At 40.4% G+C, this 121,645-nt stretch overlaps 3 protein-coding genes across 7 annotated transcripts; 2 read left to right on the plus strand and 1 right to left on the minus strand.

Annotated features, from left to right (window-relative positions):
- Positions 1-5,547: 5,547 nt before the first annotated feature.
- LOC309878728 (RCC1 and BTB domain-containing protein 2) lies at positions 5,548-39,289 on the plus strand. 4 transcript variants are annotated; one of them, XM_082761605.1, is made up of 16 exons: positions 5,548-5,665; positions 8,388-8,452; positions 8,783-8,905; positions 11,748-11,788; positions 14,083-14,146; positions 16,990-17,148; positions 17,601-17,751; positions 19,783-19,949; positions 20,615-20,773; positions 22,305-22,412; positions 24,157-24,299; positions 27,590-27,780; positions 30,103-30,229; positions 30,741-30,877; positions 31,302-31,432; positions 34,964-39,289. In XM_082761605.1, the coding sequence occupies exons 5-16, from the start codon at positions 14,105-14,107 to the stop codon at positions 35,102-35,104; spliced, it is 1,656 nt and encodes a 551-aa protein (XP_082617731.1). In that variant the 5' UTR covers positions 5,548-5,665; positions 8,388-8,452; positions 8,783-8,905; positions 11,748-11,788; positions 14,083-14,104; the 3' UTR covers positions 35,105-39,289. The 4 variants fall into 4 exon arrangements, with proteins under 4 accessions (XP_082617731.1, XP_082617730.1, XP_082617732.1 ...); XM_082761604.1 differs by lacking the exon at positions 11,748-11,788; XM_082761606.1 differs by lacking the exon at positions 8,783-8,905.
- A 152-nt stretch (positions 39,290-39,441) lies between these two features.
- On the minus strand, positions 39,442-119,392 carry RB1 (RB transcriptional corepressor 1). Of its 2 annotated transcripts, XM_082761584.1 has the most exons (28): positions 119,156-119,391; positions 118,946-119,063; positions 109,884-109,996; positions 107,785-107,919; positions 106,109-106,147; positions 105,402-105,469; positions 104,074-104,184; positions 101,932-102,080; positions 101,086-101,163; positions 98,407-98,516; positions 96,958-97,035; positions 92,577-92,664; positions 91,765-91,881; positions 90,985-91,041; positions 90,876-90,907; positions 90,721-90,797; positions 90,312-90,514; positions 47,629-47,747; positions 46,993-47,138; positions 46,166-46,311; positions 45,357-45,461; positions 44,272-44,385; positions 44,017-44,183; positions 43,547-43,577; positions 43,065-43,207; positions 42,593-42,642; positions 41,319-41,388; positions 39,442-39,705 (listed from the first exon to the last, which is right to left on the minus strand). In XM_082761584.1, exons 1-28 carry the CDS (start codon positions 119,251-119,253, stop codon positions 39,558-39,560), a joined length of 2,910 nt encoding a protein of 969 aa, XP_082617710.1. In that variant the 5' UTR covers positions 119,254-119,391; the 3' UTR covers positions 39,442-39,557. The 2 variants fall into 2 exon arrangements, with proteins under 2 accessions (XP_082617710.1, XP_082617711.1); XM_082761585.1 differs by lacking the exon at positions 107,785-107,919 and having other exon boundaries at positions 119,156-119,392.
- Positions 73,909-77,068, plus strand: LPAR6 (lysophosphatidic acid receptor 6). Its single transcript, XM_082761640.1, has one exon. The coding sequence runs from the start codon at positions 74,504-74,506 to the stop codon at positions 75,524-75,526; it is 1,023 nt and encodes a 340-aa protein (XP_082617766.1). The 5' UTR covers positions 73,909-74,503; the 3' UTR covers positions 75,527-77,068.
- Positions 119,393-121,645: the final 2,253 nt, after the last annotated feature.

Raw genomic sequence — 121,645 nt, forward strand, 5'->3', positions numbered from 1 at the left:
TCCTAGAAATGGAACAAAACTCAAAAGGTCATCTGTTTGACTATCAGTTTGATATGTTTGATTATCATCAGCTGAACTAGGATCAACAGCAGTTATTTTATTCTGATGTATAATCTCTAATGATAGAATCATAGAATCATAGAATATCCTGAGTTGGAAGGGACCCTTAAGGATCATCAAGTCCAACTCTTGACACCGCACAGGTCTACCCAAAAGTTCAGACCATGTGACTAAGTGCACAGTCCAATCTCTTCTTAAATTCAGACAGGCTCGGTGCAGTGACCACTTCCCTGGGGAGCCTGTTCCAGTGTGCAACCACCCTCTCTGTGAAGAACCCCCTCCTGACGTCCAGCCTAAATTTCCCCTGCCTCAGCTTACCCCCGTTCCCGCGGGTCCTGTCACTGGCGTTAATGGAGAAAAGGTCTCCTGCCTCTCGACACCCCCTTATGAGGAAGTTATAGACTGTGATGAGGTCTCCCCCCAGCCTCCTCTTCTCCAGGCTGAACAGGCCCAGTGACCTCAGCCGTTCCTCGTACGTCTTCCCCTCCAGGCCTTTCACCATCTTCGTAGCCCTCCTCTGGACACTTTCCAACAGTTTCATGTCCTTTTTATACTGTGGTGCCCAGAACTGCACACAGTACTCGAGGTGAGGCCGCACCAGCGCAGAGTAGAGCGGGACAATCACCTCCCTTGACCTACTAGCGATGCCGTGCTTGATGCACCCCAGGACACGGTTGGCCCTCCTGGCTGCCAGGGCACACTGCTGGCTCATATTCAACTTGCTGTCTACCACGACCCCCAGATCCCTACAGATAGAAACTGTACAACTTCACCAGGCAATCTACACCCAACTTCCTTATTATTACTCAGAGTATTTTTCCCTACTGCCAAAGCAAAATCATCTCCTTTATTTCAAATTTTCCCCTGATCATGCAGAACAAACAAATAAATCCCCTTCCTCTTTACAATAAAATTTCACTCCTAAAACTGTTACTTCATTTTCCCTCAGTCCTTCCTTCTTCAGTTTAAAAAGCCCTATTCATTCAGTTCTTCCCCAAGCCTGTTTTAAATGTTCATTGAGTTTAACTTGCATTGAACTAGTTAGTTGTTTCACAAATTTCTTGAAAAACAACTTTCTGCAGCTGTTCCACAACTTTCCTGAGCTCCCATAACAGGGAGCTGATAACAATTTTACTTTGAATCTTTCTCCATACCAAGAATATGGCAAGGTTTCTTTTCTGACAAAAACAAACAACAAAAGCAAATACACAAAAAAAAGGCTAGCACTACTATTTTTTATTATTAACATTTTTGCTATTTTTATTTCAGTTTATGGCAGTAGAGTTTTACATAAACTACAGGGCAAGTAGCAGTGAACAAAGCAGGGCAGAACTCAGATAATGCAATTAGAGTTTTAAGGATTGCTAGGGTCTTGGTCAATTTGAGAAGAAAAACATTAAAAAGCAAAACAGTCAAGATAAAGCTACTTAACCACAGTAAACCATTTTGTTACAGCAAAACGACTTGCTGTATTGATCTTCTGTGACTATAAGTAGTCTTTGGTCATCGGTGTCAACTTCTCCAATTAAATGTATTATTGAGGCATAGGACAAATTTAGGCATAGGATAAATCTATTAATCCAGAAACAGAAACTAAATTGTTTTCTTCAAGATGTGAAATACAAATCCGATCAATATCTCTGCTTCAAATAAACTGTTTGAGTTGCTCAAGTGGCCACACATCTATATCCTGTCGGAGGAGTTCTGGAATGGCTTAAAGTATTTGCAAGACCATAAAAAATCACGACAGGAGACTGATTGATTTTCTACTCTTACTGTAAAGTTATCTCCAGAAAACAGAATGAAAAAATCTGTTTTGCATCTACCTGCTGTCAGAAGCAAGAAAATTGACAGTGAGAACCAGCTTAACTACCAGACAGACAGTTAAGGGGAAATTGGCATTACATTTGAAATGGATTTGATGACCTAACTTCTTGGTAATTAAGTGAAATTCCTAATACCTTTAGATAATATGAACATAAGAATATAGGGTTAATATCTTTTTTTATATGTTTATTTGAAAATGAGCGAAATTTGGAGGAAAATTAACACAGCATTTTGCTACTGACTCCACCGATGCCAAGATTTCTCCCTACAATGATAAAACCGAGTCGTTTAGGAGATGTCTGTCAGAGATAGCTGAATCCAGTGGCTCAGCAGATGTGAGGGTACTGCAAGTTCAGGCAGTAGCAAGGCTGAGTACGTGCTTCCAAGGCACACCAAAACACACACAACACACACACAGGGCTGACCACACAGGTCAACAGAGAGCAGCGCCTTACCAGCTCCAGCACTCACACAAACATGAATGGTACAAACTGCTCCATCCTCTTCCTCTCCTCTCTCAGATCAAGGTTGAAGACTGTGCAGACGTATACACACAGGTGTCCATGGACATTCAGCCCATCCGTAGATGGTTCCAGATCTCCTGCTCTCCTTGGTTGCTGGCACTTGGGCATACACGTCCCCAAGGTTCATGGTCTGCTGGTATTTAGATCTGTTCTTGCTGGTGGTTGGCTCAGACCAATGGGCCCTCTGTGAGGCAACTTGGGGATCTTCCATCCCTACATGGAGCCCCTGGACCTATGGTCCCTACGACAGCTAGCTCCCAGATCTCTTATCTCTTATCCTACCACAGCGATGCCTTCTCCTTGCTTATGGGAGACCATGATGCCAACTTCTTGTGACTCTTGAGGGACATTAAGTTTGGTTGTTGCTACCACCATCCCTAAACTCTTCAGGTAAGATGATCTCAGTGACAGACAGGATGATGCAAGGTCTTTATCAAGATAGCAGCTACTCCTTTGCAGAAGTCCAGACAAAACAGGACGCTTTTGGGACACTTACCTCTTTTTTAATTTGCTGTGTCTTCAGGTCTAACAAGTTTATATGAAAGCAGTCATAAAAATCTTAAACATCCTCTAATCTTGCATCTGCTGACAGAACTTACCAGCCTATGGTTGCCTTGTACTCACTTTATTTTGCTTCCACAAAGGCTGATGCAGGCCTCTTGTGGAAATAACTGAGGACACCAGTAGCTTCCTCAATGTACACAACTGAAAAGTCATCCCCAAAATCACAATGCAGGTAATGGGAACCCTGTCATTGAGGTGGGAAGCGGGTTTTGTTTTGACCTGAAAAGACTCCTAGCTTTCTCACTTCCTGCTGACAGGCTGTCGAAGAAGAAATACAACAAAAGTTTTACTGAACTATTTTATTTGGCGACTGTTTAGCAAAACAAGTCTCAACTATTGCCACTCCTGCCCAGTAATGGAGTAATGAACTTGCATCCTGAAAATCAACTGGTGTACCGAACTGGTGCTAAAATATTGAAACAATAAACAACTTCAGGCAGAAAACATAGTACTGAAGAAAAGTAACTGAAATCCTGTGGGTTTGGAGTATGTTGGTGCTGGGACCAGTAAGCCTGCTCACTGACTTATAGGTGTTTATAATCTCTGCTACATTCTCATTTGATGTCTAATTATACTTTTACACTGTACAAAATAATACCGTCAAATTAAAAGTAGAATAAATGCCAGTTAATCAGAAAAGAAAACCAGGTCATCTTCCAAGAAGTATTATTCCAAAGACCAAATGGAAATGCAGAAATTCAGCTGGAAAACACGTTAAGAAAGACAGATATGCAAAGGTTAAATTGCAGCGGACAATACTTTGCTATTTGCTAAATACAAAATACAGTCCTGGTACATATAAAAAGAGTGTCTGTAAGATGAAACAGGGATGTACTTCCTTCCATTCAGCACCGTTGAGTTCTAAATCTAGCACTACACTTTGCAAAGAAGAAAACCAAACTGGAAATGGCCCAAATGAAAGGAAGAAATTGAGACAGGTGTAGAACAACTAGCATATAAAGAAAGGCAGAAGTAACTTGATCAGGTTTTGATCTGAAGTAATCAATAAATGCAGACCACTTTCAGCGTCAGACATTTGTCCTCCATTTCTGATTTAAATTACTGCGGCTCTAATTTCTCCCCGTTGCTTTTTGTTATGTCTTCTTCCATTAAATTAAAACACCACTCAATACTTAATGTTTTCTCATTATAAGGAACCTATAAACAGTAATCTAAATAATAAACTGTTTTTCATAAACTAATCACCTTTTAAGGCATCTCCCGTTTTCAAACCATTGATCATCGTCATGCAACCTACCCCATTTTCAACTTCTCTATCAAAATTTATAGTAGCTTTACGTGCAGTTTCCCACTAGATGGTTTCTAATAATTACTGGAGCCAAATTTCCTTTTAACTTCTGTTTGCTCCACTTCTTATACATTCAGAAATGCCGTTAGCATTTCTTACTTTCACACTTTCGGTTATTGTTCACCGCCCTCAATCTGTTAGCAAAATGTTTCACATGCAGACTCTTTGTTTGCAGATTTGCTTCCAGATTTAAGGGCTTCACTGTATTAAACCCCATTTTGTTTGAATGGGTCAAGCACACCATCTGTTCCAGTAAGTGTGACAATTGCTTCTCCTAAAAATGTTTGTCTTTCTGCCAATCTGAAAATGAATAGCTTGGTACCATTGTCTGCTAGACTGACGTTATCATGTATATTTTTACATTTACACACGCATCTGAGATCCGGCAACCTTTTTCCCCTGAAATGGGTACAAGAAAACAGGAAACTGAGAAATGAACTTGGCAACAGACAATAAATTGTAATGTGTTTTACTGTGATCATTGCATTTTGCATAAAAAGATTATGAATTGTGATTGTGGTTGTCCTGATACCCTCAAAAAAAAAAAAAAAAAAAAAAAAAAAAAAAAAGATGCCCTGAGATGCTCCCCAGGTGATAAAGGAGTTTCATTTTTGTCAGAGCACTAGCTCCTAAGCCACAGGGGTTTCTTCTTCTGAATAAGGTTCCCACAAGTGGAACCTAACAATATTATTGAATAAAACAGCAAAGGTCTCTGACCACATACCACAGCAAGGAAGCAGGGTATATCAAACTGAAGGTAGGAGATATGACCAATAAACACAGGGATGCTACTTCAGAAAACACTTAGGCTATCCTGCTGAGGGGGAGCTAAACTTTAAAGACATATTGGAAGAGAGATGTAGTGCTTAGGGATATGGTTTAGTGGGGACTGTTAGTGTTAGGTCAGAGGTTGGACTCGATGATCTTGAGGTCTCTTTCAACCTAGAAATTCTGTCATTCTGTGATTTCCCTTGGAAAAATCATTTTAAAAATTTATTGCGCGTACAAATAGTATACCACAATGCTTGGTGTTCCCATAGCAATCATGGTTTTGAACACGTCTCTCACTGTGTGGCGTTGTCACACCTATTTAAGCCCAGCCAACAGCCACGCCGAGCACCCAGCTCTTCCCCAAAACCCTTAGGGAAGAGCTGGGCTGTGTCTCCTCAGCCTCTCCTCGCCTCAGCTCGGCGGCAGCCGCACTCCCAGCCCCGAGGGGCCGCTCCGGCTGCGGGAGGAGGATCCCGGGGAGGTGCTACCTCCCTTCCCTCCCCCTCCTGCCGGCTGAGGAGGCGCCTGAGAGCGGCTGCACCCTCCTCGGCCCCTCTGCAGGGAGGAGGAGGAGGAGGAAGAGGAGGAGGAGCCGCCGCCTGCGGGGAAGGTAAGCTATACGCAGCGAGCAGCCCTTCCCTCTCCTCCCCATCCCGTCCCGTCCCCCGGGCAGAGCCGCCCCGCTGAGGCGAGCGGCGGTTGGGACCGGTACGCGGCGCCCCAACGGCCGCCCAACCCCGCCCCGCCTCAGCCGCCGCCGGGCATGGCGGGCGGGCGAGGGTGGGACGGGAAGGGCGGGCGCTGCGCCTCCCGCCCCGCGCCGGCATCTTGGGGCTGCCCGCTGAGGGCTTTCCCCTGCGAAATTCCTCCGTGTTTCCTTCCACAGATGGAATTTTTCCCGTTGTTGAGTTGTGTTGTGGTTGAGAACTGAATAAAGGATGTTTACGGGGGGTATTGTGCGTCCTTGTGAGCCGGGGGGGTGAGCTGGTGGCAGGGTTTGGGGTGAAGGAATGGTGGAGGGTGTGAAAGGAGGCACAGGTAAAAGAAAAAATGAGAAATAATGATCGTGCTGCATGTGGGGTAAGGGAGAAATAAACGTGACAGAAAGGCACTTGGTGGTAATGATGAGATGGGCAGTAAAGCAACAGGAAAGGTATAAAAAAGAATCAAGCTTATCATTGCTTTGATGGGGAAACATTACAGGAGCTTTTGCTGGTGTGTGCTATAGACCAGAAGAGCTGGATTTTGATGAGGATAGTGCTTACTGAGAGACAATACTAGGAATTTTATCATAGGTGGGCTTCTTTGTTAACATAATTTGTTAGCATCACGTTCTTACGCAGAACTGCTCTAAGCTTGCTGAACAGGCACTGAATTGCCCATTTCTCCGTGTAAAAATTTCTGAGAAGTGCTTTCAATCCAGGATCCCATTTGTAGTTTGATTATTGACATACAGTACATAGCTAAACAAAGGTTGAAATTCATGATCTCAGGAGGGCCAACCTTGAAAAATCAAGAGGGTTAGTTCGTGATGTCAGTTGCACTGAGTCCTGAGGGCCCTGAAAGTAAAGAAGGAATTAAATTGTTTTATGCCAAAGATAAAGTTTATTTGGAATTAATATCCAAAAAAAAAAAAAGGAAAAAAAAAAAAAAGGTCTGCCAAACTGTTACTTATCTCAAAAAGAACGTTGTGCAATAAAGAATAGAAAGAGGTTGGATAAACAAAGAAAGCTGCAGGAGAAAGTGTAGTGATGAAGTGAAAATTGTGCAATGTAAGTTTGAGTTAGTTATAGGCAAGTGTTTTTAAAGCTTCTTTAATCATCTAAGTAAAAACAAAAACAGAAGTAAAACTTCTAGGTGATAAAGTTGAGGTAAAATAACCTTGGCCTTATGTTGCGTGTGGTGTCTTGCAGTTTGGAGTCTTGCTGCAAGTAGATTTAATATTAGATGCTTAAGCTTACACTTTAAGGAATAACATTCTGTTTCTGACTTAGCAGATGGATGTTTCTCAGCTCTTAAAAACTATGTCTAATCCCATGCTCTTGCCATTTTTGTTGGTCACTTACCGTTTCAGAAGACTTAAAGAAATACCCAAATTTACAGTTAGAGTCATTTACTCACCAAGAAATACCACCCATTTTTTTTTCATATGCACGTTCTATTTACTATTGTATGTCTCCAAACTGCAAATTATATCTTTTTATGCAGACAGCTATAATTATCAAAGTTTAAACAATTTAAATTCTTAGATCCAAGTATAGAATATCCATTATTTGTATCTATATTTAGATAATACTTTTATATTTACATGCTAGATGCATATACCTAGGCAAATTCTGACTTTGTACCAGGGAAGGATTTGGGTCTGCACCATCCTTCAGCCCTGCCTGGCCTTCTGTGCTGGGTTCATGGGAAACACTCTTGCAAGTACCCAGTGTTACAGGGAGGTCTAAGTACAGCCACCAGTTCACGCTGTGGTTGTGTTAGACATAGTCTTGAAAAAAAATCCACTCTTGGTGACCCAACGTGCAGAAAGACTGTGCTAAATCTAAGTGATGAGTGTAGAAGAGACCCAGATGTGGTTTAATAATGCTTATGGGCTTGTTTGTTTATTTTGTTGTTGTTGTTTTAATTAAGGCATGGAATGTTTTAGAAGGTAGCTTTTATAAATTACAGTGTTTAGCTTAAATGGGGCTAGAAGACGTAGAAGGCCCTTCCTTGGACACGTAGGGAACTGGTTATAGGTTAGAACTATAGCAGCTTTCCTCTTCAACAGATTGAGCAGGATACGTATTTACTGCGTTATTTTGCATTAATTTGCTATGCTATGTGGTTGATATTTTTATTAAAGTTATTTTAAAACCAAATCTTCAGAATACTTTCATTTCCCTAAAGCTGGTTTCCTTGAACTCTCAAGAAGGAAAGTCAAAATGAAAAATCGATACAGGTTTCAATTCTACCAAAATGGTTATATGGTAAATTAAATGCAGTGTTTTAAACGGACAAGACCTAATAACTGCATCCTTTGTTGATATTTTATTAGGTTTGTCTCTGTATGGATTACAGGAACTGAAGAGTGTTCAGAGTTTGTCTAGAAATTTGGCAAAGAGAAAGAGCTTTTCATGTTAGTTTTCTGAAAATCTGGAATAACTCACATTAAAAAAGCGAATATTTTTCTTTGACATCTCGGGTTAGATTTAGCTTATATTAGATTTAGATACAGGGATAACATCCTGTTCCCAAGAAACTGTCTAACAAATTGTTTGATTATTTTAATATACTTAAAAGATATGGAGATAATGCTCATTATATTTTTTTTTCTTTTAATGCAGAAGTAAACCACTAATTACGTGAAAATGGCTCCAGCATCCTCCTATAATGGTTTTCAGCATTGAAGGTAGTTTGTGCATTCATTTTCCATTATATGAAACATTTGATTGCCTTCAAAAGGTATTTTTGCTCTTGTATAAAAGAGTGAAAGTACTTTAATTCAAAAATATTTTGTGATCAACACCTTTTAATCATTTTTTTTTTAGCTGCTGACCTTGAGATTTCAACATAGATTTGCTGAAGACTATTTTCTATTCTTTATACTTCTGCTTTTTGTTGGTTTGTTATATATTTTCTGTTCCTTAATAGGTTTTAGTTGTTTCATTCAAATCTTTATATTTTTTTCCAGTCAAGTAGATGGATACCCAAAGCTTTCAAATTCTTTTTTTTTTTTCAGGGTGACTGGAGGGTTTGTGGCATGGAGAAAAGAATTTGAGATTTGTTTCTTCTGCTTTAAGCGTTTTCTCTCTGGTAGATGACGATGCATTTTTCCAGTCAGTTCCACTCTTGCTGCTCCCTGGTAAACAATACACCATTCTACAGCAATGATGATGAGGGACAACAGTTCTGAGGGGGGGGGAAAAACAGAATAGGGATGGGAGAAATAAAGACACTTAATATGGGCAGTGTGTCTTACCATCTGTTTTTTATAGGACTTACAAAAGTCCTATTGAATTTCATAAAAATTAATCAGATTTTCTTCCTAGCCAAAAGCTCCAAGGTTTGGGGCTTTTTTTTCTTTTTTTTTTTTTTTTTTTTTTTTATGGGGGTGACGGGAAGGTGGCCCAGGAATCTTCATATGATTTTCAGAGCAATTTTGTCACTTAGGGCAGAAATTTCGCACCAGATCCTGACACTTATTTTTAAACCATTGAAGAGTTGAAAGGTCATGTCATCTATTTTCTTTCCTGCCTTCTCACTTACTTCAAAACATTTTTCCCTGATGTATTTGTTCTTTACCACCACGGTAGTAAAGCCGAATTGAAGGGCAGTGCTGAGGATGGGTTATAACATGGTATTCACAGTAAATTCTTTTGGTGTGTCCATGTTCCCTTGTTTTATGTTGTTTGTATCTTATCCTACACTGTTTTCATTTATCTCAATTAATTTATTTTGGGGGGATGATGAAATTACTTGGGGGGGGGGGGGAAAAAGGCCTTTGCATACAGATTTCAACCATGTAGCTCCAGTAAATCTTTCATGGTGTAAATGGGGCCTCCAGCATAAGAAGAACATGGACCTATTTGAGTGAGTCCAGAGGAGGGCCACAAGGATGATCAGAGGGCTGGAGCACCTCTCCTACAAAACAGGCTGAGGGAGTTGGGGTTGTTCATCCTGGAGAAGAGAAGGCTTCGGGAGACCTTACAGCAGCCTTCCAGTGCCTAAAGGGGCCTACAGGAAAGCTGGGGAGGGACTCTTTGTCAGGGGGTGTAGGGATAGGACAAGGGGGGAATGGCTTTAAACTAAAAGAGGGGAAGATTTAGATTAGATACTTGGAAGAAATTCTTCCCTCAGAGGGTGGTGAGGCCCTGGCACAGGCTGCCCGGAGAAGCTGTGGCTGCCCCATCCCTGGAGGTGCTCAAGGCCAGGCTGGATGGGGCTTTGGGCAACCTGGGCTGGTGGGAGGTGTCCCTGCCACGGCAGGGGGCTGGGACTGGGTGATCTCTGAGGTCCCTTCCAACCCAAACCATTCTGTCAGTCTCTGATAATTTCAGTGGGGTCATGCTGGATCCAACCGGTAGAACTGATTATCATTCTAAAAGAGAGGTGGCATCTGACAAGATGGTTTTGGCTGAAGCTTTGGTTCTGCAGAGTGAGACAATAAGGCTGTCTTATTTTAATTAGATTTCTGTAGCAGTTTATTTTAATTAGAAATTTCTGAAGTAGTTACCTACTTCACAAGGTCAAGGATGTCAGTCTTTCAGACTGTCAAGACTGCAGTTGTTCGGAGGTTCTCGGATTCAGCCTCTAAATTGTGTGTACTTTGCTCTTGAAATTAGTAGGCAGCCAGTGAAGCTTGCATCAGAAGCCAAGAAGTCACAGGATGGTGTCAAGAAGCAAGTAGGGAATGAGAAAAGAGCGTGCTTTCGTTGGAGATAGCAGCTCTTCAAACAACCACTTACTGTTTTCCAGGGTCTGCAGTTCTTTGGTAATGGAAAATGCTGCATCAGTGGAGGAGTAAATGAAGGTCTGAGTTCTGTCAGTTTATGGTCAGCACCAGACAGGGTAGTGACATTTCAGTGTTTGTACGTGAAGAAGGATGATAATTTTGAAAATAGTCTCACGTCTTCCTGGAAAGGGAATGTAACCTCTTCAGTGGGAATAGCTGTCAATAATATTACTGTTCTGTCCTCTCCTGCAAGGTCACTTGAACAATTTAGCATCGTTTCATGCTTTTTCCTGTACGTGGCTGCTGAGAAATCAACACGATCAGGCAAGGTTAGGTCCTTTTCCTAAAGGAAAGCAAGTCCTTTTTTTCTGTGACTTTTTCCTTCTACTCTTTCCAAGGCCTTTGGTTAGAGTTATTGGGGTAAGAAGCTCTAGACAGACCTTTGATTCAGCAGATGAGATTCAGAAATGCTGAAGTTAAGAGCAAGGAAATGCTAAGTGGAGTTCTGGTAAGGAAAAAAAAAAATGTTTGCTTGCCAAGTTCCTAGAGAGAGAATCTACAAGAATATTTACATTCAAATGAGTTAGAGAACCTGTATAAATATTTAGGATTAAATGGTCTGGTTAGACTCTAAATAGAGCTTAGTTAATAGAACCAGCATTTGTGTTCCTTAATTTAATCTTATCTATACCACAGAGGCATACGTAGTCTGCCCACATACCGTGGCTGGAGCAAATCCAGAGTCAGAACTTACAAATTGCACAAGTTGACTCAGGCTGCCAGAGTACGCTGTCCAGACTCTCAAATTGGACTTGGATTCCAGATAGGGGATTTGTCAAAGTTCAGTGTAAATACTTTTAAAACACCGTGTGCTTCCTCAGAAAATGGACACTTACTATGAAGTTTCTTCTTTAAGATTTTTGTGTTAGGTTTTTTTTTTAAAAACAGTGAATATATATATAAAGTTTTAATGCATGAGAAATATTTCTTGCTTATCTGTTTACTTTTGAAAGTAACTATTGCTTTTTTTTTTAGTTAGTAATGATTTTTTTTTTTTAGTTAGTAATGACTAACTATTCTAAGATAAAGTTTTGCAGCAATTATGTGTGTATTTCAAGATTTTGTAGATTAACAGCCCTAAAAACTTGTCTCTAATAGCTCTGACTGTATTTTTCTTCTGTAAAGTGCACAAATATGAAGGTTTTGTTCTTCAAACATTTGATGAAAGTACTTGTTTTCCTTTGCTTCACAGTACATCCAATGGTAATTTTTTTGAAGGAAAAATTCCTAAGGGTAAGCAAACATGAATCATCGCTAGTATGTTAGAGGTACTCAGATAAGAATGATTGTTATGTATGCATAATGATTTAATATACTTTCTTTGTCTTTATTTATTTTCAGGATCTAATAGTTAATATATACTTTTAAATGAATTACATGTGTTTACAAAGAACACCTTTGCAGATGCAGACATTTGACAATCAATATGTACTTGTATTACAACAAATGAATTTGAATAAAAAAATAAATGGGTATCATCTGAAGCATCCTATGTACTGATACCCTATGTAGGACTGATCAGAAATAAAGTACCTGTGTTTGCAGAATGGTTTGAAGAATGGAGTTGCAGGGTAATTTTCTCATGTTTAAGATAAAACATCACTTCTGAATTGTGAGGATGTGTAAGTGACCTCTGTTCTTGCAAAAAGTTAGTTCAAAACTCTGGGTATGTTTCTGGGACTCTGAAAAAGTAGCGGGCTGGAGATCCTTTCGTTAGGTTACTGAATGGTCCATACTGATGTATCTTTGTTTATACTAGCAGGTAACCTGCTTTTAACGTCAAACTATGTGCTTTTGTCTAAACAGAAGAAATGGAAGTAAAACATTAGAATGATGAGTATCAGTCGTGTATCAGATGGCTTGCAGAAGAGAGACAGAATCCTGCGTTCACTTACATTCAAAAATTCATAGTTAATAGTTAAGCTCTTGGAAAACCCGTCAGCTGTGTAGGCTAAGGGTGGCGAAGAAGTGGATTACACATATCAGCGTTGACAGGCAGTGTTGAAAATTGAAGCTGCAAAATTTTGCATGGCCTTGATAGTCAGTTCCACTCTTAACACTGCTGCTGTGGTTGACATTGAACATTTCAGAACTGCAGTTTGGGAACACAGCCCTGCTCTGGTCATGCAAAAGGCCTTAATTCGGCAGGTTGTTTCTAGTTTCAGTGGAGAGAACATACACAGCATTAACTGGTTGTGTTCTTGTTGTCTGAACAAGTAAATGAGTTGAAGAAAATAAGAAAATAACAAATTTCTTAACAGCAAAAGCATGCCAAGTTACCCTGTATTATTAAGGTGTAAAGCATGGTAAATGGCCATGTGTGTTCCTTCAGGGCTCTGTTCAGTTGCCTGAGCATAACTGACAAGTGCTGGTTTAAGGCAAAGAAAGAGATTTTTGTCTTTATTCAGTGAATTAAATCATATTTGTTAAATCCTTAAAACTGACAATATTTAAATCCTATGAATTTCATATATTCTACATCTTTGGGCTTGGTCTTACAGCATGAAGGCTTCTGTAAGAGACATGTGTAGTAGTACATTAAATGGTTTTATAAAGCTACATTTCTACACTTTAAAAGAAGTACCAAGTCTTCTGAAAAATAGCTAAATAAAATGGTGGATTCTTGTTTATTGCATGTTATTGTGTTTCTAATCAGAATTTTCCAGACATTTTGTTTTCAGTGAAATGTAAACAGATTTTTTAGCATTGGCTGAATCGGTGCCCCTCCGAGAAAATGACATTTACCACTTTCCAACTTGCTGAGCAAAAGAAGCCTGCACAGCTTCAAAGCTGCTTCGTGATTTGTGCAGTTTTACTGGAAATGGAGTTGCATGGCTTTATGTTAGGGAATTATTTAGGGATAGCAGGGGCATGCATATTCATGTGGGAAGAAACATCTGATCTGGAAATTGTTTCTACTGATGATGCACACCACAGAAAGCATGCAGTTCTTTTACAGAGCTGGCAGTATTTTCTGAAACAAAGTGGATATTCTAACAATGCTCAGTAAAACCTGAAAAGCCCCAAATGTTTATTTCTAACACCGCTTTTCAAAATGGAACTGGAATAAGAACATTTGAAGGCTTATGCCAGAAATGGAAAGCTTTGTCCAGTGTGCTTTTTCGTTTTCTTTTTCTTTTTTTTTTGAAAGAAATGTCTTGAAAAATTACATCAGCAAAGTTCTAAGTCTATTTTTACTACAATAAAAAAATTAGAGTATTGTGTTTATTAAAACCTTTTCCTTTCTGATAACTGACTAATTGTACTACTTATTTAAAATAAAAAAAAAAAATGTCCAAAAATTCCTATTTAGGTAAGAATACAAAATAACGTAGAAGAGTAGAGTCCATCTCACTGATCACTGTGCGGTTAAATATAAAAACGAAATTGTCTGAGCTTCATGATTTTTGTTTTCTCACCCAATACAGGCAAATAGTTCTGGCTTAATATGAAGTGTGTATAGTTCCATAAAGTATTTTTGCAGCAGTAATGATATCCTGATTTTAATCACAATTCTCTCTCTGCAGGTGGACACAGGCGCAAATCCATATGGAGGATGAAACTCCTCCTTCTCAAGAAGTCAGTGCCAAGGTCAGAGTGTGACTTTGTTACGAATTTCATACTGCTCTGCTCAAGAGGATTAAGCTGGCTTCATTTAGCACTAACTTAGTACATGCTGGTAGCTTTCAAGATAAACATAAAACCAAAACTCCAGGTATAAAATGATAGTTGGAAAAGAAACGCTACTTATGTGATCCACAAATTGTTAGAAGCACAGTATATTCATTTGATGCGGGTTGAATTGCTCCCTTGTCTTGCAGCATTGGTGTAATTTAGAATTAAGTTCTAAAGTTACTTGTTTCAGCTTAATTTTTCAACACGATGAACTTGTAAGAATTAACTTTTGTAGCATAATACGATGAAAAAACTCCATCCTGTTTTTCTTTTTCTTTGAAAATCCTGCGTGTAAAATTTCATGAAACATAGCATTTAGATTTTGACCTTAATGATAGCGCCTTGTTAAGGTGAGCTGTATGACAGAACTGAATACCCAGCTTTTAGACTGATTGCTGAGGTCAAATGAAGTTTTAGGAGTCCTTGAGATACAGCTGATACACCTTTGCGATAGGTAGCTGTGTCATATGAAATCTCAAATTCTTGTCTAGCTCTGCCTGTCATGAACCTGTGCAATATAACGAGGGAGCTAATCACTGATGGGACATAAATATTGCAGGCTGGTACTTCAAGCTGTCTTTTTTTTGGGGGAAAAACATATGATGGAAAGTGAGGGAGAGGGAAAAATGTTAAAAAGTGAAAGAATGTCTCTTACTAAGTTGGATGAAATTAGTGATTCGAGAGATAGGATTTAGATTATGTTTTAGTCTGACAAAGTCTGTTAATAATTCTTCTGTTTAAGGGGGAAAAAAAAAGTACTGTGAGTATTTTTCCTGGGTGCTTTTTATAGTACTTTTTTCGGAGTATGATTTTAATGCTAAGAAATGCTACAGTTTTTGTTTTGTTTTTGTTTTTTTGTAACCCATTAATTATGAGGGTAGGACAGGAGTTCTTTGTAGAAGGAGATTACACAAAAAAAACTTTGAGATGAATGGGTGCTCATTCATCTGCTGTGTACTTGGAATTGATAGCCAACATTTTAAAGAAACCAGTATCTTACTTTGGCGAGGCATTGGTAAGGGAATCTACAATTGAAGGGCACCCTGACTGTCCTTTTGAAAGGACTTTGTCAGTCTTGAGCAAAAGTGAGATGCAGTTTTGTTAATGCAATTGACAGACTAGTCTATGATGCTTTTGCTTCTCGTTATCATACTTAAAAAGTCCCTAAAATCTTCCATAAAATTCATGCTAACCTCTTGACATGGAACAAACTGTTCTGTGAAAAGCAGATTTATGAGTCCTGATTTTAGATGGATACATACCCTTAATCTCTTATAATTTTGCTACGTGTCATGGAAGACAGCGTTTCCTAAACTGGCTTGGCCCTACTTACTTGCTGGCTGACTTCATCATGTACGTGTGTGATTCTCCAGTTGCCTACTGCCAAATGGATTGTGTAACAGCTGAATCTTACTTCCCTTTCACTTGCAAATTTGGCTGAAAATGGTCACTGAATCTAGTTATTTGGTGTGAGGGAATGGGGAAATAGCTACTGTCATCAAGACCGCAGCTTTTTTTAATGGAACGTGACCAACCCTCCTCGTTCCTTAGAAGTATATTTGTTTAGAGATTGAAATTCACAATTTATTTAGGGATTTATCTCTAGTTTCAAGCGTTTTATCTGTGCTTCTGTGAACATTTTTTCATAGTAAGTGGTATTAGTCAAAAAAGCAATATCCCTAAGACTGACATAGGTGACTCTAAACTGGAATTTATTCACATTGCTGTTTCAGTCAGAAGAAAAAAAGTATTCTTTGACAGTTCATTTTGTAGGTCTGCTGCTTCCTAGGTGTAAGCAAATCATGCAGTCGTTGCTGTTATGTGGTGAACTACATAATGCCATGATAGGCAAAATCTGTTCTTACTTAGCTTCAGAGTTGGCAATTAATAATACTTTTCTTCACACCCAGAACTTATTTTAATTTAAGTAAAGAAGCTTTGATGAGTGTTCTGTGCAAAAATTGCAGCTAAATTTCGATCCTGTAACATTTTTCTGATTTATGCTATACTAAAGCAGGAGAAATGTAGGGTGAGACTCAGACATTAACTTGACTAATTTTAATGTCTGGAGAGAGCTTTTTTTTTTTCTTGTTCTTTGACAAGAAACTTGTTATTTCTCCTTGACCACGCTAGGGAATGTTCAATTATCTTTTTTCTTTTATTATATATTTACTTACAAATAAAAATATTCTTAGAAAGTTCCCAAAGATTCAATAATTGTTGAAAGACAGACTGTTTCAGAAGTGAAGAATAAAGGAAAGAGTTTCTCAAGTTTTCTCAAGTTTCCATTTTTAATACATGAAAACAAATGTATATATTTATTAAATATAAGTATATTCTTGGGCAGTTCTTACATGTCTTTTTCTTTTTTCCTCTTAACAATAATGATAGCATCAGAGGAAAAAATACATTATTTTCAAGTTTTGGATGTAAACTTCACACCTTGAAATTAAAATCCTGTATATTGAATCCTGTAACTAGCAGTTATGTTGTATAAATACAATGAAAATATGACTGCAGCATTTAACTTTTTATTCTGTACTTTTCTTCATGTGTATTGGTCCTTTCTTTCTGGATCGTGATATCATTTATTTGTTTATTTTAATGGCTTTGCTCCAATTACTGTTCTAGAATTAAAATATATTTTGTGGTTGTAAAGGTTTGTAGTGGTATATCTCTGAATTTATCCTTTTTACTGTGCAAAGGCATATACGTTTCTCTCTGACTAGGTATTTGATGTCGTTTTTCTTTAACATCAGGTCTTGGAGGCAACGTTATTGTCAGCCCTGAAGATGCTGGATGTTGGGAAATGGCCCATTTTTTCTCTTTGCTCACAAGAAGAGCTCAAGTTAATTCGTCAAGCCTGTGTGTTTGGTAGCGCTGGTAATGAAGTGTTGTATGCGACTGAAAATGATGAGGTAATTGTTCAAGTGCATGAACATCACATACTTGGTCATTCATGTGTCAAGTTATTCTGAAAGCTAGTACTGTGATCGTATACCTAGGACAAGTTGCATGCTGAATACCTGATCACTTTGATTACTGCTAAGACATTTGCAATGTGAATTACTGGATTCCTACCATGATCAGAGAATAAAGAGAAGATGGGGCTAGACATTTCTTGGAGATGCATGGACACAAGTTGGAGCATGGGAAATTCCAACTAAATATTAGGGAAAAAATATTACCATGAGACTTGTTAAATCCTAGAGAGCTTGTGAGATCTCTTCCTTGGTGTTGTTCAGGACTCAGTGGGACATGGCCTTGAGTAAACTGATATATTCAGACTTCTGTTGAGAAGAGGTTTGGACTAGTTGACCTCGAGGTCTGTTCCAACTCAAATTATGATTCTGTGATTCTTTTATTACAGGTTTTTGTGCTTGGCATGAACTGCAGTGGGTGCTTGGGAACAGGAGACATCCAAAGCACTATTGAACCAAAGAGATTAGATTCTTTGTGTGGCAAAAAAATAGCCTGTCTGAGTTATGGAAGTGGTCCTCACGTTGTTCTTGCTACAGAAGGTAAAGTATGACACAAATACTGCTTTTTTGGATAGTTCTGCTTTAATTAGTCAAGCAGGAATGAAGGGTCTGTTTGGGGAGCATAAGAGAGAAAATTGGGATACACAGTCTGGGCTATCAAGTCTAACATACTTTCATTAGCCAACATGACGTGCTACTTCTGTTCATAGCTAGTTCTTTTTGTAAGTTTCTCAAGCTCTGCTTTGATCTTGTTACTACTTCTGGAAGATTTTTTAGTACACAAGTTAAATTTGGACCTTCTGGTTGGATTTAAAATGTGTTAGTGGCTACATTGTGCTCCTGTTCTTGTGCCAACATTGTCCTTCAGCTAAAATGCATCTTTTCCCTCAAGTACTTACTTCCAGATGTGCTTTAGAACTTTCATATTGCCTTTTCTGCTTTTTGTTTTCTGTTGTCTCATTGGCACTCTGTTGAAACATATACCATGCTAGCAGCCCTTCTGCAGATCTGTTCGCTATTAAGTACATTATTTTTGAAGACAAATGACTAATGTTGCATTCTCAGTGAGATTCTTTTAGAGCCTGCCCGATAATACTAGTATTTGTGTCTCTTCATTAATGAGAAGAAATCTTGTTGACTAGTTTAGATTAGATGACTAAAGGTAGCTGACCTGAATTACGTTCTCTGTGTGTAACTATTCTTTATATACCATTACATCCCATGATTTTCCTCAGGGCCACCCATTCTGGAAGCTTTTTACATGTGCACCCGCATTTTCTTTTGAGCTTTGTTGCTGGCAGATTTACTCATACCCCATCATACTCCTTATCCAGATCATAAAGTGAAATATTGCACAAGAACAGGTCCAGAACTGATCCTCGATGACTTTTACTCGTAACTCCATTCACGTGACTGCCTGCCATTCATCATAGTTTCTTTTAACCTGCCTGTCAGAAAGCCCTTAGGCATTAATGCAAGAGTTGTGAAATACATATCATTCTTTTAGTAATGAAATGGGGAGAAGGTTGTTTGTATTTGACAACGTAAAACCAGTAGATGCAACCTGTTATTATAGAGAAATATTGGTTTAGTGTAGCACATCTTCTCTGGTTAGTTTTGGGGAAACCAAAACTAACTTTATATGGAAACATAAGGAGTCTGGTGATCTCTTTAGACATCTGAAGGCGTTCGATGTCAAATCTAGCTCTCTTGGACTAACAGCATAATTTAGATGTAGAAGATGGTGACAATGGTAGACGAGATGAAATCAGAATAACTATTCACTAAATCTGGCACTATTGAAACAAGAGGATACCTGATACATGAAAAATGTGAGTACAAAAAGGTGTTAGCTTCATGAAAAACAGGCAAATACACATACTTGAAAGTAAATTAGAAGGGTTGTGCCTCATAATATCTGTAATCTGTTCTAAATGCTTGGGAAGTATGAGGGGAATGGGCTGCAGGTTCATTTTCCCCCTAAACTTTTTTTTTATTACTAGTCAGAAACAGAATTCTGCACTAGATAGACTAGATGCGTAACCCAGTCAGACATTTCTTGCATTCTTAATTTTACTAGCATGTTTCTCAAAATACAAGACACGAATGGCATGTTTAAATAATAAATAGCAGCATTGCCTAATTGTTTTTTCCTACAAGCATCCTCATATATATTGCAGTGGGATGAGAAGCTTATTATTTGAACTTTCCAAAAGTGGGAAATACAGGGCCAGGACACAGACGGAAATTTTGGCTGGCTCTCAGTAACAAAGACATAACCTGAAATGGGGACTCCTGTCATTTCATCTTTCTCTCTTCTGTATCGCTCTGTCTCCTTTCTTTTAGCTATCTGATTTCTTTTATGAAGATTATGGTGGTACTATCCTTTAGGATTTGTGGTAAACACTATGAGAAGATGGGATAGTCCATAGGATTAGGATCCAAAAAGGGCACATGTATACTTAAATATGTATAATGTGTTATTGAATTTGGCTTTTCAGTTTGTAATTTTATGTTATGTAGCCATTGGAAAAATAGATTTTGAAACTGCTTTTTACGTTTTTATTGTAGAAGGAGAAGTGTATACGTGGGGTCATAATGCTTATAGCCAGTTGGGCAATGGTACAACAAATCATGGTTTGGTTCCCTGTCAAGTCTCCACTAACTTGGTGAACAAGAAAGTCGTTGAAGTTGCTTGTGGCTCTCATCATTCTATGGTGTTAACATCTGATGGAGAGGTGAGAAAAGCTAGAATAAATCTCTCTTTTCTCCTAATGAAATTTTAGTACATGAGAAACTGGAAAACATACTGCACCTAGTGCATTGGTTGTGCTTTCTGTCCTCAGGGTGCTGATGCAACAAAAATGTTTAGCAAAAATGGGAAATCTGTTAGTCTATCTACTTTGAAGTGCATGCAGGACATGGATTTCAGTGCCACATCTCCTTGTAATAAGAAATTATCATTTCTTCCTATTCTATACCTTACTGTAGATGCTTAAAAAGTATTAAAACTGACATCAGTTTAAATTGTGTTCATGTCAGGAGTTTTACCCAGTGAAGTAAACAGTTTTATCATCATTTACTCTGAGATGCCATTTGTGTGCAGTCAGTCATTCTGCTCTGGGCTCTGGAAATCGAACAAATCTTCTGTACCATTGCAACTGTTGTGTTGCCTCTTAACTTTGTTTGGTGGAACATTAAAGAATGGAATATATAAATACTGTGAGTGGCATAGTTTTGATAGAAACAATTATATTGTAAACCTATGTATCTCCCTAAATCTTAAAAGAAAATGTGAACACAAACTCAAAATGTATTTTTAATGCATGTAACTTCTTTCTTGAATGCATACTTAGAGCTGCATGTTATAACCTCTTCTTTGATGACAATCCTTTTCTGACAGGTATACACATGGGGTTATAACAACTCAGGCCAGGTTGGGTCTGGCTCAACAGCTAATCAACCGATTCCTCGAAGAGTTACCAGCTGCCTACAAAATAAAATAGTAGTTAATATAGCCTGTGGACAGATGTGCTCCATGGCTGTGGTGGAAAATGGAGAGGTAGGAAATTTTAATTGAAATTTATGACTGCATTTTACTGTATGTAGTATCATAGGATTTGGGTCATTTTAAACCTGTCAGTAATGTACTATCACTGGGAAAAGCAGTATTTATTTCCAGAATCCCTCAAATCCACCTGCTTGTACTGTTTGTAAAAATCTTTGTCATAACTTGTGTTTCATATTCTCATATACTTAAGCACAATTTCCTATTTGTGCTGGTTATAGCTTCTTTTTTAGAAAGAAGTTGAACAGAAATTTGTTCACTAATATTTGGCTTCTTGGTTTATGAGGTTACTCATAACATTTATCAACTATTACTTTGTATCAACTACTGAAGTTGGCTTTCCTGAAGGAATTCAGGTATTAAATTTCAAATTTACATCAAAATACAGTTCTGAAGGAAGAAAAAAAAAAGGCAATGCTTTAGAAGGTCAGATTTTTACAAATGTAGTGATAAAATCATAAAAGTATGTGTATTTAACATTCCATGTTAACTTCATGATAATGTTAACATTTCTTTTTAATTTAACTGATTTACTGATTTCTAGAGTTGGTATTATATTCTAACAAAAGAAGAAAGTACTGATTAATGTTATCCCACTGCTGTCTTTATAGCAAAATAAAGTATTTTGTCTATACTAGAATCTTATATATCGAGTGTGAAAATAATCAGTCAATACTTTCTTAGTTTTCAGTGCCCATATATACACATTATCTCAAGAAAAAAAGAAAAACAGAGAAAATAAAAGGATATTGCATATGTTTTTCCACCTCAATACACCTTGAATCCCTCTATTACTTTTTAATCTCCGTTGTGAGGGTATCAAGGGGATATATTGTTCCTTCTACTGTAGTTCATTTGAGCTGAAGACTTAGGGCAGCCTAGTTCCTCTCCAGATTCATCACTTCAAGCATTTCAGTTTAGACTTTGGTAGCTACTGACTGCATTAGAGTAGTGTAATATGTCACTGAAATTACCAGTACTCAGTGTTTTCCTTCTTATATTCATTGCAAAACCATTAATAGTCTACTCAAACTGCTGTGAACTTCCAGTTTATACTTGTTTTAATATGTTTTCTTCTGTGTTAGAAGATTTTTGAATGAGAAATTAGCTCTTTTAAAAAGGGAAGTATTCATGCTGAATTTGCTCTGTGCTGGGGAATGGCCCTATGAATCACTTATTTTCCACTTTCATACTCATCTTTTTTAGAAGTTATGAAGGGTTAGAATTTTAGATGAGCATACACTTGGAAGTTTTAACTGATGAAGCATCCAAAATTTGTCATTTCTGGTACAGAAAAACATATACATAAAAGAAATATGTAGTTATCTGTATATTTATGTAGGGTTTGTGTATATATGTGTATATATACACACATACTTACATGTCTACATATACAGTGCAGATCCTAAGGTGTGGGAACTTGAAATATTGAAAGAAATTATTATGGGAACAATGAAGTAGTTGTGTTGGTTTCAGAAGAATAATGTACAAGCAAACAACTGAAATCCCTGTTTTTGTTTTTAAGGTCTATGTCTGGGGTTACAATGGTAATGGGCAGCTTGGACTGGGCAGCAGTGGTAATCAGCCAACACCATGCCGAATTGCAGCCTTGCAGGGCATCCGTGTACAGAGGGTAGGTGTGTGATGCTCCGTGTCAAACCTTTTATGAACAACTGAAAAAATGCTAATATTCTGCATGTGAAGAATGTAGTCCCGGATCTTTTGTTTAAAGTGCATTTTATCAGAATGAAAACTTGCATCTTAAACTGAACCTCTGAGAAACTGTGACCCTGTGGAGTTCAGTGGGAATTGCGCCATTGTTTTCAGTGAGGTCAGGATTTTACTTAAAGAGGACTAGGAATTTAGAAATGTTCGGTCCTTTCTAATAAATATTTTTTCCCAACATTTGTAATAAATGCTATTTTTAATAAAGTCTTCTTAGGCTACCCTATTCTTCATTAGACTGTATTTCTGTCTGGGAAGAAGCTTCAGTTTAGTATTTTTGTCCTTCTGGCAGACTTAATATCATTTTTAGAATTGCACTTCAGCCACAATCACTAGCAGGTGTTTGGAGTCAGACTAAGCTCTCCCCACTTGCTTTTAGTCAACAGTTGGTATGATTTCATGGCTGGTCTTGAACTTGGGTGGCTATTCAGCTCTACCAAATAACTGAGCTGCCATCAGTCCTACTAGCAAATTGGTAACTTCTTTATAGAATATTTCAATCAGAAATATTTAAAGTAAATGCAGAACTGGTACTGAAAGTTTTAAATTGAGACACTGAGGACACTGTCAGGAAAATGACGTGTTCTGCTAGGAAAAAAATGTTTTTGTAAGCTAGTGAGAATTTACAAGAGTGTGTTGAACTTTGAATCATAATTATCACATTTAATCAGATAAATTATGGATTATTATTTGAAATTGAAATTGAAGTGAGCTCATTTATTACATAGTTTTAGGTCCTAGGATGTAGTCTGTAGCTTTGCTGATAACAGTTCCTACTGGAGAATAATATAATAAAGCAAATATATTTTCCCCCACGTGTATTGCCCTGTTTAGATAGTATGAGCTTCCAGTCAGTTTGCCTTAAATCTTATTTCCATCCACTTCATTTGCTTGATACCCATTAACACTAAACTGTAGACATCCAATCAGCAAATCACTTAAGCATTTACTTCATTTAAAGCATATCACATGCTTCCTGGATATCAGTGGACTACATGTACTTACGCTGTATCTGCTTTGCAGACTATATAATGGTACATGAGCTAGTTTTGAACAAGGTAAATTGGTTTTAGACAGTTTCATCTCTTTTTACTTCTTGGATGGTTGCTCCTGTTGCTTATCTTGTATGGACACTGGTGGTCCTCAGGCCCAGCTGTGGAGAATTTCCTTCCACTGATATAAATTATCTCTGGAGAGATAAGCAGCAGAGCTGGCAGAATGTAGGGGACAGTTTTGTGTAATCAGGAGTTGGGGAGACCTCACCTGTTTTTATAGTGGTAACCTATTCAAGTAGGGGTAGTTGCTTATAGTGCAGGGTTAGTGCAAGACTCGGTCTACCTCTTTTCACATCTTTTCAGCACACTGTCCATATTTGCCATGTAGCTTTCCTTCTTTCTCAGTCCCTAGGTATTCCTTTCTGTACTCTTTAGATTGTCTAGTCATTTTCCTCACTGATTTCTTTTTTCTTCAAAGTCACTTTTCTACTTTGTGTCCCATTTTAATCATCTTACCTGTATTTGTCATTTTTTAAACTTTTTATTAACTATAGTGAAGTACAATCAATAACATCAATGTATAACATAACACACATCTGTCTATATTAACTTTCTACTACATACAAATGAGATTTTTCTTTTTATTATTTCTTACAGGTTGCCTGTGGCTGTGCACATACGTTAGTGCTAACGGATGAAGGTCAGATTTATGCCTGGGGAGCCAATTCGTATGGCCAGTTAGGTACTGGGAATAAAAGTAACCAGTCTTACCCTACGACAGTTGTTGTGGATAAGGACAGGTAATACTTCCATTCTATCAGTCAGACATCAGTTGGCATATGTTCAGAAGAGCTACAGAAAATTATGTCATTTTTAAACTTATTTTTTTTAAGAAACAGACTATCATTTTTTACAATAGTTCTTTTGCTGAGTGTGAACGGATTGGAAGCTTGTCTGACATACAAATTCAATGCATTGAGGTTTGATTTTCATAGAATGGCTTGGGTTGGAAGGGACCTAAAAGATCACCTATTCCACCCCCCTGCCATGGCAGGGACACCTCCCACCAGCCCAGGTTGCCCAAAGCCCCATCCAGCCTGGCCTTGAGCACCTCCAGGGATGGGGCAGCCACAGCTTCTCTGAGCAGCCTGTGCCAGGGCCTCACCACCCTCTGAGGGAAGAATTTCCTCCTAACATCTAGATTAAATCCCTCTCTTAATTTAAAACTGTTCTCCCTTGTCCTTTCACTACCTAACCACCTAAAAAGTTGCTCTCCATCTTCCTTATAAACCCCTTTTAAGTACTGAAAGACTGCAGTGAGGTCTCCCAGAGCCTTCTGTTCCCCAGGCCGCGCACCCCCAGCCCCCTCAGCCTTCCCAGGAGAGCTGCTCCAGCCCCTGCCCACCCTCATGGCCCTCCTCTGGCCCCGCTCTCCCAGCCCCACACCCTCCCTGGACGCAGCACTCCAGGTGGGGCCTCACGAGGGCAGAGCAGAGGGGCACAATCCGCTCCCTGCCCTGCTGCCCACACTGCTGGCTGCTGCCTGGCTTTTTGGCCACCACAGCCCCAGATCCCTCTCCTCGGGGCTGCTCTCAGTGAGCTCTTCTCCCAGTCTGTGCTCATGGCTGGGATTACTCAGATGCAGCACCTGCACTTGGCCTTGTTGAGCCTCGTTGGGTTCACGTGGGGCCACTTCTCCAGCCTGCCCCTGTTCTGTGATCTTCCCAGGCGCAGAGGTGAGGCTCACTGCTCTGTAGTTCCCTGGATCTTCCTGTCCAACCTTTTTAAAACTGGGAGTGATGTTTCCCTTTTTCCAGTCACCTGACTGCCAGAACTTTTCAAATAGGATGGAGAGAGGCTTGGCAGCTCCATCAGCCCATTCCCTCAGGACCCTGGGATGCACAGCATCGGGCCCTACAGACTTGTACCTGTTCATTTCCATCAGGTGCTCTCTAACCTTCTCTTTGCTTGCACTTTGCTCCCCCAGCAAAACCTCACCCAGAGGTTCAGGGACTCGAGAGGTGTGGGAAGCCTGACTGGCAGCAAAGACTGAGGCCAAGAAATTGCTGAGTACCTCAGCCTTCTCCTTGTCTGCTGTTACCAGTTCTCCCCTCTCGTTTATCAGAGGGCACACAACTCTCCTTGGCCTTTTTTTTCTGGCCAGCGTTCCTAGAGAATCCCTTGTCATTCTTTGCATCCCTCGCCAAGCTCAGTTCCAGCTGTGCCTTGGCTTTCCTGCCCCCATCCCTGCACACCCGGACACCATCCCTGTGCTCTTCCCAGGCCACATGTCCCTGCTTCCCCTGCCTGTGCATTTCCCTCTTGCACCTCAGTCTGACCAGCAGGGCCTTGCTCAACCACAGTTTTCCTGCCTTCCCTGCTTGATTTCTTACACAGGGGATGAAGAGTTCTTGTCCTGTAAGAGCATCCTTGAATAGTTGACATCTCTGGTCAGTTCCTTTGCCCCTAATGGCAGTGTTCCAGGGGATCCCATCCCCTAGGTCTTTAAAGAGCTGAAATTTTGAAAAGAAAGAGCACTGCACTTCGTAGGTCTTAATTGCAGTTTCTCTTTGCTGGTGTAGTTCCATTATTTGAAGCCAACAATAAAAGCTTTAATGCCTCTGAATATAAATTGTGTTTTACCATGCTACATTTGACAAGGAATACACACAGAAAAGGTGAAGAGTGGACATCTGCAATACGTGTTATAGCTGCTAATAAATCCAGCTCATCACCCAGGGGAGAGAGAAAGAGCTGTGTTCTTTCTCGGTATCGTTGCCTGAAAATTAACCTTAGATTTTTACAAATTGAATACTTCACTGTAGTCCTTGATGGGTAGCGGTGCAGTTATTTCTAGTGCTAATTCAGAGCCGTGTATTTGTGTGGGCTGAGAGATGAATCTATTCAGTACTGCTGAGTGGTGATTGTGGTCTCCTGTTGTGAATAATAAGAAAATCATCACATCTCCTCCTCCATGTGCCTGTGTCTGTTACTGCAAGGAAGATGGAACTCCTCCCTGGTGCTGAGACACGGCCTGCTTTTGAACATTGCTATTTCTTTGCATTTGTGTTAAAAAGTAACTTGATTTTTTTTTCCAGACACTTTGGTTGCAGTTGAAATCTTAGCACATTTTAATACTGTGCATTGCCTTTTCCCCTTTTGTTGGCCAGAATGTGCATTCCTGGTGTCAGTGAGAGTATTACCTCACTAAAGCCTGCAAGATTTGTACATGCAGCTTTAAACAAGTTGTTTCCCAGCTATTTTCCCCAGGCAGCTGGGAAAACAAGTAAATAAGCTGTAGTTCAAGCTGCAAAACAGCAGATTGTGTAATGCTGTACACAGTGGGAGTGAGGAAATCCTAAATCAACTTTAGGATCACTGAGATAGCCTACCATAACTAGAACATGTTTAGAAACAGCTTTTAGTGCGCTGTTTGGTTTGAATTTGTCATTTTCAGAATGAAAGTCTGTTATGTGTGAGTAATAATAATCGTATGAGTAATGACACTACAGTATTTTAATTAAAAGAAATCTGTTTAGATTGTCAGCTTATGACCATTACCTATAAACAAGCAGAAAAGATTTGCAAGATTTGCTCTCATTAACTTTCTGTGATGACTCAAAGTACAAAAATCTTACCTAGACCTACCTTTTTTTTTTTTTTTTTTCCTTATTGGCAACACCTCATTTTCTCCTTCATCTTCTCCAGTACCTCATCTCCACAGCTTAATGCAGCAGCTCACCCCACTGTGCAGCACCACCGAAGGCACGCAGAGACTGGGAACTCCTCGTGGCTTTGTTTGAGGGAGCAGAGTGCGTGCTGCAGCCTGGTGCTCTGCCGCAACACCAGCTCCTTACACCCACGAGGCATTTTCACCAGGAAACTTTGAGTGCACACTATTCGAAGGAACATTGAGGGCTGTTTTAATTTTGCCACCTATGTTAGGAAAACGTTCTTGCAACCTGAAGTGCATGTGTGCTTGCAGAGAGGGTTTGCGCCAGGGCCGTGCAGGAGGTGGGGAGCTTTTTCACTGCGTTTTCTTCTTGTGACAGTGACTTTGCTTTTGTTCTTTTTCTGCCTGTGAATTCAGAGTTATAGAGATCGCAGCCTGCCACTCTGCTCACACTTCGGCTGCCAAGACCCAGAGCGGCCAGGTGTACATGTGGGGCCAGTGCCGCGGCCAGTCTGTGGTCCTTCCCCACCTCACTCACTTTGCCTGCACTGACGATGTGTTTGCTTGCTTTGCTACCCCTGCCGTTATGTGGCGTCTCCTGTCAGTAGGTGAGCTTCAATATTTTTGTTTCAACGTTTTCTAAATAAAATCTTTCCTCCACAAAACAGGCTTGCACGTATTTGAAGCTTAAGCTTAGTTTATTGCAAAAAAAATATACTGGGAATTACAAATTGATGGAATTATAAAAATGGGTAGTGCTAAATGATTGTCCGTTTTATCAATATGATTTATTTCTATGGGAAATGCAATGTTTTTGTGTATTTTGTGTGCATTTGTTGTTGGGATGGCAGTCTGAATAGCTGGTACATGCTGTATTTCTTGTGCAACTATTCAATGTTACTGTGCAATGGCCATGGGTGGAGAAGCTGAGTTTGAATTTGAAGAAATGAGGGAGCGATGCAGAGTCATTAGGAGCCATGAAACTTTCTTTGATGCCTTTTAAGTAGACCACTAAGAAGGGGGGAGTCAAATTTGCACATTCAGAATTGGTCCCAGGCACTTAGAAACCCAGGCACATCACAAGTGATCATGACCTGAGCTTCTGAAGAGGCAAGTTACTGGATCTCAGATATTTGATTAACTTGAAGATCACAGAATCATAGAATGGACCTTCGTCTTGGAAAGGACCTTAAAGCCCACCCAGTTCCACCTCCCTGCCATAGGCAGGGACACCTCCCACCAGCCCAGGTTGCTCAAAGCCCCATCCAGCCTGGCCTTGAGCACCTCCAGGGATGGGGCAGCCACAGCTTCTCTGGGCAGCCTGTGCCAGGGCCTCACCACCCTCTGAGGGAAGAATTTCTTCATGAAAATTCCTAAAGTTCATTCTTCAGCTACAAATTCAATTCCATATCAGTTGCTAATCACTGACCTAATCCAAGGTGAGACTCTTGGGGTTGTCTGTAGATGTCATCTGGGAGCTTGAGCGAAAAGCTAGAGCACAGCAACTTGTTCATTTGTAATTTGAACTGTGGGGAGTGCATCCTGCATCTGTCCCACTTCTGGGCTGTCCTGGCAATTGCTTTTATGTTGCCGTGTGCTTTTGTCTGACAATTGCTGAACACACTTTGCTCCCCTGGTCCATTCTGAATGCTGGGCTGAGGAAACGTTGATACTAGCAGTCACGTTTCATCTTTGAGAGACTAGGGGATTCAGTGGAGAATCCTGCCCTGAGGAGATGTCTTCCCCCAAATTCATGTTTTGGGGCATAGTCCAAAGACCCCCCCTTGCTCTAAGTTGAAGCAGTTGGGCTTGGGTGGCTTGATCAGAACTGTAATAAATATGCTCAATTCCTGTGGATATTATAAATATTCTTAGTATTGGTCTAATGCTAATTAGATGTAAATCGTGTTACTGCACTAAAATCCCAGGTAACGAGGCGGCTGATTCATGTAAACACGTTTGTCAGTTTTAAGCTCTAAATAAAAGGATCTCTGGTGCATTTAGATTTGAAAATTGGCTTCACCTCTGCACACTGCAGAATCCTTCAAACTGTTACCGCAGAGCTTCAGCTTTGCCTTGGTTATTAAAATCCCTGTACTTGGTAGCAGAGGTCTGAAACCACGCCATACAAAAGAAGTAACAGTAGTTTTGCAGTACGGTAATTTCAGAAGGATTTTTACTGCAATTTCCTTGCTTTTTTTCCCCTCATCCTTTCATCTGTAATCCAAAGCACTTTTGTAATCATTGTCCTTTCTGTGGAGACAGTTTTCAAGGCTGCCTGTTAACTTTATAATGCAAGTGTCATATGCACAGTGGGATGTACATACATATGAGGCACACAGGAATCTAGAGACAGGGATACAAAGAATTTTTTCTAATACCACAACTCAAGGAAGAACACTCTGAATAGGCTGGTAACTGCTGGTATTTACCTTTAAGGGTATTGTACTGGACAGTTTCATATCTAATGGTCCTCTTTTGCTTTAAGATAATGTCTCCTCATGTGACTATTTCAGATAATCTTACTCTGAGCTTTATTGATTTTTGGGGCATCTTATAATAAGCAACACCCTTTATCTGGAATAATTTAGCCAGTAACAACTGATAGCATTTGCTATCAGACACAGTGTTAAACTTCTAAGACTATTAAATTATTTTTTTCTGGCCTTGTACAGATGAGGTAGAAGAGTGGGACGTGCTTTTTGTGTCTGAAGCATATTTGTTTGGAACAGGAAACCAGTAAGGACTGAAAGCTGCCCCTTATTTGCTTTCCTAGATGTTTATATTGAGCATGTTTTTATGTTTGGTTAGTTTTTAATAGCCTCACAGAAAAGTTCTATTAAGAACGTTAATTGCTGACAGATCCACAGGATGTTATCATGAGTGATATCAGTATTACCACTCACTATCAATTACCCTTTTTATCCTAGAGCCTGACGACCATCTAACAGTAGCCCAGTCACTGAAGAAGGAATTTGACAACCCTGAAACTGCAGACCTGAAGTTTCTAGTGGATGGAAAATACATCCATGTCCATAAAGTTCTTCTCAAAATTAGGTAAGGCACAAACTGTATACTTTACCACAAACTAAACCATATAGTTACGTCCACTGTGCTGAGTAATGACTGCTTGAAAATCTTGACTTTGTACAAACTCCCTTTTGCTTTAAAAGAAAAGCATATTCTGATGTGTAACATTTGGAAATGAAGTGGCATATGGGATGAAAGAGTCATATCTAAAGTACTGACAACTTCTTTTCCCTCCTCACTAGATCATGTTGCAGAAGGCAGGTTGAAATGTGAGAATTGTCTAACATAATTTAAACTTTATCTGTTACAAGCCAGGTAATCAAATTAATAGTTCATATACAACTTGAAGAAAAGGACTTCAGAAATACATGGAACATCCCTAAAGATATTATAAATAGAAAGGGAGCCTGCTATAAAATATAGCTAAAGCTTATGGTCGTGTACTTGGTCTGTTTTTGACTGCTTTTTGTTTGTTTGTTTGTTTACCAACATTTTACTGCCGTTCATCTTTCATGCTTAACTCTTTCTTGTTTCGTAGGTGTGAACATTTTCGATCCATACTGAATAATGATGATGAAATTATAGAAATGAGTGAATTTTCTTATCCCGTTTACCGAGCCTTCCTGGAATACCTGTATACAGACAGTATTAGGCTCCCTCCTGAAGATGCAATAGGTATTGGCCGTAAATGGAACTCAGGGTTACTGTTTCTGAGAAGTTAATTTGTGCCTCCTAACAGGATGAGGAAAGCAGGGCTTGTTAATTTTTGTTTTTCTAGCATTTCCATCTTCTGTTAGGCAAGTGACAGGAAGAAGCAGCTGGAGACATGCCCAAGGAGAATGAGTGGGGGGAAGGAATAAGATCCAAAGCTAACATTCAGAAAGAACTCATTGCTTCAGATCTGAAAAACTGCTTTGTTCTTACAAGTGTCCCTTTTAGATATGTCATTCAAAGACCTTTAAAAAGGCACATGATCACCAGGGGGGAAAACAGAATAAGTCTGATCAATTGAGCTTAAAACTATAAAGTAATTGATTAATTTGAGTAGAAATGTATATTTTTTGCACCACGATAGCTGAAGATGTATGACTTTTCACAGGACTGCTAGATTTGGCAACACTCTATAGAGAAAACCGATTGAAAAAGCTTTGCCAGCAAACAATCAAACAAGGCATTTGTGAAGAGAACGCGATTGCTCTTCTGTCTGCCGCTGTCAAGTATGAAGCTCAGGTAGGGGGAACTTCTCTTCAGGCAAACAGTTCCTTTCTCAGAAATGAAACTGTTACAATATAAACCTAACTGCATTTAATGTATGAGTCACGTTTACTTGCAATTGCCCTTTCTGACTTCCCAGACGTGTTTTGCTTTATTTAACCTATAAAAACTGCAGCTGCCAGCGATACCTTCCTGACCTGTTGGCTTACAGCCGTGAGTCAGGATCCTTAACCTGCTTGCTGCCTGCTCGTGCAGCACTGCGTGGCGAGCACATTTTTCACTTCTCCACCTTTGCGTTCTCCACCTGCTCGTTTTGTCTGTTTGTAGCTGGTACAGTCATCCTGGCACCACCCTGTACAAACAGTGGGAGAATTTACCTGTGAAGTCCTTCCCTGTTTATGCTTGTGCTTGTATCAAAAATCCATTTTTCACTGCGTTACTTACAGAGAATTGTGCTGTCATGCCACAAATTACCCACTGTTAACTCCTCTCTCCGTATCCTGTCCTCTGGTCTGCCCTTGGCTCTGGAATGTTTCACTGGCACTCAACCTGTCATCAGCAGTACTGCCAGCACTTTATTTCCAAACAGACAAATATTTTGAAAGATGTTTTGCTTTTCTCAGCTTCTTAATGCTATGCTGACCGTGGGAATGATGATGTGGTGGGTTTTGTTACTCAAGAAATCCACGTGTCTATTTCAGACTTAAAGCAATTGTTAATACCTGAGCAGTTTAGTTGGCTATGGAGAAGTCCTGATCTTTCTGTTCAAGGTTTCTTTTGCTGTACAACAATAAACTAAGATAGCCAAACAGAGAATTTGACCTTTCAGAAGAGCCAAAATACATAGTTGGTAACGTTATTTTTTTAATTATACATTTTCCTTTTGCTTTTACCTGGTTGTGAGATGCAGATGCTTAAAATAAGATGCGTTGATAGATGGTTCCAGGCATAGGAAGCAAGTAGAGAGAAGGAACTGAAACAAAAACTGAGTTAGAAATGTTGCAGTAACCTGTGCTGTATGGCATTAGTAAATGAGATAAATCCATGTTGGGCTTGCAAAGAGGAGGCTGGAAGTTTACAGTGAGTTTTGTAAACGAAGAAGGAATAACATCAGGTCAGTAGATGATGAGATTAACAGCTGCTGGTAGAGAGATGAAGTCAGACTTAACCAAAGCATCAAGACTAATAATCAGTACTGGAAGGCATGAACAACTGAGGCAAAAAGAGAGGAATTGTAGTTTCGACGTGTTGTGGAGGTAGAAGCCCCGAGTAATGGGAGAAGCTGGAGAGGAGAGGAGGACCGAGTGATTTCATTCTCCTAAGAGCAGAAATTTTCAGTACAAGTTTATTCTGGAGTTTCTCTTCCTAGAAACTTCTCACCAGTTTGGAACATCTCAAAAATCGAAGTAGCTGTAGTTGACCTGTGTCAGGTGGAGTAATTGCAAATGTATTTAGGTGTACTGGGAAGTAATGAAACTAGCCTGGACAAAGTAGTAGAGATTTGTCAGAAAAACAATAAATGACATTGGCTAGATGACTATCTATATGCTATCCTCCTCTTCCTCCTGTGATTCAGTGTTTTATTCTGCATACTGAATTGTTTTAAAACGTGTGTGATATTTTAACACAGTCATCAGCCAGCGAATTGGTTTACCCGCCCCTCGCGCAGCAGGTACAGGAGTAGGTGGCTGTCCTCCTCCCTACATCCACGTCTCAGAAAGGGATAGAGGAGAACTGCTTTAGAAAAGTGCTGTAAAGACTTCTTTGTAGGGGATAACCTCTGTCTAGGGCGTTGTGAAGTAAGTCAGGGGACTTATATAGTCAACATGGGTTTGAGAACCGTCTGCAGTGTGTTGGCACTTCAGTCACAAACCGTCCAAAGGATTATGGAAAAGGGCGTGATAGCTTGGACGTTTGGAAAGGGAGAATTAGTCCTTTTTGTGGGCTTGGGGTTTTTGATTTTGGGTGTGGTTGTTTTTTTTGGTCATCAATGTGAACACTGCAAGTGACAGATTACAGTGCTGTGCTTATCTGCCGTCAGCAAGAACATCAACTGAAGGCTTGCTTGGCTATTGTACGCGTCTGGTAGGATCAAAAATTCTTGATAAAATTTTATTCTATCCTCAGGAAGTACAAAGGTCATCTGCTACAAAATATTTTAGGTTTATTTCTAATGCACAATGTGGAAAATTTTAGGTTGATCATCTTCAATATAACAGAATTAGTTAGAAAGATAGCATTTCTTGAAATGGAGAAATTAGTCACTAGAATTCTCTGGTATCATGGTCATCTTCTTCAATCAGTACCAGAAATGCAGCTGCTGTTCACTTTATTTTAATGTGGAAGTTTGCACACTGACTGTAAAGCAACATCTAATTACCCAGATAATGGCAGCAGCACTCCAGAGGTGTACTGAAATCGGAGCTGTTGGTGACTTTGGTCTTCGTTCTACACTTTTTCTTCTTTTCTCACCCCTTTTCTTGCTGTGTCCTCTGTCAAAGCTTTAGTTACGTCTTGGAAAAGGCACAGACTTGAAGTCTCAGTCTAAGAAAAAGGTTTCCAAGGGAAATGTACCAGTGTTCTGCTGCATTTCTTTGTACAGGCTGCAAAGTTTGTGTAGATTACTTAGAATAAAATTGGCGTGGATTAAAAGCCCTCTTTTTGCTCTTAACTTCCACGAGTTTATAGCTCATGGATTATACCACCATTTAGGCTTGCCTTGCAGCTGTTCCCAGCTGTGCTTGCTGCAGAAGGTGATTCACTTTCCTTCAGCAGCAAGTTGTTACCAGCTGAGGTTTCCTCAGGTAACCAACTGACCCAGTGGGTGGAGAGAAGGATTGCCACTGTTGTGAGCAGTCTGAGTGGACAACATTTGCTGAGTAAAACCACAGTCATATGGCTTAATGGCTCGTACCCATCTTGTCCTGAATATCTGAACGTCTTTCTACAGCAGGACCATGGTAAGACAGAACATTTCTGCTGTCTGGGAATCCCAGTACCTGGAGAGGGACATAAAACTCCAAGGCTGACCACAAAAGACACACAGATCCTAATATATAGTTGTGTTCAGTGAGCAACAGCTAGCTAGGAATCTCAATTCCTAAATGCTTTCTCTATCTATCATTTTTTTGCTTTTATTTTCAAAAAGACTAGGGTGTCTGGTTTTCACAGGACCACCACTGAATTCAGTGCAGGAAGGAGTCATTGATGCTCTAGTAGGTGTATGCAGGGAAAGCTGATGGTGTCAGTTACTAATAACCTTTTCTAATGAGCTCAGTAAATATGATGGAGTCCAAGAGTCAATTTAGGTGGCTGCTCTTGATTTTTGTGTTTATTTTTTTCAGAGGGGGCTCGTTGAATAGTTTATATTGACAAATTGCATCCTATCATTTATGACCTAATGAAGCTGATCAACAAAAGAGACTGGTAATGTGAGAAACCTGGTACATTGTCTGCTAATTAAATGATAGATTTGAAACAGGAAAATAATGATGATAATGTTGCTGTTGGTCATTCAAATTACAAATGAACTCAATCTGTTCCTAGGACTTGGAAGAATTTTGCTTCAGATTTTGCATAAATCATTTGACTGTTGTTACACAAACGCAAGGCTTTGCAGAAATGGACCATGATCTCCTGAAGAACTTCATTAGCAAAGCAAGCAGAGTGGGAGCATTCCGAAACTGAGACCCGAGCACCACCAAGCTGAAGAGCACATCCTCTTCCCTCCTGGAAACACTTCTCCTTGAAGAGCTTACCCATGGTCAGAACGTGCAGAGGTGTGGAAACAAAGACTTGGTATCCACCAGCTTTGGAAGTGTCTCCAAGTCTGCTAACGTACAGCTTTTGGGAAGATGCCTTCCAGCAGAGATGTATGGGAAGAGTTCACTGGCAACAGCCAGAATTTGACAGCAAAATCTAATACAGTAACTTCCTTTGCCCACGTAAGCAAACTAAGCTGTCATTATCTCGCCTATTTTGATTATTTGCCTTTTGTTTTTTGTATCTGGATTTTAAGGGGCAGTGACATGTTTGCTGCTAAAACTTCTCTAGTGTACTTCTGTCATCAAACTAAGTTATTATGCCATAGTGGGCTTCTTTGTGCCTGGTTTATCATCCAGTGAAGATAGAAACTTGTTTTTCCAAATACGTGGCAAAGTAACATCCATTTTGTTGAGCGGAGAGGCTTTAGATTGGCAGGAGCTTTTGTCTCACTACATGTTCATTTAGAGTTGTAAATACTTAAACCATGAAGAGCTTCAGCTGGGTGTCACAGGATATAGTTCCTGGCAGTTATGCCCATTGTTCTAGACAATGACAAAACCCTTCCTCTCCTTTACACCAAGCACGTTCCCTGGCAGCCTAGTGGGGCAGTAAACATTCAATAGTATCAGTCTGGACACAAATTACTGATTTCGGAGTGTTTCTGAGCACTCTGAAAAACATCTGCTTGCTCGTTACTAAGAACAAGAAACCCGAATGAAATCTCCAGGAAAGGGAAGTTCCACTTGAGGTTTGTTTGTTTATTCTTGTCTTAGTGCCTGTCTCCAGACAGATCATTTTTACGAAAAGTGGAGAAAGAAAGAAGATAATTTTAAAATGAAAAAAAAATCGGTCTTAAGATAAAATCATGGAAGTGAGACTCAGGCTATTTGCTGTCTGGGACACTTTGTTCAAATACATTGTCGTAGGTTCTCCACTGGTCCCTCGGGGTGACGACGCCACTGCATTACATGGTGTTTTAGGTGAGAGGAGTTGCCCTCTGGATGCACCTCTCGTATCACTGACCTGTGAGGGTGATGGGATGGCTCACGTGGAGCAGGTACCTGATTCCTCGCTGCCTACAGTGAGCAAAAATGAAATCCCGCTTCATGTTACGCAGAGCAGGGCTGCCCCTTTACAGAAGATGCTGAGCTCATGAAGCAGTTACAATTGTTTAACAGGCAACTGTAAATTAACTCTGAGAAATTATTTCTCTTAAAAGACCGCATGAAGTGGCTTTAAGGGCATTCTGTGGCATCCTACAAATGCAGCAGGCCAGAAGCTGGCTGTCTAGGCTCAGTGCACTGATAGATGTTGTGCAACCTTCACTCAGACCTTGCTCTCACACAGAATCCCTTGCTGACTTACTCTTATCCTCACGTGTGGTTTCCAAGAACCACATTTAATTCCCTTAAGTGATCTCAGCTTCATTTCATCATTTCTGCGGTCCTTGACCATGTCAGGTTATTTCTCAAGCAATTGTATTCCTTGAGGAGGAGGAAGAGGAGAAGCAAGTCTGGAGAGAAGACGAGGCAGAGGAGCGAGTAGTTCCCCTTTTCACATCAGGCTCTGGGGATGTGATTGGATGGGTGAGGCGTGCAGTCAGCAAAATTTACATAGGAAGAGGGCTGTAAGCAAATTAATTTGGAAAACTGCTCTGGTTAACAAACAAAAATCACTTCTGTTTTCAAACCATCACTAGAAAGATACTGGATTATCTACAGCTACCACGCTTTTTTCCCCCATCCCTTGATCATACAGCTTTGTCCAGCAGCGTAACTGCATCCTTCAGCAGCTCTGTCACTATTTTATATTCAAACAGAACTGGGCAAAACTTTGCAGTACATAATGCAGTTTCATCAAAACCACAACTTCCCTCTGGGGGGGGCGAGATCTGTTTCGATAATTGTGTGTTGAAGGGCACTTGATGCAGGCACACAGATAAAACAGCATTCAGATCGGGGCACAAGTTTACTGCAAACCTCGTGGGTTTTGGTTAAAACATCTTTGCCCAGCATTAATGCTACCAAGAGCACAGATACAAGGCAATGCCACATGAGCTGAGGCTGGGGAATTCCAAGCATTTTGGCTGAGTCAGGAATGGACGGGGTGAAGCCTTTGTCCCCCCTCACCCCAGGGCCCGAGACCCGCCTGGGTAGTTACGAAATGATGAGTTCAAAAAATGTATGATAAAAGTCTCTCCAAATAGTCCCGTTGTTTTACTTCATGAGCCCAAACTGGCAAAATGAACTCTCCATTTTATTTATTTATTATTCAACACCTGATCAAAGCCATTCTCTGCTCAATGAAGAGCCTGGCTCCCCGGGGATCCCACTCCCCAGAGTTAGCACCACCACTCCTCCCCTGTGCTGGCTCAGGCTCATAACGCAGTGGTTCAACATCCTGAGAGCCCCAGACAGAAACTACTGCAGTCAAAATGGTGTTTTCTCACTGATGCATTTTTTTGGCTTAATAGGACCAATCGTGCCTTTGGTTGTTCTCGTGCATTGTGATTTTTTATCCCAATTCATTTTCCTCCTGCTCATCATTTCCCACCTCCCGTACACGTTAAAGCTTAGCTGTAGTTTCAGAACAGCTGCCAAAGCCTGTAATTTTGAGAGGAAGCATCTCCGGACTGAGAGAAGGTGATCCTAAAGATCTCCTATGTCCATGGTGGCTTTTATTCAGGCAGTGTGTATCATTTGACCTGGATGTGACAGTACTTTATTCATAGAGACGTTTATTTATTTATTTGTTAACCATCATTTGCATGCACTTTCCTTGGCACTTACAGGTCAGTGTTTAAAGAAACAAACTGGCTGAAGTGGTTAAATTTGGACGCTTGTGCATAAACGTGCTTGAAACCCAATCACAGGATGCTTTAGAAGAAATTAAGGATGCATTTTACCATTGTACGATTGTCTGCAAAAAGACATACATTGTGGATCTCGGAGGTTAAGTACTTAATAAAGGGGTGGGTCTAGTTCTTTTTTTTGGGACACCACAAACAAAAAAAGGTATTTGTTATGTGAAAATGTGGTCCTGCATAAAACGTGCCTGGGGTTGAAACTAAGAGAGATCTTCAACTGCTCAGAAAGGGAAACGCAGGTGGATCACTTTCTGAATCAAGTGGAATTGGGAAGAGAAGATAGGACAGGAATAGGATCGCTTAAAAGTTACATTACTGAAATTAAAGAGTTAGCACTGCGATGCCATTTAGTAGTTCTGTTATACCTGGTAACTCTGTAAAGTGCTGTTTTTATGTTATCTGAGTAATTTCCATGTGCTTTCCTTGTAAAACAAAGCATTTAATTACTCCGTAGAGACAGGACTTGCTGGGTACCACCTAATGATGTAGAAAGTTCACAGCCTGAACATAAAAACGTTTTGATTACTCGTTTCTTAATAAACTTGCTTGGTTTTAACAGACCATTAATAAAAATGTCATAGTATTTAAAAAGAGCGAGTGGGATTTTTTTCTTTCTTTTCATCAGAAGAGAAGAAAGTCTGACATAACGTTTGCTCAGATTTATAAGCTGAGGTGGCTACATAGTTGATAATGTGGGAAAAGAAGAAATAGAACAAAGATGCTATTTCAGAGGGAGATTAAATTAGAAGACCATTCGTGTTTTTAAGGAAAATAACTGCCACCAGATAAAGCAAGGGTAAGCAGAATGAAAACCGAGCCTGCAAAGCCAGAGGGCTGGAGAATTTGCAGCAGTTTCCACCTTTCAAATTAATGCCCTAGTGATTAAATGATTAATAAAACTGCTTCAGACCACCAAGAATTGCTTCTGAAGCAGATTTTAAAATCTGCTAAGAAGCTGCTAGCTGCAATACGCCTTTCTCTGCATGTGTATCTGCACAAGAAGATGTTTTTAGAGACTGGCGAGTTTGCAAGAGCACTTGTGTGCTCTCGGCATTATGTCATGCGTGTCAGTTCTGTAAATAGCCCCCCAGAGCTCTGACTCACCGGCACCCATCCATTCTGGCAAGGCAAAGACAGGAAGCGTGCACGGCTGAAGTGCCTGCAGCTGGACACCTGGCTGAGGAAGTGATGACAGCTCACGCTCCCGTTCTGACATCCTGGGCTATTTTCAGCAGTTCTGAGAAGAGAATCGGTGGTGAAAAGCAGGGCGGTGCAGTGGTGCAAAAGCTTCTCTGTGCAGACAGGAACTGCTCCAAGGACTGCCTCAGGCACCCCTGCAAGGGCTGTGCCATGCAAAGCCCTCTGCTCGTCTAATAAAATTACCAACTATACGTCTTTGAAAAGCTATTTTATTTATCTTGAAAGGAGAGAAACTGATTAGTTGTATAAAATATTATCATACATTTGATGTAAAGCCTTCAGTCTGTTTGAGCAAAAAAAAATACATTGTCACAGTAAAGAAATAAGAGATCTGTTTGGTACTGGGCTCTGTAATGTTACCCCGGGGGATTCGCCAAAGGAGCACCGAGGAACTTCGACTGCTGTAACAGAGCTGAGGGATAGCGGCCCCAAAGCAACACACGTTCTGCTTGCAAAACTGCAAAAAGTGGAAAAATAAACGTAGGGTACTCTTAACGCTTCTGTACATCTTTCAGGAAGAAAGTTGAAGCCGTATTGAGACTAAAAAAATAACTCCATTTTATTTCAAAATTCAGTGACAAATCAAGGGTGCTGTTTGCACATTTTTAGTAGCTCTAGGGTTAGCTTCTGATCAACACCAGAACTGATCTTTAAAATGTACTACTGTAAGGACTCTAGGTTCAGCTATGCAATTTCTAAATAAGCTACCCAGAGATGTTTTAAGTTATTACTGTGTAAAGAACAGCTTTTCTACTATAACTGTATTAGTTTAAGTAGCTGCAAAGGCTACATTTCATTTAAAAATGGGTAATTTAAAAGTGGGATCTCATTTACTTCTGTAAAAGTATCATTTCATATTTCTTCTTATTTCTACTAGGAAATAAGAGAGGCTTTCCTTAACTGGCTATCTTGCAAACCCTTTATCATTGCAAGAAAAAATCCAGTATCCAAATCAGTAATTTACAAATACATTGTAAAAAACATTTATTTTTTTTTTTGCCTATTAAATTCTGCCTTTTTGGGGTCATGAAATTTGGCTTGGTGCAGATGCTGCCAACGGGAGACACGCTGCACTTTTAGCTAGCAGCCTATCTACTCTTACCTGGAACCCAACTTCTGACACTGCTTTCAGCTGTGGGTAATAGCTTTTGAGCCTGTTTTTCAACTTACTGGGTTTGGCTACAGTTAGATGAAAATCTGAAATCACTCCAAGAAAATCCCACGTCACTGATAACTGAGGTGTACCAGGCGCGACGTAGGCCTGTAGTGCTTTTTGTTTTAATTGAGATTTTCCAAGATATGAAAGAGCAAATCAAGTACTTTGCATCTGGGAAGAAGTCTTGGTTTCTGGGACTCATTTAATGTGAAATTCACATTCAGTAAAATTCAAACTGGACAGATGGGCAGTGCCCTCTGAAGGAGCAGAGCGAGGGCTGGGACAGGAAAAATGCAAAACATTCTGGATCTGAGGTATGGGTTACTGGTTTCAGTAGTACAGCTACATAATGAGTTCACTTTGCTTTCTGGTTCTACTTCTGCAGTGAGATCCTGACCCTGCAAGACTGCTGTGCAGCTTAAGTTAATGGGAATTTGATCTACTAGTTATATACAGAGTCAAATCTTTGCAGTGTCTGGCCCCTAATTTTCAAAATTTGCAAATAATGCTTCGAGTTCCAATAATAAAAAGAAATCTAAGTAACAAAAATTAGTGCACTTCAAAACATTCTAGCTAACATTTCGCCTTTAGACAGAAAAATTCAATCCAAGGAGACTGAACTGGCTTAAATCAGTAATGTCGCAATAGGAAACTAAGACATTTTCCAAGTCTGTTTTTAAAATCCTCAAAAAAATATATATAAATTAAATTCAGTGGCTTACATCGGATACATGCTACATCATAAGGCAAAAGTATCATGAAAAATATTTAAAAAATAAAAAAGTCCAAATGTTTTCAACTAGCAGTTTGGAATAAAAAGCGACTAAAAAAGCAACTCAATTAATGAAGGCTGTAAAACAGAAACAATCTAAGAGGGCCTGCAGCGCAGACCCTGGTCCTGAGAAGAATCTCACTTTTCTTCACTGGCTGAGGTATCGTTTCCATCGTTGAGTTTCTGCTTCTGCATTCTTGTTCGAGTGGATGCTACAAAAGAAGAAAGAATGAAATTGGCTCCTTCCTTCAGAATTATTTTGGATGGGATCATTTATTGTAAAAACTGGTAATGATGCAAGGAATAGAAGCACACTAGCCTAAGTAGCAAAACCCGCACTTTAAAAGAAATGCAAAATGTTATTTCAGCAATTCTTGCTCAGTTTATTTCACCACCTTACAGAATTCCACCCTTTCAGGGAAGTTCTCATGGCTGTTGTATCCTCACTTTTATCAGTCTTCATCCTTAGGACGAGCAAATGGACTGCTCTGTGTAGGGCTCTGCCTTGTCACCAGATAGACGGAATGGGTTACGCGACCCCCACATCCCAGCCCACGTAGCAAATTCCCTTTTCCCCCAGTGACATATGGACACAGCTGGCCATGGAACAGAGCACACCCCCTCTTAACCTCTGCCACAGGTAAACACTGAAGCATTTCCCCTACCCTAAAATAAACGAGAGGTGCCTGGTTCTGCAGTCACCCCTGTCCTGAGGAGCAATACCACCTAGGGAAGAATTTTTAACAGGCAAATCCGCTCAGCTGCACAGCTCGGGGATTCTACCAGAGAGTCAGTGTCTGGCCAAACCAAGAGCGCTCCTTCTCAGGAGTGGAAAATACAAACTCAGGTGTGGAAATGGAGCTGCTTCGTATTTCATAAGCTAGATTTTGAATTTTATTTGAAAAACGTTTAAAAAATTGAAAGAAAGGTTGATCTGCAGTAGAAGAAAAGCAGTCTTGGGCATTCAAGTATAAAAGCAACACACAAAATTATGTACAATTTTCCTCGACTATACTGCAATGGCCTAAAAAGGTGTTCTGGTCAACTAATGCCGTTGCAATTACTACTGATTTCTACCTGCATGCTCTCAGTAAAGGATCTGTCATTACAACAAACAGGAAAGCCTTGGCAAACATTTAATTCCACTTCAAAAATTCTAATATTTAGGAAGACCAAGTCATGCTCCTTTTCTTATTCACATGCAATAGCATTTGATGATATTAAATAGCATAGTGCCATAGAAAAGAGCCTTTTTTCATTTAATCATCTCCATTTTTTAAGATTAGGTGTAGCAAATATAAAAAGAGCAAGCACGGAAATGCTATCAGTGTTGAACCATGTTTTTATCTGAGTTGACACAAACTATTTTATGCAAGGCAGTCACTGCTGACAAGTTACTGAAAAAATAATACTCACTCATTTCTGCAAGCTTTTGTTGGAACTTGGACTCCTGGGGTAGGTGTTTACTGCAGACAGAAAGCATTTGAGTAAAGAGACGTTAAAAAATACCTATTTTTTTAATTTTTTATCCTGATAAACCTAACTGTAATCAGTATTAATTAATTTCAGTGCTATTGCCTTATTTTACAAAGATATGCTATTTTTTCTTCCAAAATAAACTCATGAGGTGATTGATTTCAACACTGAGGACAACAGCATGATTTAGATTTAGCACTCAGCAGAAATACCAGGATGCTGAATGTACAGGCACTGAACAAATCCTTGCTTTTGCCATCATGACACCAAGTGTCCTAATAAGTATTATGCTTCCAGCTCTCACTTTTTGAACTTCCACAACTATATATAGACATTGGGCTGCATTCTGAAGGCCCTGAGAACCAAACATCAATTGTTTCAGTTTACCAGAAGTCCAAGAACAATCTCTTACCTCCCATCTGCTTCATCTTGCCCTTCTATATCAAAGCGCAGCCTCTTCAGTGGCTTAGGAGCGTCGCTCACTTCGGCACCGCGCTTTAGCTGTCTCTCACTGTTGCACACCATCTGGTTTATTTTTTGGAACTTTTCAGAAGTCTGAAATGACACAAAAATAGGGAAAGAATCACCAATAAATCCTGCAACTACTCGAACTTCCCGGATTATCCACGACAATATTGCAAGTTCTAAAGCTGCAGCCTAAGAACTCTGCTTTTAAAATGTTTTGCATTTGATTTCAGTCATTGTGAAAGAAGGTAAAGTCTGAATATTTGAGAAAAGGTTAATAGTGCACCCCCTGTAATCCTTGTGCTTACAAATTCCATGAATTACTACATTAAATTAGAAACACTGGCTGGTTCTACAGCTGTCAGGAGGCTCTCTCATTCCTCCCAAAGTTACACGCATTCCAGATCAGACAAAAATTGTAAAACTCACCCCAAACGACTCTCCGATTGACACCAGAATTCTGCCAAATGAAGAACACAAGTGTTTCAGATTAAGTGACATTCCAGAACGAGACACAAAAACAGACATTAATTTAAACAGCTTCACATAAGACACTAACGAGCTCTCTTCCTCTCTGTGCCAACAGTGCAAACCCAACCCGTGCTTTGCCGTGTTCAGATCATTCATGTTTCCATTAGGACCAGCGAAAACTCAATCGACAAACCAATCGTCCCATGCAGATAATTAACTAGAAACTGTGGCCTGAAAGAATCTAAGGCCCAGCAGTCCATCCCCTATCAACAGGAAGACACTTCAGTGCTGAGTACCTGATGATCATCCCTTAATTAGATAACCTTCAGATGTTTGCTCATCAAATTATCTTGATAAACTACACCGTGCAGTTCTCTGGAGTCCCAACAACTTCACTTGGCTCAAAGAAATGGTTGCAACCAACATACCGAGACCTCGGAGTCATCTTTGTGGGAGACTGAAACCCATCAGAGAATTTGTATGGGCTCTTCAAGGGCGAGATGTAGATGTTATTGCCAGCAGGGACACGCCGAGGAGAAGTGGAAAACTGGTAAGGGCTGCGAGGGACGTGTGGGATAGGTGACAGAGTAGGAGGCTATAAAATAATAAAATAATGATGTTTTAGTGTCTATATATTCCCATTCTGTTAAATTATCAATACTGAACACAGCTAACAGCCTTACCCTGTTGGAGGCATACTGCAAAATGTTCGTTTTCAGTTTCTGCATAAACACCAAGTTGTAGAAGACTATAATGGAGTCGTACTGTTCTTCCCTGATAAGAACACGTTTGAAGGTCTGCATAGGGTGAGAAAGCCATACAAGACAAAAAGAAAAAAGGCAAAAAAAATTACATTTGACAAACTCGTAACGCCATTCATAAACTTTGTGGCATGTGTCAGGTACCAGCCTTTGTAACTACTATTTCAAACTGTTTTTTTCCAAATATATATGAACATCAGTAGAGGCTCCTCCTTAATTAAGCAGCACATCCCTTTCTTTACTGTGAACATAGTTAATCAGTACTATAACAATGTTTTCCAAATTTAAGCTCCATTTACTTTCACACATCCCACTGTCATTAAAAAACAAGGCTTTGCTACTTTTGCTACTAGGATCATCTTGCAAGGCTGAAAAACTCTTCATTTCTCACCTGACACGGATAAAACAATTCTTCAGGTTTGGAGATCGAGCTCAGGGATTTAGCCAAGACACATTGAGAAATTCTGCTCCTAATAGGATGCTTACAGTTCAAAGAACTGTTTTTTTTTTTTCCTACTGTAGCAACTTTTTACGTTAGAATTGAGCCTGTAACTTTAATAGGCCTCCCTACACTTACCTATTTGAAATATAACCACATTTTTATTGGAAATATCTACAGAAAGTAATCTATCTCCCCTCAACAGTCAATGGAAGTTAGGTAAATCTAAAGCAACTTGGGTTGTTTTTGTAAAATCCTGTTAGTACTGCATCTGAATCTTCCATCTAGTCTCCAAATAGAACCATAAACTGTTATTTAGTATCTCGAATTGAAAAGGCAGAATGAAGTTTGCCTTCTGAGAACTACTAACCTATCCATGCAAGACGTTTAAAGAAACATTTAGTATCAAAGCTAGTTTTCTCATCCCCCAAATTAAGACAAAATTAAGCATTTGGAGAGTTTGTACTGAACATGAACATTTGTATGCCTTGTTTTTCATTTTAGACAGAGAAAAACAAGTAAGAAATGTGTTTATCATACTGTATATCATATTAAAGAATTTCCATACCTCTTGGTTTGTATTGGGAAGCTCCTTGTATGCTGAAACTATTATCTTAAATCTAAGATCCACATTTTTTACTTTGCATATGCCATACATGGAACACATCATGATCTATTAAAGAAACAAGAAAAAAAAATAAAAAAACAACTCAAAATGCAGCATTTTAATTTGGCCTTTTCATTTCAACTTTTGAAATCCTATTTTTTCTGTGATACCATGTTTTTAAAACAGAAAGCAATTCTGGCTTCTGCGAGAGCCAAAGAAGCTTTGCTACTGACTTTGAAGCTTTCCTAATGGCTGTTCTTTAAATAAACAAAAGCAAAAGCTCAGTTTAGAAGCCTTCTGTTACTGACTGTGCTCTGAAAGTCACCGTGCTATTCACCTTCATAAGAACTTTCAGAAAACATCAACTACTGTTCCCTCCATTTCTGTAGGACAATGAACTAATTGCAGCTGGCAATACCTTTTCAAACCCATTTCACAGACTGGAACTTTAGGGTTCAATAGCAAAACAAGGATTAGTCAAATATTTTGTCTTCCCAAAGAAAACCAATATTTTCTTACACAAATTAATAGTAAATTTGCTCTCTGTTCATTATTTTGAAAATAGCCATAAATGGTATTTTGAGTATTTCAAGGTACTTAGAAACAAACCTGAGAAGATCAAAAATAGACTTCACTAAGTGCTTAATTTCTGCTATGAGTGATCAATAGGGAAATAAAAGCTCAGATCATAATTTTTAGCAGTTAAAGAATGCATAAGGAGCATTTTGTGCAGGAAAGCCTTTTGAAACTCTTTTTTTTTTTAGCGTTACCTGGTCCAAGTGTCTGTCTCTCATAAGCTCGTATTCATTTTGCAGTGTGTGCTGGAAGAGGGTCCAGATCAAGGGTTCCAGGTCAGGATGTTCAGAGAGAAGCCGAAAGAACAGGGTATGTAATCGATTATAGGCCAGTAGATACACTTGAGGGATAAAAAAGAAAAATAAACTGAAATGGTAGTAATAGGGGTATACAAAATAAGAGGAACATGATGGAGGATGGACAGCAATTAAGTGTTTACCATCTCCCACTGTAAGAACTATGAGCTATCAAACCAACTAGTTAGGTTCAGAAGAAATGGAAGTGGACACATGGAAGTCCACACTGTACCATACTGCACATGTCTGTGTCGATTCAAAAGGTCTGGACAAGCATTTGGAAAATGAACCTACTGAGAGTTATTAAGCAGACATATCACAGAAAGCTCAGGAAAACCCCCAAGCTGGAAAAAGTCAAAGCTTAGAAAAGCATTCAGGGGAAGTATCACATAAGCTTGCCTATTTCTTAAGCTTTCTGTGACACTTATTTATGGTCACCGCTGGAAAAGGGATATCATGATAGACAAACCCTTCATTGAAGCCAATGTGGTCATTCTTACAAATAGTAGATAAGCTTTCAGCTGAAACTTAGTCTGTAGAGTGCACTCGTTAACCCGCTGGCACCATTTTACAATTTCTTTCTATAGCAGTTCCGTTAAGGGTTTGTATGGCCTTTTGCTACATATTTCTATCATTACCTCTTCAGAATGTTGAGCTCCAAAACCAGAAAAGGATAAATGACCAGATGTAACTTTGTAACTTCGGGAAGTACAGAAGCTACAAACCTTTTTTGTAGAACAGAGAGAGGGAGGTAGATTTTTGTGGTTTCTGTGATTGAGAGCTTGCAGCTGGCTGAGCATCCGGATTGGAAGTAGCACTGTGAGGGTGTCCAGATGCTTTCTTCTTAGGAGATCTCACAGGAGAAAGATACCTGGAGATTCAACTTCTATTAAGCACTTAACATCACATGATAAAGGAATAATTTAAAAGGAATAATACTTGGACAGACTTTTCCCTCTCCCCCTATGAGACTAAATGAATTGGTACTATAACCAGTTATTCCCATATCAGAAATAAAAATTCAAATTATTGATTAAATACTGATCTGCATTCCTTCTTACTACAGCTCCAAGGAGCAAGAGAAATGTGTTAGTGATAGCACAGAGGACCTGCATCATCTTTCTCTCCTCCTTCCCCTCCTCTCACCGAACCCGTACCCATCCACTCACTCTGCTAACTAACCTACACCCAAAACCCAACTAACCTAAAGTCAGAACCATTTTACTGATAAGGGGACTTGTTTATTCCTGGACAAGTAAGGTAACAGTTTGCAATTACAAGTTCGATGGGGCTTGGATTTAAATATTAAGGGAGATATTAGCTGTACATTTCACTAGACACCAAGCGTGCACGTCACTTACAGGTCTGCTGCAGTGTGGTTATGTTGGAGAGGCACATTTAGAGTGGAGGCGGGCTCAGGCTGATCAGTCTGACCTTCTCGCTCTTTCGACTGCTTGATAAGATCAAACAGAGGTGAATCCTAGAAAAATCACAGTAGCAATACATTACACTGAGAAGAGTCATTGGACAGATTGTATTCCTTCCTAAAATGACCCCCAAAATATGCTCCTTTAATTAATGCTTTCAAATCCTTCAAAACACTCATGCTTTGTCTGCTAATATCAACCAATTTTAACTATTAAAATACATCAAACATTTTTTTTCTGTCCAATAGATACAAGTCAATTGCAGAGTTCAGACACAGCTGTCGTATTCTAAAGTCTCTTATTGATCCCTATTAAAAAGCCGTTCCTGAAGAGAAAAGTAAATGGCACATCAAATATGAAGACAAAAGGTTGCGTTGTCAAAAAACACATGGGTGACTAGAAGATAACTGATGAAAGAAAGGGACTACTGCTGCTACAATGTCTGCCTAATATTTTACACGTGATAGATAACATACAAAACACAATCAGGACTCATCTCATTGCACCAGGGACTATGCAGATCTCTGCAATACCATTTTTGGATGTGATTTTCCTAGGGCGACTTTTGGCAAGGGCTATATCACTCTGCAAGCATTAAATTTCTGCCCTTATGCCCAGCTGGGATCTTAAACACATGTAAAGTGACCTGATCCTGCTTTGGTAGCTTATCTCCAACATTACCCAGCTTTCAATAGGTAACCATGCTGATGGAGAGAAACTCCAAAACAACAATTTGACCTTAAAGGACATATTTAACTTGAGGGGGAAAAAAAAGTCCACACATTTGGATTTTCAGTCAGTTATCTGGACTTTAGGCAAGGCAGCTGGAATAAGCTCGAACCTACTAAGACATTGAATTAAGGAAGCAATGAAGAGAGGATGTAAGTGGAATGTAGATGGTTCTGGTCAAAGTAACGTTAGTACTACTGCTGACAACAGTAACAAACAGCACTCGTGCAGGAACAGAATCTCAGGCTTTTGCCATTTGTGTGTCACGTACAGGGCAGAATTCTGCTGAGACAGCAAGTCTTCACGGGAAAATAATTTGGCATTGAATTTAAACCTAATTTTGAAAACACAGGGTTGCTGGCTTCTGTTTTTTACACTTTTTTTAATCAGGACTCTCATCCTTGAGCTGAATGTTGCCTGCCAAGAAAGTAGCATCTGAAGTCCAGAAGCAACTGAACAACATCTTACAGAAAACCAGCTGCCCACTTAGAGCTGAAAGCAGTGTTAGTAAAGACAGGGTAGAAACAGAAATTCAGCTTTTTCCTCCAAATGGTCTCCTAAAAGCCAAAAAATCAGTCAAGTCAACACTTCATACATAAAACGTCATCTGACTGTCCAAGGCCTGACTGATCCTACAAATGCATGTATTACTAACAAAATATCATGACAATGACAAACCTGTACAATAACAAATAGGAACATAGCATGCCGTTAAGCAAGCTGACGGTGATTCTTACTGGTTTTAATAGTATTAAAACCAGCATTAAGACCTCCTTTTAGTCTTATTTCTAAAAGAGCACTTTCTTTCTGAAGTGTGACAACTACAAACTCAGAGCAACAAGATGAGAGCGGCTCGAGATTTACAATTCTTCACATTGTGTAATCTTTACATTAGGATTTTGGCAATACTGAAGCAGTTCCATCCATAACAGAAAAACATCAGTTACTGACTCATAACCACACAGTTATTTCTCCATCATTTCTCAACCAGATCTTGGACTGGCTTGCATCACCCTTCCTTGTATTTAGGAATGCACGTGCTTTCTCACTTGTCTCTTTCGGTGCTGCCCTTGATGAAAATGCAGACATGACCTCCATTTCTTATTCTTCTGGCCATTTGGCCCTGCTCTTTTTTATTATTCCCAACAGCATCTCACTACGCTCTGAAGAATCCAGGTTTTTTTCCTAGAGCAATCACTAATTCATTCTGAAAACATTTCTCGATTCCTTGACTAAGAGTAAATCCCACTTCATTTGTTTAACGTTTTAACTACAATGAGTGGAAAGCATTTTTTTAAATAAACATAAGTAGAAGAAAAGGGAATTGATATAGGGTGAGGAAGAGGTCAAGAAATAGAAACAGAAGTCACAGTTTTTGAAGTTAGCACTTGGGACCAGAAGTTCTGGGTCCTCTTCTCAACCCTGCTCCAGTTTTCACTAAACAGTGTGGTTTTATTAATCACATCATTTAATTGCAGAATCATAGAATATCCTGAGTTGGAAAGGACCCAAAAGGATCATCACGTCCAATCCTTGGCTCCACAAAGGACCACCCAAAAATCAGACCATGTGCCTGAGAGCACTGTCCAAACACTTCTGGAATGCCAGCAGGCTTGGTGCCATGACGACCACTGCCCTGGGGAGCCTGTCCCAGTGCCCGCCCACCCTCTGGGTGCAGACCCTTTCCCTAACCCCCAGCCTGACCCTCCCCTGTCCCAGCTCCATGCCGTTCCCTCCTCGGGTCCTGTCGCTGTCCCCAGAGAGCAGAGCTCAGCGCCTGCCCCTCCGCTCCCCTCCCCTCGTGAGGGAGCTGCAGGCCGCCATGAGGCCTCCCCTCAGCCTGCTCTGCTCGGGGCTGAGCAAACCCAGGGACCTCAGCCGCTCCTTTGGGCACTGACAGCTTTGTGCCCTCCTTACCCTGTGGCACCCAGGGTTGTCCCGTCCCAGCTGCAGAACCCAGCGCTTGTTAACCTTCATGTGGCTGGTGATTGCCAGCCCGCTGATTTGCCAAGATCTCTGCAAGGCCTCTCTACCCTCAGGGAGTCAGCAGCTCCTCCTAATTTAGTATCATCTGCAAACTTGCTTAGTATGCATTCCAGTCCTGCACCCGGGTCATTTATAAAAACATTGAAGAGAACTGGCCCCAGAATGAGTTCAGGAACCCAACCAGGGACTGGCTGCTGGCCTGGTGTAACCACATATAGTACAACCCTTTGGTCCAGATCTGTCAGAGAACTGCTCACCCATCGCATCACACACTTCTCTAGCTGTGTGCTGGACATTTTGTGCAGAAGGATACTGCGAAAGACAGTATCAAAAGTTTTGCTGAAATCCACAAGGATTACATCTACTGGCTTCCCTTGGTCAACTAGGTGGTCTAAAAGGACCATAAAAGGTCGTCTTTGTTATAGAAGGAAATTAAGTTTGTTAAGCAGGACTTTCCCCTCGTGAACCTGTGTCGGATGTGACCAGTGACTGTGCTGTCTTCCAAGAGTTTTTCAGTAACTCCCAGAATAACCTTCTGCATAATCTCACCAGACACCGAAGTGAAACCAACAGGCCTGTAATTACCAGGGTCTTCTTTCTTACTCTTCTTGAAAACTGGGATGACATTTGGCAGCTTCAAGCCAACTGGGACCTCCCGACATTCCCAAGACTGCTGACACTAATTGAGAGAGGTCTCTTAGTGAGATCAGCCAGCTCTAAATACCCTGGGATAAATCCCATTGGGCCCCATAGACTTATATGCATCCAGCTGGAGCAGCAAATACCATAGAAATTCAGAGCTGGCTGAGTTCATCATTCCCACAGTCACAATCTTCCAACTCAGGGTATCCCAGGCCCCATCACCAGAGTTAGAAATGAAGAAGTCATTAAAGGTCTCTGATAATGACAGAATGAGAGGAGACATGGCAGCTTGCTACCTATGAAAGAGATCTGCCAATTTTTAAATCATTTTCCCTCTCTCTTTACTCCTATTTACTAGCATTAACATTCATTCAATCTCAATGAAAGTCAATCTGATGCACTAAAATAGCAAAAATTTAACATAAAGAAAAAAAAAAATGGTTTAGGTTGAATCAGCTCAGAATCAAGCAAACAAAGCTAAAGCAAGAATTAAGAACAGCCAAGGCAGCAACTAAGGTTGGCATCAAAGTAGGAAAGAGCAGAAAACAGGGAGTACAAGATCTCCCACATTTACTGGAAACAACCTGTTGAATCAGCTGATTTGCACATGAAACTTTACCCCATGGGAATTTATATGAGCAGTGCTGCTTTCCATCAGGTAGATGAAGTACAGTAAGAAAGAAGATATTCGTTGCATTGAAAAATCTACTTATAGAGACAGAGTCGTAGGATACAGCAAACCCAGTACATCTCCTGGCTTCCCAAAATTCTCATTGACCCAGTGGTAATAAATAAATAAAATGTGTGACCAGAAATGAGTGGTTGTCACATCCCTGCTGGCTTCCAGCAGCAGAGGCTGGCTGGCATGAGCAACGGTGGGATGTATTAAAACATTGACTCAATGGGTTACCTTGGGCAAAGCACAGTCACCCGTGACCTGACTGCAGAAACTTGGCTAGTAATGGGGCTTCAGGAGGCAGGCCAAGGTTATTTGATTTTTAGACCTGGTGAAATGGAAGGTGAGCATCCTGACAGTTGCAATTTCCACTTTATGGTTGAAAGCACTTTAGGTAAACCATCTGTGCTCTTCTCCCAGAGCCATCCACCACTATTACTCATGGCTTTCCACATGCACAGCCACACATGGCAAATGAAAAGTAGGTACTAACTGCACTGACAAAACCAGTGCCTCACAAAAAACAGAGACAATGTTGAAATACACCGAGGTGAGTTTCTGCAAATGCATCTATCCTCCACCCTACAAAATAAATCAGCTATCAAGGTCTTAATTATAACCCTGCCTCTTTTATATATAAATAAACATGAAAAATACTTGTATTTAGTGAATCTTGAGTGCATTCTGCAGCTTGCAGTCATTTTCCAAGGCCAGAAATTACCCAGAGCTTATCAGTGCTAACTCTGTTCAGCTTCAGCCACACTATTTGGTATTCAACAATCTACCTCTCACTTGAATGAACAAAATACGATGTCAATAACCAGACCATTACCAGTCCCCTAAGTAAGAGTCAAAAAAAAGAACTTTAACCCCCAGGTCCAGCTTTATCTAGCAGGACCGTTAATCAGTAACTCGTTTCTGAAGTGACATTATTCACACTATCTTTTACAAATTTTATATTGCTTTTCTAAGCTTTTAAGCAGCACTTCAGGTCAACAGGTCACCTCCAATGCATTCCTTTCACGTGAAAGGAGCTTTGCGCAATTTTTACCTTAATGCTAAATGCAGCCATGGAATAAATTTTACTAATAAAAATAACGGGATGCTGCTTTTCCTTTGGGACTTCCACGCGGTAGCTAGCCAAGTCCTATTTTAGTGGTGCGAAAAGGGAGAAATAAGTAAGAAGTCAGTCGTTTGACTCAGCTTCTCAGGGTCAAATGGCCATTGGCAGCAGAACCAAGAACAAGACAGAAATTTGACTCAGTCCCCTCTCACATCAACTATAACTCTGCAAAACCAAACTGCATTAGGCGGGGGTTAGTTCAGGAAACCTCTGCAGGATGTTTCCCTGCAACAATACCTGCACTGCAAGCACTTGCAGTCGTTTTTCTCAAGTCTGCAAGCTCCTTTTCTGAACAAAGTAGGCTGAATTTCTTGCTGGCTAATCTTTATTTGGCTATGATGAAATACAGGACACACGGGTGCTTCCCAGCTTCCTGGTCTTTATATCAGCTCTGTCCCAGCTCCATGTTTAACGGGACTTTGGTTTCCATGAGAAGATTAAATGAAGGACTTAAAGCCTTAAATACAGACAATAGCTACCCTGGGGTTTGGGTGTAGCCCACTGATTATAAAGGAAGTCCCCGAGCAGCTTTCCTCTCAGGCAGTGTTAATTAGCAGTTTACAATATTTTAAGATTTGCTTTTCTCTTTATTTTCCACCGCTTCATGCTTCCCTTCTTTACAGTAATTTTCTAATCAGTTTTCAGTTATTTGCTGCCCATTATATATTTTAATACAACGTTTATCACTAAATTGTGCATCTCAATGCCTAGCAATGTGGGGTTTCTCGTTTTTTGGATAATTAACACCACCACAAATTACTGAGTCAATCGATATGACGCATAACATTAATAAATGTTTTTCTTCATAATATGCTAAAAGGTAGATGTGTTTTTTGCACAGCAGAATAAAGCTAATTTAGAATTGACAACCTTGGAATGAAAGGACAAGGACCAGATGGCAGCTATCGACTTCCATTCCTCCTGTCCGGGACTGAATTACATGCTTAGAAAGCTGAATTTGGTTTGCAACTGCATGTTCAGAAATATTGCACAACAACTGGTATTCAGAATTTTGGAGTAATTCAGATCTGCCACACCAAAATATACTTCAGTCTACATTTCAAGAGTATTGCCATGGAAAAAATGCGAGATTAAGGACTGTTTTAATTTCATTTATATGTACACATCTCCTACTACATAAGCTGTTTATATAAATTATGCTCCTATTAGGGCTTGTTATTACAAAATTTATTAAGATAACATTAACAACTGCAGTGTTAACGGTGTAATTCATCTAAGAATATTGTCAGATCTGCTTTTAACTCCTTAGAACAACTATGTTTAATACAAGTCCTTCTAACTTACGGCTAGTACAACACTGGCTTACAGAACAGAATGTCATCATCAAGCTCTGCGATAATCTCCTTTTATCTAAATGCAAAACGGACAGAGGAAAAAAGAGAGAAAAAACAATGTTAATTAGTCCTGGTCATTTGAGAGCTCTATTTTAACAGGCATTTCCTCCTCACACAAAAGACTTGGAAAGTCATAAACTACCAAGAAGGTGACAAGCACACGCTGATAGCATTTGCAAATCAGCCAAACTCCAATTATTTGAAGTCCTTGACAGAAAGCACATGAACAGCTGATCTGAATGTGGGTGTCCTAGCCCAAACCCTACTAGGAACTTTCAAGTCCAGTTCTCTCTTGTCCCAGATTCTCACTAAATAAATAAATAAATAAATAAATTAGATACCGCACCACAGAAAGAGCAACTATTCTCTGGTCTGATACTTTGAACCCCTCATGGAAATGTTGATCCTGCTGTAGATAGTCTCTAGCATATGTATTAATATGAAATCAAGTATCTCTGAAGGGAGAAACTGTTATTTCACATAAAGAGCTAGCTGAAGGCCCAATGAAAAATAAGCTGAGATATCTTCAGTTAGAGAAGGAAAGCCAGGTCACCACAAGCCAGGATATGCGTCTTAAATTAGTGTTGCTTTAAATAAGGCAGTAAACCCATTATCTTTATAGTTCCTCTCCACTTTCAAAATTGTTCTTCAGAAAATGACTTTGTATGAACCAGTAAATGTCCATGGGGCCACCTCACTACAGGATGTAAGAGCATCACCAAGATACGATTCCTAGAAATGAAGAAGGATGCATGTGACATCTTCCGGGAGACCACCACACATGCATCTTCCCTAGAAATTAGAAGAAAGGTGGGAGAAAGATGTAAAACTTCAACAAGTGTACCACAGCAAGATGAACAATTGAAAGGCAGGATTAGGTATCGGGGCTGACAGATGCTTTCAAAGTAGAAATAAAGTCAAGCTTAATTTAAAAAGTGAAACAGGACTCAAGCAATCTTCTAGCAACCTTTCTTTCCTTTGGTTTTTAAATGTTAACCGTAAAGATGACAGACCTGTTGTGTGAAGACTGACTAATGCTATTGGTATGTGTAAAAAATACTACACAGACAGATGATAATACTCTACAAATATGAAAACTACTGACACAGCGATTGCTTTGTACCTCTGCAAACCAATCAGCAGATGAATATTGAAGAAAAAAAATTAAACCATGGGCATCAAGACCACTCCTGTTTGCCAAGGCGGTGAAACTAACTTTTTAAAGAATTGCTTTGAAAGGAGTTTGGAAAAACAGCCTCCACACAGAACTGTGTCTTTATTTGACCATTTGGTTCAAACCACTCAGAAAGACCCAGGGAAGACTGCTGCTAACATGGCTTGCTGTAGGCTCCTGCGTGGCTTTCTTCAGCAGCTTTTCTGCTCAACACGCACCCAACTTGCAGCCCTCTTTATTAAAAAAAATAAATAAATCATTAGTTACCTAGCAAGCCTTTCAATATTCAGCACATTAAAGCCTTAACTACACAATGCTCTAAGCCATCATAAGCCAGTATTGCAGCAAAACCCAGTCCCAAACCCCTCCATCAATCTGCTCTGTCCTTCCAACTATCCCTAACCTGTCTTGTGCAAGCAGAGTTGAGTGGCTGAATGGAGAAGTGGACCAGGAACTGTTTTTTTTTTTTTTTTTTTCTGTTTCTGCTGGTTTTTCTTAATTTTGGGCAGGGGATGCCTTAGTTATACACCTTAGAGTGCATAACTAAGGCATTATCCTATTTATGGTACCTCTCCTATTTATGGTACCTTTATGGCAGTGCTGGTGTCTGCATCTGGTCACATGAAGAGACATAAAGGAGCAGCTGTAGGATAACACGAGACAGCATCTTTCAGTGGCAGTTCCAATGTAGAGAAAGGGAAGTTATGCCTCACAAATCCCAGGATTTCTCCTCTGAAGTAGTGGAAGCCAGCCGTGAGCAGGGTGCTCCTGCAGCCAGAGGGGGTCCTGGTGCGGTGGATTTACTTGGGTGGGCATCCAAGCTCCACCACAGGTGCTCTCTCACCCCCCCTCCTCAAAAAGGAAAGGGGGAGAAAATACAATGCAAAGGTCTGTAAGGCTGAGATAAGGATGGGGAGATCACTCAACAATTACCATGACAGGCAAAACAGACTCAAAGTAGGTAGCCAGCAAAATTTATTGCCTATTACTAATAAGCTAGAAAAGTGAGAAACAAAGGAAAGAAACAAAAACACCTTCATCCCCATCCACTCTATTCCACCTCCTCCCCCTGAGAGGCACGGGGGAACGGGGTTGTGGTCAGTCCCTGATGCTTCATCTCTGCTGCTCCTTCACGGTCCCTCCCTGCCCCTGCTCCCCATGGGGTCCCTCCCACAGGATTCTGGCACCCCCAGCCCCCTGCTCCTGCGGGGGCTCCTCTCCACGGGCTGCAGCTCCGGCCCGGGGCCTGCTCCTGCAGGGGCTCTCCATGGGCCGCAGCCTCCTCCAGGCCACATCCACCTGCTCCACCGGGGGCTCCTCCACCCATGGGGGGGCTGCAGCGTGGAGATCTGCTCCATGTGGGACCCATGGGCTGCAGGGGGACAGCCTGCTCCACCAGGGGCCTCTCCACAGGCCGCAGGGGAACTGCTGCTGCCTGCCTGGAGCACCTCCTGCCCTCCTGCTGCACTGACCTTTCGTTAATGATGGGGAAAAGGTGGCAGGATCAGGAAGGAAAGACTGCTACTAGTAGCACAAAATGCTCAGTCTTAGGTGAACCAAGCACACTGCAAAAAGATCTCACGATTTTCAGTGACAGGATGATGAAGTTGCCATGGTACTTGATGATAAAAACAAAAATAATGAACAAAAATTACCCTAACTTTACATTCACTTGGGCTGCGTAATCACTATTATTCTATGAGATATTCAGAGTTGGTGTAATTCTGAAAGCGCCAACTCAATGCCCAGAAGTCAAAGCATAAAGAATTATTAGGAAAGTAGTAAAAGCTACCGTTGTGCCAGTACAGTAGTGGCCCATGGCAGGAAATGAGGAGACATTTCTGCTCAGAAAGAGCAGTCAGGCACTGGGACGGGTTGCCCAGGGAGGTGGTGGAGTCACCGTCCCTGGGGGTGTTCTAGGAAAGGTTGGACGTGGTGCTTGGGGACGTGGGTTAGTGGTGACACTGGTGGTAGGGGATGGTTGGAGCTGATGATCTTGGAGGGCTTTTCCAACCTTAATGGCTCTGCATCTTTATGGTTCTGCTGAACATCATCAATGTAAGTGACACCGTAGCCTAGTCCTGCACATACTTTTCCCCACAAGCCTCTTCCAGATGGATCTTTGGTCTGAACTGGCAGAGCTGCTACAGAAACAACCTTAGCTGAAGTCATCAGCATGTTTATTGCCTAGCTCTCCGTTGTAGCCAGGCTTCGGTGTGACTAATTCTTGTCAAGGGTTGTTTTTTTTTTTTTAAGCAAAAGCCAAATGTCTCAAGGACAAACCGAGCTCCTACCAGTTCCCCCCCCCCCCAACACTCAGCACAAGAATTTATCTACAGTTCATAAACTAAAACCCACCCAATGTGAGCCGTTGGGCTGTCGGAAATGGTGATGCATCATCAGTCAGCACCAAAACGTCCTGCCAAAAATCTTGAGGTTGAGAATTGTATCAACAACCTCAAGCAGTAAGAACACTGCAGGGTGTGAAGACATTTTTAGGAAAGGAAGTCGAGAAGAGATGCTTTAAAGGACCATCACATTAACCGACAGCATGCCAAGTCCTAAGAACACGATATTTCTACAATTATTATACATGAAAAATTATTGCCCTCAGGAGCAAAACAGCACTCAAGCACTTCCTTTCTTCATTATTTTGGGGTCACAAAGTGCCCATTTCTGTAAGGAGAATGAAATTCTGTAATTACTCTAGTGACGACGAGATCGTTACCAGTACCATACCCTGGTAAGCTTGCTCTTCCTGGCCGTTTCGTTTCTGCCTGACTCGCACAGTCACTGTTCCCAGAACAATTAACCCCGAGCAGCAGTTCCAGGAATTACTTGTCTGAGTACAAGTGTAGACACGACTTTCCCCTCACTTCTCTGATCTTCTTTGATCCAGCAGAATACTCCGAGGTGGTTACAAAGCAGCATTAAACATGGATGAAAATAAGCCAGCATAAGGACATGCTGATGATAACGTGCAACTTCAGCCTGAGAGCGAGCCTGTTACCTCCTTTTCCTCACAGCCTGTGCTGGGAGGCATATCACAGCGCATCAGCTCTGCCCTTGGATGAGGCATTCCCAAAAAATCATCATACTGAAGCCTCTAACTTTGACTAGCTGCTCAAAGCCCAACTGGCAATGCGCATCTTTTTCATGAAAAAACATTTAACACGGATTTTCTTCAGGTACCAACAATGTGGCATCTTTCAGATCTTTGCTTAAAGCCAGTAATTCAGTTTCAAGTCTCATTTTCTTTCCAGTTTTTCCTTAGCTGGACAGATTTAGGCACAACACATCACCAATAACTCCCTTAAGCCAGGTAAAGCAGTAAGCGTGCTGGGAAACTTTGTGGCCAGCAGCTTTTAAAAGCAGGACAGTATCTTTTAACAGAGCCAAGGATTTGAGGAATTATGAATTGAACAAAACTGTAGACAACAAATAATCTGCTGAGAATGTGGATGTCTAGAGCTGCAAATACAGAAAGATTAATCCTGTAGAAAAAGGAGCATTAGCTGGGAAGAGTTACATCTTCTGAAACCTGTAGGAACAGACTGCTGTACGATCCTGAAGAGCAAAAAGTATTGCAAGTGCTAAACTTCTTAGAGTTTAAGTAGAAAAAGAAGGCAAAGAAATTGGAGTTCCAAAAGCAACCTGATGTCGTGTTTCATGTCAAAATACAGCAACACAAGCACGAATACTGTTTTATGCAACAGATTTAATGACCGCTCCTAGAAAGTATCTCCATCTGCAAAAAATTACACATGAAAATGAGGAGAAAAAATTACATTTGTAGCAAAACTATCTTACAGTAGAGAGTAACAACATTCTGGGCATAAACCCATCCCTTAGGATGGCTTTTGGTCTTACTTTGAACCTTTACTTCTGTGACTACCATTGCAGAATGAGCAAACGCTGCTGCCTTGCAAGCAGTTGGTTAACAATCAGATAAAATAGGGTAAAATGGAGGTAGGGAGTAGGGCACAGGAAATCAGATTAACATTTTAAAAACTCCTTGGGTTGGACTAGATGACCTTCAGAGGCCTCTTCCAACCCAAACTGCTCTATGATGCTATTATTAGTCAGTCGTCATTGAGGACACATTCCTCCCAATCTGAAAATAAGAAATTCCATTTTCTCAATACAATACAGAACAGTGTCAAAATCATCAAAACGTCCCCAAACTTCTCAATAACTTGTCTGAACAGATCTGAAACAAAACCTCGGAAGACACACTGGTATCTGTACTCTTTGAGGTTGCTCCCATTTCACACTTTTTAGTGATTCTGCAAATTTCGTATTTTGACCTTTGCTTGGTATTTTTTCTGCTGCGCTCTTTGAAAGTTTTACAGCTAATTCTGAAGTGGATATTACAGAGTTTGCCACCCAGATTTCTATCTGGTTATTGCTTCACTCTCCCCACCTCATCTTGAGGGCAATTTCACTGATCTACAGCATCAGTTGGCTTCCTCTGTTACGTATACATGCAGATACCCATAACAGAAACGATTCTAACATCAGTATATCTACACTAGCTTTTATTACATTTGAGACAGAAAAAGATAGCCAATATTGTCAAACGCGTGAGTATTGCCAAGAAATGATGGAATCCAAAGTGTCTTATGCTAAAATATGCAGAGATTCATAGAATATCATGGGTTGGAAGGGACCTTAAAGCCCACCCAGTCCCAGCCCCCTGCCATGGGCAGGGACACCTCCCACCAGCCCAGGTTGCCCAAAGCCCCATCCAGCCTGGCCTTGAGCACCTCCAGGGATGGGGCAGCCACAGCTTCTCTGGGCAGCCTGTGCCAGGGCCTCACCACCCTCTGAGGGAAGAATTTCCTCCTAACATCTAATCTAAATCTTCCCTCATTTAGTTTAAAGCCATTCCCCCTTGTCCTATCCCTATACCCCCGGACAAAGTCCCTCCCCAGCTTTCCTGCAGTCCCCCTTTAGGCACTGGAAGGCCACTGCAAGGTCTCCCCAGAGCCTTCTCTTCTCCAGGCTGAACAACCCCAGCTCCCTCAGCCTGTCTTCTTCGTAGGAGAGAATCCAGAGCTACTCCACGATCCTCAGAAACATGAAAGAAAACAATAAAATGCAAAATATACCTCCTTTGATATTTTTGTAACAGGGTTAAGATGCAGCTGAACTAGCAAAAGAGCATAAAAATCCTAAAAAGAGGTTAGAAATCTTTATAAAGTTGTTTAAGATCTCAGAGAATATGTTTATGTAGTAAACTACAGATACAGGTATGGTCACTTGGACCTCAGCAACATTTATAAAAAGCTTGAATTAACACTTTCCAAAATTAAACCATTATTATTTTTCAGCAAATAACGTTAAGACATGATATTCAGCACCTCTCCTCACGGCCACAGACAAAAATCCATTTTTGAAGACTCAAAGGCTAGCTCAGGCTCTGGAAAACCAGGCTGGCTGATGGCTGAGCATTTCCCCTTCAGGTATTCAGAGGGAAGTGATGTAGTAAATTACTGATTTATACTGCTTTAAAGCACTCGGTTTCCAGTTTGCACCATAAAGCCAAGCATAAATGCTTCTCCATGTAAATACAACAGCCAACTATACAATGTTTGATGGCTTGATGGCATAGGAGACGACTGTTAATTATTACTTAATATAAAAGAAGCTGCTTTCATTCACCTTGGCAGTTTGGGGGGGAGTGGAAAGAGTGGTTGGATGCTGCCATTGGGAATTATTTGACTAGCAAATAACAGATATGCAGAGAGCTGCAGCGCTTAGTACCATAAAAATTATTGTTGCAAACTCAACACCTCTTTTTTTAAGCTTCCTTGAGGCTGTTAAAAATAAATTGCTCAGTCTTTTTTTTTTTTTTCTTGGCTATCTGAATTAGTTGAAACTAACGAAGTACTGTGTAAAGATAAGTGACTGGAGCAAAAAACGTGTTTGTAGACAACAGTGTCTGAGCACTGACAAAAGTGAGTCAGATCACAAGATAAGCCCTGCAGATGGCTGCAAACTACACAAGCCTGTGTTTAGAGCACTCTGAGCACTTGTATGACTTCGCAGGGTCTTGGGGCAGCAGTATTAATTGTATTCAAGTTTTAAAATCACAGCTACAAGAAGGAAAGACACCGTATTTTTTCTCTGAACTGTGATTACCAGATCCCCCACTCCACATTTGAACCCAGTTTTCCTATGTGTAGCCCCGTTGCCCACCTGTTCTGAAACCCAAAACCAGACCTGGACTTCAAGGCTCCTTGTGAGAAAGGTGAGGACAACCAGGTGCCTCAGAAGGATGCCCTCAGCAGGGCTCACCAGCACTCACCTAAACGGGGACCCAGAAGCAAGGCCACCAGCTGAGAGATAGGAGTGGGGGTCTTGGGTTTTTATCATGGTACTGAGGCAACGACCCTTCTTTTACATTAAAATGAGGACAAACATTAACATATCCTAAAAAAATTACAAATTTCCTGAACAAACTTGATGCCTATTTTTTTTTCCTGACAATCAGGTACTCCTGAGTGTTTGGCGATGTATTTATAGAAATCAAGAAACTTGCATGGCCTCTGCTCTCTCCTTCTTCTGTGCAACATTCGTTCCTTGACCATTTTTCTTCGGGTTGTGTTTCTGTTGGCATCTAATTAAAAACTACAGCATACACAGAAGAGAATGCTGTGACTTTCCCTGAAATAACAGATGTTATATTACACGTGAAGTCTGTGTATCAGCAAAGCAGTAAAACTGACTTAGGTGACAAGGTATATGAAATTATCAAATGATCAAAACTTATGTTTCCCCTGATCTCATTAAATTACAAACATCTTGCTGTTTCCACAAGAAATATGTCCAATTATTCAGTAACAACATGCTTTTTTATATTCAAGCCCTCTGGATTTTTCCTTGTGAGAAATTCTCAGCCATTTCTAAACAGAACAAAACCCAGGTTTCAATGTTTCTGATGAAACCGCTGCGTTTTACAGGTCCTGTTTGGAGAAAATTGAAGTGTTCTGATCCCAGTTTCACTTCCTGAAGTTTCAGGAAAATGAAATTAGCTTCTAAAGATACTTCTTTATTCGTCCTTCTTGCAAGAAACCTCACTGAAATACATTCCCACAGAAAGCTTAGATTTTGTGAATGTGTTTTCCACCAAAGAGCATCTCCAACTCTTCCTGTGAGTCTTACAGTCAAGATTCAGTGTCTCTTTTAGCAACTTCAATATAGGAGCATACTAATCAGGCTTTTAAAGACATCATACTAATTTTAAACCCTGATCATGTTATGAATTAACACCGTGTATGACTTCATTGAAATATTTGAGTACTGTTACTGAAGTTGCATACAACCATGTAGAACTTGGTGCTGCCTACTTTCTGTGGGCTTGGCAAGTTTGGCTGACTTACGAGCATCCTCTCACCGTAATTAATTTTTAACCACCAGGCATACAGAGGATTCCCAGAATATTTCCCTTCAGCTCTCCAACTCCAGAATGTGCAAAGGTCACACATGATGTAGAGAGCAACGCAATCTGAAGCCTGTTGAATTTTACAGCTTCTCTTATTATCTGCACTTGAAAAAACAAACCTGAGCTGCAGCTTAGCCATTTCTCCCAAACCTACCTTCCACACACTTCCTATTTTGCTTATTTCCTAGCAAAATAAGCGTGCTGTTCAATACTGAAGCTCTGCATGTTCAAGCTGTACAGACCTAGAATAAAACTCACCTCTCCCAGGCATGAAGACTTCAGCAACACCTATAACCTTTGGCACAGCTACAGCAACTAAAAATGAATTCTGACTGACAGGTCTATGCAAGAAAAACCGTGCAGAGGCACTGTTTGAGCACAGCATGCTCAAATGCATTAAATGAGCTGCTTCAGCCCCAGTTACACAGATCTCCCACATTTTTTTCCCCCTCCCAACAGAAGCTGAAAGCCATTCTTAAGAAAGGGTAAAGGGCAGAAATGGTTCACCTTTTTAAAAATAATAATCATCAACTTTACTATGAATGCGGGCTCTGAGAGGATTACTTAAAAGAAGAAAAATTTTCACGAAATTAGCAGGTCATGGCCACCGTAGATTTTTATTGCATTTAAATAAGGAAAAGCTTCCTGCCTCAGAAAATTTAAAGAATAAAAAGAACAAGCTAAAACACAAGTTGACCTTGACGTTTCAACACTTTGCTTCTGGTAAGGAAACAGAGCATTTTCACACCAACTCACTCTAGATACAAACGTTTAAATTGTTCTGTGCATTCCAGTGTTTGTTCCCTCAAAGGAAGAAGGGCGAAGAACACATGGAAATAGCTGTTAAATGTAAAGGAATGACTTTGTTTTGGATGAAATTTTACTCACTGCCTTCACTTTCACTGTAAAGAAAACGCCTATTTCTGCTTTTGGCTAGCGTGGTATCTGTTCCGGGCAGCTTCACTGACATCAGTGCAAACATATAAAACATAAAATATAAAATTTGTAGGGAAACCAAAGCAATTACATAACATTTTACAGCGCAACGTGCACCCACAAGTGCCCCAAAGCAGCAGACAGAAGCCTTATGTATAAATGGCAATTTATGAAAATTTCGTGTAAGGGACCTCAAGTCAAATGCAACAATCAATCAGTACTACTTCTGCAAAGTAGACTTCTGTATTTTCTTTTTAACTTAAGTATCTAATAAGCTCCTCTTTTGTCACTCAGTATGCATTTTCTACAGCTATTCTGGGCCAAACGTATCACTCAGCCACAGGAAAAGCAGCAGCTGAGTTTTACCATAACCTTCCAATGAAATGAGTGTGTAAATCAAGGTACTCCTCAAGTCAGACACACAACTGTCAGACTCAGCTTGAATTTCTCTACCTGACTTTCTAGTCTAGATGCTAGAAAATTTCCAGCGTCTTCAATGGAGCAGATCAGGTGCTTGGCTGTTGCCCTGCATCACACCCCCATCTACCTCAAACAGCAAAGCATGATGATGGGCAGCATGTCCATGTTACTGTGCATTTTTATCTTCCTTCGTGAAAAAATCAGGTGTACGTTGTTCTTTAGTATGTTATAAACATCACTATTTCGAGCCATTTACATTAAAAAAAATATAGGGTGCCACACCAGAAACACAGATCTCACTCTGGAGCTTAGCAGAGGCTTCTAAGCATCGCATGGCCAATAGTAAGTTAACGGCAGGCCAAGAGTGGAAACAAAAGGAATCTGAAAGCCTTAAAGCTGAACACCCCACAACACTCATTGCAAAGTTTCACAGTTGGTTTAAATCAGTGTAAGTGAACTGGTACTTCCCTAAACTGCACCTGAGCATCTGCACTTTCTGCTCTGTCCTTTCACATTAGCACTGCTAAAATTATAGCAATTATGTGATTGTAAGGATTAGCTTAAAACCAAATCATTTTCCTCATTCAATGGACCTCGTGTATACGTACAGCTCAGGGGAAGAAACAGGACTGAACGGAGGGCAGTCTGATTACTTTGTGCAACAGCCCACGTTTAGGCTCAGTTAATCATGAAAACCATATCCTCAGTTGCCTGGTGATACGAGAAATATGAGAACCTAATGGATTTAAGAAGTACACAGTTAAGATAATGTTTGTAAGCAGACGTAGGACCTTTGTGGTCTTTCCTAAATCATGGGTACTTAATCTGCTCACTCTTACCCCCATCCTCGTATCAAACATTTGCTTTTTTCTTTAAGAGGCTGCAACTGGTGACTACTGAAACCCGGAGCTAATAGCTTTCAAAACTACTGTGTCTACTGCAGATGTGAAGGACCTGCGTAGCCACATTTTCTTTTTTTTCACCTCTATCAGTACACCACTAAACCATCACAGATAGCAGCTGAGAAAGTTTGACAAAACCCAGAAACATGAGCAACTGGTACACATGACAGTGTACGCTGCCCTCTGCCACCCAGACCTCACTCTGACCTCTGTGGTCTCCAACATTAGCACAGACACGACTGTGGAGGTTAAATATTTGCTCAGATTAGTTTTAAACCAAGTCATTTTCCTCACTCAGCAGACCACTTCTGTGGTCTGAAAGTACCTGGGGGAACCTACACCCCACTGCAGGGATGGCTCTCTGGAAATTGCCGAGGAAAGCTTCTGCTCTCGATGCAGATCGCTGAGCTCAGGGGAGAGGTCCCAGTCACACCAACACCTCCCAGAATGGCTTAACTCTTCCAGGAGGTCTATTAAGAAAGTCTATTAAGAAAGACTCACATGACAAAATCAGTTCTGTCATGACAAATGTCTTTTCAACCAAGCTTAAGACTTTGAAGATGCTTATCTGATGGAAAAAAAAGTCTTCTTTAATTTACATTATTTTGTAATGGTTTTGATTGTCCAACTCCATTATTTCCAAGATATCAGCAGAAAAAAAAATGATGTGAGAAGCACATCTCCTTTGTCCCTCCTCCAAAGTGTTGATGTGTATTCTTACCTTGTGGGTCTCCCCTCACTGTCACACTGAAAACATAACCACCAAAAGCGTGCAATGTAACAAAATTCATAATGCGCAGAGTTTGTGTTTCAGCAAACTTTAGAAAAATATGCTGGGAGGAAAACAGCAGTTTTGGGGGTGAAGTCAGCTGAAGCACCTCTAATACTGTTTACCCATACTAATGACATGCTACATAATCATTTAAGTGATCTTACGATGCAGAATTTAAGGAGGTTATTTGCTGACTTACGCTTTTTTTTTTTTTTTAAGAAAGTAATCGTTCCTCGTGTTGATCAAGTCCGAGCTGTGCTTTTTGGCAGCAGTTCTCCCCAGACAAGCATTTTCATGTCAGTATTTATCTATACTAATTAGCTTACCAGCTTGAACAACTCTTACGAAACGTTTTTTTCCACCCCCCCTAACTTCTTACACTCCAGTTTTGTGAAGGAAAGCAAACTAATTTTATGGTTTTTAAAACTATATGAATTCACATAAATCTTACAGAACGAGTACGACAAATTCTTTCAATAGCTTCATAACGCTGCCCTTTACAGAAAAGGGAACAGGAATGTGACTGCGAACTTTGAGCCACTTTTGACAAGCAGAGGTTAAAATCCTCTCGTATAAAGGCAGAGGCCTCCCTTCTGTCAAAACTGCAAGAGGCTGCAAGCACTCGATCCGGTGGCTGCAAGTAATTTGGCATGGAAGTAAAATATGTCTTTAAGACCTACATGGATAAACACCAGTTATCCTGACACGGAACCCAGTCCTGGCAAGAGAAGAAGAGAGGCTGGGCAAAAGCTTAAACTAAAGACCTGAAAAATAACAAGCAATTACCTTCAAAACTAAATAAATTATAATCTTCTTTCTACAAGTTCTGCCCGACCCCATTTCATCCTGTACGTTTGGAACAGCTTCCAAAATAATTTCTGAAGCGTCTTCCATTTCCTTCCCGTCACTCCTAGGATCTGCTTACTATAGCAGCTGATTTTTTTTATTATTTCTTTCAAAGTCATGTTTCTGTACTTGCAAAGTATTCTGAACACAACTTTTGTCATTAAACATTTTACAAATTTCAGCCAATTCCAGTTAAACTCTGAATTTTCTAAACTATGGTTTAGAAAGTATAAATTTGAGTAGAGCCAGAATGTTATAGTCTTAGGGAAAGCCATTTTACTTCTTTCTCTTATATAAAATGTGGACAAATCTCAACTACTGACAATATTTGAGCTGTAGTAGCAGAATGGTTGGATAAACGTCCATCCCTTTAAAGCCAGTCAATCAAATGCTTAAAGCTTGAGAAGATTTAGTGTTGTTTAACCACCTACTAATGTACTGTACTATCAACTGCAGTTACAGTATACCTGATGATGTTTCCTTGAATTAATTTATAAAGAACTGCTCTGAACATCTCCTCGGGATGTATCTGGATACCTGTTTTAAACCACCAGCTCACGTCATCATCCCTAACAAACCAATAGCCAAGTGGACTCAAACTACTCTAAGTATGCAACAGAAATGGCAATTTTGTTCTTCATGCAAAGTAATTTCTCCCTTAACGTGAGAAAGGGGTAAAAGCTTAAATTGGCAGAAAAGCTTAAATTGGCAGTCCCTAACACACGCTGTTCCTAACTACAAAAACTGAAAAATTAAGAATTGAGCCTGGCAGGGAGGGCTAAGTAAACGTTTCATTTCTTACCTGCTACTGTTGCATGTATCAGATAAAAGTGGAGAGCACGATTTTAAATCTATCAGACAACAAATGACGTTATCAACACATCATCAACATTTTACCAATTTACTGCTTACTCCTTCCAGATATCTTTATAATCAAGTTCTCAGAAAAAAAGTTTACTTTGCACAAACAAATATTTTAGAACATAAGCAAAAACTTCTGCTAAGATTTTCATGAGTTGTACAAAAAAATGCAACTCAAAACCCCTTATGCAAATATTTATCAGTCATCTGTTAGTGGCCTAAAACACTGCTGTAACTGCTTGTGTGCATTTACAATGCAAACAGCCAATCTGCATATCCCACTACACCATTTGCATAATTCTAGGTAAGCCTTACGTGTTCATTAGTGTAACTGGAACTGAGATAAAAGCTTTTTTCACTGTTAGAAACTACATGTTTCCATCAATGCTATAGAAACGTATTTCCAAATTTGAGATAACATTCTTTAAAAAACTGACCCATAAATTCAGTTACCTCGCAATAGCTGTGCTCAACAGAAACCAAATAACGTCAAGATTAAGCTCTAAAACGTAAGCAGAGGATGCATACAGCATTTTCCGAAATAAAATATTCTAAAAATATCTTCAGAGCTTGTATAACGTACTCCAGGGTACAGTTCCACACTTTCCTCCATCAAAGAGCACAGGAAACTTTCTGCCAACCCTGTTCCTAAAACCTTTTATGCAAAATCAAAATGAAACAAGGGGGGGAAAAAAAAGTCAAATTAGTAGCGTTTGAAAGATTCTCCAATTTTCTCATTAAACCTCTTAAGAATTTCCCCTTTAAATCAGAGCATCTATAAAGCCTCGAGTAGTCTTATGAAGGATTACATTATGCTAATAGGTACTGCGATGCCTGAACGCAGCCCCAACAGCAGCACTTGAGATTTGAAGCTCTACTTCAAAGGAGAAGGGGTCCCAGCTAGGAGAGAAAAGCAATATAATGTATTTGTTTGCCTCAGTTACTTAGAAGTGATTAACCACTTCACGTTGGTTTTGCTTTCCACTTTTGTCAGCTTTTACATAGCATTCTGTAATAAAGATACGTTCTCGGTAGACGGCTTCTCTTTATGGTATCAAGTATAAAGGACAGTACAGGAAACAGCAAGAGATTGTATATAACTAGTGGTTCAAAGAAACCACTTATTCATACATGGGCATACCAAAATTATTGTGAAGTGTTTCAAACTGAAATACAGCGCCCCACACTCCTAGAATTTCACTAATTTCACTAAAATAGGCATTTTTAAATTATGATTGGTGTACACTGCACATATTTTTAAGAACAAAGAACCACAACAATCCATTATGCTTGAGTTGTCCGAAGACACCGCAACAAACTACCTTTGCTATACTAATATTTGGGTCTGAAAAGCCCTCCCTCCATGAATCCAAAGGGTGGAGGAAAACACAAAAAGGACTCCAGCAGCCTGAAATTAAACAAAAGGAGAGAAACCGTTTCCTCTTTTTGTAAGCAGGAAAGGAAGAGCTGTTCTTCCCATAAAGGAAGCACAAATAGAAGAGAAAAGCATTTCAGCTGTACAGGAATGAAGAACTCTTACTTTATTCTGAGCTTCCCTTTTCCTTTTTAAGCCATTACACACAAATTATTTTAACCTGGAGAACCTAAGAGTCTCACAGCCCAAACACTTCAGCTTCTGTTGCCCCCCCCCCCCCTTTTTTTTTTTTTTAAGGATAGTTCAAAGACTTTTTGCATCTATGTATCAGAACATAGCTAGTAACAGAAAAAGTAATCCAGAAAACTGGTTATAATCAGTCAGTCTTTCAGTAGAAAATGTTTACAGTTTTCTTTTAACTTTTATGTGTAATTGGTATCTGCAGTTTCATTTGCATCAAGCTAACCAGTTTCCTGACATGAAGGGCTCTTTTGCTGGCTATACAACAGTCATCCAGTATTGGTCTGACTAGATAAAAATTATCTGTTCACCATAAAACATACAATGCTCATTTTAAAACTTGTCTACTACACTGGTGATTGGTTTTGGTGGTCTTGTGTGTGTGTGTTTTTTTTAAAAGGTAAATAATGCAATTTTCATTGTGCTAGCTGCTTTACACTGCCTCCGTGGAAATGTCTGAACAGGCAGCTACTGAAAGGTGGCTGAGAAGGTCCAAGTTCAGAGTGACAGCACAGCCGAGGCTATCAGGGAGTTCTAGAGGTCCCCATCCACATGCCCTGCTCCAGCAGGGCCCCCAGACTCCCAGGAGGAGCCCCCACAGCCTCTCTGGGCAGCCTGGGCCAGTGCTCAGCCGCCCGCCCAGCACAGAAGTGCTGCCTGGTGCTCAGAGGGAGCCTCCTGCCTGCCCCTTGGTGCCCACTGCCCCTGGCCTGGCGCTGGGCACCCCTGAACAGAGCCTGGCTGCGGCCTCTTTGCCCCCTCCCTGCGGGGATTCCCAGCCCTGGGGGAGATCCCCCTGAGCCTCCTCTTCTCCAGGCTGAGCAGTCCCAGCTCTCCCGGCCTCTGCTCAAGGCAGCAAGACCGCATTTCTGGTTCACATTGAGCTTGGTATCTACCAGGACCCCCAGGTCCTTTCCTGCAGAGCTGCTTCCCAGCTGGGTGCCCCCAGTCTGTCCTGGTGCCTGGGGTCGCTCCCCCACCCCAGGCACAGGGCTCTGCACTTCATGGTGGGCTTCACAAGATGGCTGCCACCTCCCCTCACCTCTCACCTGAGGTCCCTCCAGATGGCGGCGCAGCCCTCTGGTGAACCAACCCCACAGCCCAGTTTCATTGCCTTCGCTATAGCCATATAATTATGCAGTTGAATCAAGTGAAATCCTTGAACAGATCCTTTTACTTGGCAGGGATCTAATCTACAACTACAGAAAGTTTATCTTCCTACATTTTTACCCTTTTTGCTAGCCATTGTAATTATCTCAATACCATATTTCATAAAGTGTTCTCCATCCAAGGACTTGTAACTGTTTTTAACAATTAAGATAGCCTCAAAACCCAGTAAGGAAGTGAACAATCTCTTACACAGAGGGTAGCTAAAGCACAAATTCAGAGAAAACTTTACCAAGATTGGAAAAAAAACAAGTATCTGTCACACAGCCGGCTACAGACTTCCTGGCTCCCGGTCTCAACTGTTAAATTCCTTCCTGTACATGCACACACACTCAAACTCCAGTAAATAGACTAAAAATGCTTCAGAAATCATCACTACCCCATGAAAATGAATAGACAAGTAACAAGGAACACTTAGTACAAGTGAAATACTATCCTGCTGGGGTTAGTGATGTTACTGTGTTACTGATATTGCCCTTGCTTTTTCTCTAAAATAAGTCAGAACATGTATTGCTAGCACCAGTGCAACACACGAGTTCAAAATTCATTTCACTGCTATGATATCTTCATGATTCCAGCACCGAAGACTTGAACAACATTAGAGGAACATGCAACACTGGTCAGAAGAACTCCAGAAGTTTAGAAAGCCTTCATATGTTTTATTTCAGTGAAATATTTCTTTGCCATTCAACTTGGACTCCTGAATTTAAGGGGTCCTCATGCAGCGCTAGCAACAAAGGGTAGGACCTAACTCCTTCTTGTCTCTACTTTGGAAAAGCAGACAGACTTAAATACATATCTCCCTTCAGTGGCAGCATCATTTCCCTTGGGGGAAAAAAAAAGCCCTAAGCATACAGGGCCCTCCCTGCAGCTGTTTCCTCCTGCCTACCCCCACCTGCCCATGCCAAAGGGAAGCTTGCCGGCAGCAAAGGTGGGTAAGGAAGGTCATTACTATGTGAATTCTTCCTCCATAATAGCTAAATTTTTTTTTTCCCCCTCCCAATGCTGGAGCATGCTTTAGGGTTTTCCAAAGCTGACAGCATGGAGCACAACAGCTTGAAACTTGAGAGCGTGCAATGAGTTTTCCTCCCAGCCAGCACTGGCTCTCAGCCAGATGAAGGCTCCTGCAGACTCCAACGCAGGCTGTCCTAGCAGAGGTTCTTCCGCACAGAGAAGCGTACAAGCAGGTTGGAATGCAAATTCAAACAGCATTTGATAACCATCACTCACATTTAATTTCAGGAAAGGGGGATGCAGTCCCCTTCTGCCATACAAATTCTGACAATAAAGAGAAAATGAGTCAGACTGCCTGCTCAGTCACATACCCATTCACTGCAACACGATACGAAGTCAAAACCTGTCAACTTGAGCTTTTCAAGTTTTCTTCTGCAGGTGGGGAAGCCCTGCAGCTGAATGCTATTTTTGGAAGAACACAAGTATCACTTATTTCTTCAGTTTGTGCGAGGGGTGCATATTGCTCTAGCAAAGCAACCAAATAGGTACAAGGGGAAGTCCCAAGCTTACCTAAGGACAGCAGAAGCACTACCTGATTCCCTAAAATACAGCTCTGAGCAGTTCCTGCGTTCATGATACAAACACAAGCATGGTCACCAGGCTGTGGCTCTTACCGATGAGCTGCAGGCTGAAGATGCACCTTCACAATTGCTCCAAAAAATATTTAATGTGGCAAAATTGACAGCATCTCTGGTTAGACATCCCCATCCTTTCTCTTTGCACCCACATCTCAGTTCAAATGGAGAATTAAGAACTGATGAATAAAGAGACTTATTCATTTCCATTTGTTTCTACTTCTAAAGATGAGTTTTCACTTGAGGTTTTGACATATGTCAAATTCCAATACTGCGGGGATTTTAGTAACTGAAACTGCCCCACAGCTTTCCTGAGGAAAAAAAAAAAAAAGACAAGTCAGAGTAGGAAAATTGAGTATACAGCTCCTATGGCTTGATACAGGACACTGGAAAAAAACAAAACCACCTTTTATTCACAGAAGGCTGCCAGGAATGGAAACAACATTCAACCATGTGTTACAACTGCTTTTGTGAGGAAAGCCAGGAAAGGTAACTTCATGTTAAACTGTGAATTGAGTTAGACACACAAGAGACTCTGCCAGGCTCACTTTTTCATTTCTTGCCAACTTGGAAGTGGAAAACATACTTTGCTTTACAGTTATGAATTTCAAAAATATTTTTAAAGTACACTTCTAGTGGTTATTTTCTACTGAAGCAAAACTGCTCGACTTCACCTCCAAATCAAGGTGAAAGGGTTTCACTGAAGCTAACCTGAAACAAAATACATGAGACCAATTTTAACACTGTTCTGAATTTTGTTTGAGGTATCTTGCATTAAGAAACTAAGCCAAAACCCTGTGGAGGGTATTATTTTTCTCTCCTTTACAACAGACTAGACAATTTCTGCCTAGCAGAGCTTTGCTTATGTACAGCTGATTAAAATCTCATTCAGAAGAGCCACGCCACCCAGCCAGATATGAAGAAGTTTGTTTTTCAAAGACTTTGAAACATACTGGTTTTGATGCCAGAAGTCAGAGAGTCTCTCCAAGCTGATGTTAAATAAATGAGTCTGTCTAAACTGGGATTTATCTCTTATCTGCCCCTAAAGGCAGTAAGAGCTGCTTTTTTAAAAAAAAATTTACTTAACAATTTAATTAGTTACAACATGTTTTCATTTCATTACTCAGCGACTAATGTGAATGTTTTGTGCATGTGTGATAACTGGCCCCATTAATTTATCAAAACCAACTGAATAGTGCAGTATTTATTTCGGTAAAGTGTATTAGTTCTGTGCTTAGGTACTGGAGAAAATGCTTTTTCCACAAAAAAACTTAAATGTTTGAAATATACTCTGTAAAAAGTGCTTATTAGAAATAAGTTCGAGATATATTTCCTAGCCCAGATTAAAAATGTCTCCTGCCACTGCAACACATCTCAGCTGTGGGAATGTCCCGGAGCAACCCCCAGGGCATCACCCCCTGCCACTCCCTCTGAGTAAATCATGAGGCAAAATTATTTAATTACCTACTGGCATTACTCTGTCCCTCGTGAGGAACATACTGGTGTACTGAGGGAAAAACACACAGGGGTAATCAGCTGATTTTTGGTGGTTAACATGCAGTCTCTTACAAGGAAAGACACCCTTCCAAAAATGTAAGCTTAGTTCAATTCCACGTGAAACAGAAAACCCCTCTTTTATTACCACCTCTGACAAAGAGAGAAACCAACTTTTAGGCGTGAGAGCTATTCTGACGCAGAAAAGCCTCATCATAACCAAAAAGGTTTTTACAGTGAGACTTCCCAGCTTCCCCACAGAGCGCAGAGCACCTCTGGGGAGGGGAAGGGGGGGGGCAGGAGGAATTAGGGACGCGGCAGTGGCTCTGAGAGACGCAGGGCAGGCAAGCAGCCCCAAGCAAAACCCTTCCCCAGCGAGGCTGGCCTCTCCTCCCCGTGATGTGACGCTACAAAGGGGGCCAGCTCTTCCTGCCCTCCACACCCAGAGGCTGGGCCAGGCGGGGCGAGGAGAAGCCGGGCGCTGAGGCGAGCCAAGAGCCGCCCAAGCACCCAACTTGCCGCTGCCGTCCTGCTCTCGCCTCCCGCCCGTGGCACGGCGAGCCCTCAGCCAAGCTGAGAAGCTCCTTCAGCAGAAAGAAGGCTGAGAGGGGAGACATGGCAGTGACTACGCTCCACCGAGCCTGGGAAATCGTCCTCTGAAGCCTACATTGCTGCTGGTTACTTCAGTTTGGAAGAACAAGGCTGGGAGGACAGGAGCTGCAACAGAATGAGGCAGAAAGTCCTTCAGCAGATGGACGGGGGGGAAGAAGGGAGCTAAAAGCAAGCCTGGGGACAGCCACCTCTGCTCCAAATACGAGGTTTTATGTTGAAAAGCTGGCTGACTACAATAGCTGTGGGAAGACAAGAGCGATGTCCCGAGGGTTACTGCGGGAGATGCGCCCCGCCACGCTCATGTCGCTTCGCTGAAGCTCTGAGGAGAAACCGAAGCTGATCAGAGCACCCTGTCACACATCTGCAATCTCGCTGCAAGTCTGAAAAGTCGCAATAAAAATATCAGAGAAAGCTCCCTCTGAACCGCAGGAAGCCAGGCTTGTATTTTAAATATACCATTATAATGGTAAGCTCTAATTGTTCCACTGAGGACTCCTTTAAATATACTCTATACGGATGTATCTTTAGCATGGTATTTGTTCTTGGCCTCATAGCAAACTGCGTTGCTATCTACATTTTCACTTTTACATTAAAAGTGCGAAATGAGACCACCACGTACATGCTTAATTTAGCAATATCTGATCTGCTGTTTGTGTTTACATTGCCCTTCAGGATTTATTACTTTACGGAAAGGAACTGGCCCTTTGGAGACATTCTTTGCAAGATTTCTGTCACACTGTTTTACACAAACATGTACGGGAGCATTTTGTTTTTGACCTGCATAAGCGTGGATCGCTTTCTAGCTATAGTTTACCCATTTCAATCGAAGACCCTTCGAACCAAAAGAAATGCAAAAATCGTCTGCGCCGCAGTATGGATAACAGTGTTAGCAGGGAGCACACCGGCGAGCTTCTTTCAGTCTACAAACCTCCGGAATGACACCGAACAAAGAACATGCTTCGAAAACTTTTCGGAGGACACCTGGAAAACCTACCTATCCAGGATTGTTATCTTCATTGAAATAGTGGGATTTTTCATTCCACTCATCGTGAACGTGACCTGTTCTACTATGGTCCTACGAACGCTGAACAAACCCCTGACGTTAAGTCGGAATAAACTAAGCAAGAAAAAGGTACTCAAAATGATTTTTGTCCACTTGGTGATATTCTGCTCCTGTTTTGTGCCTTATAACATTACCTTAATACTGTACTCTCTCATGAGAACGCAGACATGGATTAATTGCTCGGTGGTAACCGCGGTCAGGACTATGTACCCTATCACCCTGTGCATCGCCGTCTCAAACTGTTGTTTTGACCCAATCGTGTATTATTTCACTTCGGATACAATTCAAAATTCAATAAAAAGTAAAAGGCTCACTAGAACACGCGATAGCAGGGTCTCTGAGATGCCAGTTTCAGAAAACTTTATTCAACACAGCCTTCAGACCATAAAAATGAAAATATTTGACAGTGACTCTTCAAAATAAACTGCATTAAGAGACTGCTGGGACTAAACTGGAATTAGAAGCCTGCACATTTCTTCAGCTGTGAAAATATATTCTGATCTGTAAATGTTACTCCTTTACATCAGAAAAAAGTTTCTGGCATGAAAAAGTGTTAAAAGTATTTTCTCTATGTACTATTATGCTTCAGAATTCACATCAGACATCTGTTTTTACTGTATTTATGTTAAAAACAAGCTTCTGTTTTCAAGCCTATGCTACCAAAGTCCAAAGACTAGTTTGTCAAGTCAGAAAATGAATGAGAAACTAGGTCACTTCTAAAATTAACCTAACCACTTGTTTTAAAATAATTGTATCGGTTTCTAAGTTACTGAGGACAGGGGGTGAAACTAGCTGGTTTACAATGCAGAATCCACTTACCGATCATATTGGTCATGTAATTACAGCTAGCATGCCTGCTTTCAAATTTCCTCTTCCCTCTCCCTTGGCTCCTAACCCCTTTTTTTCCTCCCAGCAACTTCCTTCATCATAAAAGGCTTCGATCACTGTGCTAGTAAGATCTTCATTTTCCCTGTAACCTGCCCTTCCCCAGTTAACCACCTTCCATAAGTAATAAATTACCTGTCTGCTGCCTGTTCCCCAAAACCAACAGATTAGTTATCTCCCCTTCCACTAACATCCCTTTTTTCTCCACAGGCCCAAACTATGTTTTTCCCAGATTATCTACACAATTTACGTGCTTACTTTAACCTCAAAAACAATTATTCTCAACACATTCAGCTTTAAAGACTGCTGTTTCTGTTTCAGATCTGGAAAATAAAAAAGACTACTGTTTCTCCACTTATCTGATAGAATATATTCCTTCTTCACAAGCCTTACCTCCATAAAGAAATTAAATCTTTGAGTAGTTTAGGGCATCTGGAAACAACTCAGAAAAACTGGTTTTTCTTCTCACCTCTGTCTCAGATGTCTGTGTAATTATAACAAAAATAACCTGATGACTGAAGCTGGTGCTTTAAAGTACAGTACCACTTTATTAAACTCTTTTCTGAGAAGCTCTTCAACTCAACACAAATTTTAAGCAAAATAACATCCTCCAAGTAAGGTAACTCAATCCGAAAATACCATTTTGTTATTAAAAAGACACGACCCTTGATGACTAGGAATGAGTATGCATGTTAACCAAAATATTTCTTTCAAGAAACTTTTTGGTGTCCCTTATAGAAATTCAAGACACAGTAATGTTCAGAACGAGCCTTCCGCTCAAGCTTGGTGCCCAAGAAATATTTTGGCTTTTTAACATTAGCATTTAAAATTCCTAATGTTATTTTGTTGTGACATTTATAAAGTTAGTTGAGGCTATGTGCTGGCAAAATTGAGACACTGTAAAAATCAAAGCCAATGTAAAAGGAGAAGTTTATGTATATTACTGTGACAAACAGGAATATAAATACAAAAGAGTATTTTTAAATGTCCTGCTATGTATGTTTCTCAGTTATCAGAACACTGTACATTTTCCTCAACATTAATTTAACACTAAAATTAAATAAGTACTTAAAAGGTAGAAAAAACAAGTGTTGTTTTTTCCCTCCCCAAGGACGATGAAGTGAAGAACTGAATTAAAATGCAGTTATATTTTAGATTTATGGCAGTCAATTGCACCACAGATGGAGTACTCTAACTGAAGCACTTTTACTTCAGGGCACTACATGGAAGAATGACTTGATGTTGGAGAAAATGCATATTGGGCTATCAGAGTATATGATGTATTGTCCGATCACATTTACTTCTTCCGCAATACTTTTGCCTAACTGTTACAAGTCAATTTTACACTGAATACTACTACTGGAAAACTTGAGTTACCCAGGCCACTAGAAATTGATAGATTTAAATGCTACTAAATTAGAAATTCATTCTCTGTACAACTGGTGGAAGGAAAATTCAAACGGTGTAAGCTAAACTACAAGGATAGGCAGACATTTAAGTTTATGCTAATATCTGAAAACAGGCAATGCTCTTAGTTGGGAATCTGATGTTTTTCTGATTCATATCTGACTCCAGAAAAATGCACGAGAAGAACTCCTGAGTAGAAATCCAGTATGATTCCTATACAAGAAGTCACTGAGAAATTCAAAGTTCAGAAGTTGGATACACATCTGTTTTGAAGAGCCTGTTTAGTATTTGGAATGGTAAAAAAGCTTTTTGTTGTCAGTATTTGCAGTCAGTTCTACCCTTCACACACGCTCTTCAGTTGATAAACTTCAGGGTTTTCTTTCTTAATTGCTCTGAGAAGAGATGCTGCATTTCAACAACCACATGGAAGCATCCACCGTCGGTGACAGGGATGACTGCCCAGGTGCCAACGCTGACACTCATGGTACAGAGCAAGGAGTACGATGAGGAGGTGAATTTTATACACAGCTGGTTTGTTTTGAGGGTGAAGGGCATTTAATCATCTCCTTCCTGATCCCCTCCAAAGATTTTAAAGCTCTTGGGCTCCATGTCTAGACTACAGCTCATGCCACGCGTGGCACTGACACCCTGTCCAGTAGCATCCCTGCACTGCAGCCACGAGCACTGCTGGAGCCTCACCCTGGTAGAAGGAAGCTGCTCCTGCTGAGATTACAGAACTACCCCCAAAAAAATCACTGGACTTATAAAAGCAGAACAAGATGATGAAAGTTATGTGTTTGGGTGCTGCCCTTTGAACCAGACTTTCCTCTTCGTTCAGAAAGCCTAGGGAAGCATCAAGAGTGATTTTTTTCTGCCTCGCACTCGCTCTCTGGGGCAGCGGCTTCTGCTTTTTGCCCCAGCACAGCACAGCAGCTTTCCCACCAGCTAACAGCCTGCTACCTCAAAACTGTGTGAAAAGGCTTTGAGTTTTTAATTACCAAACATACTTCACTCTTGCCACAGGAAAAGAAAAAGACAGAAGAGGAACATCTGTAATTCAGAGAATCTCTGACTTGAGAAATTCCTGATCTGAGCAGTTCAGAAGAAGGGAAGCAAACGTGTATCTCCCAGAAAAAGCTGATAGAAAACCAAACTCCCAGCTCATCAGGACCAGAGGAGGTTTTCTCCTCCTTTTACAGCTCTACAAGGAGATTAACCTGGAGAACCATGGATGGAGCAACACTTCCACTCTCCTGAGTGCACTCAGGCTGTACTCCTTCAGTCTAATCCTGTTTTTGATACCAAATCTGCTGTCTCTCTGGCAACAGCTAATGCCAAAACTTAAATCTAGATGAGGAGAAAGTGATGCCTAGGCATCTTAAATAAAAATGTCTTACGATGTCCAAGCTCCTGAGCATCTGACAATGCACTGCATCCAGTACCTGCTAAAGTGCATTATTTTTACTCATGTGGCTACGCAGAGGTTTAGGAGTCCATTTTTTAGGACTGTAACTTGCAGATTCCTTCTTTGTATTTAGTTACTTCGTCTACAGAGTGCAGATACTACCTACTTACCCAGATAATAAAAGCAGTGAAAATTTAGTTAACTTCAAGTCTTTGTGGATCAAAAACAAGGCAGGCAGCAGCTGCTAAGCAGATAGTGAACAATCTGCTCCAAAAGACAGGGAAAAAAAAAATCTATCAAAAATCTGATTTACTTCAACTTATTACTTAAATATAAGATTTCCCGTTTGAAACTTAATATTCAGCTTGAAATCTAAATTTCTGGTTTTCTGAGGAACAGAATAGGAATAAGAGTTTGTCTCCTTTGCTATACACATCTTTGACATCCCAAGAAATGTAGAACTAATACCAAGTCAGGCTTATATTTTTCATCAAGAAGTGCTTAAAAACATAGAAGATTCCTTAGGGAAGTGAGAAATCCTAAACTGGAGTCAACACCCAACCTTTTATTTCTTAAGTAACTTCAGTCTTAGCAATGCAGCTGGAGAAAGAGCTCGTTAGAGCAAGCAGGAGATAGGAATGGCTGCACTGGGTCAAAGCCCAGACAGGCACCTAATCTACAATTGTGCTCCTCCAACAGTGGCCAAAGCTGGATGTCTGGGGAAGAAGATAACAGCAGGAGGGGCATGCACGGCTTCCCCTCTTCATCACTTGTATCTCAGACTGTCTAGATCAAATGTGTTTGTGTGTTCAGTAACACGAACATTTTTTCTTCTCTGAGCTTGTCCTGCCTCCCTTGGAACTCGTGTCAGCTTTTAATATCCACAAGACTCTGCAGCAAAATGTTCACCTTCTGTGTATGTGGTAGGAAACAAACCAAACCAAAAACCCTTTTGTTTTAAAGCCACTGGCTTCATTCCTGCCTCCTTTGGAAGAGACAAGGACCATTTGATTGCCATGCTGCCTTTCTGTATCAGTCCTCCATCACCTCTAGCAAGTAAGTGACTTTCATTTGCAACTTCAACCAGCTTCATAGCCAAAATTAAGATCTTCAGAATTACATAAAGACGTCCTGTAAAATCACAGTGAAACCAGTGAGGGCCACTTCGAGACCAGTCATTTTAAAAACCTCACTTGAGCATGGTAAAGCCTGGCATTATGCATTCTTCCAAGTTCGTTTTTAGGAGTTATACCAATGAAAAGCAATTCATTCATACTTTTCCAGCAGTAATATATTACAGGGTCCTTGGACCCTACCATAGTATCATGATTTATACCTTGGTATAAATCAATATTTCAGCATTGCTGACCAAATGCAACAGGATGCATTTGAAAGCTAGAGCAAAATATAAATTAAAAATAAATCTGAGTTATAAATACCTGGGCTGCATTTAATTACCCAATTATCAGTGTTGATAGAAACTTCAGTATAAATACAATCGACAATCCCTGAATTAGCATATTTTCAGAACACACTCGAGAGCTCATTAAAGAAAGGTACAAAGTTAGAAAGCCGTGCTCGCAGTCTAGTGCTTCTGCAAGAAGTTGGAATTAGAGGACTAGAACAAACCTCTCTGCTTTGACAGCAAAGCACTGCCTAGCCTTTCACATTTATCATCTCTCCCACCCCCAGTTCCTGTTACACAATTGTTTATAAAACAAGCCTTGTTTTTCCTGAAAGCTGAACTTATCACAAAATTAAAACCGAGAAAATACACCCTGTAAACATCTTTTTTCTATAAAGCCTGCTATTTTGTTGGAAGAGAAAATTCCAGAACTGAGATTTCATGTTTTTGCTGTTTAACAAGAACTCAGTTTGAACACAAAAATCAAAGCATGAGGAATAACAAAGGAAGGCCTTCAGCGGTAACTTCCCGGCTTTTTATCAAGAAGCAATTCTTTTAAAGGATAATTTCCCACACACACAGCTTTAAGACGTGCCCTACCTTCATCCTTCATAAATAGCAGTCGCTGCCCTGAAGAAATAAAGTCTTAAATAACAACGCCAGCAACAGGAGGTACCAGAAATTAATGCTGTTATCTTGGGAACAGAATCAAGTGTACTTCATGGGAAAACAGTGCCAGGCCCATTCTTCTGCTTTTCAGTGAAATTCTGCAAAAATTTCTTTATAAGAGGAAGTCAGTTGTAAGTTTTCACCCACCCGTAAAGTTATGCCATGTTAGATCTATTGATTTTTAGAAGTTTGTCCTTGCAAGCTCTTTATAAGAAGAAATATTAATGTAATAAAAATTGGGGGAAAAAAATCCAGGGTGCTAAGGAGCGATGGTGGAATAGTTTACTATTCTTCGCAGCATCAAGAACTACGTTTGACTTAAGTTATAACTACCTATAATAGAAGCTCTGATGTTTTCATTAAGTAATGAAGCGTACACAGTGCTGAAGATCTAATAGAGAAATTAGTTAAATTTATAGCAAGATATGACAACGAATTGAGAATAAAGTATAGGAGTATCTGCATTTTTAGCCTGAACAATAATATCTTCCATTAATGAAATCAAATTCCAAAAAACTGTGTTTGCTCATTTACAGAAGTTAAAGTTTCTTTCTTTAACATTTCCATTGTCCTCTCTACTGCATGCTCATGTTGTGTTTCATGTGTTCTTGTACATGGTTCAGTGTAAAAGAAACCCAAGACATTCATATATACATGCAATAACTTAATGCAAATGCAACAGGTGGAAAGAAAACCCACTTCTAATGGCACATAATTTGGTGGTTGGGGTTGGACAGGGTACTGTTAGCCCCTTGAGAGCTTAAAAACCGAGCACAGAACTAATAAAAACATTTGAATGTTTCTTCAACACCCGACTTTGCTTACTAATGGAAACAATTCTATCTTCCATAGAAAAGCTAACTACAGAATGGCTCAAATAATAATCAGGAAAGGAGGAGCAATGTAAGCTGCTGACAACTGTTGAGGACCATAGGTCACATAAAACGTGCAAGCCAAGTGTTGTTTCACTAGAAAGATTTACACAACTACGAAGTTCAAGAGCATAATCCTATCCAAGACAGGAGCAGCAGGGATACAGCTGCTGAATTTAACCCATGGATTATTTCCTTTTGCATTTAAGGTGACAGCTCCACTGAATTTGCCCCCCAGTTTAGACAGATTTCACAAACTGAAACAACTATAAAGCTCCCTGAATATATATATAAATATATATATATATATATATATCTCCTTGAATTTTAATATATTTTTTCCTTATGTGCAACCTTTAGAAATCCCTATTAAGTGTTTGTAGTACAGATACTGCAATGCTGCAGAACGGGCTTTTAGTGCATACTACCTAGTAGGACTGAAAACGAGAGTCCTACAGCCACAGGATGGCCACTGAAATACAGAATACCACAAATCAAAAAGCAGGAATTCCCAGAAAGTCATTTCACTATTGTTTGATAAAAATGTTACTGATCATCAAAGCAACCTTAAGGGAAGAAACACTAAAAACTACGATATTGTGTTAACCAAGATCCATTTCTGTGCCTAAACCCATATTGGGACCAGAGGAGACACAGTGAGGTATTTTTACATTGCAACCAGTGTAGCTTGCAAAGGTCAGAGGCTACGAACAGCTCACTATTAGAGCTGCAGAGACCATGCTGCTTCTGTAACCACAGGGGTACGCAGCTTGTTCAAGTACCTAAGTCAGAGGCCTCTGCTTAAACAGAAACCACAAGTGTCCCTAAGTGAGAAACACGGCCTCAAACACCACCTACAGCAAAGCCAGGCGTCATAACAAACCACGTTTTATTAACATACCCTTCGTGCTGAACAGAAAGGGAAACAGTTACGAAGACTGAGCAGACGATTCACTTCTACTAACCTTAATGGGCTAATGTTTAGGGTGGTCATCTAGTTTAGGGCGGTCATTGAGACCAGAGTTCTCCTCTTTGTAGTCAGTGTGAAGAGAGACCTTCAGAAAAATAATGATCCCATCATACGACACCTGCTTAAGATAAACAGAATGAAAAGCTTTCTCCAAGTGCAGCTATCTCTCAAGTATAAAGCAATCCTAAACACTGAAACTTTGAAGGATTCATCTGCCCCCACTAAGAGAACCTCTACATGTTAAAGCAGTAAATGAAGTGCAGAACAAACCCTTACTGAAGGATGGCATCCAATTTTCTCAAATTGAAAATGCTGCCGAGCTGCTGTGTCTTAGGTAATCCCTTTGGTCATGTCTGCACTTGAATCGCAACAGCATCTTAAGGGTTGGGCTGCCCTGGCATAACTGAAACAGATAAATCTTAATACATAACCAATACCTTACAACCCTAGCGAGTGTTTTTGTACCCATTATCAGTGCCTATCAAGAGGTGAGCACATCACCAATAGAGACAAAAGCAGAAAACACAGGACCTCTGCTTTACATGATCTGTTTTCTCTTCTAGTAGCCTAGAGGATTTGGGTGGATGGTAACACCCAAGCACAGGTAACAGCTTGAGTCGGCCTGATGACAAATAGGAGTGGCAGGGAAGATTTTCAAAGTGCAGATGCTGGAGGAAAGACTTCAGTAGTCTTCCTGGTTCATCAGAGTGCTTTCAGCTGCTAAGGCAGGTAAAGGTTTTGGAGCTCAAAAAAACAGTACAAGTCCTACTAAAGGCCACTCAGACTACTAGAAAGTTGAGAGAAGCACTTTTAAATATGTTTATGTAAATATATTTTATTTATACATCTATTTAAAAGATTTTTATGCATATGCCCAAGCTAAGAAAGTATATATCTTTATGTGCGTATACCATATAGTAGCATAAACACAGAGCAATCATCTTACAGACTTCTAAGAACGTGCTTAGTATCGTAAAGGCAAGAATTTAAAAGCTGCCTTTTGGTTTAAAACCTGTAATTTAGAAGGCTTTCCAGGCACAGTTGTGACAAATGAAGGGTCAGGGCTCATTCTTAACCCTGACAAAAAAAGCACACGCAGCATAACCGGTGTGGTTCTTCAGCATTGTCACGCAAACCAGCAGCCATGGCAGTGACCCGATCACACACGCTCATGATGCAAGAGAAATATATTTAGTATGTACAGACAGAAAACCTCAAATCAACTCTCAGTTCCTCCTTTCAGGTTAAAGCTGCACCCTCCTAACATTTTAAAAGGGAGCATAAGTGCGTGGGATGGCATGATTTGGTGATGCTTAGCACACGGTGTGACCTTTAGGAAAGGCAATTCAGAGTTAGAAATCACTGACCACTGCAACGTCCACACAGACTGGGTCTGAGGCACCTAAAATCCAAAAGGTGGCAGCAGATCGGGGATGTCTGCAAGATTTCACGAGGTGCCTACCTTTACACCAGTCAAACTCTCTTAAATCAGCTCTCTCCTGCCAGTCGGCATGCCTGCAGTGCTGCCACTGTGGGTAAGCCAAGCGTTTCTTGTGCCTACAGCACAATTTCAGGATTCCCATATCTAAATCCTTTGAAAGGCAAAATTTAGTAGACATGAAAAGAGTCCTGAAGAGAGCATGTCTGCCCTATGCTGGATTTGTCGAGAGAAACCAGCTGCTGTGCAGCCACACGTTGTGACTCCTGGAGCCTGGAGGAGAGAAAGTAAGAGGAGGGCTGACTCACTTGCCAGCACTGAAGTCACTCCCGTGGCTGAGCCCACGATTACGGGGCCGTAGCTGTTCACAGGACGAGCCACGGCCTGTCCTAAGGCCCTAGGGGCAAGCAGCAAAGCACAGCTTGCACTCACAGGGCCAGAGCTTCCTCACCTACTAATCCACAGCAGCAGCTGGAAATAGTCCGTGACCTGCATCACGCCCCACGCCTTGCCCAGGCGCTGTCCCAAAGAGCTCCAAAAAAGGCCCAAACAAGCCAGGGAACACGTTATGAGCAAGAAAGAGACATTTGTTGGGCAGTACTCAAGCCTGCACCACTGTCCCTTTTAGGCTGGCAGCATACACACAGCCCCAAACTCTAATCCTTGGCACCTGGCCTTGCTTGGCTGCCTATCAGCCAAGTTTTAGGGTCATTCTTCTAATACAGCAGTACGCGACTTACCCAGTAACTTTTTGTGTGTTTTGGTGGAAGGACCATACCTACCCCTCCTTCTAGTTTTAAAGGCAATGTCTTGAGACAACCAAGTCAAAGAGAGAACTTCTTAACTGCACGTAGACACCTACCTCCAAAAGAGATGCAGGACTTCAGACAAACCTAACAGAAAACACTCCCAAGAAGGTCACACACCACCAGACAACACTCACCTGCATTCCTAGGTGCTTAATTCCTCCTCACAGGGAGCACAGAAACCTAACCTGAAATTGTACGCTGCATCCAAGGGAGCAGGCAGCAAGCACTTGAGCATGGGGAGCTCCACAATAACCATGTCCCTGTACAATCAAAGACCAGGGGGCTACATATTGAGCCTGTGCTTTACCAAACACTGAGGAGTACCTGACCTGCAACTCTGCACAGCTTCTCTAAGTGTTTAAACAAATCTCAGGCATGCTTATTTAATATTTTCCTCCTTACTGCATGATCAAAGAAGGTTTGCTGTTATTCCGGCTCAGGGAGTCTGTCGTATTTGTGCAGTAAATATATTCTTTGGGAACGCATTGTTTTCTTCTGGAAGGTATTTCTGCCACAATGAGCTGCATAAATTAAAACCAACAGTAGTCTCTGCTGTGGGATGAGGCAGCTGAGCACAAACATGAGCTACACATTTAGTTGACGAAGATATGCTGCAAACACTGAGTTATATTCAGTGATACATGACAAAAGAGCACTGCAGATCTCATCACAAACATTTAATTGACAACATAAAGTACAGAGGAGGAGTTGATGAAGGGGAAGCATTGCAGAGCACAGTTTAGACAACAACACATGGATGAAGTCACAGATCGAACTGTGGGTTAGGACAAAGCAAAATACACTTGCCTCCTTCAGACAGCACTTTAACCAAAGAGAAATACCCTTGAAGAGACCTTTATCTTGCATCAGTCATTCCAACATTGTAATGCCTGTCAATATTGGCTCTCCTCCTTCCTTTAAGAAATATAAACACCAATTAGGACAGGAAGTGCTAAAGAGCAACGCAGCCAGTGAGGGCTGCGGTGTCAACACCTGCAGTGCAGTCATCTGTCTCACACAAACACACCCACACCAAAACCTAGCAGACCAGATCACCGCAAATTTGCAGACTTCAGACTGAACTAACTCCATTCAGCCCAGCGCACAGGGGTAGAGCCACTGTACTTCCCCATTTCCTTTTGGGTGCTGCGGGGCTGCAGCTGCTCCCACTCCTGTGAACTGCAGAAGCTACCAGGTAGCCTTTTAAAACCCCAGTCCTGTGTGGATTACCCTTTGGACTCCTCTTACTCATGAGGACTCACTTAAGTATGACTTCAAGGATGCCAAATGTGATGCAAAACGGGAACGGTCTGTACTCTTTACCTACTGTACATGTGAAAAGGCATTTATAGGAATCACAGTTCCTGCAGGGGACTAAAAGGAACCTAATACCTTGCCTGGCCCTCCTTCTTCATGGCTGTGAGGCAGGGAAACAACTGGATTGATTTGCAGGTATGAATAACAGGACGGACACTCCACAGGTATTTTCTTGATATTTTCTTCAATTACTCAGGAAAAAAAAATTCCTGAGATACAATTCAGGCAGTACAGAGATTTTGCTCCTGAAATAGATTGTGAAAACTGACAGACTTTGGTTTACTGGCACCGAAAGTCTGCTCTTCCCTGGTTCTTCCCAACACACAGCAGCGAGCAGCGACGCTTCAGCCAAACACATGGCACAGCAGCTGACAAGGAAACTCAAAAATTTGCAAATGTGTTCACATAACCTTCATTTAAGATATTCAAAATAATTCCTTTTTTTGACTGGCTATTAGAAAGAGAGATTTGACAAAAAAGGCTGAGTGTGAACTCCTGGGCTGGCAGACCGCAGGCTATCCCTTTTCCATAGGAAATGGACTTTATCATCTGTTCCAAGGTTTAAGTTATATTTATATAGATATGATAAAAATTAATCAATGACTTCAGATACCTTTATTTTTAAAGTAACTTTAGTCCCTTTAATTGAAGTTATCAAATTAAAATGGTGCTTAAATACTTCGAGATGAAGCACACATGCTCTGCAGTTGAATATAGACATATAGGTAGTATGGTATGTATAGATAGTATGGTATTCTTTTACTTTATGAATAAAAATATGCAGTGTTGGTATTATGAATGTATTCCAAATTCACCTTCACATAATCTGCAAAATTGCTTATTGATGGAAAGTAGAGAATATTTCTTTTCTGTGCTGCTGCACAGCCTTTCTTTGTTTTATCCCCTCTTCCTTTTCCCTCTAATTAAATTATCCTTATCTAAACACATGAGTTTTGTTTTGTTTTTTCCTTTCTTTCCAGCATATTTTCTTCGCCCACTCTTCTGAGGACGGGGAGTGAGAGTGCAGTTGTGGCAGAGTTCAGCTGCCCAGCAGGGCAAAGCCACCACAGCTAAAGGCAAGGATGACCTAGAAAAGTTTCATCTGCCTCCTAAAGTACAAATGACTAAATCAGCTAGCAATGCAAAAAGCAATAAACATACTCAATGACTAGCAAAGGAGTGATGTATTATCTTCCAACACCAGTAAGAAACAATCTTTCACATTCATTCGATACAGCCTCCAAAGTCAGATAAAGGTCAGATGGGCTCTTAAGATTTTTTCTTCAGCGAAATTATGCAAGGCGTTTTTCCTCATAAAAGCTCTGTGACAAGTAAAACTACAATAAATTCAGCTATTCCGTTCAATTTCTCCGTCCCTTCGAATTTCACATTGCAGTCCTGCTTCCAAAAAGCAATCAGGAAAATGAGGAAAGCTCGGAGAAAGACAAGACGATCCACCTGACTTTCCAAAGAGCAGACAAACCTTGTAATGGATTGTTTCACCTCTGCGGAAAAGTAAGAACTAGATGAAAATAGATCATTTGTTTTTTTGCATGATACATACTTTTCTTCAGAGTATAACACTTCTTTAAAAAGTACGTTAAGCATATTAGAGGAACTTCAACCTAAAGAGGTTACACTTAGGCTAAAGAGTTGCACTTTTCATACTAGAATCACAGGATATTCCAAGGTAAAATGGACCCACAACGATCAAATCCAATCCCTTGGCTCCACACAGGACCACCCAAAAATCAGACCATGTGTCTGAAACCATTGTGCAAACGCTTCTTGAACTCCAGCAGGCTCAGTGCCTTGACCACTGCCCTGCGGAGCCTGTCCCAGTACCCGACCACCCTCTGGTGGAAAAAGCCTTTTGTCAACACTGCTGACATTTCACTACTTCTGGTCCCCGAGCCACCACTCTCCTGGTTACAGAATCACAGAATGGTTTGGGTTGGAACTACATTTTCTTTAAGGTCCCTTCCAAGCCCCTGCCATACCTTCCACTACACCAGGTTGCTCCAAAGGTTTCTTATTCTGTGTGTAGGATATGTGTAGGCTGGTTAAAACTTGCAGCCTTTCCCCTTAAGGGCACCTGTAGCTCCAAACAGGGTTCAGGTACTCACTTTTTTGTCTGTACTCTTCATAGCACTAAAATGCTAAAGTAGAGAGCATTCTTTGAATTATATTGAGAATTTTACTTCCTTTTAAGCTACGAAATACCTGCAAGAATTAAACTGTTTATTCAAATTACAATGGATGAGGAAGACAGGGATGGACAGCAATACTGGGAAAATGGGTAACTGTTACAAGTCCTACAAGGAGGCAACGGAGACCAATTCAAAGTCACAATATAGCTGCACACTCCTGTTGCAACCAGCCCATAGCTGGTTGCCAGCACTGGCTTCCCTCAGCTTTTGAGAGCCTCGCTGTGCCCTCTAGTGATGAGCCTGCCAGCAACAAAAAGGAGGGACAACAGGAGACTGAACTGAGCATCCTGAGCTCCTGGAGATCCAGATGAGATTATCTGGATGTTGTTCTTGGGTAGAAATTGGTAGGTAAAGGCTTGTTACTGATCAGTAAGTGGTTTGCATTAGGTAGCAGAAGCCAATTTCTGCTCTTTGTCCTCCAAAGGATAAAAATTCTGAAACAAACACTCTTTAAACATTTCAAAAATGGCACAAGTAATGTGCTTCACCTTCCCTGTTGCTATAAGCTCTGGTACAAGACTCTCAAGCCTTCAAGTGCTTTCAGGCAATCTTTTTCAAAGAAAAGCAAAACCACAAAGAAATTCGTACAGCAGTGGAGACATCATACCAAGACATCACACAAACACGCCAAAGCATTACAGAGGAAAGATATTGCACTCTGGTACATCAGCTACAGCACTGCACCAGCAATGCTGGGGTGATGAGCATGAATCTCAAGGCACAAATTGTGGTTTGCTAATGCAACAGGTCACCTTCATAACAGGACACATTCAGAGAGCTGCCGGACTCATGCCCGTTGACTCTGTTGGCAATGAAATCAAGGAAAATGGGCTGGTTGGTATTAAGAGGTCAACCAGACTCAGCTTGAAGCATGGTAATTATTGCCCTATAATGCTGAGGCCAGTGTGCTTCTCCTGAGCTAGGAACCTGAGCCCAAGATGCAGCTCCAGTGGTTCTGACACAACGCTACAGGCTCTTTATGGGAGCATGACCCCACAGCCTGGTAAAATATCACCAGTATGAGAAAATTCAAGAAAATTGTTAGCTTTTCAAGCTTAAGTCGTACACAGAAAACCATACACAGACTTGCTTCACAATTGCAGTATCATATTGGATAAGGCATATTGTGTTTTTAGATTTCCCAGAACTACAAGGTAACCAAGTAGATTCTTACACGGTCACTGTGCTTCCTGGTCAAAATTAGCAGTCTTTATATATAGCAGTCCTCTTTTGTCACATTAATAGCATATTTTTGGTTTAAAAGTAACACGGAATATAAGGAGACAGCGGTCAGTTTACTGAGATCCAGCCTCAGAAGCATAACCCAACCTGCCAGCCTGGTTTTTATGGCCTTCAAAAAATACCCAAGGAATTGAAGTGCCGAGTACAACGTGAATCAGAATTGTAAGTACTATTAACAACCACATCAGAGGCACAGAACTAAGGCCGCCACGTCAAGTAGGAATGAAAACTGGATAAAACAATAGCATACATATAAAAGCACAGCATGCATTGCCTATTGCCACCAAGATAGTGTTTATTACCCTTCATATCCATGGTAGACTGGTAGAAGATGTTGGATTACCATCACCTAAATGAGAACAACTATCAGAAAAGCTCTGTCACTTTCTCTGATATAACCTTTTATTTTTTTTCCAAAGCCTGAAGACATGTTAAGACTAAACTTGTTTAGCTCTTGTATTACTAGCAAAATAAACTACATCTCAGCAAGACCACAACTTATTTTATAGAGTTGAGTGTGATCCTTTTTTCTAAATACACATTATACAAGGATAGATACTACTTGAAAGCATTACTTACAGACTGCCAAGCAAGAGATTCCATAATGCGATGTTCGCAGCGTTCTAGATGCTTTATCATGTCCCTTGTTAGGCTTGGCTCCACTTTAATAAAACTTTCAATCACCTTGTAGAAGTCAAAAGCTTTTAAATCAAATACATTGAGAATCCACGGGAAAGACAAGTCTGTTTCAGCACTGCTACCATCATTTTGTGAAGCAGTTCCTACAAGGAAGACGGATTAGTATTACCAGGAGTGCTACGTTCTTTCACTTCCGTTGCATCTCTTTTTGTGTTTATTGAATCATTGCCAGTTTGGAAATTTCAGCAACCACTCTTTTCTTGCTATTTACTGTATTTTATGTATTAGAACAAATAGCCAAAATTATCGATACGTAAAAATGCTCTTTGGCACTTTTGATTCAACTTACTGACATACGTAGACATGACAACTTCAAGAGCACATGCCAGAAGAGATGTGTGGAAGATGTTATCGTTCAGCAGTTTGCTAAGGGAAAAAAGAAGTCGTTATTACTTGCCTTAACGCTAAAATAGTGGATAATAATAGTGAGTTATGGACACATACCTGAAATTGTGCACTGAAAGGCGCTGTTCTTCCTGAAATGCATAAATCAAGCTTGTGATTCTTTCTGGAATTTGGACACGCAATACCAAGTTACAAGTACTAAACTTACCGACTTCAGCATAGACTCCATCACTCTGTAATACAGCCGTACCCCAAGTATATATCTCTATTAAAAGAGAAAAAAAATATTACAATTAGTTCTTAACAAAACTACATCAGGCAGACTCATGTTTTATTGATTTAGAACATTTTTTTTTCCTTTTTGTTTTGCAGTTTTGATTGTTTTCTGGTTTTCTTTTTGGAAGTGATGATATAAAGATCTCATTTTCCTCAGCTCCAATTGCCAATAGTACTGGAAAAGCCTCAAAGGCTACTAAGGGTTTGTGACCACCTCAACCACACTAATACCAATGTTTATGTCAAGTCACGGCTAATAAGATAAACAGCAGTGCTGACAGAAAATATAGAGTACAAACTTGGTTGTATTTGCCTTCCAAAGATCCTTGTAAAAAGCACAGCTGGCCTACTGATTTTATAAGGAAGCAAGTCACTTTGCATAGTTTTAGGCTCAGTTACTTAAATGAATGCAAGTATACCTTTCACTAAATGCATTCTGCCCAGCAATTTTCTTATTTTCCATTAAAGTGCTTCTAGCATTCTCCCCCACCCAGCTCCTATTGTTCCTTAAATAGGAAAAATCACTTGTTAAATATTATCTTTACAGAGCATTAGAAAAAAAAAACACGTCCTTTCCTCAAGTTGAACCGAGTATTATTGCTTCCTAACATTATTAATCTTCACTGGAGGAGGACAGTCGTTAAGTCAGGTCTCACATTAGCTAGTACCAACAGAGTTCAGATGAGTAATACTCAAACAAAACGTTAGTTACCTGTGAGCCAATCTCAGCGCATCCCTGTCCAACTGCTTCAGCAAATTTCTTTTTGAAGATGTGGCCAAGACTTTCTACTCTTTTCAGGATACTATCCTTAGGGTTCACTGTGCAATTCTAGTAGAGGACAGGAAAGAGCGTAGGGGAAGAAAAGGCAAGGAAAGGCTATTTTACTTCAAAAACATTTTAATGATTTAATCAAATGAGTCCTGCATTGCTTTGTAGCATCTCTTAATCATGTCATCAGCATAAATCAGAGTGGACCATTTAAAAATATTTTATATTAAAAAAATATAAAATATTAAATAGTGGACTATTTAAAAAAGTAGAATATACAATATACACATAGTGTTCAACAATTCCCAGTAACTAAACTCCGTTTCTCACATCCATCTAACTGCAATTAATACTAGTAATATGACAACTACCAACTATTTTAGTGTCTTTCAAGCATAAAGTATGGTTAAATTGCTGAATATGGACACAAGAGACTCTCTGAACACATCCTTCTTCTCTTCCTATGTCTCTTTATACCCTTTTATTTTTCTGATACATAAACTTTTAGTGTAGTAACAGAAAGATTTAAGTACTTACTGTCTCCTAGTACGTATCAGATAAATAGAAATGGTTTCTAAATTAGGAGTTCAAGAGTAATTACATTTAAACCATCCCAATCAAAATGTACATCTTCCAAAATATTTGTTAATAAAAGCGTTACCAGAACATGTATGTCAGATCTCAATGAATAAGTTTTAATTGTGTGATAATTCTAACAGTCTTCCACAACTGTTTCATCAAGTCACTTCACTTACATTGAAATACGCGATAAGGGTATCAGATGGTTTATCAGCTGCTGAATTTAGAATCATTATCAATTGCTGAATTGTATTCATTGCAGCTCTGGAAAAAAAATTAAAAAGCATTGAGGTTGACTCAACAGTTTCCAGAAACTGAACAGCACTTCTGCTAACAAAAAATGTACAATTTTAGTTTTCAACTCAGTTATCAAACAACCTGCTGGGAAAAAAAACTGTTGTACTGTGTTAATCATTGTGAATTCTAATAACCTGATTTATCTAATCATCTCATTATTAGAATTATTGCAATCCATAAGTAAGCAACCAGAAGATAAGTAATAAATAACGAGCACTTCTAAAAGCAGTAAGATGATAAAATTGCAATCCCTATATATGAAATTATTCAGTTAAATTAAGCAAAAACCTAACAAATCATTTGGCTTTTGTAAAAAAGAGACTGGTGAACAAAAACAGCTTTTGTTTCAAGTCTTGCAATCACAAGTACAGTAAGAAAAGTGTACTGAAATGGGGTATTTGATATCCATTCACAAGATGATACAGCCTTTCTAACATAAATGCTTAAAAGAAAAGCCACGTTTTTCAAAAGCAGAGCTGCCAATGATCCCATTATTAATAGCATGAGAGCGTCTTCTCCAACCCTGGGTGGGAATTAAAAAGTCACATGAAAACTTAAGATTTTTAAGATTTTTATTAAGTTTCTTCCATTTCCAATAGGAAGGTTGTAATTTGCTGAAATCCTAATTCTACTACCTTCTGCATCTGCAGCTAGGTTGGAAGATTTTTGCATTTAAGATCCTTAATTTTTAAACTGTTACAGATGAAGAGGAGGATGTGGACATTAATTTTTCAGTGTTCCTGAGAATTATACGTAGTATAGAAAGTAGAACACTGATTCTTTATTGCCTAAATGAGAAGATCAAAATCTATTACATTTTGTGAAGTGGGATGTATTGAAGTATTGAACTATGCCTCCATGTATGATCTTACTGGCTTTTTTTTTTTTGTTTACAGTCAAATAGTAGAGAAAAAACAAAAAAGCATCAAAACCATCTGCATATATACACAATGCCTAGAACCTTCTTGCTAAAAAGAAATTTAAAAACAATTAATATCCATTGATTTATATCTAATGTCTTCTTAAAAAAAAATAAGTGTAGAAGCTAACTTAAAGTCAACCCAAGTAATACCAGTATCTCAGAAGAGCTATAATTTAAAGAACTAAAAATATTCTTAAGACAAATGCATAGGATGTTGTTTATTCAACAGGTTAAGTATCTTGTTAGGGTAAGTATTTCTCTGAAGATAACAGTTCTCATTTCATCTTCTAAAACTGAAATCCTGATGACAAGCATTTTTCATGACTTTCAGAAGGATCATTATTCTAAGATAATAGGGCACAGCTTTTTCTCAAATTGCACATATTATCCAGGAGGTGACTGAAATACCTGTATTTGGGGAAATAACCAAAATCTTGTCATACAGGACAAGAAGATATATGCACAAGCTAGCACCTAACAGTCCCCATTTCCAACTTCTGGGGACATGAGGTTGTACTGGGTCTGGCTGGAATGTTAACTTTCCCGGCAGCAGCCCATTCAGTGCCGTACTCTGTACTTGTAGCTGGAACAGCAGTGTTATCACACCAGTGTTGTGTCTACTGCTGAGCAGCAGTGGCACAGCATTGGGCCTTTCTCTAACCCTCCTAGGGGGTGGGCAAAAAGTGAGGAGAGAAACATCACCAGGGCAGCTGACCTAAACCAATCAAAGGGATATTCCATACCATGTGGTGTCACACTCAGCAATAAAAGGTGGAAACAGGAAGAAGAGGGGAGGGGTGGGCTCTCGTTGAGAAGACGTCGGTCCTCCTCTCGAACACCGGCTGCGTGCGTTGAGGCCCTGCTTCAAGGACGTGGTCAATCATCGCTCATTTGTGGGAAGTAGAGAGTAATTTCTTTCCTCTGCACTTCCATATAGCTTTCATTTATTTTGTTTGTTTGTTTTCCTCCCTTTTTCCCCTTTCCCTTTTATTTCCCCTTAGTTAAATTGTTTAGTTCATGGTAGTCTTTATTTAATTATTATAATTATTTCCCTTTAATTAAATTATCCTTATCTCAACCCGTGAGTTGTTCTTTGCTTTACTTCTCCCCCTCCTTATCTAAAGGAGGGGGAGTGAGAGAGCGGTTGTGGGGTTTAGCTGCCCAGCACGGTAAAACCACCACAGATGTAGTGTTCTGCCTTTGTTTGCACAGAACCATGGTGTCCATTACGATCCACTAATATTTGCATGGACTGGTTTATTTCAAGTTCTGTATTAAGCAATACCATTAAGTTTCTATTCTTTTAAAAAGCTTATTGTAATGCTTTTTCACAACATCTAAAAAAAAGTTTGATTCCTCCAGTGGTATAGCTATTTTCTGAGTTTATTTTATTGGTTTTCTGCACTGTTTAACCTCAGTTTGGCTTGTATCACTCAAAAAATAAGTCGACAAAAAACATTTAGTCATAACCGTATAGTCCAAAGACTCATTCTTTATTTTTTCAGAAGGCTTGGGAAAATCACTTCTACCAGAAATTCTACTAATGATAATGAAAAGCTTGAAGACAATTGAAAAAATGAAATGAAAACACACAACCTATAATTATGGTGCTCTGAACTACCTGAAATTACACCTATTTTATCTACTGGTTTTATCTGATTTTTACATAATGGACCAGATATAAAACCACTGATGAAAATGACTACATTCTCACCAATTTCAGGGGGCTTAAGAGCAGGTCCTAAACATCTAGCTACAGAAAGAAAACACAAGAAAACTCAAAGTATTAAGTCTAGTGCTTTCATCACAACCTGTAAGGGGATCTACTTAATGCAAGGAGAGTTAACAGTGCACTTAATACTCTGCACTGGAGATCAAAGGTTTACTGCCATCTAGTGACAGATCCGTGCTTTCCGAAAAACAGTTGCTACAGCCAAAATCATTGCTAGTGAATAAGCCACTTGAACTGTCTCAAATGGCAGCAGGTTTGGAAAACTCAGAGAAGCCCCCAAGGCTACATGGAGAGAGTCTGAATCTCTCACTAGTACTTCTCAGAGTTACTTTAGCACATCTCAAATTTTTAGCAGTGTGGTAGCTTGCTACTCCTGGACTTTATTAATAAAACTTCCATGTCAAGAGTTTTAATCAAGCATCTTTCAGTGTTAGAGTTGTTTTCTTAATACCAGTATAACCAAGAAGTGGCAGCAACAAGCTGCCAATTTGTGGAAAAAACAGGCTTTGTTGTCAATGACCTTCTCGTTAAATACATTTCAAGTTATAGATGGTCTAGATCCTGATATCACACATTTAGTCAGGGAACCACCAGTCAAGCTGTTGCCTTTATGGCTAAAAAAAAGCATCACTGACAGCTGAAGACTAGAAGTGTAAAACTAAAAGGCACCATTAAGGCAATCAAAGCCTTTCACAGTCACCGGCAATTAAAAGTTCTTTTGTGCACTGATCAGTATCTAATCTCAGCTGCACATCCCCATTCAGTATTTTTATTAAGCTTTTCAGAACCTTACTGGTTAGTTGGCTAAAAACCAATTTCTACACACACTATTTAACAGATTTTGTAGTGGATGCACAAGCCCAGAGTCCAATCCATTCTTTCACAAGCATATAGACACAATAGAGAGGTTTTTTAACAAAAATTAAAATAATTTTTACTCATTTGAGAAAATTGAAGTAGTAATTCAGTATACTTTAAATTTTCACTTCTACGAAATACTAAAACAAATGGCATTTATATAGCAAGCATGGAAAACGAACTTCACTGTCCAATTTCATTAAACCTGACACCTTCAGAACAACTGCCTGTGCAAACAGTTGTTTGTCCACGTCGCACATGACACTGTGGTGACACAACTGACTGACTCTTGAGCATCCAGGAATTTCTAACACCACTGAGTAAAATCATTCTGCTTTTGCTAAGGAACTCTGTCACACACGGGAAGAACAGTACACACAAATCTCCTTTCCTTTGTTAATCAAAATGAAGCTGGGAGTTTTTTCCTGCACTGGATTGCAGATCAAACAATCTGCAATTAATACCACATTTCTATCATCTCTCCCAATTTTACCAAATAGACCAGAGTATGTTGGCACTCTGAAACATTCATAAAGAAAAGGTTGGTACTACAAAATGTTCATCTTTGCTTATAGAAAGATGACAATACTAGGAAGAAAGCATCATGGGAGAAGAAGTGTGTGTATAAGCGGTTTTGTATCAGGGAAGGAAGCCAAAAAGATCTAGACTTAGACTAATGACAGGAATATGGCAGACAAAAGTATAGTGTGAAAGTGTAAAGAACACAGTTTAAGTGAAAAATTCATACCGAACAGGTGTCTGTGGAAGTATTACATTAATCTCCTCATCTGGATTGTTTTTCCGTGGTGTTCTCTCCAACTGTGAACTACAGAAATAGAAAACAGACTTATGAAGCACACAAGTAATTCAGAAAAGTACATTTTCTATTAAAACTTAAAATTAACCTGCAGAAAAAAATACGGAACAGATTTTTAAGATGTAGATTTCCAATCATTCCACCTGTTAGAACAACAACATTTATATCGCTAAGGAGATCTGTGAGTAGGTTGTTGGACTAGATGACCCTCAAAGTTCCCTTCCAACTTGATTTTTTTTTTAAATAGAATTCTATTTATAATAACTTAGTTTTTACGTACACCTAGAATAGGGCCTGGATGACCTCTCCTGTGAGCAGAGGCCGGGAGAGCTGGGACTGCTCAGCCTGCAGAAGAGGAGGCTCAGGGGGATCTCCCCCAGGGCTGGGAATCCCCGCAGGGAGGGGGCAAAGAGGCCGCAGCCAGGCTCTGTTCAGGGGTGCCCAGCGCCAGGCCAGGGGCAGTGGGCAGCAAGGGGCAGGCAGGAGGCTCCCTCTGAGCACCAGGCAGCACTTCTGTGCTGGGCGGGCGGCTGAGCACTGGCCCAGGCTGCCCAGAGAGGCTGTGGGGGCTCCTCCTGGCAGAGCGGCACAAGGCGCCTGCACGGGGCCCTGGGCACCCTGCGCTGGGTGGTGCTGCTTGAGCAGGGCAGTTGGAGAAGATGGCCTCCACGAGTCCCTTCCAACCTCAACGGTTCTGTGATTCTGTATTATGTACAGCTCCGTTTTAATCCAGCTCTAAATGAACGTGTTTTCTAGCATAGGTAAGTCACAGCCTCATACAGTGAGCACACATCAGGTGAAGGTAGAGAAATGTAAATGGTCACATTTTAGAGTACCTGATTATTTTTAGTCATACATCTGCATTATTGAGCAGCACCAGGGAATGTGCCAAGGCACTGGTACTCAACTGTTTAACTGTTGAACTGTCAGTGGCATACAGGCCAGAGGTCAGAATGGGCTCAGGAGCACTCCCAGCAGGCAGCTTATTCATACCACCAGCTGGTTTGAGGAAGAAGTTTGACAGCAAGGACCCAGCTGGCCCCAGAGCCATAACACATTCTCAGGCACACATAATAAACTAGCATGCGACCTCCTCTTCGCAATTCCTCAGCTGCCACTGGACTAGAGGGACTTGCACAGAGTAAGAATTGGGTTACAAAGTCCATATCATTTTATCTAGATATGTAGCAACTTGTTTTATGATTACTTAAGCTGTAATATAAGGCAAGGTTGGTGACACCAGAAATATCTTAGCTGAACGACAAGCCGAAGAGATCAACAGGATACAGAGATCTCCACTTAAAACAGAGGGCAGGGCAGGGTGGGGGAACAAGCTCACGTTTTCTATTGTAGTACAACAGCAGTAAGAGGAAACATTACCACGCTATGACATCGGGCTGAAGGGTTTCATCATGATCCAGAAACAATCTTGCGTCTATGTCTTTGTTTTTGAGATACAGCTCATTGTATTCTTTTGAGAGAACCTCAACCTCGAAAAAAAAAAACATTGAAAAGTTTTATTTTACAGCAACAAAATTGACAATTTGCTCAATAACACAGGCTAGCACTACCTCATGAATGCAACCAAATACAATGCTGAAAAACTCTAAGAAAATGACCTTGGAACTCATAAAGTCACTTCTTATACAAACAGCTGAAACATACCCAGAGGAAATTTACTGTTCCCATGTGCAAACAAAGATAATCCTTTATAAAGGGAAAACAATTGGAAGATCATGAGACACTTCTGAAGAAATATAGGTCTTGATACTGTGAAACAGCTAAAAACAGGTGGAGTGGAAGACATAGACCTGCAAATCAAACTAGTGTTTCCAGGCTTTTAAATCTTTCCTTCCAGAAAAAAATAGAAAAATGTGTTTTTATGGGCAAGAAACAAAACGTGTGCCTTTCAAACAGCTACTAGACAACCCACAAGGTCCCTATCTCTGCTTGTTTGGAGATGGAAGCTTAAAGATGCAAAGCTTAAACTTTATTCTAAGTTCTCTTATTATTCATGAATGTTTGTGTTGAAGTAGTTTTTAAGAGACATGCCTAGTTCTACAAAATCAAACCATTACTACATAGCCCACGTTCTTCTTTTTAAAATTACTTCTTTTAAAAATTTCTTAGTTGATTAGATCCCACAGTGATACAACTTCATTTTGCATGAAAAGTCTGGGAGTTTGAGTGACTAACACTAACTGGAACTCGAAAACTTTTCTTCAGGAAAAGACTGGCAGCAGCCAGTCACCTCAATTATCTCTTCCCTGAGCCCTCAATCATGCTAAATAATGCTGTGCTCCAGCACATTCCAACAAGAAAAAAAAAAAAAAACAGGCAGCAGTGCATAAAAAAACAAGCTAACCCCGTACCTGTCTCAAGCAAAAGCCGCACGCATCTCTTACACAGCTTTGCTCTTCATCCTCTTTTTATCTTTGCCAAATTTGCACCAAACTGATTTTATGGTTAGAACTTTGAGATTAGGACTATTAAATCCATAGATTATCTTTAGACTTCAATCATTCCTTCAATTTTTTGTTAACAAAACTCATTATCTTTTCATTTTTCATTACCTTCCTAACAGTTTACACGTTCTTTTGTCTGAAGTATTTCAGTATTCTATTAACATTTCTAAGCTTCAGGTTCTTTCAAAAAAAAAAAAAGCAGCTCTTAGACCAAATGGCTGCACTGTGCTATTTGGGAAGAAATCTTCAGCCAAAAATACAAGTTCTGAATCAGTGTATTCATTAGTTCATAAAGCTTGACCATCAAGCACGCAAGTGAAGACTGATGAAACAGCAACAGTAAGTCTCAGAAGTTTTGCTTGTTTTGGAAACAACATTAAAGTGTATTAAAAGCTCAGCATTGTTTTGTGTTTGTGTTGGTGTTTTTGTTGTTTTTTATTATTTTATTTTAATGGAAATGAAAGACAATTCGGGTGTCCCATATCATTAGCAATTGTATAAATGAACTTCATTATAATTGACAGTTAGTTGGTTTATATATAAGGATTAACTACCTCTAAAATATACCTGTAAATTATTGCTCTGTTTTTACCACACATCTCATGCAGGTTTCAGTAGAAAGACTCATGTGATAGGTCTTTTCTTCAAATATTTTAAAGGTTTTTATTCAGGAGTATTAGACTATTGTTCTGATACTATGCTTAAAATATGCAGTTGGTTGAGAACCCTTGTTAATTTGAGAATAACCTGTACAATGACCATTAACTCAAAGTTCATACAGGGCTTCTAAGCTGTACACACCCAAACTTAAAATCTAGAGAGATGGCTGATACAGAACACGATGTTGCACTGACCCTGAAATTCATATTGAAAGGGATTAAGAGATTTAATGGGTCTTGTATTTTGTTCCCCACCCAAGATACTTAGGAAATTGAACAGAACGTATACTTGGCATACCTGCAGACCTTCAGTCTGAAAAACTGCTCATTTTCACAGTGCTCTAACAGAGACACACACAGCTAAACCTAGTCTCTAAAGAATGATGGATGTAACTTCTTTGAAAGAAGTTGTCTTGCATGCAATTCTGCAGAGGGACTCTGCTGCATCCAGGCTACAATGAAGTAAGATGAAAGTAATTCTGCAAGGACACAGCAGTGCAAACTCTGCCAGTTGTGAGACTAAGCCTGACCTTGTGGAAATTTCTCACACATGACTACATACATGTCCCATTTATATTAAGGGATGTAACTGAAGATTGTATGCAACCACAGATGGACTTTAGAGTCCTGATATTCTAAATTGTAACTTAAATTAATGGCTTTACCAAGATTATGGATATTCAACTCCGTCATGTTTTGCTTTGAGCGAAACCACTAGCTCAACCTCAGGAAAATCATTTATAAGATTCAAATGTAAATGCTACAGACACCCAATGAATCCCGGAATCCCTGCTAAGCCACATTCCGGAAACGCACTGCATTTTGCTAGATTATTTCACAACAGCCTATCAGAACCTGATCGACATGTAAAGAGAATCTTAAGTAATCTGGCATGAAGTAAAGCACTGCTGTTGATCTTAAGTTATTCCAATTACCTCTGGCAGTCCATTTGAAGCTACAATACCCATGGAATTCAAGAAAGGAATAAAGCTTGTGAAATACACATTTTTGACCTAAAAATAAAAAAAGAGGAAAAGCATAACATTAGTGATGTATACAGGCAGCCACACATACACTGCTTTCGGATCTTTAAGTCAAGAAACTAAATGAGACGCTGTTATAATGCACTGTAGTGTTGTTTTTTGTTTTTTGTTTTTTTTTTTTAAATAACGCACTGTGTTTTGTTTTCAATAAAGCAAAAATAAAGTTACCTACATATCCAAAACTTAGTTACCTGTAAGCATGCAGCATATAATCCACAGCTGGCATATTAAATGACTAAACTAGGAAAGAATAACACTCCTCCCAACCCTCTTCTGTTTCATCATCTGCTTGGACATTCAAAAAAAAAGGTCCTTTTTACACAGGAATAGATTTATCAGGAGCAATAGAGGGGAAGTGGGCTTTTACAATCCCACAAAGAACAATGCATTAGTTGTGTGCATTTTTTCACTGTGGGATAGAGCTTTGAACCCCAGCCCATCAGAGTAGCCCTGCAACCACGCACTGATCAGAGAATATAGCATGAAACTTGCTTCAGCACATAACTGTATTCTTCACAGTTAAGTATCCCCAGTAAAGTTATCACAAATACCATGGGATTTTTTTTTTTTTTTAAAACTACCTACAAGAGAAACTGCAGAACAGTGTAGTACCCTCGCTACTGAACTTAAGATAATCAAATAAGCAGAATTATAGGGATTTTACAGGACTGTTTAAGCAAACGTACATTCCAGATGGGGTTTAGCAGAAGATCTAACATACATTAAAACAGACCTTACCTCATCTAAATTACAATCGTGCTCTTTACAAAGGATTTCAATAACTTTTGTGTCAGTATCAACTTGCTTTGAAGTGCGTGTACTCCTGTTCTGACCTCTTCTTGGAGTTCGAGTTGAACCATTCACAGTCACTGCTGTCACAGCAGACTCTGGAAAGACAGGCAGAACCATCACAAGGTTAGAGTCACCTTAAGAAAAAAAAAACTTCAGAGATTTAATTATTTATATGACTTTTCAGGCACTTAATTATCTTCCCTTTTCATCTGTTCAGCTGGGTAAGAAACTTTCATTACGGAAAATCTATAGAAAAAGAAAACCAATTTCTAAAATCCTGTATCAGTATTTAGACATTGTTTTTAAAACACTATTCAACACAAAATTTACTAGCATTTTTTGTAAGCAGCATAGAATAAGTAGTAAAGCTAGGAGAGCCTTGCCTTTTAAAGATGAGTACTATTTTTTCTATTTTTATGGAAGTGTGAAATGATGAGCTGAAAGAGTGACTTGACACTTCTGAAGGTTAATGAAGTCACATAGGATGTACGTGCTGGTGGGAACCTGGAGTACGGTTCTACAGAGAATTCTTCCTTTCCCCAAATATCCCAGTCAAACAATCATGAAAAAACAAGTTCACCTCAAAGATATCAAAAACCTAAGCTAAAATGAGGTTAAAACATCTTGTTTTGTTAAGCTCAAAGCAGACAGCCTCAATAGTGTCAGCTTGAAATATCTGAATTATATTAAGGACATGTTAATACAGTTAAATGTTTTAAAACTAATACACCAATCAGTATGATGTTCTCATTTGTACCTCCATTCGCATTTGGTAACTGTTCTATGAGAAAATGCAACAAATGACACTGCTCTGGTGGCTGCATCAATCCCCTCAACTCCTAGCCAATATCATAAAGCTCAGATGAATAGTCTGATTTTTGGGCAGTCCTGTGCAGACCCACGAGTTGGACTTGATGATCCTTGTGGGTCCCTTCTGTCTCAGGATATTCTCTGATGACATTGTTTAAGCACAACGTGAAGCCTCTTGGTCACAAGGACTTGAATAGTGTGTTGTTATTTGATAGAATAATGAAGCACCAAGTGACAGCTTGAAAAGTACCTTTACCTATCACACAGCCCAAGTCAGAATAGTGCTTTACACTTATGACAGTTGATACCCATATTTGCAATTTAGACAAAAGTGGCAATGTTTCTTTACAAGATAGAACACACACATCCTGTCTTTTAATAAGGAGTCTTCATAGTTTCACTATGGATATTTAGTTGTAAAACAACAGAAGCACAAGTAGGTCCAGGCTAGGAAGTCCACTATTTCATCCAAATCCAATGTAGGATACACCTGTTTAGTACCAAAAACTATTTTCTATATACTGTAGCTCCAAATACTTTACTGTAGCAATTCCACAGCTTATGGAAGAAAAATACTCAAGGAAAACCAGATTTCTGTCTTTCAAAGTTACAAGTAAATGCTTCCTTTCTCTGACTTTGGAGTGGTTTCCCAGGCTTTATATATAAAAATTGAATGTACAAAAAATGTTTGTTGAACATGAGTTTGTTGGTAAGACCATTATATTTTTTCCTTAAAGTAAGGAAGAACCACTTGTTAATATAGAACAGATGTAATAAAAATATCTACATTTTTCCTCCATTTTATTTTGAGCTACTACTGCAATCATTTTATCCACCATCTTTTTAGTGTTTGCCTAGTCCTGTGTCTTGCACACTTCAGTTGTCATCGTACTGCTATAAATCAGTGAACTGAGAGCACCATCTTCTCCTTTTGTAATTCAAAGCAAACCTAGATAATACTACTCAATCATCATCTGCCCAGAATTATTTTACCAAACCAAGACTACTCTTCTTGCAGGCTTCTAAACAACTGGAATGGGCAGAGGGCACAGCAAATGGACAGCAAGAATAGAAAAAAAAATTCAAAATATTAAATGCACTGCTACATTCAAATAATTTGATTTAAGTCCATTAGCATCTAAATTGAACTAAAATATTAAAAAATCAATTTTAATAATATAATGAAACTTCTTAACCTTAATTGTGAATGTTATAAAGACTAGTGGAAATTTAACAAATTTACTTTCTACTTAGCTAACAAAAACAATAAATCCTTACTGTAAGGTTCCTTGAGCATAGCAGGAGGTGACAGTTTGATAAAATAATCTAAGACACACAGCAACAACTGGAAAGAAATCACCAGGTCATCTTCCATTTGCAACACTTTACCTGCAAACATTTAAAAAGGTGAAGACAACTTAAATTTAAGAGTCATTTTTGGAAAAATAAAGATGTTGAAGTTTATTAAATAAAATACACTACATTTAGTAGTGAAAGCATTGCACAGGATGGCCATGTTCTTTAAAGCTCGTGGTTCTTAAGAGGTTTGTTGTTCTGGAGAAAGCATGCATAAAAATACTTATGATTCATGTACAAATTCATTTTTACCACAGTGGAGTAATTGCATAGATTATTTTACCTACACGTACTACTCGTTTCTGCACAATTCCTCACTTTTTTTGTGGTCTCAATAAAACTCTGCGAAAGCTGCTAAGCATTCAAAAAGCATAAAGAATTCCCAATACATAGTGAAGAGAAATTCAAAACATTCTTACCATATGCCTGGCCTGCCCATTGTACACCAAGTGACTTGCAAGTTAGAAAATATTAGCATGAAGAGCACTTTAAAAACTACATTATCCCAGCTGTTCCCAACTTCTGATTCACATGCCAGAAGAAATCTACGGAGCCATTCCAAGACTTCAAGTGTCTCCACAAAGTGTTTGGAGAGCCGATAGCAATTCGGAACAGCTACAGACACTATGTGTGCTATTAACATGTACAGATTTTGTATTTATATTCTAACCAATTTCAATAGCAGAGATGTGTACACTTTGCTGAAAAACAGATCCGGAGGAGGCAGCTGCTAAGACACACAACGCATTCCTTTTTGTAGGAGCAGTACAATGAGACAGGACTTCTTGTACTACCATAATTGTTTGGTTACTCAGCTTTAACTGGGATTTCAGCCTTTTCTAGGAAGAACTGTAGCATTCAAAGGACATAATTTCAGGGACTTAGTTTAGTTTAAAAAGATCTGCCAGTCTTTTCAAGTAGTCAGCCATTACTAAGATACTGGCAGATGATAATAAAGCATCTCAGAAGGGATTCAAATATAGAATATTGACCTCCAAAGTAAAAAATCTCTTTAAAAGCTTTACAAAAATATTATTTATAAACTGGAAACAATACCAGCTAAAATAGTCCAACTGCATAGAAAGAAATGTTACTGAGCAATTAGTTACAAAGCCATGCAGTCAGAACACTCTGGAACTGTGCTACAGCTATTTGTAAGAAGGGTGCTGTCCTCATATTGGAGGTGTAAAAACAAACCCATAAACTCACTTTAACAGTTATTCTGATGCATACTGTTGATCAAAACTCACCTTTTGCCAGCAAAAAAGTAATCCAGTAATTTTTTAGGACTAATACAGAACTGAGTTCAGCAGAAATCCTGTAAATAGACACAAAAATAAAGACTCCATATTAACACTTCCATAAAACTCTGATTTCTGAAAACATGCTTCAGTCTATGGAACAATATAAACAGCATGCAACATTTCCCATATATTTAAGCTTATTAATTATTTCATTCCCTATGTAATTAATACTACACACAAAAAATAAGTCTTCTGTAAAGCCATTCAAGAATCAGGAAACATCTGTACCATCCTTGGAAAAGAAAGTGAATATGGATAATTCACTTAACTGTTACGAGCTGTTTTCTCTCTTGTGCCTTTGACTAATGCCCTATTCTCCAGTCACAGCATGAACTCAATCTCATTTGGGAGTTGCTAAGGCATCTTTTCATCCATTCATTTGTTGCTATGATTAGGAAGCTCACTCTCCAAATGTTCGTTTCCACCAGGCCGAGACACCCGCCATTGGGTGGAGATCCTTCATGGAGGAAGTGATCAAAATTTACACATATATCACTTCTGCAGCTTTCATCATCTCTCACTGAAATTCATAGCCCCCACTAAATCTAAATTAAACACATGACATACTATGAACTTAGGTCAATCTTAGCAGGTTAAAAGACAAAACACAAACATCGTATCTTGACAAACACAATTTGGAAAGCCAAACTTACTCACTACTGGGTTGTTCCAGATAAATAAGGCCACAAGTCCTAGAAAATAAAAATAAACATTTTTAACATCTCCCTGAAACTGTGCAGTATCTTTGACTTTACTATATTAAAAAATATGCTAGTTCTCTTAACATTATTGTAAATTGTCATAATTCTGACTCTTGGAAAGAATATTACCAGACCAACTCAAGCCCTGCCAGAGCTGAAATAATAGAACTGCTAAAGTGCTTACATCAAAGTTTAAATAGCAAACAATTTTAATTTAGTACAATTTAATATTTTCTTCTAGAAAAACAGTATTTTTATGTATGTTGTTACTCAGTAGCTCATAAAACACAACAAAGTAAGTGCCACAGCTGTACAGACCACTCCATAAGAGATATTTTTCAACCTTTACTCTTTCTGCAGCGTCACTGCAAGACTTGTAATACCTGATGTTTCTTCTTAATTATTTTGGATGTATATCATCAAGAAAAATTGAGTTTATACAAAAATCAGGAAAAAAAAACGCAAATCCTTCTGGCTGAAAAAACATTACTGCAATTCAACCATAGCAGCATAAAAACAGTGAAAAAAAGGTATGTTTAAAAACAAAGCTTTTTAAATCTAAGTTCAAATTCTGCACATATAATTTGGCTATATTTTAATACGCATGCACAATTTGCCTCTTAATCCCTTCCCTCAGGGATACGCCGGACAGAGTCTTGAAAAAAAAATAAGTGAAGAAAGAACTAGGGGAGGGACACAAAAACAAAACATGCCTGTGTAAATATGCAATGATGCTTTTACAGCTCAGGAAAGACTTGCTTAAAATATTAACCTGCATAGACCTTCATAGCCTTAAGGCAACTACAAACCTCATAAAAATATTACAATATATACATTACTCAAGCTAATGTTAACAGACTTTGAAAAGAAAAAAAATTAAATCACATTTGTGTCTTGATCTCACGATCTGTCTTCAGGTTAAAGCGGAATGGCAACTTACCAACTTGGAACAACTGGATCAAAAAAAAAAAAAAAAGCATCCACTTGAGAATCTCCTGAGTTTTAAGTGACACACAGGAAGCCCTCTGCATGCTGCCATAACCAAATTCTACTTTATCACATACGAAGATGAGAGCTTTCCTTGATTTTGAGTGTATGGTCAGCTAAACCACTTGGGAAGGTTTATCTTGATCGCAGATGAGAACTGCTGTTACAGCAGTCTCTGCAATGCCCTGAGACTCTGGAACAACTTTCAGTTCCAGATCTGGGACACAGAAACTATCTTATTTGTGCTTTTTGTTTTCAGAGCTCCTCAGAAAGCAACTCTTGGATCAGGAACCAGGGGTAGGGCAGTATGAAAATGGAAACTCCATTAAATAAAAATTATTAGATCATAAAACAATCTGCCTTACATTTGTAAAAGTCTTAACAAAGGGACTAGCGATCATTTGTCATGCTATTCTTACTGTTGTTTATACTGCAACAATGGGAATGTTCAACAGAGCACTGGAATAGTTATGGAGTAGAATATAAGATGTTTATTCAATGCATGTAAACAGCTCCATTTAACTAATCTGTAAATATTTGCACAGAGTTTAAACGAGCACTACACAAATTGAAAAATACAAATACCTAAATGTTGACTGCTGTAAAGAATTTATTATTTCAAAAAGGAAAACGTACACTACCTTTCAAACTTGTGATATAGTGCAAGTAAGACATCATATTTCTTTTTCAGCCTTGATACAGTGCTATCAACTTTAGTGCTTACAGTATCCATGTTAACATCCACTTCTTTGAGAAACTGAAAAAATGTGCACACGCTGGAAAAAAGATGACAGATTATTATAACTCTGAGAAGGACTATTCTGAAATAGCTCTTAAGAAAAAACACTAAAAATCATTGCCTTGCTTCACTAGACTTCAACATATTCTTACTAAAACTAGCAGTGACTGAAAACCTTGCTTTGGGAAATACTATTGGTTTACCTGGAGCTCCATATACCACCCTGACACTTTCTAGATTTAGAAATACTTTTCAATTAAGCACCACAGGTCTCTACTGACACAGGCTCTACTATAGAAAGAATTTTCTTGGCTAGTACAGATATATTTGGTAGTCCGAAGTTACTAACTAGATATATCTTTCTTTCTCACTCTGCCAGTAAAACCACAAATACCCAACACATCTGGACTGTTCTACCTTAATGTTCTACTTTAAAAATCTTCTTACTACTCTAAGAACTTTAACACCATGGCTCCATTCTTCCTGAAGAAAGACCTAGAAATTAAAACGGAGATGAATACACTGAATTATATGGAACTTCAGGTCTTCCAGCAAGCATTTGGCAGCAAGGACAGCCCTACCCTTTGGAAATAGGAAAAAAAAAAATTTGGAATTTTTGTACAGGGGTCCAAAGTCATCCATGTAATACTATGGCCATCAAGAACGTGTGGGTTTTGTTTGATGTTTTTTAAACCAAGAAATGGCAAAAAATTAAGGTGGAAGAAGCTATCAAACATTTTGATTCTTTAGCAAAAGGTAGTATTTTGAGAGTTCTGTTTGCTTTGTTATAATAACAGTCAGAAGTTCATTTAGGAATTATTTTACCATGTAATGAAAGAAAAACAAAAACAAAAAAACTTTCAAATATATTTGTGTGGCTCCAGAGGGCACGATGACTGGTAGAAATCTCTGCCAGATTAACCTTACAGCTGCTGAAAAGCTCAGAACTAGCAAGCAATTGAGTATTGCTAAAAGCAAATTGAGTAATAGCTTATTCTTTGAAGCCCAAAGGGAAAAGTTTGCAGTGTGAGTTAGTCAGGTGAATGCGTTCTGTACTTGGGTAGAACATACTGAACATCACTGCACAAATGTGATTAGATTTCATCCGAGTAGTTTCAAGTCAGTCAAAACTGAACCGATTAAGTTGAAACATTGGACCTGATCACTGTTCTGTAAGATCATATGAAAAAACCTTGTATATTCGCTCCCTTGGCTATCACAAATACAAGAATGGGATGCGACTATAACTGGTATGAAATCCTACCAAATGCCCATCTCCCACACACTTTTGGTGATGCTTCAGCCATGACAAGACCACAACAATGCACTAAGCTGCTGACAAACGCCAGGGGATGAGGCAGTGCCTGGGAACCTCAGAAGGCTCTGCTCACCCACACACGCAGGGTTATCAGTCAGAAAGCACTGGAATCCTGCTCCTTCAATAGACCTAACACAAGTGTACACCTACTGCTGTTGCCACGTAAATTTACCTTAAGAGCAGATATACTGCAATCCTTATTTCTCTAGTATGAGCTTAGTGAATGTAAAAATATAATGGTAACATTTTCCAGTCAAAAGCAGGTAGAAAGGTAAGAAGTTTAAAATGGCATTAAAGCACTTGAAAGTCAGCAGCATACTGCCAAACGATTTGAACACTTTTTTCCACCTTTTGACTTAGCATAAGCCTAACGTTAATGGAAAGGTTTTACAGAAAATTTTGATATAGAGAAAGAAAGGAAAATATCAAGCATGATTGATACCAAGTTAAATCAATTAAAACTTCAATTTATCAAGGGCAAGAGTCAAAATTGTGATACAATCATATGCCAACCTCAGTTGCAGCAAACAAATGCCTTTGTTCCCTTAACTAAAATAAGATAGCAAGACTCCTAGTTTATCGAGATACACAATAACTGCCATAAGTAACCTTCATTTTTAAATCAACAAGCCTGATATATAAAGATTCCTACTGATTGAAATCTAACTTCACAAAAAACTTACCTTATGCTTATACTTTTCAGAAGCTCTGTGAAAGTGAACGTCACTTCATCCAGATCAATTGCTACAATAAAGATACAGACTCCCCACGTTTCCTTTTTCTTTTTGTCATAAGCCTTTCAGAAAAAGAGAGAATGGGTTTTATGCGTATTATGTAATACAAGTGGGTGCTATGTAGAGAACATAAATTTCTTCGCAGTAGGCTAGAAAAAGTAAAACAAGAGACCATCAAGCAGACATTTGTGTATGATAGCCAGTTATCTGGTAAGTGAAAAGCAGTAAAAGTTTTATATTGCAGATGACAGACCAAGTACTCCAATTCTTACTGCACAGTACAAAATGAATTTTACCTGTATCTGTAATTCAGCTAAGCTTCAAAATAAAGGCTGTGGTTCCACTGAAAGTTTATATAAAGCAGAAACTTTATTTTTAATGTACATTAAAATTACAATTTGAAAACAGGAACTATTTCCTATTCAGGATTACCTGAGTGGAGCTAACATCCCTTTCCCTACCCATACCTCATCATTCAGTTGTAGTTTGTGTCCATAACAATGCAAGTACATTTTACCATAAAAAGACACAGGAGGTTAAGGAATAAGGAGAGAAGGACTTGTTCCTTCCTAGACAGGCAGCCATGAGAAGCAAAATAATTAGACAGGGAAATAAATACTCAGGAGCTTTATCCTACAGCTAGGTCTCAATAGTACAGCCGGACCACAAACACATCTCTAGCAAGTCATGGTAGTAACAAACACCTTTAACCTTAAAGCAGAGCCAGGAGGGAGGTGAAATACCAAGTTCATGCTCTTCTGCACTGCTTAGTTTTTAGCCCACTCCCTTCCCTAGTATTTTTCCTTCTTTTCCTTCTTTTTTCTTCCCCATCTCTCCAGCTAGCTGTCTCCCAGACTTCTGGGAACCACTGGGACCAATTCAATCCAACAAATACTTTCAAAAAGGCAGCAGGGATAGGATCGCACCTGATCTAGCTCCCTCCATCCTACATGGTCTTCTAGAACTACCCCAAAAGGCTCTGTACCCTTGATGTTCCTCCACATCCTCACTGGAGGTAGCACCTACCCCGTTTCTTCTAGCAGACTGCAAAGCGGCTCTCTTGTCCCCTCAGCCACTTTTAACAGACCTCTCCCTCACTCCGTGGTCACACACTGAGGTGACAAGAGCACCATGTGGCACCCAGAGGAAAATCCAAGCAAGGCTCTAACATGGCTGCCCAGCTGTTTCTTCCAAAAGGGGGCTAATCCTAAACAGTCCCAACACAAGCCAGTTCACAAAACTCAGTCTGGAAGTGAGGAAACCACCTCTGGCCCTCTTCTTCATCACTTGAACTATCGCTAACACCTTGTCATGTCCACAAACAGCACAGGAATAATTTCACTAACATTGCTACCAAGTCTTCTACAACGGCTACTTTTCTGGGACCAGCACTTACACATTTGTGAGGACTGGCTGGGGCCTCCTCCAAAGCATGAAAACTTTCATTTGTTGGTAGAATAGTTTAGGTAAGAATTATTGTCTTAGAATATCCCAAACTAGAAGGAACCCACAAACATCAAGTCCAACTCCTGGCTCCACACGGGACCACACAAAAATCAGACCCTGTGTCTGAGAGCATTGTACAAACACTTCTTGAACTCCATCAGGCTTGGTGCTGTCACCACTGCCCTGGGGAGCCTGTCCCAGTGCCTGCCCACCCTCTGGGTGCAGACCCTTTCCCTAACACCCAGCCTGACCCTCCCCTGTCCCAGCTCCATGCCATCCCCTCGGGTCCTGTCGCTGTCCCCAGAACAGAGCTCAGCGCCTGCCCCTCCGCTCCCCTCGTGAGGGAGCTGCAGGCCGCCATGAGGCCTCCCCTCAGCCTGCTCTGCTCGGGGCTGGAAAAACCCAGGGACCTCAGCCCCTCCTCATACACCTTGCCCTCTAGACACTTCACCATTTTTGTAACCCTCCCTCAGAGGCTCTCTAACAAACTTATGTCCTTCTTATACTGCGATGCCCAAAACTGCAGAGTGCACAAGGTAGTTTAGATCTGAATGCTAACTGACCAGATGCATTCAACAAGGTGTTAGTTGTCAGTTATTTAAGTTACTTTCTTCCTACATTCCTATCTGAGCCTTTCTATGAGTTGTGACACCTTGTACAGCAGGTAATTATTTTGGAAGAAGTTTCTAACAGACCAAGATGCATTTGATGATACTTAAAGGAATGCATATTAATATCAACTACCCATTATCTTTTTGTTTCTTGGAAGTCTTCACCTCCTAGACATTTTGGGTATCAATGAGTACCACCAGCAACCAGAGATAAGGCAAAAAGAGCTGCAGGGATCCTTGAGGGGATTTTGCACATAACAAAGGCTTTGTTTGTCTCAGACAACTTCAATACTCCTTTGCTAACAGGTACAAGCCACAGAACATAAAACCCAAAAGCATCCTAAAGGATGGGGATGGTTTCTCCTGCATTAGTGTCTGCAACACACTGAAAAAAAAAAAAAAAAAAAGAAAAAAAAAAAAACACTTGAATACTAAAGTTATCCAGTTAGCTGCTAGGAAGGTTGACTATTCACTTCCTGAGGACAACACAACCAAGGCTGATCTTGTTTAATAAAGAAGTCCTCCTCACTTCATGTCCTGCAAACTCAGACCATGGCAGTGCTCTATAAACACAATGTCTTGTAGGTCAGCAAGACTGAATGTTAGGAAGCGGTGCCCTTTTTCCTAATTTGTTGCCTACACAAACAAGCCTAGCTCTTTTAGAAGGCTTAGCTCTATGCAGGGAAGATGAAAGCTTGAAGGCTACAGCAGTGGTTTAGTTAGTAAGAGCAAGGTCTGGTTGTGCAAGAACAATCTTTAAACTCACCCCAAACCATACTGCTTTGATGAGAAGAACTCATTTATTTCTCCCATTAAACAAGACGGCAGCGTTTCAATCCACTAGATTCAAACTACTACAGTGAGTCGAATTCTAGTTATCTGGACTATCCCCATATCCACTGGGGACATTTGATTGTTTTGGACATCATCTCCTCAACCAAACAGAAGATGTTGCACAAAAACTCCACAGAACGCAGAATAAACTAATAGATTATGAGCGTTTTTCTACTAGCAAAGAAAGGTGAGCAGTACCTGAGCACGTCAACCTCTTTAACATCATCCAAGTGATGGAGAAAAGGAAAAGAAGCCAGACTACAAGAAGCTACATATACACATCACAGGAGCAGAAGAGGGGGAGACGAGGTAAGAGGAGGTCTTCCCATTACACCCGACTGCTGAGCGATCTCCTTTCCATATTCCTTCCCTCCCAGAGCATACAAGTGTTTTTCAAGTGATTTCCTATACAAACGAAATAAAACCACAGAGCAAACTGCAGCAGCATCGCTCAGTTCAAATACTTTACCACTAGCATACCTTTAGAGGAGCCATTCCCATGACACAGATAAATGGTTTGTTTACAGTTAAAGCCAGACAATTCATCCCAGATAGACTTACTTGAAGGCATAGGAACATACAAAAGACAAATTCACAACCAGAAATTCATTTCTGAGGGTTTTCTTATTGACCAGTCTGACTTAAGCTCTTTGTTGATACAGCACGGCTACAGAGAACGGGCAGGACAATGACTCAATGTTTGCTCTCGAGTGCCAGTCGGTTCAAGTAAGGTAACTTCTAGTAACCTCATTTCAACTCACCATAAATCTAAACCTATTAATCACCAACTCGAAGATTATTTAGCAGCCAACAGTTCATATAGGAATTGTTTGCTTTTAAGCATTCTGGGGAAATCAATGCTGTAATATTCAGGGAATATAAGTCAGTTGCATTAAATCAATCTAGTTTTCTGTAGCAAAAAAAAAAATCTAAAGCTTTACAAAAAGTCTTTCAATATTTCTTATTCTGCAGTTACTGTTATTTAATCTATTTTTTAGCAAATCATCAGTTTGCCTAAATCTAGCGAAAGCAACCTGGAAGATTGGCTTAAAATGCTCAAGCTGAATTACTGTGCAATGGGATCACTGCCTCTCTGCTTTCTCTGATGGTCTCCAGTGCTGCTGCAACAGATGAGAGGAGGAGATGGCAACAGGAAGCCTCAGTTCCAGTCTGCACAGTTAGAGATGTTTATTATTCTGCCAACACTGATAACAGTTTTCATGGTTGCCTACGGCACTGGCCCAGGAATAGAGACTTGCATAAAAGAAGGTCAGGAGAAACATAGATGAGACATGTACAAATAGAGACAGGTACTTTAATTAAATGGGATGTCACACTAAAGCCTTGTTTTATTAACAGAACACACGGAACCAAGATCTCAGGCACCACATTTTAATATACAAAACTACCTAGATGGTATGAGAAAGACTCTCAGGTATGCTTATGATTACAGGTAGAAGATGGCAGGTAAAAAGATCAAGAAGTATTCACAATAAGAAACTTAACGGATTTAAGACCTGTAGGAACAAGTTTATAGGAAATAAACCTGCAAATGTGTTAAGCATCCCCTATCTACATATAAGAAGTTCTGTGTAAAGACAAATCGTCTTTTTCAGCAGTAATGGTTTTTATTTTTCCATTGAAAACTGTCTTGATTGGACAATGACTATTCATTTTTAACAGGTTAAATTAAATACATCATCTAGAAGTAATACTCTGTGGAAATCATTGACCTGACAAAAATTGTTCTTCTGAACTGAGAACTTCCCACTAAATTTCTCTTGCACATAGCCAGACTGGGGGCAACATCAGTCTTTCTCCCAAATGAGCAAAAGGCAAGTAAAAAAAATAATTATATGCCACCTAATTATGCATTTCAAGTGCAAGAGCAAAACACGCTCATGTACTGGATCTCCTGTTAAGATGCTGAGTATCACCAGCTAGAGGCCATGTTGATTTATGTTTGTTATGGGACTTCTCAGCAGTTTTCTGTGTCTTATTTTAAGAATAAAGGTTTTTACAAGATCTGTGACTCTGCTCATCCAGCTGAAGCAGCAGATTCAGATTCAGTTTTGCTGCAGTTCTCTAAGAGACAAAAGCTCCAGCCAGAAAATACTTTATTAGCTTGTACATTTCATGCTTTTCCTTTAAGTAAGAAACCTCTCTGTGTCTTTCAAGATGGGGAATAAGAGGTTTACCAACGGTAATGTTTTCTTTTTCATGAGAAACTAAAACCAAAAATATTTAATATATACATGAAACTTTACAGGTTTGGAACATACGACCAGATAAGCTTACTCTAGACAGACAGAAAAGCTTAAATATACAAGTATAGAACCAGAAACAAGAAAAGATGATGAGAGGGCCAGGTTTCTGAAGCAGTTCCATAAACAGCAAACAAAACACAAAGCTTTTACCCAGGCATCACAAACTGCAGCAAGCTGGGCAGCTGAAACACACCAGATCCTATTTCTCAAGGTCCTTTGCAGACTCCAGTTTCTATCAGCTTCCTAAACCACCGATTTTCTTTGCCGAAGTTTGGTTCCAATTTAGTCAAGATGCCCATCTGTTCCTCATATTGATTCTTTCCAATACGTTAAGCAATAATTCACTTCGTTTTTCCTGATAACCTACTTCAGATTCACAGGTTGTTCTCTGCCCGAACAGTAGCAGAACGTAACAAATGCCCCAAACCTTCTCCTAGTAGTAAAAATATGGCTCTCAGGACCTCTCCTAGGCTTTCTCACACCAAAAACCACATACTGCTCAAAGTATGTCAGTAGTTCCACTAAATCTATTCACTCCATCTAGAGTTTACAGGCACTACTGATTCGTAACACAGATTGCAGGTGAGTTACACACAACTGGAGTAGAAGGGTCCCCGTACAGGAAGCCAATTTGCTAAGTCAACAACTGCTAATGTGTAGGAGTTTTGAAACGAAGATCGTGAAGACAACTCTAAAGCAAACATCTAATTTACCTAAGTAACTTGGTTTGGTAAACAGATCAATGACAGAACGAACAAAAGGCTTTGTGTGACATTAATGCCAAAGCCTTATTTATATATGCACTACCATGTTTGCAGTCAACTTGCACTGGAGTTCAGCAGATGCAAACAGAATTTAAAGCAAAAACATCTTTCTGGTCATGCATCAGGTAACTTCTTTCATACCATACAGGTTCCAGAGATGCAGCACTGTCGGTGTGTTACAGATTTTGTCTCAGAGGTCTCAAGTTACAATTTTACCATAGAAGAGTGCAATTTAACTCTGGTTGTCGGACAAAATCCTTAACGTTCTCCACTTAGGAAAGACTCATCACATCTGCAATGTTTTGAACAGTTTCTCTCTGCAGATTTAGCATGTCAAACTACATGCTGGTCTCATTTTCCAGAAAGACAGGTTACAGGAGAGCCATGGCTACGCTTTCCCCTCCTACACACCCCCCAGCAGGGTTCAGCTGTTTCAAGGATTCAAGGTCCAGCTGCATAACCTTGAGTCAAACCAACGAGGAAACAGGGAAGCCGAGAGCTGTACGAAAAGCTACAGCGTGGACCACACAAGATAAAACAGGTAAACTTACAGACAGAAATAGGATTGTTAGTAGCTCAGATTCGAAGGAAAAAAAATCAATACAGAAAGGTGTAATATCCTAAAGGGGGGAAAAAAAAAAAAAAGCAGTCAGTTCTGGTGGATGATGGCACGGGGGAGTTATTTCAGGGCGCAGCACATTCCAGCCTTTCTCCTCCCAGCTGATGCCAGCCTGTGCAGCAAAAACACCTTAAGTGTCTTATCGAAGTGCAGGTATGCTCAGGCTCATAGGTCCTTACATCCTAGCTATCTTTGGTGTGCTTGCCAAAATAGTAACAGTAATAATAATAAACCCTGTTTGCAGAGTCTCTTTGCACATGGTTATGTGTACCCTAAGCAACCCAGAAGGGGCAGTTAATAATAGATAATTTTTACGTGAAGTTACTAAACATTCATTAATATGTATCAGGTGTTCAGACCAGGTCAGAGCCCACACGTGGGCCCTAAATCTCTGTCCCTCAGGCAGCATTTTGTGTCTGTGCCACACAGCCTCCTCGCTAGCACTGCAGGTCCCCTCCCTACCCTCAGAGGAGGGCAAAACTCTGAGATCAACAATTACAAAAAAAGCTGACGTGCCAGTGAAAGTGATGTTTTATGCTTTGTAACATGTTAAAGAGTCAGGATCATGAGATGCTAGCGCTGTTTCCATCAGCAGTCTGATGATTTGACCTGCCTCAAATCAAACCAGCTACAAGGTGAAAGAGAAGCCCTCCGGAAGGCTTTTGTCTCAATTCGTGTCCTGCTATTTCCCTTTTTGCTTGAGAACAGAAAGCAGCTCAATAAGCAGCTTCTTCTGCTCCTCTTCATGGTTGAAAGGCTAGTACCAATTAAAACATGCACAGCTGATGCTTGTGGGACAAACACTGGGACAGCTTCTAACACTGAACCCCTTACCACTGGGGAAAAAGGAGGGCACTTAAATACTGCCTCCTCCCAAGCGCTCACAACCTAAAGCAGAAAGTCACACTCCAAAGCCTCACTCCCCATGATAACAGCTTGGCTTGAAAAGGGAAGCAACAATTAACCAGGCTGTTAATTTGCTTGATTTCAGTCCCAGATGAAGCCTGCTGCTTCAGCTAGAAGCAGCGACTCCAGCACCTGCCAGTTTCCTTGTTTCAACACCTTGCTGATATGTCAGGAACTTTGGGGAAAACACCCGGAACTGCACCTGTTCTGAACAGAGAAACGGAGTCACAGAATCATAGAACCATTAGGGTTGGAATAGCCCTTCAAGATCATCTGGTCCAACCATCCCCCTACCACCAGTGTCACCACTAAGCCACGTCCCCAAGCACCACGTCCAGCCTCTCCTTGAACGCCCCCAGGGACGGTGACTCCACCACCTCCCTGGGCAACCCGTCCCAGTGCCTGACTGCTCTTTCTGAGCAGAAATGTCTCCTCATTGCCAACCTGAACCTCCCCTGGCACAACTTGAGGCCATTCCCTCTGGTCCTGTCACTGGTTACCTGTGAGAAGAGGCCGACCCCCAGCTCCCCACCCCTTCCTTTCAGGCAGCTGCAGAGAGCAATGAGGTCTCCCCTGAGCCTCGCCTTCCCCAGCCCAAACACCCCCAGCTCCCTCAGCCGCTCCTCACAGGACTTGTGCTCCAGGCCCTTCACCAGCTCCGTAGCCCTGCTCTGGACACACCCTCTGATGCTGAAAGGGAGGGTTTCCAAAGCTCTTTATCTTATCCAGCTAATTCTAGATAATCAGTGAAATGACAATTTCACTTGAAAGTGAAATTCGCAGAATTATACTGAAACCTGCCTTGGTTTTTTTCACTTGACAGCACTGACTACTCCTGTTTCGGTTCATACCGAGAAGCCTGACTTCGCTTTGAAGTAAGCGCTCCCTGGGGACCTCTGCAACCAGAAAACATACCTGATACAGCGAGAACCACACACGGCCTTTCCCCCACACCCCTTCTGCTCTGCAGCAACAAACTCACAACTGCACCGAGAGCCGCTCCGAAACCGCAGGCAGCGAGGTATCGGCAGCGCGGCTCCCGCTGCAGGAAAACAAGCGGCGGCCACAACAAACACACACAGATGCTAGAGCCCAGACGGGGGGGATAATAACCAAGCTGGGCATTTTAGATCTAAGTCCGGTCAGTATCACAAGTTTTTGATTGGGATTTAATTGTGTCATAGCCGTGCTCTGAGTCAGCAATAATTAGGGAAGGGGGAAAGGGGGGGAGGGGGGGAGAGAAGTGTTTTAAGCTATTTGCACAGCCAATGACTAATGTTGAATAGGAACACCACAGCCACAAGCACATACCGATCACAAGCACAGAAAGGGAAAAAATAAAGAGTTTGACAGCAAACCTCGCGTTTTTCTGCAGCCCCTTTCAGCTCCTCCTGAAGAGGGGCACAGCAGGCAAAGCACACAGGGGAACAGGTGGGGACAGCCCGTCCAAAACTGCCTTTGGGACGCCCGAAACACCCCGCAGAGGGGGCTGCCCGCGGGTCGGGGACTCCTGCCGTGACTCAGGGTCGGTGTAGAGCGGGGCTGCCCGGCCCCACGCACTCACCGGAGCTCCCTCCGCGGCGGCCAAGCCCTCGTACGTCTTCCACGCCTTCTCCCTGACGCTGCCCGGCACCTTCAGGGCATCGCAGAGCGCCACGAAGCCGGCTTCCCCGACGCCGAGCCTGGCGAAAAGAAGAGCGCAGAGCCTCAGCTGCGCCCCGCCGGGCTAACGGGGGGCTCCCAGCCCGAGCCGGGGCCGTCACCCAGCGCTTACCGGGGGCTGCGGGGCGGCGGGGCGCTGCCGGAGCCGCCGTCGGGGCTGCAGCGCTGGCTGCGGGCGGCGCCCGGCCTGCGGGGGGGCTTGGGCGGCATGGCGCGCCCGGCCGCGCTCCTCTCCCGCCGCCCGAACCGCGGGAAAACTGCGTCACCGCCAGCCGCTCGTGACGTCACGCCCGCGCCGGTCGGTCGCTGCCCCGCGCCGCTCCCGCACCGGGGCTCGAAAACCGTAGGCGCGGAACCCGGAAGGAGAAGCCGCCCGCCGCCCGGCCAATCGCGGCGCGCCGTGGCTCGGCGCTGGCCAATGGGAGGCGGGCTCGGCTTCGCGCCACTGGAGCCCTGTGGTAACGGGCGGGGTGTCTCGCTCCACCCCCCCCCGCAACCCCTCAGTGGGGCAACCGCCCCCCCCCGTCATATACACACATATATACACGGATACGTATAGACACGTATATACACGTATATACCCGTATATACCCATATATACACATAAATACCCATATATACACATAAATACACATATATACCCATATATACACATATACGTATGGACACATGTATACACGTTTATAAACGTAGATACACATAAATACATGTATATACCCATATATACACATAAATACATATATATACACATATATACACGTATACGTATAGACACATGTATACATATGTATATAAACATGTATACACGTATACATATATACACATATATATACACATATACACATGTAAAACACGTATATACATGTATACGTATATACCCATATATACACATATACACGTATACTTATATACACATACATACACATGTATACACATATATACATATATACACATATACACACATATATACACATACACATATATACACCTATATACAACAGTGTGGGTATAGGGGACAGGAATTGAAGCCCTCCATGGCCACCTCAAAACCTGACGTTCACCCAACTTCCCTCCACAGTCCTGTTTGTAACACCGTACCCTACACTTACATCTAATAAAGGGAATTCTCTATGCTTATATTTAATAAAGGAAGTTTATCCAGCCTGTGGGATTTTTTTGGGGGTTGTGAGGAACCTCATGAGGTTCAACAAGTGTCCTGCACCTGGGGAGGAACAACCCCAGGCACCAATACAGGCTGGGGGTGACCTGCTGGAGGGCAGCTCTGCTGAGAGAGACCTGGGGGTCCTGGTGGGCAGCAGGCTGACCATGAGCCAGCAGTGTGCCTTGGTGGCCAAGAAGGCCAATGGTGTCCTGGGGTGCATTGGGAAGAGTGCTGCCAGCAGGGCAAGGGAGGTGATCCTGCCCGTCTGCTCAGCCCTGGTGAGGGCACACCTGAAGTGCTGTGTCCAGTTCTGGGCTCCCCGGTATAGCAGGGACATGGAGCTACTGGAGCAAGTCAGAGGAGGGCTGCTATGATGATGAGGGGACTGGAGCACCTGTCCTACAAGGACAGGCTGAGAGAGCTGGGCATGTTTACATCAGACTGAGGGGAGACCTCATCAACGTGTATAAATATCTGAGGGGAGGGTGCCAAGGATGGAGCCAGTCTCTTTTCAGTTGTGCCCAGTGACAGGATGAGAGGCACCGGGCACAAACTGAAGCACAGGAGGTTCCAGCTCAATATGAGAGGACATTTCTTTACTGTGAGGGTGACAGAGCACTGGGACAGGTTGACCGGAGAGGCTGTGGGGTCTCCTTCTCTGGAGATATTCAAAACCCACCTGGATGCCATCCTGTGCAGTGTGCTCTAGGTGATCCTGCTTGGCATGGGGGTTGGACTGGGAGATCTTCAGAGGTCCCTTCCAACCTCAGCCATTCTGTGACTCTGTGGATGTTAAGCTAATAATATTCAAGACTTTTTTTACTTGTTTATTTTTACAACTGTTTAAGATTCACACACTTCATTTTTTTTTTTTTCTTTTCATTAATTTTTCATTTAAAAACAGGAGAAGAGGCCATTTTTCTGGTTCATAATTAGAATTAAACCAATTCCAGTAAAGCGAATGCAGAACAAATGGGATTTCTGAGGTAAATCCACGTATGTAAACTCCAGGTGAAGTGTTTGAGTTTCAGACTGTAGGATTTAGACATTCCTTGCTGTAATTCTAGCAAGCCGTAACAGAAACTTTACCCTGCTTCTAAGCACGTTTAAAATACTTCTCGTATTTAATATTAATATATTTAATATTTTACTTCTCGGCGATGCCAGATGGCGTGGAAGGTTCAGAGTCTAGGTCTGCGCGTGATCTACAGCTGAACCACGGACAATCGGGCAGACCCACCAGCTTGGAAAAAGGAGCAGAAACCCTAAAGCAGAGAGCAGCCCATGGCCCTCTCCTCATCAGCGACTTCCAGAGCATGGAGTAATTCAAGACAAGAGCAAAGCATCCCGGAAAACTCGGTGGCAGCCAGTGGAGACCCTCCCAGCTGTCAGCAAGGAGGAAGCACGTCCTCCTGGGTAGCTGCCCTTGCAGCTGCCTTA

Source organism: Aythya marila (genome assembly GCF_965140915.1).
Source record: "Aythya marila genome assembly, chromosome: 1".
Classification (NCBI taxonomy): domain Eukaryota; kingdom Metazoa; phylum Chordata; class Aves; order Anseriformes; family Anatidae; genus Aythya; species Aythya marila.

Bases quoted from the DNA above. Each gene is read 5' to 3' on its own strand.
- LOC309878728 (XM_082761605.1), top strand. From the start codon at position 14,105: ATGGAGGATGAAACTCCTCCTTCTCAAGAAGTCAGTGCCAAG. The intron at 17,752-19,782 runs GTAAAGTATGAC...TTTTTATTGTAG, and splicing joins CGTTGTTCTTGCTACAGAAG to AAGGAGAAGTGTATACGTGG. The intron at 30,878-31,301 runs GTATTGGCCGTA...GACTTTTCACAG, and splicing joins CCCTCCTGAAGATGCAATAG to GACTGCTAGATTTGGCAACA.
- LPAR6 (XM_082761640.1), top strand. From the start codon at position 74,504: ATGGTAAGCTCTAATTGTTCCACTGAGGACTCCTTTAAATATACTCTA.
- RB1 (XM_082761584.1), bottom strand. From the start codon at position 119,253: ATGCCGCCCAAGCCCCCCCGCAGGCCGGGCGCCGCCCGCAGCCAGCGC. The intron at 98,517-101,085 runs GTAATTGGAATA...TTTTTTTTCGAG, and splicing joins CTTCAAATGGACTGCCAGAG to GTTGAGGTTCTCTCAAAAGA. The intron at 44,184-44,271 runs GTAAGGCTGTTA...ATTATTTTATAG, and splicing joins TGCAGTATGCCTCCAACAGG to CCTCCTACTCTGTCACCTAT.